Consider the following 138837-nt stretch of genomic DNA (forward strand, 5'->3'; position numbering starts at 1 on the left):
CGTCGATGGTCTCGCGCGGGCATCTTCTCTTGGCCCGGACCCACTGAATTTTGACGAATACACAGCAATACAAAAGTGGAGGGACAATTACTGCCCATTTCAGACATTAAAGCAATTTCAAGGTGACTGAACAGATGAAAAAGAAGAAAAAGTATACCGAAACACGCATATTGTTGAATTAGGTTTGATGGCATTAAATCTTATTCAACAATATGCGTGTTTCGGTATACTTTTTCATCTATATCATAACAGCACGCGAGATGCGTTTTTCCAGTGACTGAGCAGTTTAAAAGAAAATATCCGCTCCTTATAAAGAAAAACAACAAATAAACTTAAAAAAATAGGAACATTGAATTAAAATGCGTCGACGACAGGAGCTTGCCGGACGAATGTAAGCAGAATCGTGGCGGAACCGAAAGCCAGGATTGCGGCAGTTTCGCGCGAATTTCATGTTAACATGTTGTTGACTCGTGGTCTTGTTTCTAGTCATATGCAAATTTTAATTCAGTTTCGATAAGAGCAAGTGTTTCCAGTCATTATAAATTCAGTTTCTCAGCAGAACTTCGACAAAAGCAAGTGTGTTAATCTGCTGCGTTTAAATGAACGGATATTGCAATATACTCACTCTGCAATGGATTTGCTAGCTGATAGCAGTTATAGTGTCCCAGAAAATTAGTCGTTTCTATTAATGTTATTTTTTGTTAACATATCGTGACGGCTGACAGGTGGTTAAGACTATACTTGCTCAGAATGCAAATTACTCTTTTATTAAATATGTTTGACGAAACAACGTCATATGCTGTGTAAGTTTCTCGCGTATTTCAAAATAGGTAGGGTATGCTTTGACTTCGGACTCAAAGTTCATGACCAAAAACAAGGAATTTTTGCTCTATGCACTGTTTCCTCATGTCCCCATTTTTTGGAGTTACGGGGCATTTTTTCTTCTTTAATGAATGATCCGACAGAAAAACTGATTGATTTTCTGATATAGTGATTAAATAATATGAATTAGTCAATGATTATTTTTTCAGACTAATCAGAGAAACCGGAAAAGGGAGGAGCTCGTGGGCCCAAAGTAGAATTGGAATCAACACCATCGACATCGAATGTGACGAAAAAGAAAGGAAGACCCCGCAAAGAAGCGACCACACTTAGCGGTTTGTAAAACCATATATTTGTTATGGTAAGTAAGCACTAAATAAAGAGCGCTAAATTATTCGAGTCGATTAATTTTGTTTCCAAAAGTGTCCAATATTGTTTATACCTTATCCATTGAACATCCAGAAATATTCTCAGGGAAAAATTATGTAGCGAAGTTCTTAAAATACTCTTTCACGAAATATAAAATAACGCGCTATCTACGAATTAAACCTCTACTCGCAGTAAGCAGACTATCTTGTCACAGTGACAAGACTATCGAGTCAGGTGGCTCAGATGTCTAGCATACGAAACAAGATTGGTCTTGTTGCATTGAAAAACGGGTATTGTTTCTCAAACAAACTGAGTTGTTTGGCTGATTAAAAGTCTTGTTCTTGAGACTAGGCAGCACTGGTAAAAAGAAAACGTTGGATCTAGAGTTCAGACTCTTGGAAACATTGACAAGAAAAAGGACTCTTGATTCAATCAGATTTAAGCTTAAATCAAGAACCAAGCCTCTTAATTTGAGCGGATTCCCTTTTGATTAAAGCTTAAATCTGATTGAATCAAGAGTCCTCTTTCTTGTCAATGATATCAAGAGTTTGGACTCTAGATCCAATGTGTTAGCGGCTCTGGTGCTTGCACTAGAGCTGCTATTCCGGACGGTCCCAGCTGGGGAGTATCAATGCAGCATGTTACATTGTAGAGACCGCGCGTTGGTTGATGGGAATCGGCGCCATTTTCGGCTATGTTCCTTGTCATGACTTTATTTTATTGCATACTGTTTTATTGTTAGTCAATGCTATGTTGTGTATTGTATTTTTGGAATCATGGTGATACAGTCAACAATTCAAAACTTGTTTGTGCTTTTATCTCGTGATGGAAAAAATGTACTTTACGTTCAAAATTTGAAAATTTGAATTTTAAAGTTTTCGCGGTTAAGGAAGCTTTAACCACTGGGTTGGAGCTTCCTAGTCATATTACTCGATATCAGCTGATAGCAAACAAAGGTTACCAGGGAAACCGTAAACGTCTAACAACTATCGTGGCCATTGGGGCGATTATTGAAATGATATCGACTGTATGTCGCCGCTTACGACAGGACATAGCCCTATCTTAACTGTGTAATATATCGCAATTCGATATTGTTTTGATTTTTAAAAGGAGCAATTCATTCATACAGTTCCGATTAGTTTTGGCGAACGGGCCCTTAACCTACGGCACTCGGCTCATGGGAATTTTTTAACTTGTCCTGGACGGACTCGTCTGTAGCGCCTCGTTCTTCGTTGTGTGTGTGATTTCGTGAAGAAGTTTCTATGGCAATTTGCTTTTATTTGTGAGCTGTTTTTTCACGGGATTTTTGAATGTTCTGTACGAATAAATTCGGTGAGTACCTCATTTATCCCTCCTTCCAGTAAAATTATTTCAACTTTTCCTTCTCCCTCATTCTGGACCCACTCATGGGCTGATTATTTTCTCATTCTTGAAACTTTAGACTGGCAATTTCTATGCACAATCTATAGCTCATTAACCTATAGTTCAAGAGTTCCTCACTAGTGTCTTGCTCTTCTTTTTTATTTTTAAAGCCTCAATGTATTTATAGAATTTCAAAAATTTAGTTTTTTGAGTTGACTTAAAAAATGTAGAAAATATAATGCTGTTTTAATTTTCATTTCAGGTAATGAGTCGACGCAGTCAAAGAATAATTCAGAGGTAAGAAATCTGCTTTTACTCAATATGTAAGTGTTAGTTGATATGCAAAATTGAGGAATGTTTTGGACATCTATACGTTTGATAAGACCATTTTAGGAGTTAATACTTTGAATACCTAATATTTAGTGGTGGCTTAATTTGTTAGTAACCAGAAGTTGTGTGGTCTTCTTGAACTGTAATTTGTTTTTCAATGTCCTGGGAAGTAACTGGATGATAATGTATCATTTTACTATCAGAAAATTTGTTTGCCAACTCTTAATGCGATGATAATAAGTAACAAGTTTGCAATGCTTTGCATTTATTATATTTCAGTTCATGGCTATTGTTGTTTCACCTTATAACCAATTGTTTAATTTTCCTTGTCATAATATGGCAACCAATAAAAAAATTTTAGCAGAAGCTTTATTAATCTACCTAAGAAACTCTCCATTTTTTGCTTGTTTCAGAGATACAGCTATAACCAAATGCAGAAACATTCCTGGTTTTGATGAATCCACCCCGATCCAAAACAATACTATATGCATTGAAACATTCTGCACAATCGTATGACGCCGAGCCAAAGAAGGAAAAGAAAATAGAATCGAGTGAAACCTATGCACTGTAAGTAAAACTTTCAGTTAATTCTGTTCTAGTTGCAACCTTGCGTTGTTATCAAGTTTATTGTGTGACTTTAGATTGTTCCTCAGAAGGTGGTTTTGATCATCTTAATTGCCCATTGGCGGCTTTCCAACTGGCAATACTGCAAATTAACAAAATTTCACCACTTAAAATGTTGTAGTTTGAGCATTAATCTTGTGAAACAAAATTACACTTTCCAAAATCTCATTATGCATATTTGTTTTTTTACAGACGTGAGTATTATTAAGTTTACTATTATGTTTACTATGCGGCTGTAGGTGCCCCTTAAATTGTGGTTTAAGCATCTTAATTATCTATTGGCTGCTTTCCAACTGTTAATACTGCAAATTGACAAAGGAGGGGTATCGTTAAGGGCCTTTTTTGGGCCTACCCTGAAATTCCTCAACTCTGCGTTTTTTTTGGTCATTGAAGGTCTATATTTTACGGAATGCATAATGGTTTGGTCATTTCCGATCTATTTTTGGGGTCTACCACTGGCCTAAACCATGGGTCTGAAGGCCAAATTTTGGCGAAAAATGCGGGTTTTTCAGCATTCAACGCGCTATTGTAACCGATCCTTTCGGAGGACAAAAAATTCCTTCAAGTATGTTCATTAGGGATGTAAGAGTGTCACATTGTGCCAATTTTCGTCGATGTCAAACTTTGCGCTCATAGTTAAAAAGAAACTTTTTAGAATTTTGTTCAACCCAAGTGGCATACATGTAGTAGAATTCCAATTTATTTTTAAAACAACCGATCTTATATTTTCCTCTACACAGGGTGAACGTTGCAAATGATATATCGAACAATGATTCTGATATTACGCATCCAGTAAATGAAGCAGAAAATTCATTCATCGAAAATCTTGAAACACATCAGTCGAACTCAAAGCCTAAAAAGAAGGATAAAATCAAAGTCACGTGACTTATCGTAAGTACAAACCTGCAACTTTGTTTTTTTATAAAAATAGGAATAATTTTAAATTAACTGTAAAGCTTGGAATAAGTATGCAATTTTTTCCCTGCCAGGAAATGTGATAGTTTCAAGAATATAACAATTTTTTTTCTCTTTTTTTTTATTTCAACAATGGGCAACCTTGACTTTTTGCCGATGGATTCGTTGGAACTCGGTTTCGGGTGTATCTGAATAGGAGGAAAACGATAAGCTGATAAAAAATACATAAAAGAACAGAAAATACATTCGGAATGCTGTAACCTTTGAGACAGTACACACCTACATTAAATTGTGCCATGTCGAGGAATTATTTCTAACCGGTTTTTGAAAGAGTTGATCCGTTTTTCAGCATTTGCGAACTGAATTAGTTAGTGCTACGGAGAAAACTATTTTCTCTTCGCTGCTACGACTCATTGCTCCGGAGAGAAATTTTTTCTTTTCGGAGCAATTATAGTCAACTATCAAATTTCAAACTATCAAAATTTCCAACAATGACAAAAATGATTGTAATATACCTATAATGTAATGAAATATTCACGCTCCAATCATTTAATTTGTATTACCTTTATGTTATGTACCTACATGTTATACTATTTTTATAATAAATTTTGCCAACATGCTTTTCAATTCAGTCTACAACATTTCATTCCGACGTGGCAATAATGATTTATAATGCCCCTAAACCATTAAAATGAATTACAATAGTAATGCCGCATTATAATGTCGTATTATACATCGCAACGATTCATGTCCTACTGATTATTGATTATTGTAAGATGAATTCTGTTTTCTCTGATTGTATGTTTCATACGTGCGAAGCAAGTACGGGTCACTAGAAACGTGGTTCGTACGGGTGGCTGATGAAATTGATCTTCGAATACCTTTTGATGAGCTAGGGAAATGGAACCATCTGCATCTCATGGACAATAAATAGTTGCCGTAATTAAGGTCATCCCGTGATTAAGGTGCCGTGATTTAAGTCATAAATTCTTCATCTAATTCTTGATTCATCTCCAAAATGTCTGCTAAAGCTTTCATGCGCTTCTCCTTGTATGCATGAATGAGCAAATTGGGTATCGAACAAGCGGACACTTTTTGAAAATTTAGATGATTCTGGACAATATCGTACAGAAGTCCACGAGCTGCAGATAGAACCATTACCTCTAGCTCATCAAAAGTTATTCGAAGATCATTCAACAACCTCTTTGACAAGTTGCAAAAACTTTTCGTTAACAATAGTGTCACACGGTACTAGGAATATTTACTATTTAACGAACCTTATATTTCCCTGACTCAGTCCTAAATTATAGAAGTATGCGTTACTTTTCCAGCAATCCAAAAAAACAATTATACAAAAAACCAATACCTACACTTTCAGATATAAAAATGCAAATTTTTTGCAGCCTCGCTAAACGACTTATCAACCAGAGATTTTTTAGGAAGCGGACCTCCAAAGAGCTTTCAAAATTAAAAGTATACAACAAGTGATAATGCCATGTATTCGCCATATCAAAGCCCAATACACATTTATACACCGGCTACGTAAATCTGCTAAGTTACAAAACATGAATCGACAGTTGTCGGATTGTACATCAATGACAAAATGTGTCTAGGCCCTCATTCTTGACTACAACTACTGCCCCCAGAGCCGCTCTCCGACGCCAACGCGTTGGAGCTTCCTGCTTGTTTTTATTTACCAGTGAGGTTTAACAAGTTTATCTAGTCTCAACGGCTCTACTTTTTTTTCCGTGAAAGAGGGGAAAAATTCCGGACCTTCTAGCAGAATCTCCGCACTTCTTCAGTAATTCCGGCCCTTAAAAGATCAATACTATTTCCGGAGTAGGAGACACTCTGCCCAGTGCCCACACACTGGAAACAAAAAAAAAAAAAAAAAAAAAAAAAAAAAAAAAAAAAAAAAAAAAAAACATATTGGATCTAGAGTGCCGACTCTGAAAAACATCGACAAGAAAAAGTACTCTTGATTCAATCAGAATCTAGCTTAATTCAAGAACCAAGCCTCTTAATTTAGGCGGATTTCGTTTTGATTCAAGCAAAAATCCGATTGAATCAAGAGCATTTTTTCTTGTCAATGTTTTCAAGAGTTTGGACTCTAGATCCAATGTGTTTTTTTCCAGCGCACCAACATCTCAAGTACGATTTATTTAACCGGCAACATGGCCCGCTAAACCCGAGGGGCGGGGGGATGGAGATGGTGCGGGGCGATCGAGAGAAAAAACTCGACATCGTCACGGCGCCCGCCCTCTCCCGGCGACTGCACTGAAGAGCCATCAAGGGAGGAGAACGGCGAATCGAAGTGCCGCTCGCAGCATCCTTCTCTGGAAGGGGAGAGGATGGTGACAGAAAGGTACGGATGCCATGTTTGTCACTGGCATGGCAAAGGCGCTCGGGATTAGACGAGGGTCATCCTCTAGCGGCGGGGGGGGGGGGGGGATCTGATTTATGCTTGCGCGCCCCGAGAGGGTCCTCTCAAAATCCACTCTCCCTTTTCTTAATGGCTCCTTCGAGATGCTGCAGCAGTGTTGCCGAAGCGGAGCCGTGGTTTAAATAGACGAGTTTAACATACAGGGTTATTCTAAAGTCCCGCACCACTGGCCTTAACTTTAGTTATGATTAGGATATCGATTTGCGGTTTAAGACGTTTTTCCTCACGTCAACACGGAGAAAAAAATTTCGTGCGTGGGGCTTTTTATTACTCATTTTTGTCGTAGAAGTTACAAACGGTTTAGATTTTTGTTCAATTTAATTAAATGACGCAGCATAGACTTCCTTGGGGTTTATTATATGACTCAGCATTGACTTGCTTTGGGTTTATTAAATGACTCAGCATTGACTTACTTTTGGTTCATTTCAATCGTTTCACTAGCCTTACCCTTCCTGGAGACTTTGTTTCGCGCATAAAAAATGTTCCAAAAACTTGACATACGCTATTGTTACATATAAGTCGTCAAATATATTCTAGTGGAGAGCTATGCATGCGTCCAAATTAGTACGACGGTATTAAAGCAAGACAGCTTACAGGAAAAAAGAGCGGGCGAAGTTTAATCTTTCTGTTTCTCTTTTTTGACACTAGTAAAAGCTCTTATGAATTGAAAAGAATTGTTATGGATGTATTAACAATTAAATGCCATCATGAATTCGAACTTCGATGAAACCAGTGAAGACGGAGAAGATTAAGGCGAAGAACCGGTTTATGAAGTAGAGGTAATGAAGCCTGAAATCAAAATACCCCTTTAGTTGATAGAGTATTAATTTCCTTATGTTGCAAGCAAGAATGCAAAACTTACTTAATACTGATATTTGAATGTAAATACAAACGGACAATAAATAGATACCTATTCTGCAGTGCTAAGGATAAACACTGTATGAACCTTCATGGGTTGCCAAATTCCCTTTGATTAGACACAAATCCTGCACGCTTAGGAATATTTTTCTTCTAATTTTCCAGATAATTTAGCCCGCAATTTCAACTTAAGTTCCTGAAAATCTAAAGGAAAAAATTTCATACCTCCTCTTGATATTCAACATTTTATTACAGGAAACTATAGGCAACTCTCGAATAATGATATGGCGTTCTTCCTTCGCACGGCACTATTGGTTCAAGTTTACTCGAGTCACAGCTTGCGCACTCAGAATGAAATGAAAGTTGAATAGCACATTCACAGAAAGTTTGATTGAAGATGTGTTCCCGTTTCTTCTTTTTCGGCAGTTTAAAAAACGGCAATAGATATTCACAAAAAGTTTGATTGAAAATGTGTTCCCGTTTCCTCTTTTTCGGGAATTTAAAAAAAACGGCAATAGACCTTCACAGAAAGTTTGATTGAAAATGTGTTCCGGTTTCTTCTTTTTCGGCAATTTAAAAGACGGCAATTGAGTCTTTAATTTCTATCACTTTATCATATTGATACTTGGGAAAATTGGAACTGCTTTTTGGTGTGCATGATGGCAACCACTTTTCGGGGTTTGCAGGGGAAAAAGCATTATCCCTCTTCACTGTTCCCTTTTAATTAGGTCGTTAGGAGTCGGTAGAATTAGAGCGTTCGGCAACGCGCGTCAGCTCTACCCAGCTTTCGTGCGGACGACACCCAAACGAAAAGACGCGCCGTGCATTTGTAGGACGCGGCGCCTTTGGCGTAGCATCATTTGCAGCTAATGAATATGCAGGCGCTCTCTGGTAGTCAGGTACCAGTCACACCGCCACCAGGATCATGACACAGTCTCTCACAAGGAAAGGGGTCACGGCGTAGCATCAATTGCAGCTAATGAATATGCAGGCGCCCTCTGGTCATCCGGCACCAGTGTTCAGGATCGTGACCCATTCACTCACAAGGCAAGGGGTCACACTACCCATGGCTTGTTGCAGCATCCAGTTGAAAATTAACTGCTCCTTAATACTTCTTCTCTATTGAATGCTGTTTTGGGCATTTTTCGTCTGTTCAGAGAAAATGCTCTACTGTCATTGATTACACAGTTCCTGAGGTCAGGCCAGTTATGATCCACCTGCATTTGTTAAAACTCAGTGGCATCGGTGCTACCAGGGACACCAAAAATGCAGGCAGAAGGAGAAGAAGCTTGTTTGTTTTAAGAATTTACTTCGCACAGATAAAAGAACTCGCAGAAATTAAAGAGAATACCATAGAGTAACAATCGTCGTTATGAATAACGAAAGCTGTTCTTGAGTGAATACAAAATTGTGCAGCATGCTAATCGCCAAATTATTCGAGACAGGGGTCAGTTACGAATCAGTAAACGAAACAGGGAAAGAAGCGACGGAAAGTAACGAATACAAGGACTTAGAATTATTTGATGGTCTCCGAAACCAAATTGCCGTGCGGCAAAATCTTCGGATGAAGAACTCCTTTCAAATTCCGAGGGAGCTTATCAAAAGAGGATATTTCAAATTTTTCGGTCAGTGTGTATTCCAAAACTCAACAATACAGAATTTTTTACTGTTCCAAAATCTTCCCAGGGGAGGAAAAACACCTGCACTACTACCCCTTGATGACAAATTTGTACCTTCAAAAGATAATTTTCACCTAACGCTAGTTCAAGTTGCACGAAAGGATGAAAAGGAACGCATCCTAGGGTCACAAGGGGAGTATCAGGAGATGTTGTTCTTCCCCCCCCCCCCCCCCCCCCGGTAAGTGGACACTCTACATGCCGAGTACGATCCCAAAAAAATTTTGGGATCCCCCCATCAACTTTTTGGGGGAAAATACAGCTCTGAGGTCCAAGTAACCGGTTATAAACACCCCAGCAGAAAAACGGAGTTGATAGTGGACCCATTAGCCTCCTTTGTGCAGAGGCTTTTTTCCGGCGGGGCTGAAATTAGGGAGCCCAAAGGGGGCGCAGTACCCCAAACTCTAAGAATCTCCATTAAGGATAACTTGTTTTCGAAGCAAGTTGGGCCTCTATCACCGGGGTCAGAATACCTACTAAGGCCCTTTCCTTACCTTTACCCACCCCGGCCTAGGTTTACTTTCATTATCAGGCCACTAATTGCGCCAACAGCAGGTCTTAAAGTAACGACCATGATGGACTTGTGCTCCCCCACTTGGTCCTCGAGCACATCGTCGTCTTCCTCTTCTTCCCCTCTTCCGGCTCATCCGAAGAAATCCCCGAAAGATCACCACCACAAAATCTAAATCAACAATCTCTAAAACAGTTAGAGCGCAAAGGCCCTTGTACTCTAACTGTTCCGCTAGCGGGAACTGTCTTAACCAGATGTTTTCATAAATCCAGTCGCCTGCTCTTCGAGGGAATCGACGTCAACTGTGGTGACACGGGCACTGAGAAGTAGAAAGGCATCTACGAGTCAAAGAGGTACGTCGAAAAGTAGAAAATGTATTATTTTCTTCAGGATTTAAAATATACTTATTTAAGAAGTCGTATAAAGTCACGGTATGGAGAGAATGGAATTCATCATGAAGTGTTTAATTTTTTATACTAGAATTCTCGTAATTGTAAATGGGGAAAACTCCAAGTAGATTGAAATAAACGACAAAAACCCTCAAAAACATTTTTCGGGCAAAAAATCCGGTCGAGGAAATTGAGTGTCACTTCCTTTTAATCAAGTATAAGATAGGCAAAAACCTTTGGATGAATTCCCAAGGTCCACCAAGATTAATAATCATCAAGAAGTTCCAAAAACTTACTCGAAAGGAAAAAAATTTAATGAAAAATAAATCCCTTGCCAAAAATAATCCCGCTGAAAATACCCCTGCCGTGCCTGTTTTTGGTCACCTTATGGCGGTCGGCATGTTACAAGCAGTGAGAAACTGTAGGAGTGAATGACCTCTCTATACATGAGTGTGGAACTTGGGTCAGTATGTCTGTTTTAAACAATGCGAAATTCCCGCGATCAACAGCGATCGTCTTCAAGGGTCAATGACCCACCAGTGTGGAACTTGGTCAGTGTGCCATTGTGTCAGGATCAACACCCAATCATTTTGAAGGGTCAATGACCTATGACCTACCAATGTATACATTTGTAACTCGGTCAGGAGGCGTTTGGCTGGTGGTTACAACCACTTCAGGGTTGCCAAGTTGGGTAATAAAATTGTATAATTTAAATTGGGAATGTGCTGCTTTTTCAGCAGTATCTACCAACTATGAGCCACTTTCATCGGAACGAAACTGATAGCGAATGATCTTATTCGGTTTTATTGGAAGTGAGTCACTGTGTCACGAGGTGAATCCCTACTTGTAAGAGTGAATGACCTCATCGTAGTTTGTATACTATTAAAAGTCATTAAAGGTGAACTCGTCTGCTTATGATAGAAAAACACAAAAACCCTTAAGGGTTTTTGTAGTGGTGAAGTGGTTGTACCACCAGCCAAACGCCTCCCTGACCGAGTTACAAATGTATACATTGGTAGGTCATAGGTCACTGACCCTTCAAAATGATAGGTGTTGATCCTGACACAATGGCACACTGACCAAGTTCCACACTGGTGGGTCATTGACCCTTGAAGACGATCGCTGTTGATCGCGGGAATTTCGCATTGTTAAAACAGACATACTGACCAAGTTCCACACTCATGTATAGAGAGGTCATTCACTCCTACAGTTTCTCACTGCTTGTAACATGCCGACCGCCATAAGGTGACCAAAAACAGGGCACGGCAGGGGTATTTTCAGCGGGATGATAATCGAAATTGAACGTACTTCTGCCAAACGAAACTATGTACATTAAGACAAGAGTCATGAATTTCATGAGAATACGTACGTAACAGGGCTCACGTCATAATGCACACAGTTCCAATTGATAGACAAAGAAGACAAACGGGCATTGTGGTTGAAGTTGAATTTCTACGGACGATTTGTTTTGGGCGGAAAGTCCAGATTCAAGACTAGAAAGAGCAATGCAATCAGTCGATCACATTTTACTTGCTACCGATACATTCGAGTTCATTCGAGGGATTTATCTCAAAATCGGTTTTTTATTTATTTTTGGCAAGGGATTTATTTAAAACCCTTTGCGGGTTTTTGTAGTTTTCTATCATTAGCAGACGATTTCACCTATAATGGCTTTTAATAGTATACAAACTACGATGAGGTCATTCACTCTTACAAGTGGGGATTCACCTCGTGACACAGTGACTCACTTCCAAATAAAAACCGAATAAGATCATTCGCTATCAGTTTCGTTCCGATGAAAGTGGCTCATAGTTGGTAGATACTGCTGAAAAAGCAGCACATTCCCAATTTAAATTATACAATTTTACCACCCAACTCGGCAACCCTGAAGTGGTTGTACCACCAGCCAAACGCCTCCCCGACCGAGTTACAAATGTGTACAATTGGTAGGTCATAGGTCATTGACCCTTCAAAATGATTGGTGTTGATGCTGACACAATGGCACACTGACCAAGTTCCACACTGGTGGGTCATTGACCCTTGAAGACGATCGCTGTTGATCGCGGGAATTTCGCATTGTTAAAACAATGACATACTGACCAAGTTCATGAAGGAAACATGTTCTTCACATACACTTCAGAGAAGCATTATCACTCCAGAGCACATAGGTTGATGGCAAGATATAGAGCGAATAAATTTTGGTCGAAGTTCAGTGGCAGTCGCATGTGAAGGCCCAGGCTCATATTCCAGTAATTTTTAGACTTTAGTAGTGAGAATACATTCTGTGATGTAAATGCTGCTTCCTTTGGAGAGTTTGGCACAATTTCGGTGTAATTTCGTTGACTCAATTTACCGGAATTACATCTATCACTTAGGTCAGGTACTGACATAAACATGACGACATAACCTCACTTAAAAATTTGTCACAAATCGTTCAATAAAATAAAGATATCACTTGAACATTTAAGAGAAACTGAAGTGATAGTATATCGGGCTCCAGTAGAACACGTGAGACGTAATAATATGAGTATGTAAATGTAGTAGTTAGCATCTACAAAGAATTAGACTCTTATCCAAATTAGGTAAATCTATTCACAACTAGTTAAAGAGGTTGGTAACGACCGACCAGAAATCACTTGAAAATTTTTAAGAAACCAATGAAGTAGTGTATCGGGATAAAAGTGGGCGTAATAATATAAGTGTGTAATATTAGTTAGAATCTAAAATGAATTGAACTTTTAAATTAAATCTGTTCATTATTCACAAATAAATACAGTAGCTGGAGGTTGGCTTAATCGACGACGTTTCGTTCCCGAAACTCGGACGGACCTGAACAGAATGAACCAATGGCATTGAACCACCACTGGTTTTTTCCTCTAAATTCAAATATTATGGTTAAAATTTTGAACGATGTAAGCAGATGCTGGATTATCCGTGCAATAAAGCCCTATTTTATGTAGCGAAATAAAATCCTTATATCTTCAAGAAGTGCCCTTGATATAGGCTCCATTACAATCTACGGCCGTGTAAGCGAGAAATCTGTTGTCAAAGATGGTCATGACGGGTAGGTTTCAGTCGTTTTAGTCGTATTTTCCGTAATTTCTCTTTTAGAACACTAGGAATGTTAAAAAACTGTAAAAACCCGTGGACACGGTAACATGGCGATTCTTTAGGTACCCACTTTTATGGGTCTAAGGTTTACTGTTATCGCGGAGTTTGAGTGACTTTCTCAGGACCCTGGACTCTTGAAATTCAAATTTCCCGGCACAGTAAAAAGTATAATTTTCCTCGTTTTGGGTCATTAAGTGCTTATAACTTTTTGAAAACTCAATGGATCTTAATGAAACTCTTCCACTTTGTAGTCCTAATGGAGATGCGTCCGTAGACACCAAGATCGTAGGAATCCGTGCCGTCGTTTGGGCTGCAGTCGAATGGCAATCGAATCAATTTTCAGATTAAGGGAGTTGCCTGTGACTAAGAGTGTCGGCCACCCGTTTATTATCGGGACTTTAGTAGGACGTCATTTTCCTCGACCGGGGGTGGCTACCGCCATTCTTGATATCCGAGACACGTTGGTAACGTAGCTGATAAGCAATTTCGACTTCAGAGCCTAAATGATTTGATTTTAAATACGTGGAAAGAACCACGAAGGAGGGGAATAAGAGAACCTTCCGGCCCCCCCGTGAGGAATCAGGACGCCACCGCTGCAACAACTGTGACAGCAAACAGAAGCCCTCTAGGGCCTCACGAAGGCCCTCTTAGTTTCCGGTGAGCCTATTTCCAATGTTAACACATCGGTGTCTTCGCATCGATTACTATTTTCAATTGTTGTACCAATAGGTGTGGGAAAATTTTCTCAGGCGAATGCACAATACAGGGATATTTTCGCATTGAACCCGATAAGTTGCGTATCTTAATATTTCTTCAATGTTTCTTTCCGTTTAATTCATTTTTGTTGAATTTCATCGGCTGAGTTGGGAGCAGCGCGATTGAGCACCGGGGAGAGCTCGGTTGGTGAGGCTCACATAGGTGGAATCATGAAACGTCATCGGGAGAGAGACGCGCGCGGGTGCGCGCAAAATGCTGGAGTTTTTGTTGGTTTTTTGCAACGATTTGTTAACTTTGTTATCAATGGATATAAATTAAACTAAATTTATGCTTTGTTCCTGACCCTTCAAGTAGGTAAATAAATAGGTCTCGAGATTTAATTTGACCTTGAATGGTGAACAGAAAAAGCCAGGCGTCTGCAGTAATGTATTTCGTTTCTTCATTAGAGAAAGGCTATGTCCAATAATAGACTTAATTAAATATGAACTTTATAGCAACGTTCTCATTTTAATTTTGTACCATGATTTGAAGAGAGAGGTCTTTACGATTTTTTTCATTCTGATACTTGAAATCACGTTAAGTTTTTTTTAATATCTTTTCTAATGGCACCCAGCGGGGGCGCTTGGTGGCTTTTTTTAATTTATTGTATCTGTAATTGTGATTGGACAAATAAATCAATGGTGAACCTAGAAAAATTTCAATTGTACAAGGTATATGGATTGATAGCGTCTCAGAATTGCTGCATTACATACAATTTTTTTCAATGTACTGATCAGTTATCCTTCAAAATAGTAAAATGTTTAACAACATCTGAAATGATGCTACTAGAGATAGGATTGTGCTTAAATCATCTCGCTTTTATTATGTACCCCCTTAAAATGGAAGGATTGATAAAATGAACTTCAAATTTCTTCAATGAAAGTGAAAAATTCTTCTGAAGTTGCGTGTAAAAATCAATGACTCACATCTGCATTTTCAGAAACAAGTCGGTGAAAATGCCCAATTGCATTCACTGGAAAAAAAAAAAAACACACATTGGATCTAGAGTCCAGACTCTTGAAAACGTTGACAAGAAATCAAATACTCTTGATTCAATCAGATTTTTTTATTAAATCAAAAGGAAATCCACTCAAATTAAGAGGCTTGGTTCTTGATTTGAGCAAAAATCTAATTGAATCAAGAGTATTTTTTTGGTCGATTTTTTTAAGAGTCTGGACTCTAGATCTAATGTGGTTTTTTTCCAGTGTTGGTTCCAAATATCAAGATGCAGTCTAAATTTTATTCACGATACATAAAATGCCGGTTTCGTTGTTCTCCCTAACTTTTCGCTTCCGGACTCATCAAAGCCGAAGATAAATGCTTGCGCCATGTCATAACGTTCACTGCCGAAATAGTTTTCGAGGATTCTGTAATCGCGGCTCTCTTATCAATGACCTTCCCGACCTACGTCAGAATCCCCTGACGAAGGTGAGGTCATGAGCGATGTGCAAAAGTAGCCGACTGTGAGTGCGTATAATACAAGATTTGATCGCTGATTCACCAATTTATTGATTGAACCATTAGAACAGAAAATACCTCAACAAGCTAGGGTGGGGGGGGGGGGGGGGGGGGTAAAAATCAAGGATTCTGGGTAAATCGGTCGTGCAATATTTAAAACAAGGCTCAAGCTTGCAGCATCGCCCTAAAAAATAACTCAAGGAATCCATTCCATCGTTTCCGGTCGAATCAACAGAATTGCTCGCAAGGGGTGCATCCACGGATCAGAGTAACGGCAGCATTAAGTTCCACCGTCCCAAATAATAAGCCAAAACCGAATACGTGATTTTTCTTGCAGTTTTGAACATCACGTATAGGGGCAGTCCATAAATTGCGTAACTCATTTCTCCGACATTTGGACTGCATTTTGCAATTTGGAACTATGAATTCTGACGTGGTTTAAAAACAACGTATGTGCCATTAGTTTCCCTATGCATATACGTGTTTTTTCAGATGAGACAGAAATTATAGCTCCAAATTGCAAAATGCAGTCCATTTGTGAGCCGCCCTCCCCCATGTAAAGCTCTTGGCACCATACGACTTGCGTCCCGCGGTCAAAAAAGGAACGACTTCCGTCCCGTGTCCAAAAATCTCGAAAACGACTTGCGTCCCGTAGTGGATTGATTTGATTATAATTCATATCATATGGCAACGTCGCTACCGCAGCTCCACAACAAATCCGTGCTTTTCGGTCCGGAATGTCCGGAATTTCGGTAGCTCTTATCAGAAGATGATATTGCACTCACAAATCACGATCAGCGCGACAAATTTAAAATTTCTAGCAGCGTGCGACACGTGGTACGTAGATGACACATTTATGTCAGTACCGGTAGAGTTTACTCAACTATTTGTCGTCCATGGATTCAAAGGCAACTCATATGCAGTTGGGGCCTGTTTCTTATTACCTGATAAAGAAGAGTCTTCGTATGAAAGAGCATTTAATTTCATAGTTAGTGAATCTGATAAATTGGGGCTCAAGATCCAACCGTCAACTATTTTTGCTGACTTCGAGCATGCTATACACAACGCGATCCGCACCGTATTCCCAAACTGTGAAGTGCGTGGGTGTCGATTCCATATTGCCCAAAGCTGGTACCGAAAAAATTCAAAAATTGCACTTAACTGACGTTTATAAATCAAAAACTGAAGACGGCGAGTTTTTAAATTTTTGACGTGCTCGTAAAACAAGCGAAATTTTTAATTCATGACGTGCACTGCTAATGAGTATGAAGAAATTTTGACGGCTGTTTCCTCATCTTATCTCAGGTAATTTTATTGCATATTTTCCAATTTGACTTGATAGTATTTTGACTCAGGTACGCGGTGTTGCCAATCATGGTGGCAGCTCAAATTCGGATTTGAGCGCGGGACGCAAGTCGTTTTCGAGATTTTTGGACACGGGACGGAAGTCGTTCCTTTTTTGACCGCGGGACGCAAGTCGTATGATGCCGCTCTCTTAGACCCCCTTCCCCTCCACCCCTGGAGCGTTACGTAATTTATGGACGGCCCCCTCCCCATTGCTTTAAATCTCCCGACAACTTCCTTCGGCACTCCAAGAACAGTCAATACGTCAGAAATGTTCGTTTATTAAAGTGATTCGATGGACGCTACATTTTGTGCCAGAACGACGTGCGATATATCGCATCGATTAGTTCCATTTTCTCAGCTTCTTGTCAATTTTTGAAATTTTGAGATCGCAATTCTGTCGTCAGGAGACCTTCTGTTGTTGAATTCTCTTACCAATTTTGACAAACATATTCAACGTAATATAGGCGTGGTTTCTTTAGAGGAAAATATCGCATTCGATACTGATATCGAAACTGCAATCGAATGCGATATTTTCCCTTTAAAAAACCACGCCTATTAATATTACGATGAATATGTTTGTCAAAATTGGTAAGTGAATTATTAGTCCCTGACAACAGAATTGCGATCTCAAAATTTCAAAAAAAATGACAAGTAGCTGAGAAAATGGAACCAATCGATGCGACATAAAACATGTCGTTTCGACACAAAATGTGGCGTCCATCGAATCACCTTAGGAAGAATTTTCGATCGAATTAAAAAAAAAATATGCTTCTCCGGTGTTTCGATTCAAGTTGATATAAACGCGAGAGGAGTGCAATAGTTTAGCCGCGGTATATAAGTTGTTTCGGGCGGATATTATTGGAGCGTATTTTCTATCCTCGATTCGTGAGAGTATCTTGTCGGTGAGCCCGTTTGTCGGAGAGCTTCATTTACACCGGAACCTCCAGCCGAAAGAAAGAAAAAGAAAAGTTAGAGGAAAATAGTGTTAAAATGTTCATTATATCAACGGGCGTGAAATGGTTCGGTTGCAATACGATATTACACACGTTGTTTGAACAGAGACAAATTGAGCAGTTTGCAACCTTTTTCTTGAGATACTGGTGCATCGGACTCCTAAAATAACCATACTGATGTTCTTCACAAATTGGTTTAGCTATTCATGATTAAGTTAACTGACTTGTTCAAGATCTTTCCCACTAGAGGATAAAATCATCGTTTTTTTTTTTCGAGCAATGTTCAGGGTTTCCACTGATCCAGGAAATCAGGAAAAGCTAGTTTCTTCCTCGGGCGAATCGAGAATGCTGAAGAAGAACGAAAATTCCGCACGAAGGTCTGAAAATGATTGCTTCATCCCAGAGATCACCTTTGGGCGACCAGATGATGATCTCCAGGCAGCCAACGACATTCGAAGTTTGTGAATACGTCATTCACATTACGTATATATCACTTTTGTCACCACGAGGGGCTTGCGCCCACTAGCAGGTAAACACACCCCCCCCCCCCACCCCCGCATCACCAGTAGTATGAAAATGGTGATATTAGCGCAAAATTTGATAGCCAAATTGTGCAGAAAAATATCCGAAGCATCCGACTTCGGAAGAGTTTTCAACCATTGTAGAATTCACTTCAACGACGACGACGATGGTAATGAATATTATTTGGACGTATTTCTGTTAAATGGAACTATGTACATTAAGATATGAGACCCATAAGAGTATATGCGTAACAAGGCTCACGTCAGAATGCATATAGTTCCGTTTGACAGAAATACGTCCATTTTTATATTATTAATGATTTCTTCCTCACGAAACTGAGATGAGAATGGATGAATACTATTTGTACGAAATCCTAACTATCGATCCAACTGTTGTGACACGTCCAGACCCCACCATTTGACGAAGGCCTGGTTTTTCTTGCGACACAGGAGTTTCTCCACGAGGGACGTATCCTTACAATCGGAGGGTTGGAGTTCTTCGCGGTAGAATTTTCCTTGATTGGACTTCATTTTGCGATTGGGACTGAAATTTTAGGATCACCTGTAAAAACACATACGTACATAGGGAAACTAAGATACTTAAGTTGTTTATAAACTGAGCTAGCACTTACAGATCCAAATTGCAAAATGTAGCCCAATTGATCGTATCGTGCGCGTCTTTGAGATCGTACGTGATCGGAACAGTCGGATTGACGCTAACAATCTTGACAATTTCCGTGATCCAGTTGATTTCCCTATTTTTATGTGAAATATAAGTTCCATTGATTAACGCAGGAATGATCCTTCACAATTAATTCGGTAAGAAAACTAATTAACTTTCATTCTAGACTTTTGATGAAAAGATACAGTTAAATCTAATGTGTTTCTATCACAAAGCACTTCTGTTTTATAAAACATCATTTAAAAAAAGAAAGAAGATAATCACTACATGAGACTTGCTTGTCTTCAAGCATATAGCTGGTCAAATATAATACTTAATTAAAATTTCAATAGTTGAAAAACTATTTTAGATTAATCAGTAAACGCTAACTTAAGTAACCGAAAGCAAATATAATTCGAATCTCTGCACTTTCAGTAGATTCATAAATAAATACGAAGCTCAGCTGCGACCTTTCACAAATTTGGATAGTCACTCAATTTTCTTTGAAATTTTCAGGTGAATCTCAGAGACAAATAAATTGTTTTGCTACTCTAACACTGATCACTAGAAGCTGGCTCCAATTTCTGTCTTAGAACTATTCTCAACTTTAATTACCTACTTTCAAATCAGGTGGAATGCTACTTAAATGCATATATTTCTATTGGTTGTTAATATGACGAATTAAAGTGTTTCATGACACAAACAACAACCACCAGATTCAAACATTGAAAGGATTATCAGGATGTCTAGTGTCTACAGGTCGGTTTTTGCGTTTGGCCCAGATATAGTCAAACTCGCTCCCAATGTAAAGAAACATACGACGACATATTCCGGACATTAAAAAGCGGCCTGTACCTCGTCGAGATGTTCCAGACTCTATTTCTCCGCTTTTCTTCACCTCAACGCTTACACGCGCCTCAGGCTTTATTCAATGACTTATGCTGAATGTGAGGGTTTGGTACCTGCATCTACAGGGCAATCAAAATCAAGCCTATCGTTTGAGCTACGAAAAGGTAAATGGACAAGTTCAAATATTCAGCAAGCTTCTAATCAAGCTCTGGAAGCATTAATCTTAAGAAAATATATTTTTTGGGGCAGTTCCTTTCAAGGACACATGGCTCCGGCAACACAGATCCTACTACTTCCGAAATATTGAATGAACGACTCGAAAAATATACACTTGCTCGATTGTCAGAACAAAATTCTTGGATGTCAGGATTGACATTACGCAATAAAAAAATTCAATGTTAGATCACTTCGGCTTAGTCAATTCAATCAATATTGTTTCGAGGTTTTACCGCAGAAGAAAGTATATTATGTTCTTTTCAGGATGAGACGATCAGATTCCAAGACCGATTTCTTTTAACTGGCTAAAGGTGAAATCTTGGGATTAAAACACCATTCAATAAGTGACAAATAAGAGTGACGAAATAGTAACAAAATTGGCTAGTTTATTGGGAAATGTCCAACCCATACTTTACAATGACAGCTTGTAATCTGAAAACAAAACTATAGAATCACACGATACTTTCGACTAACGAACATTAATCGTAACTTTACAAAAAAAAAAAGCACCAAAGAAAAAAACCGGGGGAAAAAGTAACGAAAATCACTATCAAACAATAAACACATACTGTTAGCTTCTTTGCAACTGATAACGGTAAAAGACAACAAGCAACAAATAAAAAATGTCTTATCGTTCTTTAAAAGCAATGCACACACTTCAGAGGTGTATTTAATCGAGAATTCTGATAAGTTCAAAAGAAAAACTAATTAGTTAGGAAATGAGATTCGAGCGTACTTAAAAATGCCGTGGTCGTTTACTAATTCCGTTAAGTTACAGCACAAATAATAATGCATAATTAGTTGTCACAGCAATTCTCCTTCATTTCGGCTCTGATGCGGATGATAGACATGCGACTATGCTGCATTACGAAATTATTCGCAAGTACGAATAAAGCGATTGCATCTCATATAGATACACCCAGCGGGCTGATTATTGTAATTGATAGACAAAGCGTTAGACGAATAAGACATAGGAATAATTGAGCGACCCTGTTCGTTGGAACGGGTAGTGGTCATAAACTGAGGGGGAGGGAATGGACTAACTACCGGGTCTCTCGAGGGATGCCGTTAGAGAGTCTATTACTTACCTCCCTTGTCCATTCCAAGCACCCGCTTCCACCAATGGATCGTTTCATTTTCTGTGTCGTATTTGTCTACAGCTTTGTCTATAAATTTCAATTGAATCAGTGAGAACGAAAAAACACCAACTCTGTAGCTCGGGAGTGCTCAATGGAGATGTTGCAAGTGTGAGGGATTTGCGATTTGACCACTGATTCTTATGTAGAAGATCGCGAGAAACACGATGATGCTACTGGTTTTCTCTGAAATTATCTCCTAAGCTCAAAAAAAGCTCTCCAAGTGAGGCTAAGATCGCGGGGATATCCCACCCTACCCTGAGAGTCCACCTCTACATCAAGACAAACTCTCCATGCAAAGATAGGGAGCAAATACATTGACTTTATTTGGGGACTCTAAAACTGAAAACACGGCAACCCTGATGCTAATGTATTTGTTCTCTACCTTAGCATGGTGAGTTTATTTTGATGTAGATGTGGACTCTCAGGATAGCGTGGGATGATATCCCCTCCATTTTAGCCTCAACTTGAGAGCTTTTTTTGAGCTTGACAGTTAATTTCAGAGAAAAACAGTGGCACCATCGTGTTTCTCGCGAACTTCTACATAAGAATCAATGGTCAAATCGCAAATCCCTCACACATGCAACACCTCCATTCTCATTAAAGACAGTCAATTCTCATAGAGGTCATCGAAGTTGGCGCATCTATTCCGGCTTGGACCTTTAAAGTGTCCGTAAAAGCTCGTCCTTCGGCACCGAAAAACTTTTTCTTAGACTAACTTCTTCACCCACTGTGCGGCTCTGTGCGTGTCTTGATTATTTGCATTTTATCGAGTTGGTGTGTTTCTGTTCTCACCGATTCAATTATCAACCCGCGAGGATAGAACACGGGATTTTGTGAGATCCTTAACGAAAACCCACTTCCGTAAGGCGAGCCTCAGGTCCTGCGGCGTGCACGACGGTGCGCTGGCTGCTCATCAGCTTTTCGCGCTGAAAAGCCGACGGCTATTTTCGGAAGTTGGCACTGCCGTTTCACCTCGATTCAAATCCATGATAACAATCGACACGAGGGGCAGCGCGATGCCTCGTCGATAAGTGAATTTTTCGCATGCGTTTAAATGACGGAGAGCGAAACAACAGTGTTGCCAACGGACTCCGAGTGACGAGTCAGTCGACGTTGAGCCTCCGGAAGGATCCCTCGACGCCCGTGAACGCGGAGTCCTTGGACGCGGCTTGCCGCAGCTCCTCCCTGGATCGAACGTCCTCTTGGCTCTTCAACCAGTCCTTGTAGGATTCCACCTTCTTCCGGTAGATGTCTGAAAACATCGAAAGACTGGGTCAGATGAAGACACAGGCCGAATCAAATGCATGGAGCGGTAAACTTAAAGAATACACGTGGACAGCCCGGATAATTTAACTGAAAAGGTTCAAGGGTTTCTGTAGGTTTCTTCAACCTTCAACGTAGAAATGAGCGCCCAAGATCGATCGAAAAAAGAGATTCGCCAAAAAAGTTTCGGTTCAAACTGTTTCTCAACTCATGATATTCGCCTGATTTTCGAAGGAGAATCATCCGTGAAAACCCAAGATGAACCCTCGAAAGAGAATCATCAATGAAAACCTAGAATGAGCAATCGCATTCTCCCGGATTCTTTGGAATTTTCATCAAAATTATGAGAGAAGTAATTAAATTGAATCAGATTTTTGTCGTTCTCTTGGAAGGAGTCAACACGAGTAACCTTTCAAACACATTAATCTCGAGTGGAATCCGAGACAAATTCCCGGACTTCGAGAAAAATATGTTGTTCCATCGTAAATCTCTCCGATTCCCGGCTTTTCCAGAGCGCTACTTCCATGCTTAAGGAGAATTCTGCTCGGTGTCCTGATTTCGCCCGAGATTCCCTGAAATCCCCCTGATTGCTTCCGGTAGACCTGGTTTTCGAAATGCGCAAGAGTAATAACTTCGGCCTAAACATTACATGAACTGCATTCATCCCTTATCCAGTTACACGATCAAATTGATCCATCAAATTGGGCCTCTCATTGGTCACATCCTCACCTCAGAGGGGTTTTCTTTTTTTGATCGGTGAAACCACCGGTGGTATTCCACCGGTCGCCATTTTGGTACGCAATCGACCGCGATCAGTCGAGAGTTTAAGAACGCACTTCCCACCAATGTAAACAACATTTCTAACCACACATCTATTCGGTGTGCTGTGGCTGTCATGCGGTGCCGGACACGGGAGCTGTCAGCATCAGATTCCGGGTGTAGATACCGAAACGACGGTGGTGGCGCACAGCGGATGGCACAGGAGTTGGGGCGCTCCGCGGGAACATAGAATAATAATAACTAGCTGACTATTTTCTGACTATAGCTGAGCTATTTTTTATTCTATGGCGGGAATATGTGAACAATACGTATATGAAGCGTGCGGCTCGCTTTTAGTTCCCGAAATCCCGACCCGTGTCCGGTGCCAGTCAATAATCCCAAATACCTAGAGCTAATGTAAATCGCTTGTAAATCCAAAATTTGTCGACTTAAACGAGAATCAAACAGACTCATTTTAAAGAGCGCACAATTTCCCATCAATCGGTATCAAAAAATTCGTCCAAAAAAAAAAAATTCCTGTGACCGAAAAATGGGTTTTTAAAAACGGCCGCGGCAAAAATTCTTATGATGAGAGACCTTTTTTCTCATTTTTCTTTTAAACCGTTGACTTCAGAGGTAAAGCCTTTAAAGTACTTTAGCCCAAAAGGAGTGTAAAATTTACTACTTTTTACTATACTAGACAATGATCCTTTTTAAAAGCTTATCTCCAGATCCTTTACTAAAATTGGTATTCGGTAAGATGGCAAAAGTGAAGTGACAGAGGTTCATTGCTGAATGCCGTGATCACTGAATCTTTGGGGTCCAACCATGCAGGATCTTCGGAAAGATTTGGTTTGCATCGTACCTGTAAACCGACAGTTATTATTTTTCCCCTCAGAAATTCAGCTGAAGACGATGAAAAGTAATAAACACGTGCTTACCCAATCGGCCCTTTTAATATCACGTAACCAACATCAATCAAAGACATTATGGCTTCACTTTACACCACAAGAGCTGATAAGAATGATATACAACCACCTTTCTTTACTTTTTCCCGCGGCAAAAGTTATGTTTACGTCATCCAAGCGCCCTAACTCCTGTGCAATCCGCAGTCGCGCCACCCGCGTCGTTTCGAAATCTGCACCCGGAAACTGATGCTGACAGCTCCCGTGTCCGGCACCGGGCTTCGAGGCGAACCGAGAGAGGTTAGGGTTTCCACCGGTGGAGCTGTGATCGAAGAAATGGCCCATCACTCCGATCACTGATCGGTGGTACCAAATCCACCGGTCGTGACGTCAGCGCCGACTGATCAATTAACGAACACAGTTTGGTGATCGGCGCGGCGTAACCACCGATCAAAAAAAGAAAACCCCGCAGGTCTTCTTCCAGCAATCCGGAGCTTCAGTTTGATGGCTCAATTAGATCGTGTAACTGAACCTGAATTTAAGTCAATGACGAATTAGTGAGGTTCCGCAACGACCCGTTCGTTGCACGCAAATCACGCAGGTGTACTGCCGTATGAACCCTCTAGAGTTGCCAAAATTTCCCTCGCTGAAACATGGAATTTATGAGGGGGGGGGGGGGGGGGGGGGGGGGGGGGGGGGGGGGGGGGGGGGGGGGGGGGGGGGGGGGGGGGGGGGGGGGGGGGGGGGGGGGGGGGTTAAAATTCATGCACATTTTGCCTAGAAATCTTCAGATATTTTAAGAAATCGCGTACAGTACTGTCTGAAAATTTTGGAGAATAATATTCGCAATTTTTCCAGAAAATTCGATTTTTATCGGAGGAAACTTGGCAACGTCTGAGAGCTCATACGGCGTTCTTCCTTGTAGTTTTTGTCACTCGTCGAGGTTCGCTCCGTTTAACGCATGACCCCGCGCACAGCTGGTCATCGCTGCCGTCCCCGATCGACCTACTAAAAGTTGCCGAAGGTGAACTTGGTGCCGAAATTATCGCCGGCGAGCGAGCTGCATGCAAGCGCGTCGATGAACTCGCATCTCACCGCCCGCGTTTTTTAAAGCGAAAGGCGGGGGCAGCTGATTCACTGCGATTCTTGCGTCAGGGGCTGTTCTTTACAATGCCTTTACTCAACATCCGTTCGGGTCCACGGAGAAAATTAAATTGCTGATTTGAACGATTCAATTGCTGAAAAAAGTGACTGCAATGTTTCAACGTAGATTTTAACAACGAAAAAATTCTACGTAAACCCTTAGACGACTTACCGTTTTTACCTACACGAATGAGTAACCCAGGCCTGCGAGGCCCGTATTGAGAATGTGTGGTTATTTGATAACTGCGATGCTTTTTTCTACGTTTTTTGAAAAATTTTATGATTTTCACACTTCGTCTTCTATAACCAAGGCCCGAAAATTGTCCTTCCACCGATAAACTGCCCCCGTCCCCCTCTACATCTCCTCCCTCTCTCCACAGTCCCCTCAGATCTATAGGAGCCTCTCATTATAAACACATTACAAAACAAGTAGAAAAAATTCTAGCACATACTCAAAAGAGACAAAGGCTTGCACGTGTAAGTTTAAACGATTCGAATTAATTTTTTTTCTCTTTCCCTCTACTTGATTCAGCATTTACTGAACATAATTGTATTCGCCACTGCAAATACGAGAACGTGTCCGGCCAAAAAGTTACACTATGTATCTAACGGGGACCCTAGCTAGGACCCAGCGTCGCTGATTGGTCAGATTCCGCCCGAATTCGAAATAACAAATTACATAGCGGCGACAAAAAAATTCTTGCCCGTGTTAGAAGATCCGCGAGTGTCGGGGAAGAGAGCAACCGCGACGCGGTGCCGGCCGACGGTGACATCGGCGCTGGCTGGACCCATGTTCACGGCGTGAACACCTCCGTCTACCGTTTTTTATGAGACAATTGCAACTATTTGCTCCTCTTTTCTACAAAGTGGAAAACTACAATGACAAAATAATAAATTACATTGTTGCAGTCTTCTTGATTAAAATACAACAAAATTAACGAAAGAAGGCAAGCTCGGTAGGTAACTTAAGTATTGCCCACAGCCTCATTACGAGATCACAGGTTTGCCCTGAGGTTCTTTTGCTGGAAAACAGGTGCTTTATTGAAAACTGCAGTTCACAGCAGCTTCAATTTTAGGCTCTTTCCTCGCAGTTTAAGAGGTACGATCATTATTTCCTTAGCTTACAAAATTCAAACTGATTAGAAAGTATCTACGCAGAAAACTGTCATTCCACATAGAAACTTTAATTTTAACATATGCGTGACTATGATGAGTATAATAGATTTATTCAACATGTACACTGGTACATCACCAGGTGTTGAAGTTGTAGTTAACAAAATATTTAAAAACACACACACACAAAGCACAGAACAAAGATAAATTCCAGAGGTAAATTTAAGCATTATACAGTGCTTACAATGCTACTAGAGGATGGACAATTGATTAAGAGGAGCTGCTGAAAGCATTAAAAAAATCCCGTCCTCAGATAATTGATGGCCCAAAAAATAAACCCACCATAAAAGATCGAAATTTGCAGATGAAAATGAGCAGCAATTTTATCTTTAGCGCACAAAATAAACTGTGATTAGGTAGTTTGTAAAAATATATATCAATGTGTAAATTATGACTGAAGTGGAAACTCCTAGAGGGCGGCGGGCTTACTGAGATGCCAAATGATGGTTCCGTAAATGCTATCCGCTATAATATCACCTGAAATGTGTTCTATCATCCCTTCCGTCTTCGCTATGCCTCCCTGAAAAAATGTCCCATTACGGTAAGATTGGATCAATGGTTTTTTTGTTCACCTTAGATAATTCTCTTACCCTTGAAAGAGAACAAACGGATCCAAATGTCATACAAGTAATTATATATTATTTACTGAAACGGGATAAATATCCCCGTCCTCAACATATGTGTGATATCTGGCGAGATTCCTCATCAGTGACTCACTATATCAATGATTTGCTTTTTTTCGAGGTGTTTTCTTTCCCGTATTCTAGGGCTACAATCCTGGCTAAAATGCGGTCGCTGGGTATTAAAGGGGTTCCACGATTATGCACTGCCTGGCATTTTCTTATCTCCTTGGCGTTTATACATATGGATAGACATACTCTTGATGGACATCACTAATTTTGCAGCAAAATATACATCTTCACTGAGCATATGACTGACAAACACGCGTGTCGTGTCTCTGAATACGATGTCACCTTATATTTTGGTTTCTAGACGTTATCTTTGACGCATGTTTAAGTAGGTTTAAGCTTATTTTCGGAGTGCGACCCACAAAATTGTCGATACATGGATGAAACTTCTCAAATTTTTCGTTGGACGCACTGGAAAAAAACACATTGGATCTTGAGTCCAGACTCTTGAAAACGTCGACAAGAAAAAGTACTCTTGATTCAATCAGAATCTAGCTTAAATCAAGAACCAAGCCTCTTAATTTAAGCGGAATTCGTTTTGATTCAAGCGAAAATCCGATTGAATCAAGAGTATTTTAACTTGTCAAAGTTTTCAAGAGTCTGGACTCTGGATCCAATGTGTTTTCCCCCTCTCCCCCCCCCCCAGTGCGTTAAACGTCCTACTGTTATACATGCAGTCTATTACGGAACGTCCGATGCGCAGCGTGTTATGTCCGGAGTACATGTATCTCAAATTTCAAAATTTTAACAAGTATTTTCTCTTTCAGGTGGGAGTGGGCACATTAAACAAACAAACTTAAACAAATGAACTTATGTTTCGATCGCTCATAGGTGGGACTATGAGGAGCTATGGGTGATAATTTTGAACGGTACCAAACGTAGAAATTCAAACCGGTCAACCCTTCAACACGCTTCGGTTACCAGAGGATATCATGGAAATTCTTGTACACCCCACTTAAGGCACGGATTACGAGAAATTCTGTCGAGACGCCCAAAAGCCCCTGCAATGATCAAATATACAAATTCTTATACAGCAGCCCGCGACAGTGGTTACATGAAATAAGGTGGAAAACGGGGATCACGGGTAAAAACACACGCTACACGGAGAAAAAAACTTCGTGCGTAGGACCCGAAGTTTAGGTCATATGGATCTCTAAAATTTTTGGATTGAGCATCTGAACACTTTAGATCTAGCTGTCGAGGTTCGGATCACACATCTGAAACTTCAGTTCTTACGTCTGAAGTACTTCAGATGTGAGAACCGAAGTTTTTCGGATGTGAAAACCCAAGTACTTCAGGTGTAAGAACTGAAGTTTCAGATGTGTGATCCGAACCTCGACAGCTAGATCTAAAGTGTTCAGATGCTCAATCTGAGAACTTAAGAGATCCACATGACCTAAACTTCGGGCTCCAAGCACGAGGTTCTTTCCTCCATGTAGAATACGGAAAAGTTTCGGCCACCATCGCGTGGGTATCCGGGTTTTCTTCCCGAGTTCCTTTATGATTTTTTAATTATTTGTCCGACTGAAAACGGCTCAGTTTAGGGCCGAAACGTCCCCCTCGTTTTTTCATGCAGTGACCAATTAACTTTTTACTAACCGTTCAGCTCTTCGATGGACTTGTCGCTGCCGCCGAGGTCGGACGGGAGGAAGTCCTTGCCGACCATGTCGTGGAAAGTGTCCAGCTCCTTGTGGACGTGGATCCGGTCCCTCAGCTTGGGCTTGACCATCCTCTTGAAGAGGGCCACGACGCTGTCGATGAACGAGGGGACGTAGACGCAGTGCTCGCCCTTGAACTGCCCCGGGTAGACCTCGAGGAGGATCTCGGTGCAGACGCTGGCGATGGTCGTCAACTTGAGGAAGTGCGCGAAGGAGAACCCGCGGTAATCGATGATGACGATGAAGTCCAGCTTGGCCTCCTCCTCGAGGAAGATGATGTCCAGGACCATGGTGAGGTAGCGGAGGTAGTCCATGGGGATGATGTCGGCGATGTTGGGGTCGGCGCGGGCCACGATGGCCAGCTCCCCGCGGGGGGTCCGCCGAGGGAGGGGGAACACGGGGCAGAGTTTCGAGATGGTCTGGATGGCGGCGGAGGTGGGGTCGCGGTTGAGGTAGACCTGGGGATGCGCCGTCCGGCACGAGTAGTATTGGTCGATCTTGGTCTTGGCCTTCTGGACGCGGTACTTGCAGTTGACGAGGAACTTGCGGAGGAGGACCTTGTCGTCCTGGATGCGCGGAAGGTGCGGCTGCTTCGAGAGCCAGTCGGCGAGGCTCTGCACCATCTCCGCCACTTGCGTTTCGTCTGGGATGTCTGGGTTGCCCATGGTTCCACCTGCTCCTCTCGACTATCACGCGTGCCTGTCAACAGAAAGGGAAACCCTCGGTTACAGTGTACACGGACGTCTGAAATAGTGAGTTTTACACGCTGAACCCACCTACTGAAACTCGCCTAAACTTCAAATGAAGAAGTAAATTCATGTTTCAGGAGCGGACAGTAACGAATTGGGCGTTTCACAATAGTTCAAATTGAATACAATCTTATTTTTACTCTCAAGTCAACATTTAAAGCGCTCAAGACAACATTTAAAGCGCTCAAGTCAACATTTAAAGCGCTCAAAACAACATTTAAAGCGCTCAAGTCAATAAGAAAAACCTGAAATACCCCAACTTGACCCTCTCCCCCTCCTCCCCTGGGTTTAGAACGACTCGGATTCATGGGGACTATTATGTGAGCGTTCTTCATACCCGAATGAACGACTTAAAACAATAGGACCGTGTAATTCAATTTTTTCCGCTGTTTTTCCCCCGCATCTGAACTAGATTATGAAGATTCTGATGAGACCCCGATTGATGCCTCTGCCCTCGAATGGGGGTTAAAGTAGCACGGCGCAGTCACGTAACAATCCACTTGGAGTGCCCTCAGCAATTCCAACAAGCTCCATGAATCACAATAATCTGTTAGAAAGACAGAGCTTCCCATTTGCTTGCTCAACCCAGAAAAAAAGATGAAGGCCCGGGACAAAAGAGGCAAAGTGAAAAGGAACGAGTTAAAGAAATTGAACACATCCTTGAAAAGTGTGATACGACGTGTGGTGCCAACTATAGGGATTGACATGATCTCAAAATTATAGGTCCAGAAAACGATGAGGTCCGACGATTGAAATCACAATACTCATTATTGTTCCAACATACGCCTCAGTGGCCAGTACGTTGTAATGTTTGCGACCACTAAAGTTTACATCGGTTTACCGATGTTTAACATAATGCTCTGACGATGACCAAAAGCCGAAAAGCTTCAGATTTAAAGTTAGAAAATATAATTAAAGTGAATACTTAACACCTCGGCTATTTATTCGCCTCATCATACAGGAATTGTTATCAATTTTATTACACGCTCTGAACCCATCGGGCCAAAAAGGCCAAGTTTCACAAGATACATCCAAGTTTAGTTGCAGTCGAGTGACCTTTGCAGTAATTCATGTTTTCGTAGTTTCAATTTATAAAACAAACATGCGTATGGAACTCCCCTAAATTTTCGTGATAGACTTTTCGGTTCTACGAAGTACAAAGGCAACATCATTGTTGCCTTTGCACTTCGTAGAACTGGACACTCTCATGAGTGTCCAGGTTCTACCCCCCAGTCCGCCGCCCCCTTGAAAAACTCAGGATGTGAGTTTTTTAACTCCAATTGATTTATCCTCTGTTTTTTTGCAGCCTTTCCCCAAATTCAGTTCTTACTAAATTGTGTGCTGATCAAATTGTTCTTCTTTCTTAGCGTAACTTGAGATTAATTATGATTTCCACAAGGTAAATTGAGGCTTTACCGCGATTTCCTTAACGTTTACCTTGTGGAAATTGTTGTAAACCACGAGCTACCGTGAAGACATAATGGCAAACATGAAGCTGCTTCCAGGAAGTCCAGGATGACTTTCAGTAGAGGAAATTCTGAAGACAAATATACTTAAACCCTAACCCAATGTTCATATACAAGACAAAATGCTCCTTAGTTGGGTTAAATTTAACTGGAAGACCAACAAAAATGCCTCTCATTTGGCTCGCGGAGAACTTTGTTGACAGTTGTAAGCTCCCCAATTGACAAATTCTTCACTGGAAGAAAAAAGAAAAAGAAAAAAAAAAAAACATTGGGTCTCGAGTCCAGACTTTTAAAAACATCGACATGAAAAAATACTCTTGATTCAATCAGATTTAAGCTTAAATCAAGAACCAAGCCTCTTAATTAGAGCGGATTTCCTTTTCATTTAAGCTTAAATCTAATTGAATCAAGAGTCCATTTTCTTGCAATGTTTTCAAGAGTCTGGTCTCTAGATCCAATGTGTTTTTGTGTGAAGAAGCAACATTTTCACAACACTGTAATCGCGCTAGTTCCATTTTTTCAAATGCGATCCGAATAGTTTTTCCCTACTGCAAAATGAGGCCCGATTGATCTTACCCGACAGTGCTGACGAGCCTGGCACGGGATGCTACTTCGAGTGGCGTGCAAACTGAACGTGCCCCGGCCTGTATCGCAGGAGATACGAGCGAGGCAGATAAAAACGCGCGACGGCGAACTTCCGCGGAAAAGAGAACTTTCGCACTCTGTCGCGTCGACGGGAGCGCCGAAAACAACAACTCGAGATCGGACGGGGCCCCTAGCCACTGCTCCGGACGGGCATCCCGAACGGACTGATCGCGGCGGGCCCCGCGCTCCCGGCTGATCGACTCGCGCGATTAATTCGCCGCCGAGTCGTCCGCCTTGAACTTGGCCTTGGCGCCCGCGACGGACGCGCGTCCGACGCACCGGTTCCGTGCGTGGCTCCCCGCCTCGCCGCCCGCTACTATCGCGGGTGTCATCCCGTCAAGTTGTTGCGCTATAGATTGATAAGCACAGAGAAAAAACTGGGGCTTATACACCAAATAGTGCTTCATATGGGACACCACCACCGCTAATGAGTAGTAAAGGCAACACATGAGGACTTATCTGTAACAATAGCGGATGTGAAAAATTACCGTTGCGAAACACATTCAAAAAACTGTTTTGGCATCGAGAAAATTTTGAGAAAATACTTGAGATGTGATCTTCGAGATCTGTACATTATGCTAGAGCCAAACATATTACATTTTTGTGTGAACAAAACAGTTTTTTACGCGTGTTTCGAAGAGGTAATTTTTCACATCCGCCATTGTTACAGATAAGTCCTCATAAAACAATAGTTGCACAGAAAAAAATAGATGGTGCTGACGACAGAGCCTCCTGTTCACAGGGCTCCTGCAGTTTCTTTGGTACACATACAGAATTTTTCTGTTGTGCACGGAGAAAAAAAACGTCGGGCGTATGGGACCTGAAGTTGAGGTCATATGGATCTCTGAAGTTTTCGGATCACGTATTTGAAAACTTGAGGTCCAGCTGCCGAAGTTCGAGTCAGATATTTGAAGTACTTCGATATATAGCGGAGGGTTCGGGTCACACATCTGAAGTACTCCGGCACATACCGAAAGTGCCTCGATGTCTGACCCGAACTTCGGCAGCTCGACCTCAAGTTTTCGGATGCGAGATCAAAAAACTTCTGAGATCCATATGACCTCAACTTCGGGTCCCATGCACGAAGATATTTCTCCGTGTGAATAAAATATCGTCAACAAACAAAAGTATATACAAAGTTTCGTTACCAATCTTCTTATAGTATAGACAACAATCGTATTTAGAACGTATGAATTCTTTATCATCAAGCATAAATGTGTCAAAACACTCATACCAATCACGCGGACTCTCTCGGAACCCATAAATTGCTTTTTTTAACTTACACACTTTATTTTCATCAATATCGGAACCATCAGGTGGATAAAGATATACCTCAGATTTAATTGTACCATTTATAAAGGCTGTCTTAACATCCATTTGATGGATATGCCATCCATTTTTACAAGCTAAAGAAAATAACAATTGTTGAGTTTGCATTTTAGCGACAGGAGAATAAATCTCTACATTATCTTGTGTTCTTTGTTGAAAACCCCTTGCTACTAGTCGAGCACAGCAACCCCCCTCCCTTCCCTCTAAAATGTGTGTAATTAGCGTATAAGCGCTGCAGTCCGGTTCCCTCTTTTTAGCTTTGCGCGGTCAATTACTCCCAGTTCCCGTCTCCGCTCCCGTTGAAGTCGTAAAAATGTTTCGCGTCGCAAGCCTTATGATCATTTTGAGGCCTGGCGAGATCCACTTGCGGCTTCAATGAGTGGTTCATATAAGAGGTGTATATTCTGCCCATCATATTTTCCAGGGAGGGACTCCTCCAGTGGCGTGGCGTGAATTGCGATGTAACGATTGTTATGCCATTTAAACTTATGGTAAATAATCGATTATTAAGGTGTTCGCTGCGAACACCCTATTTATCGATCCTTTTCCATAGGTTTAAATGGCATAACAATCGATATATCGCAATTCACGCCACGCCACTGGACTCCTCAGGCTTGCTATACACGATTTTAGTGAATATGCTTGTGAGGACTGATTAAAAACGCAAATACCCACATGAAGGAAACATGTGAGAAGATACTGACACTTTTACTTGATTTTTATCAACGCCTTATCAAGGATTTTATGCAACATTTTTCTTATGCTTCTCTTGAGTACTTCATCATTGATTCCTTTTTTAATAAATTCAGCCCGGTGCTCTGATTCGCGATAATCCTGAAGCAATTTTAGTAACGTTCGTAATTTTTAAAAGCTTTGCGTCCTTGCGCATCATGCTGTTAATTAACAGCAAGTTGATTTAAATTTGAATAAGTGCGAGAAAAAAACACACCAACTCGGAAAAATGATGATGTCCAAGGTACACAAAAAATTGCACAGTTAGTAGGTGAAAAATTTATCTGGAGATAGGAAGCTTTTTGGTGAAAAGGACAAGTGTTTAAGACGAGACATTAAATGTGTGTCAAGGAAACGTTCTTATTACGTTCGTGTGTTTTTTTGTAGTAGTTCCTTCACCTACGAGCAGTTTTCTGTGTTTCCTAAATATTCTCATCTGTCCAAGTTGGTATGTTTTTTTCATTCTCACCAACTCTTCAGCGAGAAAAAATGCAAAAATGTTGAGATGTGCGCTGGAATTTTTCCTGAAGTGACCATGAAACGACTATGCCGCATTTTTCGTTCTTCGGTAGGGGTTTAGGTAGGTTCTTAGGTAGAGGCAAAGCCCACATTTATAAGGACCGCAAAGTTGTTATTAGGTTAAACAATCAAAAGCAATATTTGGAAAATCGACGATGTCGCGATTAAAATCAGCTATATAGTTTACTTCATCAGCACAATAGGCAACGCTGGCCTTTTGGTACGGTGCAAAAGAAGCAAGCAAAGCCCCTGAGTTAGTGTCGAATGCGACGCACACTATACAAATTTCATTTTAACTCCTGGATGCAACTATTAGGGCTACAAGGATGTCTGTGTTGCATACGCTTGTAATTGAAGGCGTTTATACTGTACAGGTCGCTTGAATCCGGCAGATGTCGCGTCAAGAGGGATAATGCCTAGTGAATTGAAAAATCACCCACTGTATTGGAATAGTCCACCTTGGTTAAAAGAAAAGGAAGAACTTTGGCCAGAGCAGTTGCTGAAACTAAAACTCTATTCTTGATTCAGAAGGAGAGTTTTGGGGGGGGGGGGGGGACATCGACCGCCTAAAGCGAGGTGAAAAATTAACAAATAAATCAAAACCACTTAAACGACTGGCGCCATACATTGGCGTGGATGGCTTAATTCATGCTCTGGGTCGATTAACGCATGCCCCTCTCCCAGAATCAGCGCGGTATCCGATAATATTACCTTCAAAGCATCGCTCAGTGCGCCTTCTAGTTGAAAAATACCACAAGGACCACATGCACGCGTCTCCGCAACTCCTGCAATCTCTGTTGCGCCAGAGATTTTGGATATTGGCTTCAAGAGGATTGACTCGATCAGTGTTTCAGTCGTGTATCTATTGCTTTAAGGTACAACCTAGGAGCTAGACTCCTTTAATGGGTGATTTACCAGCTGAAAGGGTTCAGCAGAGTCCCCCATTCCACAGAACGGCATTGGACTTTTGTGGCCATTTCAATGTAAAATTGCATCAGCTTCGATATGCGATTATTTCTCCAGTCTGTGTCTTTGTGTGCATGAGCACCAAGGCAATTCATCTAGAAATGGTCTCAAAGTTGAGTACCGATGCTTTCGTCGCTGCGTTACAGCGCTTCGTCAGTAGACGAGGCAAACCGGCATATATTTATTGTGATAATGCTAGCAATTTCCAGGGAGCGGCAAATAGATTTTTAAAATTAATTACGTCAGCGGACCCAAATTTAATATTGTTTTCTCACAATAACAGAGTGGAATTTCGCTTCAATGTACCATTAGGGCCCCATTTGGGGGGTCTGTACGAAGCTGCAGTAAAAAGTTTTAAACTACACCTGAAACGGGTGATGGGTGATAGTGTATTAACTCAAGAGGAGTTTCAAACGTTGACAGCCCGTATTGAGGCTATTCTAAATTCACGTCCTCTCACTCCACTCTCCTCTGACCCACGTGATTATCAGGTTCTCACCCCTGGCCATTTCTTAATTGGTCGGCCATTAGTAGCGTTACCAGAAAGGCAATATGACACGGAAAGTCCACCATTTCTGCATAGGTGGAATTTGGTGGAGTTGTATGCCCAACAATTTTGGCAACGTTGGCACCTTGAGTACCTTCATACACTCCAACCACGAGGGAAGTGGTTGGAACAAGCCGGGAATCTGGAGGAGGGAACATTGGTTCTTCTCCATGATCCTCAAAGCCCCCCCTTAAAATGGACTCGAGGCCGAGTCTTACGTACATTTCCAGGGAAAGATAACAACACGAGAGTAGTAGAAGTCAAAACTCCCAACGGAGTGTACAAAAGACCGGTGGTAAAATTGTATGCTCTGCCATTGGGTGGTTCTCAATAGTTAATTTAGCCTTCTCGTAACAAATGAAATCTACTCTATGTTCAAGATGAGCAATAACGAGAAGTCAGTATCTACTCACCCATCTCCCATATCGACCAGTGTGTCTTCCCCTCCCTCCGCTCCATCGACCAGTGTGTCTTCCTCTCCCTCCGCTCCATCGACCAGTGTGTCTTCCCTCCTCCCATGCCGTTCCCCTCCGTCATCGACCAGTGTGTCTTCCCCCCTCCGCTCCATCGACCAGTGTGTTCTCCCCTCCCTTCCTTGAGGAACATAAGGTGTCCCCCACAAATTCCGCCCCTCACCGTTTGGATCTCTCCTCCAATTTCCTCTTACAAGCAACATTGCAATTCGATCAATGGTTCTACGGGAACCAGGTTGCGGTTATCTCACATCTCCAAAGGGAGAAAGATAAGGAGACTTCAAACAAACAGTTGTGATTGTTGCTCTATCCTTTACGTGTATCCCGTTCCCTTCCCTTCCCCCCTTTTGGCGCGTATACGTAGTATACCGCCTTTGCGATCGTTTCGAACCCTACTCGATACAATAACCGAGTCCCTTAGTTCCTTACCGAAAAGTGACTACCGCGAACTTCTGAGATTTTCCAAAGCGTGTAAAAAGTTTATTTATCCATCAATAATTATGATTTAAAGTTGTTTCTCATTCTGGGGCTCATTAGTTTATGTGCAGTGAATACCAAGAGTCTACGTTACTTGGTTTTTTCAAAAAAAGCCTAAGAATGCGACGCGCTGATTTAAATTATGCATATATAAGCAGAATCAAGCGAATTGATTCGAGGATGGCTGAGCAGGTCGGCACTCTCGAAATGAGAATTTAACTCCTCCGTTTTGTTCAAAACGTTGCTTTGACAGATCTGTAACCTCGGTTATAATTTCCAAAAGTTGGTACCCGTGCTCTGATAGTGCAATCTGTGTAAGTGCAATCTGTGATGAGCCTCGAGACTCAATAGACCATTAGCTAAACGTGGCTCATACAGGAATCCACTTACCCCTCTCTTTCCCACGCTCCTGCTCACTGCGTCGGCGTCTCGACGAACAATAGCTAATGACGGTTGCCAAGCGATGCCGGGATCCTCAGCCCGGATCCAAGTATAAAATTGGTGATGTATTACTTCGCCACTTCGTCGCATTCCTTTCCGATTTCCAACCGTATAGAGTCAATCCACCGTTGAAACAGCAAATGATGAATAGGAGTCACGAGAAACCATGAGTGTCATATGAAAGCGTGCTATAATCGGGTCATGTACTGCGTAAAGCAAGAATTGCACCGTCTGATTACTTTGCTCTCATTGGTTATCCCTTATGTACGTCATGATTGATTGCCTCCGCATTTACCCCATTTTATCGGTTGGTGTGCTCATCTTCTTAGAGTTTGTCTATACTTCTTCGCCGTTGCCTAGTTCCCGATTTCACTGCTATGTCTGTCCGCCATTTTTGCGAGTAGATTCCGAGCTTCGTTTTTTCGAGTCCTGTTCTTTTCTTTTGCGTGATTTTCATCGTTTTATTGAAAGTTTCAAGTGTGCATCTGTCTTCCTGCACATCCAGCAACATCCACGGTAAGATTATTTTATATTTACTGCTGTATTTATCATCCACAGTTCGTCTTATACATGGCTCTTTGTCTACAAGGGAATTCAGCCCACTATGGCATCAGAGTAGTGCTATTGCATCAATAAGTGAACATGTGATTCTCATTACCTTCAATCCACCGGGCAATATCACCTTGAATGAAGAATCAAAATTTTTCATCATCTTATTTATTTAATGTGACAATTAGACCAAAGTCCCGTAACCCTTCTTGGAAGGAAGCCCATTTGGTTCACGTCACTAATTGCTGAACATATCAATATTGGGGCTATTTTCAATCTAAGTGATGGATCATGCTGTATACTTTGGAAATTTTGATACAAGTTTCTATCATGGGGTTAAGTGAAACTTATTCGAAACATACATGTCAGTACTAGGTTTGTATATCAATTATACCACAGTAAACAACCAGACTTGATCAATACCATTGTTGAGGTATCGTTTTAGATGCATTGTTAATCTCAGCCGACTTAAAAGTACGAAATTGCATGATGCCATCATGAGTATGACAAAAAAGTAGACATCCAGCCGCTATTCCAGCAATTGCGTTGTTGCGGTTAAGCCAGTTGTGTAGCGATGCCCAGAGCTCACTGGTTCACTGGCCAACTCGTCAGTCTCACAGTTGCTCAGCGCACCATCACATAGTATTGAATCATTGTGACCGTTTAATTTTAATTTCATCTATTCAATAATTTTCTTAAGTAAGACATATGAATTGATTCTTCCAAAACTTTGATGATTTTCCAAATAAAACTCCTCCTGCATTATTTGTTATCGGCAGCATGTAGGTAATATAATGGATGGCATTTAACATTGTATTTTTCAATCCTCTATCAACAAGCCATAAGTTTTTCTTCATATCTAATTTTTCCCCAATGCTTTGAAGATGAGAATTAAATTTTTTTTTGTGAAATGCTTATCTTAGCTAAATAATTTTTTTGCAGATGGTTCGTAAAGTAGCGCCAAGAAAAAGAAAAAACTTCCAAAGCGAGAAAAATACTCCGCAGCGCAAGGTGCTTAAACTTCAACATGACGAAGCAGAAAACCCTTTAAACGTGAGTACTATGATTTTGTCATGGGAACGGAGTTCCCCATGATATTACAATCGTTCCGTTGCTTTCGCTATGGGATTCCCTATACCTCTGCGACCTTGAGCGTTTCGCCCAGTCTCCGATTTTTGGTTGATTTTCCGATGTATCAAAAACTGTTGTATTTTTTAGCCAATCATGTCTCTACGTCAAGTTGTGTTGATTCCTAAAATTCGCTTTCAGCGAGTTTTTTTCCACCTCGAGATGTCGTGTCTGACTGGTAAATCTGCGCAGAACCACGAAGTTCCGTTTTTAGGCAAATTCTTTTTTTTGGGAGGTTCTGATTGGTTATTTTTCGCCATCAGTCTTCTGTTCGTTGGTGCAAAAGATCGCCTACCTCGTTGCTCTTGAGAAGCCGCCATTATCCCACCTCAAATTTTAAACATAGATATGTCACTTTTGCAACTCTGCTGCATTCAATCCTTTCAAAATTAATTCTGCATTCAATAATTCATGAAAATTTAGTCAAGATACTTTCTAAATTGCATCTGAGCAATATTGAGAGTGGAAAATCACATCTCACCTATCTGCCTACTATGTTATCATTTACATTATAATAATCATTATTTGCCGTCGTAATCTTTATTTTTCTTTTATAATCATATTTCCAGAAGATACTGATATTGACGATGTCATTTCCGAAGTTGATGAACAAAATAACAATAAGAAGAGTACCTGGCATTTTAACGGTAAGAAAAATTTAAATGCGAATACAATATACACTTGTAAGTTGATGATGTAACTGCAGCAATACATATCTCCATTTGCAGCGTTGCAGAATTCCTGGCACATTTTATTTTCTACTTGAAAAACTACTGAACATCATGGTTTCAAAATTTCAATGATTTTCCTTTTTTCTATGAAGAATATTTTATGAAATCTTCAAGCCATGATGTTGGTTTTGTCTCCTTTTAAAATATGAAATTTTTGCAGAAATTTTGAAACACTGAAACCAAAATACGCATTATTACAGTTTCACAGTCAAAATATTACTTTTTTAAAATATAACATACAATATTCTTTTTGCTTCAAGAGAAATAGATTAATGTAAAATATGAATCAACTGTGGTTATGCATAACTGTGCATCGCTGATGTGCTTGTCTAGATCATTTAATTATTTGTACCTTAACACAAATTAAGAGGATGTGTTCAATGATTAAGCCTCCTTTTCCAAACCAATGAAAATATGCCTGACCAAAAATAATCCACCCTCAAAATATTTTCTCCACTATTCTGCCGTGCTAAGGAAAAACGCCATATGAACCTCCAGACATTGCCAAATCTCCTTCGACAAATCACTAAATTTCAAGGCAGTTTGTAAATATTTTTCTTTCAATTTCTCAAGTATTTTTGCTTGCAATATCATCATAAAAGTCTGCAAATTTCTAGAAAAAATATTGATAATTATCGTCAAAAATAAACATTTTATTGGAGGAAATTAGGCAACTCCCTAATGTTCATACAACATTCTTCCTTGGCATGGCAGTATCGTCTATCCTGGTTACCTCCTTTTTGGTTTCATTCATGTTCAATATCATACGAATAGTAATTACGTGTCTTATCACTGATGGACAGAAACAGGCTCAAAGAAATCATGAAATGTATGTACAAATTCTTAAATAACATGCTCTCTCCTCTGTTTCTCTTAATTATTGAAGAGTTAACCCAGTTAGCAGGGATTGGGAACCAACCCGCATCCTGCGTGTGGCGCGGAGAAAAATCAGGTTTCCCGACGCGCGCGGGAGAGAGACTCTACCTGCCTAGTAGTTCCGCGACTTTAGCCGGTTGAGGATGAGTGTCCAGCACGCCTCCCGAGACCGCTCCCACGGGCAACCAAGAGAGGAGGCGGAGAGAGACATCGTGGCGCGGGTTTAGCGGCCTCCTCTCATGGCCCAGTGGAATATCTCGGTCGGACCCGTGCAATCTTAATGTTTTCCAAGAAATGCACGGGAAAAATCCGTTCATTTACTTTCTTTGTAGCTAATTCTTCATTTCGGAATTTTTTAAATTAGGAAAGCGGCCTAGTGTTGGATGTAAGAGGTCTGCAAGTTGGTGCGGGTATTTACAGTTATTTTTTTTTCCAGGCTCTTCCATGCCACAACACTCCTTTCTCACCTAATTTATTAAAGATTGTTTTGAAAGGAAATAAACGCATTTTTCTCGAGGCATTCTTGGGAGGAAACCATGATTATTAAAAAGATGTTGCCTTCTATGCAAGTAACTGCTTTTGAAAACTTGCTCATACCTAAAGTCTACTTACTCAATTTGTGCTCGCTTACCTAGTAGCACAATCTCCCATATATTATACTCATAATATATATTATTTTATAGATTTTTTCAATACTTATTTATAAATATATTTTTTAATACTATAGAGTAAGATATATCCTATTTTATACCTATAATCTACCTATATTATAGGTATATAAATTTATATTACTTTGCGCTTTTTTCTAACATGTATTATAGGTATAAATATATATTTTATACCTATAAAAGATGTATAAGGAATTTGCTCCCCACCCCCCTCCCTCCAAAATTTCCTTTGACAATGCTCCCTCCCTAGGCTATGTAGGGTGAATGGTCTCAATGGTCCTTACCCCTACTTTGATTCATCATTAAATGCTTGCGTATTAAACCTGCAAGATGAAAAACTTTGTTATTCTATTAGGAGGGTATGCATGAGCTTTTAAAATATACTTGATGCCATGGGTTTCACTGCAACGGAAGACCTCAACTTGTCGAGCTCTGGACATAGCAACATAAAATGGATAAGTAAATGATGCAACTCACCTGCAAAACTCAAAGTGGTTTTAACAAGCGACGTAGACTGATGAATTCAACAACTGCGAAATGAATTTTAAACAAAGTCTGCCTGGTTTGAGTTTGGATCCAACGGTCAGATTCTGTTAAAAATCTTATACGAACAGCTGTCCATTGATAAGAAGACATTCACATTTTTGATTTGATGTAATTTCATCATTCTTCATCTTACTTGCCACGGATCATACAATAGAGCAGATCTTAATACAATGAGGATGATGAGTAACTACAGATCCTGATTTACATTACCTACATATAGTACCATTATCCTTGATTTTCCTTGCATTTCCTAATCATTTCTCAATACGTAATCTGACTCTTAAATTGCAACACTTCTTAGCTTTTACCTAATTCTTGCCATATCAAGATGTCAATCTCGGCCTACATTTCCATTAAAATCATACTCGCTTGAGTAATGAGAGAAAACAGAAACTCATGGTTATCGTCAAAGTGATCACTGGAATCTGTGTCTTCTATTCAGCTGTGTCTAGGCACATTGAGCAATCTGCTTGAGGTACTTAAGTATTTATTCCTTTCTTTACCTCTAGGATTGTGAAAATGCTCAAATTGATGTTATTTGTCATGATTTCTGGGGTGGTTAAACTAGACTGCAAAATATCGCATTGATTAAATCAAGTATCTATGACACATCTCGAATTTTTTTTCCCAAAAAAAGAACAGTTGCCCGTGAAAATGAAGAATCATTTTTAAACCAAAATATTGGCAACATTCAGAGAATTTAAAGCAAGATCTCTTTTGGAAAAAAAAAACCTTGCATTCGATGGAGTTAGCGATAACTGTATTCAATGCAAAGTTTTCTCCAAAAAGGATCCTGCTTTCATTTCTCTAAATTTGGCCAATTTTATGGATTGAATTATATTTAAGGCTCATGCCCTGGGGCTGTTGTTCTTTATCGACTAAGAACCAAAAATCTGCCGAGATATTTGAATGAATCATTGCGATATATTGCACGGCCACAGTTTTAAACACCCTGATATGACATAATACCTTAATCAAATTTTTCTGCTCAAAGAGGCTGCCATTTCAAGGAGAAACCACACCGAAGTACACTAGATTTAACGTGAGAAAATGACAGAACACAGAACATAACAGACCGATAGATTTACATCCATCGTCATTACAGGCATTGATTAAACTCTCATCAAGGGCATTCTTTGCGGTTATAGGCTTAGAACAAAAGCCATCACAAATTTGAGACTAAAGTAAAGTATTGTTTTATTGTCACACCCACCAGTACCTAAAATGCCATCTGACTGCATGAATTAACCTGTTAAGTAGTGCTGATTCAGAACTGAGCAGAGATTGACATTTTTCTCGACATACGATGACTCTGATCTAGTGAGCAGGCTCTACTCCCACTGCTTCTGTATCTTGGGAATATACTTCAATGAAGCAATTTAAGAGAAGACGCAACTTAATTTTGGTGTGCGGGCTAAATTTTGATGAGTGCCCCATTATCATTTTAAGAATTTCGGTAATGATTCTTGTTCACTAACGCGAAACAGAGCCTAGCCTGCAGTGCTGAAAGAAAACGTCAGGCCGCAAGCTGTGTTGCTTATAGCTGAAATACCTACTACGGCTCTTTCTTCCTGCTCTCATTACCTGAATGTGATAACGATTTGATGAACATTACCATGAACTATCTTAAGAAGAACACCATGTACGTACTTATGAAATAATGACCAAAGAGGAGTTGTTGAAAACCATAAGAACAATGGAATTAGTGCCTATAGAGAAACATAGATTACAGTCATTACTCCTAAAGAGCTTGGGTAAAAGGTAATAACTGATGCACATGGAAACTTACAAAGCCAGAAAATTTTCCTAATCAGATTTTAAACGAGTATGATTGTGTTATGTTATGTACCATGTACCGCAGTTTAGGTTGGGAAGATCAGATGACGATGTTCACGCCAGAGGCTTCTAAATCACTGAGCACTTAAAGTTGCATTAACCTGGTGTATTCAATTGAGAATTAAAGAGAAAAAAGACACACAATACCAGAACCAAAGAATTCTCGCGGCGTCTGAAGGAGCCAGGAGCACATAGAATTGAGTTCTTTCGAGGATTTACCCCATGGTAGCAAACCAATCATCACGAAACAAAACCACAGATCCATAAAAATAGTAATGAGACTGGTAGGTATCTATGAGCCGAACCACACATTTGTGAAATTACGAAATTACATTACACAGGTACTTGAATGAGAATGAACTACACTTTAATCATATTCACATGCCAACGGGCAAAGTGGATAGCATAGCATGACAGATGCACATGCACATAAACGAACATGTTGCGGCGCGGGTTAAATAGAGATAAGATAGGCGATGCGCTGCGCATACCCGATGGACCAGGGGGAGAGGGACAGAGGGCGCTTCTCGCAGTGGGAAACCCATCTCTCCGCGCCACATCCAAGAGCGGGGTAAAACCTGACGCGGACCCGCGGTATAACCTAGGCACAGCATGCCCCGCGGAGCCGCCTCTTAGGCGCCTCATCTACGCGTAACAATCGCCGCCCCTGGACAGCTCTCCAGAGTGGCTCCAGAAAATAAATGACGGAGAAGAATCCTGCTAACTGGGAAAATATCAGCAAGTATCATGGGTTTTTATTCCTGTAATGACATTTCTTTCCTATTGATTTCTATATCTTCATTTTTTCATGTAACTATTTTCAAAATTCATTTCTTATTTTATATTGTACATTATGTTTCATAAACATTAGATGAGTCTGCAGTAGACGTAAACATGCCGATCACACAAATTAACACAGACAAAAATCAAAAGCCTATAATTGGTAAAGTAGTCTCGCTTACCAGTCTTGCTTCCTATAAAAGCCCCCAGAAAAATGGACTAATAATTAAGTCCATCCTTCAAGATATGTCTGGCCAAATGGGCCTGTTGCAAACTTTTGCTAGAGCAAAACTAAGAGTTGTTTCTTACAGATAATGCCTCCAAAATCACGATAAGCGCATCGGTAAAGTCTGAAATGCACTCACAACTTCACAATCTGCCTAAGAAATTTGCGGTTTTTTGAGCTTCCCGCTTCGAAAACGATACTACGGTACAGGTGAACATTTTGTTAGAGGAGCCGTTCCATTGGCGGCAATACTCATCATGGCCGACGCCAGTCCGCCAAAACACGTGTGATGGGACGAGATAACATCTGAACAGGATTAAATCAGATAACAATCGGCGTGTTTACGTTTATATTTTCCTCGCCCGCCTTAATTGATCTTGAACTCTCCTCGAATTACTCGCGGAACTGCGCAAGCGTCGGCCATGATGAATATTGCCGACGATGGAGGGACTCATCTAACAAAATGTTCACCTGTGCAGTAGTATCGTTTTTGAAGCGGGAAGCTCAAAATAACGCAAATTTCTTACGCAGATTGTGAATTTATGAGTGCATTTCAGACTTTGCCGATGCGCTCATCGTGATTTTTGAGGCATTATCTATAGGAAACAACTCTTCATTCTGCTCTAGCAAAAGTTTGCAACAGGCCCATTCTGTTAACAGGATTCAATGAACAAGCTGAAAAATTAGCCTCAATTTTAGAATTGAATGAAAGTTATCAAATATCGAAGGCAATAGTAAAGCCTGCTGCACCACTCTTTAATAAAACAAGTCATCCCTATGAATTAATTGCGTCCCAGAAAACACAAATCGAACGAGTCAGCAAAAACAAGGTCAATTTGCCTGATGTCACTCACAATTTTGCTGCATTTGAAGACATTAATAATAACTTGATTCCCCAAAATACTATTGTTCATGTCGAAGGCACTGTTACTGAAGTATTTTCTGCTTCCTCCGGCATAAATACATATCAGAAACCATATGAACGCAGAGCAGTAACACTTACAGATTATGCTGATAATAAACTTAATCTTATTTTATGGAACGCCAATGTTAATATAATTCAGAAAGAGCATATTGGCCGCAGAGTCAAAATATTTGACACGAAAATTTCCTTATTTCAAGAAGCTGTCTATGTAAATGCATCCAACTCTAGAATGGAAATAGATTATTAATGACACACTTCTCCAATTTTTATCAGTACAAATTCTTAACTTCATAACAAATTGATAACTTGTAAATTTTACAAATATTTATTAAAATTTATATCTTTTAAATTTTTCATTCAGTATTCTTTTATAAATAAACAATGTATCATTTTCTCATATATGTCCAGTTTTTATGTAGTCTATAAATATAATGTTAATAAAATCGTCTCATTTTTACAATAACTGTGTACACATTTGTTTTAGATCACAAACCTGAGTGCCTTAGAGATATGACAGGATTTTTTGGCTCCTTTATTGTGACAAGTGTGCAACATCCAAGGTACGAATTATTGACGCGCCATATCAACACTTTGTGTTGGATATCTCTGCTTGTTTTTCTGTGTTCACAGTGACTGAGCAACAGAACTCCAAGAAACCGCCATTGCGGACCACTATTACAAAAATTTTTGAAAACAACAAATGCGACATACTCGACCATCCTCTGCGGCCACCGTTTGTAAAGTGTGCAAATGGACATTATATCTGCGGCTCATGTCGTCAACAGCTGACAAATGACGCATGCCCCTATTGCAGAGTGCCATTAACAACGGTAATCAGGGATCGTATTTTGGATGAAATTTTTTATGCTGTCCATCCGACATTTGGTTCGGATGACCCAGAGCCTCCATTAGGCCGGGGGGCCAACCGGTCCTTGAATGCAACCTCCGCTGAACCCTCAAGACTGCCAAGGGGCAGGGGGTATCTCCTCTCCCAGTTGGGAGTGCTAGACTCTTCCCCAGGTGATTGTTGCTCTATCCTTTACGTGTATCCCGTTCCCTTCCCTTCCCCCCTTTTTTTCTGTGTTCACAGTGACTGAGCAACAGAACTCCAAGAAACCGCCATTGCGGACCACTATTACAAAAATTTTTGAAAACAACAAATGCGACATACTCGACCATCCTCTGCGGCCACCGTTTGTAAAGTGTGCAAATGGACATTATATCTGCGGCTCATGTCGTCAACAGCTGACAAATGACGCATGCCCCTATTGCAGAGTGCTATTAACAACGGTAATCAGGGATCGTATTTTGGATGAAATTTTTTATGCTGTCCATCCGACATTTGGTTCGGATGACCCAGAGCCTCCATTAGGCCGGGGGGCCAACCGGTCCTTGAATGCAACCTCCGCTGAACCCTCAAGACTGCCAAGGGGCAGGGGGTATCTCCTCTCCCAGTTGGGAGTGCTAGACTCTTCCCCAGGTGATTGTTGCTCTATCCTTTACGTGTATCCCGTTCCCTTCCCTTCCCCCCTTTTTTTCTGTGTTCACAGTGACTGAGCAACAGAACTCCAAGAAACCGCCATTGCGGACCACTATTACAAAAATTTTTGAAAACAACAAATGCGACATACTCGACCATCCTCTGCGGCCACCGTTTGTAAAGTGTGCAAATGGACATTATATCTGCGGCTCATGTCGTCAATAGCTGACAAATGACGCATGCCCCTATTGCAGAGTGCCATTAACAACGGTAATCAGGGATCGTATTTTGGATGAAATTTTTTATGCTGTCCATCCGACATTTGGTTCGGATGACCCAGAGCCTCCATTAGGCCGGGGGGCCAACCGGTCCTTGAATGCAACCTCCGCTGAACCCTCAAGACTGCCAAGGGGCAGGGGGTATCTCCTCTCCCAGTTGGGAGTGCTAGACTCTTCCCCAGGTGATTGTTGCTCTATCCTTTACGTGTATCCCGTTCCCTTCCCTTCCCCCCTTTTTTTCTGTGTTCACAGTGACTGAGCAACAGAACTCCAAGAAACCGCCATTGCGGACCACTATTACAAAAATTTTTGAAAACAACAAATGCGACATACTCGACCATCCTCTGCGGCCACCGTTTGTAAAGTGTGCAAATGGACATTATATCTGCGGCTCATGTCGTCAACAGCTGACAAATGACGCATGCCCCTATTGCAGAGTGCTATTAACAACGGTAATCAGGGATCGTATTTTGGATGAAATTTTTTATGCTGTCCATCCGACATTTGGTTCGGATGACCCAGAGCCTCCATTAGGCCGGGGGGCCAACCGGTCCTTGAATGCAACCTCCGCTGAACCCTCAAGACTGCCAAGGGGCAGGGGGTATCTCCTCTCCCAGTTGGGAGTGCTAGACTCTTCCCCACTACTACCAGGACGGAGGAGGCAATTAGATTCCAGACCTGTCGAGCTGGGGTTTAATGTAGAAAGGAATCTCCAATCTCCAAATCCGAATCTCCAAAGGACCATTGGGAGAAGTTTAATTGAAGCAGCGTTCGAAGAATCGCTTTGGGACACCTTGGATGTTGACGATGCCGGAAATATTTTTGCACGAGTCCCTGTGCGTAGATGTTAGTAATGGTTCGGGACCCCTGCCTCCGGGGCTCGGGCTGTCTCAGCTGCGTCAGTAGGGCGGGTCATCCTACTCGTCTTGATCCCTTCGGGGTTCAAGGCGGGCCGGGATGTTCCCGCCATTAAGACTTATCAGCTGGGACGGTCTGGGCCACGGTGGAAAGGGTTACCATGGAACTGTATGAATAGATTTTGGTCTTAGCTCTTACAGTCAAAGTTGCAGAGAAAAAGTTTCGTTCTGTCCTAATCCCTGTTTTTTTGACCCTTTCTTGTAAACCCTTATTTTCTAAAAGAAAAACAAAAGAACCTTTATCCCTTCTATAAAGTGAGTTTTTTAATATTGGTATTATTCAAAGCTTCATTGAATATTTATTCGTAATGATAAATTTGTTAGTAATTTGTTCCAGCGAACATCTCCCACGTTTTCCTAGTTGTTCTTGTTCTATTCGTATAAATAATGGTGCTCGATTATCCTTTAAGATATTCGTTCTGGAAATGGCTGAACGTTACAGCATTTCGTACCGGTAGAGAAATATGCTGCCGTGAATAGTAGGCACGATCTATATGAATATCGTTGAGTTCCATTATGTTTCAATGATTCATTTTCTTATTAACTTGTTCCAACGAAGGTCTCCCACGTTATCTCGTTCGTTCTTTTTATTATTGGTACATAGAGTCGTCCTCGATATACTTTTGAGGTACACGTTCCGCTATTGACCAACTGCTAAAAGTTTTCGTCTCTGAAAAGCGATTTGCTGCCCGAAATGGTAGCCACGATGAGCACGAATACTGTTGCGTTTCATCATGTTTCTAAATTAATCTTGTTATTTAATATTGTTCCAGTAAACGTTTCGCACACTGCCAGTCAAATTTTGCCAGAAGTTCGGCGTAGTCTGTTCATAGAGCCAAGCACGTCCCAACAACACTAATTCTAATTCTTCCGCGCTGGCAACCATGACGGCGGTCTTTGACCTGCCCTCGATAAACGGAGCATTTGAAGTAGGTATCGCTGTGGGTGTGGACCCCGCGCTGCCAGACAACCACAAGCTCCCAGTCCTGAGCAACGTCAACCTATCCAGTGCAGCTGGATATGCCGCAGCCTGGGCGAACACAACGTTCAACAGCAATCCTCCCGAGATAAGGAACCTGTATGCTAGCGCAGCCGCTGGGATTGTCTTGGCAGGTCTTGCGGAAACAGTTGGCGGCAGGCCTGACGGGGACTGGATGAAAGGAGATCAAACAGATCCCACCATCACAGACCCGGCTGCTCCAGAATCTGTCACCCCAGATGCCATCGTGAAAGCCCTATCGATTGTGATAGCCACTAAAGCAAATTTATTCTTGATGAATCATCACACGGGCCAAGGACCGTTGCAGGGCTACGCTAAGAAAGTTGCCCTTGTGCAGTACCCCAGTTGGCGTGAAAATGATACTGCAGAGGTTACGTGCATTCACACTATAGGGCACTGGGCATCTACTCTTGCAGTCTTCCACATCGCTCAGGTCCCTGGAATAAGGGCTCTATCTGGACCAACTTACACTAAATCAATCAACATCGTGTTTTCAAATGATGCGAAGCTCAGGTTTGCTGGAATGCCCGCTGGCACAGCATGTCACAGCATTGCCTACGAAGGAGCGAAACGTCTGGTCTGCAACATGCTTGGCCAGCTTTGCCGCTCAGTGACATGTCAGCCTTGCCAGGAATCCGGAAGTCGGTCATGGAGAACCGGATTGCTTATCACGTCGGGGTCACCATTATGTGGAACACTCAATCAAAGAAAGGGACGACTCCTACATTCCACATTCAACTATGAGTTTATTTAATAATAATAGGTTGGGAATACATCAGCTGATGAGTTAACACTTATCTTCTTTGCTGAAACCACCGGAGTACTTGAAGAAAACTTCCCAAACTGATGACTCAATGCCAAAACATTGAGTATTTGAGTCAGAAACGACACGTATGGGCCGGGGAGGTGGGTGCGAGGGCCAGATACAAAAGGTACGGACGATTATTACAGCATCAGGACTAGTGGTTAATACGGCTGAGACTGGAATATCTAATGTTATAGTTGGGCAAGGAGATAACCAAGTATTATATAGTATTACTATTGCCAGTATAAGATCTTAAATGTACACCGGATGAATATCTTCATCAATATGCATTAGAAGTGGATAAAATTGTCAGAAATTTCTTTATCAACCTAGAAAGAATTATGAATGAGATTGGAATGGAGCTAAAGCTTGAGGAAACATATGTATCCAGGAGCATTCTAAATTATGGCAAAGATATTATACAGGTATAATGGAAGCTATCTATCTGGGTCTCTCAAGGAGATGTCCAAGACTTTCTCAGATGTAAATGATATATACCCCGAGTCGAGGAGCGTCCGCAGCTACGCAGCAGACTAGTCGCGAGAGGAAGTCTGTTTTGACGGCCCACCTGATTGCGTATCCTATCTACCACGCTGACCTCCCGCTGCTCTTCAATTAAGAGAGAAACAAATGAGGAGCTTCCCCGAAAAAGGGCACATACCGAAAAAACGCGTTGTGAGAAAAACGCATTTGAAGTTTTCATTCTTACTTTCTGGCGACTGATGATGACATACATCGGAACTGGGGCTCTCTTATCTACGTTCATACATCCTAGAATGAATAACGACCATTGGTAAAACTTACACTTCTTTCAGTGTTGTGGGAGGAATTTTTTAAAATTTTCCGTTATGAGCCCTTTTTCCGGAAATGGACCGGTAGTCACAGTTTTTGCCTTTTCAAGATGAATTTTCGAGACTTCAACGAGTTTCTAAACAAAAATAAATAATTCCGATTATTAATAAATAATATTTTCGATCGCAAACGCGCGGGTGGATCATCTTCGATCATTATGAATGAAAAAGACAGCGAAACACGCGAAAAAAAATCGAAAAATTCAAACTCACAAGAGACCATTAACAATTGAATGGTTAATAATTACACAAATTCACGTGTGACCGGTGCAACGCGGAGACAATCCCTGCAACCCGATGCTATTGCATTGATTAGCAGAATCAGTGCCCCCTTCTTTTTATTATTTTTTTTACCCACTTCCCTCTCGCTTATCACTCATAAGAGATAAAATTGCTGATTTAACAAATTTGTAGTCAAAGCAAAACAAGTGTTCGATAAGTTTCAAAGTAGACTTCGCAATAAAAAAACCAAAAAAAAAAAAATCCAGCTTCTTGTAGCTTCAAGTACTCTTGTGTGAGCACTTAGCGTTCGATAACACCCATTTTTTCAGAGCGGCGAGAATATGGTAAGTGAAACGAGACGTACACTGAAAATAAAAGGGAAACGAAGAAATAACAGTAACCGCAATTTTCCTCAAGATTACAAGCTTCTTACAAGCCTTTTTAAACGCGACCCAGACTGCAGAATCCTGCAATCCTACATTTTATAAACGCCTGTTTCATGATTCCCCAACTTCTCAATTTTGGATCATTAAATTTCTTCGACTTGTTAATGCCAAGAGGTGTAATGATGTTTTACATGAGAAATTTTCACTTCAAATTCTTGCGAATCATAATTAAGGAGATTGAAAAGACGAAAGCATTGGGAACTGGCCACCCCAAGATATGATCATATTTTTGAATTTCTGTGCTTTGCACATCTCGGGTTTATTACCCACCTCCGGACTTAGGTCCACTCCTTATAGGTATGTAAATAAGATATTACTCTGTTGTATTTTGTGTATTTCTTTTTTAAGTGTGTATTTAATAATCTTAAAGGAATTGTATACAATGCTGTTTTAGTAGTTTACATTGAATAAATATTAAAAAAGTGTAATTTGCATATTTGATTCTACGAGGGAAAATTTCTTAGGTTTGAACCAAACCCTGATTTTCAACAGTTCAGTGAAATTTCCTGGTTTATAGAGTATTCTAACAGAACTGAGGAGATTGACATTTTGAGGCTGCAAAGGACAAAGTAAACATTTCACTAACCTATCTTTGAGAAACGTCAGGGAAGGTTCATGATGAGAACTGACCTTCTTATTCAGAAAATAGTCATCAGGGTCAGGGAAAACTACTAAGCATCCAGCAATGGTGAAGTTATCTGTGTAAGCTTGGATTGCTTTTTCAGCCTCTTTCCTTGTTTCATAATCCTGAATTGTTGGGTAATTTTTTTGGTTAGTAATTCATCGATAAACGCTCAGTAAATTTCATCATTGGTAAGTTCTATGCATTTGGTTTCCAAAAATTCCGGGTCAACGTTAGGAATGATGGCAATTGTGTTCTGATACTTCTCATTGAGAGACAAATCTTTTGCAGGGGCCTGGTATCCCCGTTTTTTAATAATTATTTTAAGTCTTAAAGCAGCACAGGTGCAGGTACGATTCTTGAAGCACGTTATATTGTTGCTTCATGTTCATAAAAGAATAAAATTAGGAATATGACGAGAGAAATTATTTCCGAAGTACATGTTAACCTGATAGCCTCCTTTAATAAACCAGTTCGATATGAAGTCTGTTTGAGAGGCATTCATCATCTTTGTGCCACAAGAATAGTGCTTACCAGGAAATGTTTTTGGTAAAGGAGAAAACAAATCAATTTGGTCAAACATAGAAATCTTAAAAATTTAAATAACACTATACATGATGTTGCCGATCACTTGCTATCTACAGTTTAGCTTGACAAATCCTTTCAAGATGTGACACCATGACACCAATGGACCATGGACTATGACACCACCATTCAGAAACTTGTCGCCGATTCCACCGATCAGCCTCTGTTCTCGGTCATTGACCAGGTAAGTTACTAAACGACACGAGAAGTTCACTTAAACTAAAGGGAAACGACGAAGTAACATTAACCGCAAGCTTCTTCGTCGTAACTCGAAAAGTAGATCACATTATCAGGCCCGCACATATTTGGTAAAGGGTCCACGGAACGGACAGCAGAGCCACGTACCCGCCAACCCCCCTGTATTTTGTCTGTCGTGGCGGGTTTGTCTTGGGAATCATTAGAGAAGCGCTCGTCAGGCTACATCGCTAAAGAAACCACGACCAATTCAACTGTCGCTTGTTACATTAAAATCAAGTACCCTGATCATACAAATCCTCAACACGAATACATCAGGAATTCGAGTGGGGAAGTCGGGGAATTTCTTTCGGGGCACGGGGTGAATTCCGTAACTGTTGTTCGGAACACATGGACGTGATCAGACCCGCACATATTTGGTAAAGGGTCCAGCAATACAAACGCCGAAATCAGCTAATTCTCAATTTTGATCTGCTTTACAGAGATGCATCGTAGGTGCCATCCTGGGGGGCTGCGGCCATCCTCTGACGGGGAATCTCGGCGGGGGTCGCTGCGCGTGGGGGCGGTTTCCGGGTCGGGCACTGGTGGTCACGATCGCGGGTGACGACGAGGCTCGGAAGCTGTCGAAGTGAGCACTGAGCGATTTTGGGGGGAGTTCTCGAGGGGGGTACCGCCTGGAGATGAAGCCACTGGACTCGAGTTACAGCATCGTCAAGGCGTGGAAAAATCGAGTGTCACCCGGGGACGATTTAGACCCCGTTCCACGTAAATGCAAAATGACATAGTGCAAACCTTTATTGTCCCAATTCTTTACAAATCATGGAGCATATGCGCAATACTTATTCAGATTTAAGAAGAGAAGTGACCCTTTTTGCCCCATGTGTAAAAACCTAACAATAGATGATGCAGAACATACCTTTTTTCACTGTGAATCCTTCAAGTTACTCAGAAACTCTCTCCAAAGTAAACTAAATGTCTCAATAACTCCAGAAAATATCATCGAACAAATGATCAACACAAAGAAAAACTGGTATCTTATTCAATACTACATCACAGAAGTCCTCAAACAAAAGCAAAAAGTCCTGAACGAAGACGGAAACGAGATGTCACCTGAAATGCCAACCTACCAACACTCCTCCCTCGATGACATGTCAGCCGACAATTCCGAGGATAACGCAGACACTTAATCATTCAGAAGACCGAGGATCTTCAAGTTATATTTTAACCACTTATTAGCTTATCTTTCGGGAATAAAAAAGGGGGAACCACCAATTTGTAAATATAGGAACTTCTTATTCTAATCTAACATGTAAACATAGGCCTTCGGCCATAGTTCTGTCAAACTATGGTTCCAACTTGTAACCAAAATAATAAATCAAAGTTATCTTTAAAAAAAAAAAAAAAAAAACCTTTATTGTGTTGTCTTTAGGTTGAGCTGTTCGGAATGTCTATTACCTCGAACGACTTAATCTGCGTCAGAAAGGTCTTAAAAGCAAAAAGGAAATTCAGAAAAATGATGCCCAACAACGGGAGATCATGTAAGTATAGTGCAAGAAATTGACGCTGCTAATTACAGGTCGGAGCCCGTCACTCCTCCAGAAACTCCCGTCTGCTTTGAGGTCCCAGATGCCCACTCCGTGGGCCCAATGGAACGCTCTTCAGCTCACCATCATCAGATTCGCAGCCAGGTTGCACCCGGGGGGCATATTCCCAAACCCCGCCTGAAATGTGGGTGAAGACAGAACGAAACGAGTAGTTCCATGAAATGAAGTCGCTCGATTGATAAAATGCCGTCAATTCAACGGAGAAGGTGGAGATCCCTCGAGCCAAAACAAAAACGGTAGACCTCAAACAAACCCGAAGCTTGATTGACCATGTGGACTGCATTTTGCAATTTGGAACTATAAATTCTAGCCCGGTTTGAAAACAACATATGTGCCATTAGTTTCCCTATACACACAAGTGTTTTTTCAGATGAGCCAAAATTTATAGTTCCAAATTGCAAAATGTAGTCCATAAGTGAACCAATACTAACTGTAGGACTTCATCTTATTGTTAGACAAGGAAGAGAAAGCCATTCAAAAGGGCCATACGAAAGCCTCCCGTGCTTTCGGATTGCAGATTTTTGGAAGCAGCCCAACGGGTGGATGGGGTGATAACAGCATTAAGACCCGCCCAAATTCGGGCTATGGAAACTATTTTTCAGAAGGAGAACGTGTGTCTGCGATTCCCTTTTGGGTACGGCAAAACGCTATGTTTTGTTGCGCCGTATATGTTAAAACAAGCAATTGTTGTTATAGTGGTACCCCTTGTCGCTTTAGTTATTGATATGTTTCAAAAGTTGAAAAACTCAGTAGCCTGTATAGATCTGAGAAAAACAGACATTTGTGAAATGGTTGTAACGAGCCTTGAGGGGATATTCCATCAAGGTCGTAGCGTTTTTTTTCTTGGTAACTCCGGAAAAATTACAAAATTTGGAAGCTTTTCATAACTTTTTCTCCGCCAGGACGGAGGAGAAGGTTATTGTTTATGACGAGGCTCATTGCATCCCAACCTGGGGAGTTGAATTTAGACCTGCACTGTTGTCCATTCACGAGTGGGTCACGGACCCAACAAACGTGCAGGTCATCCTTATGTCCGCCACAATATCGGAGGTGGACATTGATTTCATCAAAAAGGCGTTCCGAATTTCGATCGATAATATAATTACGGACCTTCATATTCGCGGCAATTTTGAATACAGTCTTGTCGACATTTCGCGAATATTTGACATCAAAACTGTCCATACGTTGATAAAGAACCCTGCCTCTTTAGTTGGGTTAATAGACATTTTATTTCAAACCCCTGATCACCTCAGTGTTTTAAGAGAATGCGAGCAGTGGAATTTGGGTTCTCCATGTTGAACATAGTGCCCCCGGAGATGCAAAAGCGCATCTCGATTGCCGATGTGTTGTAATCAAAAATTCTCGGCGTTTATACCAAGGTCCGTACTCAATAACTCAAAAAGAGAAGTGATTCCTTTTCTCCGACCCCTTATTGTGTTGTAATATAAGTAATTTCAGCCGTAAATCGGCAACAATGCACTGAAAAGTGCAAGGCGCACATACTTGCATTTTTTCCCCGCGGTGGCTTCACCGTTGTTGCTCTTACCAGTTCAGTTCGTATCTAGGCCTCGAGAATGTAAACAGCCTCAGTCCAAAACTCCATGTCTTATTCCAATAAAACTAGTAATACCGTCTTACGAAATGCGTTGCTTCATATCCTCAAATCAATACAAAACAACAGGTTATGGGCCCAGTGATCGCATCTGCATTTGTTTTTTTTTTTTAAAAAACCGAATTACGAAGACGGAGATGGAGTTTCTTTCGATTCGTGGATTGTGTCTTGTTCGTGCGTTCATTACGTGTTCGTTGATCGTTCTCCGTTCGTTACGTTTTACTACGAGTCGCGAAGTGCTTAATAATGGGCTGGTTCTCTGACAATAAAGAAAACACCATTAATATTAAAAGTGATCTGGATATTCATGACCTAATGCTATATGCATTATTATTTCTACTGATCCTTATATTAATAGGGTTCTACATTGCGCAGAAGTGCAAAAAACTGAAAACTCGACACGAAGCCCTGGAGCGCAGAATTCGTGGAGTGTAATAACCTTAAAAATTAAAATTAAAACTTAAGAAATTAAAATTTAAAAAAAAAATTAAAAAAATTAAAAATTAAGAAATTAAAAATTAAAAAATTAAAAATAAGAAATTAAAAAATTAAAAATTAAGAACCGAAAAAAAAAAAAACCCGAGATTGAAAACCGATAACATTAAAAAAAATAAAAGTGCTGTGGTTGTGCGACTGTGTTGAATCGAAAAATTATCACGGACAATTTTTTTTTTTCGTGTAAAAGCGGACAGTTTATGTATTTTTTGTTGTTGTGTTGATCAGCTTAGATCACAAAAATGGATGCAATTCTAACAAGTGCCGGTTTCTCGACCATTACGAAGTTGAAGGGTGTTTCGAATTACACTCTCTGGAAATTTGAGGTAAAGATCTTTTTGGAAGCAGCAAAAGTTTATAATGTAGCGGTCGGTAACGATGCTAAACCTCTTTTAGACGCGGATAAACTTAAAACCTGGAATGAGTCAGACGCAATGGCGAGAAAAATAATTGTAACTACAATAGATAAGAGCCTCTTGACTCACATTTTGACTTGCACCTATGCCCATGAGATGTGGTCGACATTAAAAAATCTCTTTGGAAAATCAACTGAGCAAGAAAAAAGTGCCTTGTATCAGGAATTTTTTGGTTTGAATTTTATAAAAAATGGAAACGTGGTCACTTATGTGAGCAAACTTGAAACACTCTTTGTGCAGTTGAAGGGATTAGAAGCTGGAATCAAAGATGAAATGCTTATTAATAAAATATTACAGGGACTACCTGACTCATACAGATCATTCAAAACAGGATGGGATTTTCTACCAGTTGGTAATAAAACCCTTGAAACTTTAAAAAGTAAACTTTTGGCGGAGCATAATAGAGAGAAAGCAGTTAAAACCGAAGAGCCTGTTGCCTTTCTGGGAAAGGAGAAAAGAACCTGTCACCGGTGCAAAAGAGCTGGACACATAAGTCGTTATTGCAGAGTTAACATTGACAAGAATAATGATAGGTCCGAAAACAATAAATATGATAAATCAGTTAATCGTGGAGACAGTAACCGTCAATGCGGAATTTGTAAAAAAACAAACCATGACGAAAGTCAGTGTTTTTTTCGAAACAAAAATGATAATAAAAACAATTCGGGTAAAAACCCTAAACCTGATAAGAATGTGGCTTTCGTTGCTCACGGGGGAGAAAATGAGTATTGCGAGGACATATGGGTCTTTGATTCCGGCTGCACTTCTCATTTAACTAATAAAATTAACATAATGACCTCAGTAAAAAACGTTAATACAAGAGTATCTAGTGCCAAAGAAGGTGTTGACATACAAATTGAAGCGATGGGAAAGGTAATAACAGACAAGTGTGAGCTCAATGATGTCTTATACTCGCCCGATATTTGTACTAATTTGATATCGATAAACTGCATTATTACAAACGGAGGAACGGTAAACTTTTCAGAAAAAGGAATAGTCGTATTAATGAATAATTACCCTGTTATGCACGGAAAACGCGATAAAAATGGCTTGTTCGTTGTCACTCTTAAAAGTGTCTTGCAAAACACAGCTTTCTTCGTGTCAAAAACTGAAGATTTGACGCTATGGCATCGGAGACTAGGACACCTAAGCATCGAAAATATTAAAAAACTAACAACAATGTCGGAGGGTTTGCATTTTTCTAAAAATCAGTTTAATAAATTAAAATTAATTTGTGACGTTTGTCCTAAAGCCAAACAAACGCGCGCCTCATTCGGGAAGATGCGGACACCAGCAACACGCCTACTTGAAATTATTCACACGGACGTCTGCGGAAAAATAAGCCCACCAGCATGGAGCAACGACGAAGAGTATTTTGTGACTTTTCGCGACGACTTTAGCGGTTTTACGTGCCTGTATTTGCTTAAGAATAAGAGCGAAGTTTTCGATACTATAAAAACGTATGTAGCGTTTGCGGAGCGGAAGCATAACTTACGAGTCGGTAAATTACGACTTGACAACGGTGGGGAATACAGCTCCACTGAAATGAAAGACTGGTGCCAAACTAAAGGAATCGAATTGGGTTATACACCAGCAAATACGCCCTCACTTAATGGCGAAAGCGAACGCCTTAACCGCACGTTGGTTGAAAAAGTGCGTGCTATGCTCTTTAATTCGAAATTGAATAAAGAAATGTGGGGCGAAGCTGCCCGTGTAGCTGCCTATCTCGTGAACAGATCCCCAAAAAACGGCTCCGAAAAAACCCCATACGAAATCTGGCACGGCAAAACACCAGATTTAAAAAATCTCAGAGTGTTCGGTTCGCGAGTTTTTGCTAAAACTACTACATATCTTAAAAAACTAGACAGTCGAAGCAAAGAGTATGTTTTCGTGGGATACGCGGAACATGGATATAGACTTTTCGATCCAATTGATTCGCGAATGATCATCTCGCGTGACGTCATTTTTCGAGAAAATGAAACGATTAAACTTCTCAACAGCGCAGACAACGAAGTGCGGATTTTGCTAGACCATGAACCAACAAATGCCATACGGCCGGAAGCAGACAGCCAAGAAGAAGAAGAAGACAGAAGAAAGAAGACGCAAGATAAAGGAGGTGAAGAAGATACGACAGAATCAGAAGAGTCAACTGCTGACGATTCAAATGCTAGCTTATGGGAGCCAAGTGATGAAGAAACCAACCAAACGGTGCTGGAAATTGACGATGATGGAAAACGATACCCGGACCGAGACAGAGCCCCGGTATGCAGATATCCAGACCCGGAGAATCGAGCATTATACGCGCAGTACGCCTCTGTTTTTGCTGACGCCGAACCTGTGACAGTGCATGAGGCAATGAACTCGGAAAATGCAACTGAGTGGACTAAGGCGATGTCAGATGAGTATCAATCATTAATTAAAAATAAGACCTGGGTTCTAGTTGATCCTCCCTCTAATAAACCAATAGTCAGGAATAAATGGGTGTTTAAAATAAAAAGAGGTCCGAATGGTGAGATAAGTCGCTATAAATGTCGATTGGTTGCTAAAGGATACTCACAAATAGAAGGGGTAAATTATCATGAAACTTTTTCCCCGGTCGTAAGACATTCGACTTTGAGAATGCTATTTGCCTTAGCGGTGGAATTCAATTTAAAATTAGAACATCTCGATGTTGATACAGCTTTTCTTAATGGAGAAATTGAAGAGGAGATTTATATGTATCAACCCGAAAGCTTTGAAGATAAAAGTCAAAAACACAAAGTGTGTTTACTAAAAAAGGCGATATATGGCCTTAAACAGGCCTCTCATGCCTGGAACAAGAGAGCCAATGAAGTTATCACATCCCTTGGGTTACAAAAATCGCGGCTAGAACCCTGCGTCTATTTTTCGCGATCAAAAACCGGCATTTTTATTCTTGCCATTTATGTTGATGATTTTTTCTTATTCTATTCAGATCATGCAATGAAAGATAAGGTCAAAAAGGGGTTAATGGACGCATTTAAAATAAAAGATCTGGGGAAACCAAAACAAATACTTGGGATGAACGTCCACGTAGATGAAAAAAAGGGTGAGGTTAAATTTGACCAGGAAATTTACATCAATCAGATATTGAGACGTTTTCACATGGAAGACTGTAAACCCGTGGGAACACCAATTATAAAAAAGGGTAAAGAGGATGAGAATGAAGACAAAAATAAAAAGGGAGAAATAAACACTGATATTCCATACCAGCAACTAATTGGGAGCTTGATGTACCTATCGGTCTGCACAAGACCTGACATTTCGTATGCAATTAGCTACCTTAGCCAGTTTAATAAGAACCCAACGAATGAAATGTGGCAACAAGCTAAGCGTGTATTGCGGTACCTCAAAGGTACAAAAGAGAAAGGGTTGCTTTACAAGAAATCAGAAAATTCAGATGTAATTGTTTTCACAGGATTTATTGATGCCGATTGGGCAGGAAATCTTGAGGATGGTAAGTCTTATACTGGATATGTGTATAAAATTAACGATAACACTGTTTCATGGGAAGCGAGAAAACAGAAAACTGTTGCTTTATCATCAACAGAGTCAGAATATTACGCCGTATCCGAAAGTGGCAAGGAAGGGTTGTTTCTAACAAATCTTTTCACTGAAATTTTTAACGAAAAATTCAATCTAAAACTGATTAATGACAATCAAAGTGAAATTAAACTCCACAAAAATCCGAAATTCCATAGTAGGACGAAACACATTGCTGTCAGACATCATTTCCTGAGAGATTTAATCCAAGAAAAAGTTTTATCGTTAGAGTATCTGCCAACAGAGGAAATGGTGGCAGATATGCTAACAAAACCACTGACACCAGCGAAGCATATGTTTTGCCTAAACAAAATACTAACCTGATAATTTTGTTTGAAAGAAAGTAATAATTAAACTTCTGTTGTAAATTTGCATTAAGATTCAAGAAAACAAAAATAATTTTTTTTTTTTTTTGATGTAACTAGATTAAGAAAAAATAACTAAACTTAACAAAAACATTTTTGTAAGACGAGGCTAGGGAGTCTCTCGTAAGGAGACTGTAGGAGTCTCTCGTAAGGAGACTGGGATTGGTTATAATTTTAAAATTTTACGAAACGATTATACGCCTTCATTATGGGGGGGTGTTGTAATATAAGTAATTTCAGCCGTAAATCGGCAACAATGCACTGAAAAGTGCAAGGCGCACATACTTGCATTTTTTCCCCGCGGTGGCTTCACCGTTGTTGCTCTTACCAGTTCAGTTCGTATCTAGGCCTCGAGAATGTAAACAGCCTCAGTCCAAAACTCCATGTCTTATTCCAATAAAACTAGTAATACCGTCTTACGAAATGCGTTGCTTCATATCCTCAAATCAATACAAAACAACATATTGTTCTGTAATTAGTTCTATTTCGACCCTGTTATTTTTCCCTAAAAAGATTCTTATTTCCCACCGAAAAGTGAGTCTTTACTTGGTATTCTTCAACTGTTACTTTTATTCCTCGCCTTCCCTTTTTTCTGTGTTCACAGTGTCTGAGCGACAGAATGCGGTAAAAAAACCACCATTAAGAACCACGATTACAAAAATATTCGAAGAAAATAAGTGTGATCTGCTGGATCACCCTCTTCGGCCGCCATTCGTGAAATGCCCAAACGGACATAGTATTTGCTCTTCATGTCGCCAACAACTGACTCAAGATGCTTGTCCTTATTGTAGAGTCCCTTTAACAACAGTGATCATTGATCAAGGATACAATATGCCGGACCCACCGAAAAGTGAGTCTTTATTTGGTATTCTTCAGTTACTTCTCTTCGCGACGACGACAACGAGTTTCGGCAGTGCAGACCCACTATAAACTTGCGGCAGCGTGTGTTTGACTGCTTATGCGCAAAAATCTTTATGCAATTGCTTGCAACAAAACGCGAATTGCCTCAAGTTATTGCTCGAGTTAAAAAGTTGTTAAGTTGTAAAAGTTGTAGTTAAATTGCGTGAATCTAATATGTGTAATTATCCATGAGATTTTTCTCTCTTTCATAATGTATCAACAAAACAGCGTAACTGTGGCTAACACTGTGTTCCCTACACACAGCGTCGTGCAATGCTCAATTTTCATTGAAGAGAGTCAATTTTTATAAAGGTCATAGGAGTTAACGCATCTGTTCCAACTTGGACCTTTAAAGTGTCCGGAAGTACTCGTCTTTCGGCACCCAAACTATTTTTCTTGTGCTAATTTCTTCAACTACTGAGCAGTTTTCCGTGTCTCTTGATTATTTTCATTTTTTCGAGGTAGTGTGTTTTCTCTCTCACTGATTCATTTACTCACTTCAATGGATTCCCTGTGAAGGCGTGGGCAGTATTACTCCCCTTCAGTTGATTCCCTGTGAAGGCGTGAGCAGAATTACTAAAAAAAAACTTGGTAAAAGAGTTGGTGTTGATACACACTCCGGTTTAAATTGTGAAAAGAGAAATATCTCTTCCTCCGAATTTTGATTTGCAAAAAAAAGAAGGGGGAAAAAAAAAAAAAAAAAAAAAAGTGTGAAACTGATTCAAGCAGAATCATTTTCCGAAGATATTGTTCATTTGTCCAAAACTGATTCAAGCAGAAGCATTTTCCGAAGAAATTGTTCATTTGTCGAAAACTGATTCAAGCAAAATCATTCTCCAAAGAAATTGTTCATTTGTCGAAAGACAATGGCATCCTTCAAAGTTCAAGCGATATTAAAACCCTGTTTCCCTTCCTACTTGAAATAGGAATACTAAGAGTAGGAGGAAGGATATAAAATTCTCGATTATGTTAAAACGCGAAGCATCCGATCTTGATACCAGCAAAACACCAATTTACAAAACTATCATTCTTGCAAGAACGTATCAGACTTCTCCATGCTCCACCACAATTGCTGTCATCAAAGATAAGACAAGAATTTTGGCCCTTGAATGGCCAAGATCCTGCAAAGAAACTGGTAAACTCGTGCACGATATGACGAAAAACGATGTCTAAACCCTGTTCTCAAGTCGTGGCTCCGTTGCCTACGGCACGAGTAGTTCCAAGTGCACCAATATTTACTGTTATTGGAATCGATTATACTGCGCTTTTATTTGTTAAATGCAGTCCACGTTAAAATGCAGTCCACGTTAAAATGCGAAATTAAAGAAAATTTACGTTGTACTTTATATTTGTTTTGCAATTACAGCTTATCACCTGGAACCAGTTGATGCTTCACGCACTTCTTCATTTTTTGACATTTTAAAGCGATTTTCATCCAGCAGAGGCTTGTCATGATTTGACTGTTGATTCTTAGGTAAAAGCTCGCGAGAAACACGATGGTGCCACTGGTTTTCTCTGAAATCAACCATCGTGTTTCTCGCGAACTTTCACATAAGAATCAACAGTTAAATCGCAAATTTCTCACACATGCAACATCTCCATTGTCGGAACCCAAAAACAATTGTGGTTTCGTAAAGTACTCATCGAGAGCTTAAAAAAACGAAAACACCGTTTTATAAGCTCTTGATGAGCACTTTATGAAACCACAGTGGTTTTAGCATTTCCAGAATTAGGATAGCGACATTGACGTCATAACCGAACACGTGCGGTATTTTGTAAATTTTATTGGTGCTATGAGTTTGATATGCTAGTATTTTTTCTCAATATTTGTTATGAACAATTGCCGCGATGTCAGAAAGAACTACTTCTTTTGCTGAAGGCAAAACAGGATTATTTCGGAGCCAATCGCTGTTTCAGTAAGTACCGGTTCGTTCGTTTCCCTGGAAATGGTCGTGGATGATGGATTTACTGCGGAAGCGGAGTGCACCGTCGACCGTCGTTGTCTCGCAATTTTTTTGTCTTCAGTCATGGAGAATCCGTGTTCAAAGCGTAGGCGTCCTGCGAGGCGTGGGCATGTTTTTCGCAACCCCTCCTTGCGGCGCATCGAACGGCGTGGAGAAATGCAACTGGTGCGTGATTTACCGTATTCGTTTCGACGGAGCATTTACGATGTTAAGGAAAGAGATTCTTAAAAATTTAGTATATTGAGATATATTAATACTGAAGCTTAGTATTGAAGGGATAAATTAAGAACGGCAATTTTGAAACACCGCGATGGAGATACGTGGTTTCGCACTTCAGTCGGTGCGATACGGACATCCATCACGTTTAAAAAATGCATCAAGTCCCCGTCACCGCCGACCAACGCGTTTGTCAATCGAATCAACTACAGGTAGTATGAGCAGGCAGTCAAAACGCCTTCAATTTTTTGAACGCAATACGGACATCCGTCGAGGTTATAGTTGTATAAAGGCGCCGTAGCAAACGCGTCCCATTGTTTATCGTTACAGACGAATATAAGTTGAGAGAGGCCAGTCATAATGCCTTCAATTTTATACATACATATTTTTGAGAAAAAATGAGAGTCGACGTTTCTCCTTTTGCGACGTTGCAGACTTCCTTAGAAATTTTATTTTTCTTTCGAGAAGCTGGTCAACATAAAACTTAAATTCTCCATGATTTTTCGTATTCGATAGCAGAAGATTTGGTTCAAAATTATATGAGCTTTGGAAGCAGACAGAGATGCAAAAGCCATACAACTGTTGTCCCTCAAAATGTTGGTCATGAAAATGGGTTTGGAGAAGAGGTCGCGAAGTTGGTCATTGATTCCAGGCTCAACAAGTCTGAGAAGACCATTATGACAACATCTGTTAAAATGGCCGTTCACCTCCTCTTTTTTGAAATGCAAGGCATCACAATACTGGCACTTCACATTTAAAAGTCCGAAATTATTTTCCGGAATAATTTAATTTTTCAAGAGTATAAATTTAAATTGTTATTAAATGATGATGAATACAAAATTCCAACATCAATTTCCAAAATTCCAGAGCATGTTATATCTTCTTTCAAAATGTATTGTCAATTCAAGTTGCTATTCAACTATAATAAACAACTTGATCGTGGTTGTTCTATGATTTCTTACGAGCAGTTCCCTTTCAGTGTTTAGCGGCCGCGTAGCGGCCTCAGGCCCCTAGTGTAATTTTAATTGCATTTCGCATCGAGAACTTTAATCGAATGAATAATCACGACGGGCGTACATCGTTTTACACTGGTAAAAAAAATCTCTTGGACCAATGCCGCGGTGCATTGACTTGAAGAGAGCAGTTTCTGGTCGCCGGATTTAAGAGTCTTGAACTCTTGTTTCAAGCGAATTTTGCATTGATTCAATTCAAAATCCGCTTGAAACAAGAGTCCAGACTCTTAAATCCGACGACAAGAAACTGCACTCTTGAACCAAGAGGTTATTTTTAAACCAGTGTACGGCTGAGTTTATGCAATTTTAGAGAAACATGATCTTTGATGTAGTGAAGTTCGCAGCAAGTGCGGTTGGTGATAACCGTCTAAAGTTGGCAACAATCCTCCCTCCCATCCAAAATAAAAAAAAAAAAAAAAAAAAGCACCACCATGTTGAGACCCTAAGCCCCCACGGGGCCCAGTGGCCATTCTCTCCCTATGAAGAGTCAAACAATTTCGGCAGAGTTGTAGCACAGACTTGAAAAAACGTCGTAAATCCAGTGATACAACGCGATTCGTGTTGTATGCACCCTGTACAAATTTTATTAGCCAAGGTTAGGGACAAATATGCCGCGGTGAGGGAATCAGGGATTTCGTGTATTACACTGAGAAAAAACTATGGCTTATAAACCTATTAGAGGTAAATATGGAACACCACTAATAGTAGTACCTCTACATATAATAATAGCACATATACCTTAGTTATGGTACGGGGTACCTTAATTAGGTACAGAGACCTTAGTATGGTTCACAGACCGAGAATCATTAGTTTATTTACGACTATTATAGGTGTTCCATATTTATAAACCATAGTTTTTTCTCAGTGTATCACAGCGCAAAAATCACCAACCTTACCAATTACGGGCCTTAATGAGGAGCCGCAACTGAACTTACAATCAACAAATTCCTGACAGCTAATTTAACTGGGGGGCTATGTCCCGTGGCCGCTACACGGCCCAACCCCCCAGATATTATTCTGGTTTTTAAAGTTGACCGCTTCTCGCGTCCTGAACGCCTGGACATCGTCCCGATGATCAAATCGCAGGCGAGGCTTACAAATCGAAATTAGTACGCGGCTCTGTTCGTCCCAGGCACATAGTCGCCACTATTGGCGAGAGGAACAGCCTTGCCTACGATATATCGATTGGTCTGCCATTCAAACCTACGGAAAAGGATCGATAAATGGGGTGTTCGGAACAGACACCTTAATAATCGATTCTTTACCATAGCTTCAAATGGAGAAGTGTCGATGATCAGTCACGCATCGCCACTATTTCCCTAGGTAGTTATCGTCAACTAAGTTCATACGTCAAATGAAGTTTCTGAGGTGTCTGTAAATGGTGGCAAGTGCCTTTTACTCTGAATTTGTTTACAATGAAGAGTACGAGTACAGCCCGACACATTGAACTGTATCGATATACATAAGAGTCGCTTTAATAGCGCTCTCTGGCGCTCTGCGACACCTTACCGCCACAAAACTCGGTCCTCCCACAACCCGTCAGGGAGTTGGCACTCCTTCATTTCCTTACAACCCCCTTCGCCGCCCTTTAACTGGGCGCCCCCTTCGTCTCCTTCCGGGAGGAACCAAATCAAGCATCTTTAATAGCAGCCTCTCATTCTATTAACATCACCGTACCAGAAAAGCTGTTAGGACATGACGTCGAACACGATATCATTTTCGAATTCCCCGCTCTGACGCACTTTATCATTACGCGGACCCGATCTCTCCTAGAGATTTCTGTCGACTTCCCCGAGAAATCCATCTCCGATGCTCTCAACACATCCTGTGTCCGTTTCTTCAGCTGCCAAACTTCACATCCGCATGTTAATATACTTTGAACTACAGCGTTGTAAATTCTCCACTTGTTCTTGGTCGGAACTGGAACTGTAACTTCCGACTGTTACATGACGCATTGCTCTTCAGAGTCAGTAAAAATAAAATAAGGAAAGGAAAGGATAAAGGAAAGAAAAATTATTAGCTGAGCCCCCCAGGAAAAGTAAAAGGTCAAGGCACTGAACGTAATCTTCACCTACCCGGCCCACTGGTAGGACTTACCGAATTAGGAAGGCCTTGGAGCTATATCCCAATCCTACCGTACATAAAAAAAAAAGAAAGAAAAAAAAAAAATGATAAATGATAATAGAAGTTGTTGAAATACTACAAAACTACATAAATGGGGGAAAATAGAAGGACAGGATAAGACATAGGAGGGAAAGGTAGGGAAACTGTAAAAGTGGAAAGGTTTACGACTCCAAAAAATTGATCGACCCCCACCGAAAAACGGACGGACCGATTTCACTGTGGAAAAATATATGTGGAACGTGCCGTGAAATTGGTAACAGAAGCCTCTTTGGGGAGCGCTTATTTGTTACCTACGTGACGCACTTCGTTGGCATTTAACCCCCCACCCCCCCACCCTTTATTTTCCTGACGTAGGTCCTTATCCTGCAACACGCAAAGACAAAATCAGGCTGTCTACTAAAATAGGCTGGCCAAAAATCAGTACTTTTTCAGTACCTCCGATTGAAGAAATTCGAAAAATTTCAAAGATTTGAATTTTCCGCTTAAACTGCGACAAAAATGACAAAACATGAACAAATTCCGGACCTTCTTGCGGAATTTTCGCTCTGTTTGAGAACTTCCGGACCGCCTTAAAAAAATCAGTACTATTTCCGGACTTTCCGGACTTGTAGACACCCTGAAAATGGGTAACGCTCTCCTCGACCCCCTCCCCCTTGAGCGTTATCTCATGAATGGCTCCTCAGCAGCTATCGGAGAAGACACGAGAAATGGATATAAATTCGGCCGAGCATTTGGCGAGAAAGTTGAACCGTTCATCGAGAAAATCGGAAAAATCCCGTTCCATTCAACGGCGTGAACTCTTATGACTGTTGTGAGTAATTTTGAAAATATTGTGCCTCACCGAATACCCTGTAGCGGAGTTCGTCCCTCCGCCCCTTCACACTTTCATACGCACTGGAAAAAACAACACATTGGATCTAAAGTCCAGACTTTTAAAAACATCGACAAGAAAAAATACTCTTGATTCAATCAGAATCTAGCTTAAATCAAGAACCAAGCCTCTTAATTTGAGCGGATTCCATTCTGATTTAAGCTTAAATCTGATTGAATCAAGAGTCCTTTTTCTTGTCAATGTTTTCAAGAATCTGGACTCTAGATCCAATGCGTTTTTTTTTTTTTTTTTTTTTTTTTTTTTGTTTTTTTTTGTTTTTTCCTCCAGTGCGGCCATTTTCTCCTCAAAGAGAAGATAGCGCAGACGTGGCCGTCAGATGTGATATTCTTTCACTATCATACCAAAATTAGCAAAGAAGGTAAAGTAGCAATCTGCTCATACGTCGCAATATCACCGCAATACTAATCGAATACTCGGTGATCGATAAGCTGCGGTTGTCATAAAATGAGAGTTAAAAAAAAGTTGCCTCTTCATGTTAAAAGAAAAAACTTGTCGACAAATATGTTCACATTAAGTTATCATGAAATCGCATCGGTACACTCAACAATAATATTTTGTTACACTGGGAAAAAAAATAAATAAATAATAAAAAAAAAAAAAAAAAAAAAAAAAAAAAAAAAAAAAAAAAAAACACATTGGATCTAGGGTCCAGACTCTTAAAAACATCGACAAGAAAAAATACTCTTGATTCAATCGGATTTTTGCTTAAATTAAGAACCAAGCCTCTTTTAGCTCAAAAGCTCAATTTAAATTGAGCGGATTTCCTTTTAATTTAAGCTTAAATCTGATTGAATCAATATTATTTTTTCTTGTCAATGTTTTCAAGAGTCTGGACTAAAGATCCAATGTGTTTTTTTTTTTCCAGTGTAGCCTTCAAGTTTACGAAAGTTATTCGGACGTCAAAGTTACACGTTACGAAAAGGCGATTGATCACCAAACTTCATTGTGTACTTACGTTACTCGCAGTTGACATAAAGAGGAACAAATACACGACAGTATGAAGATAGTTGCTTGTGTATTAAATTACGCATCTTTTTCTTTACACCGGGTTCGCCTCCAACTGTTTAATGGAACAGAAAGGAGCCGCTTCTTTCATAAAGAGAGACTTTTTTCCCCCCATTCACATTAACGTTCGGCTATTTCCTCCTCGTAGAGAGAATGGTCCAGATGTAGCCATAAGATGCAATAATCATTCGCTTTCATGGCAAAACTTCAATCTTGTAGATAGAGGTATTTTGTTAACATTTCAAAACCCGAGATAATTGGTTAAAACCAAAGATAATTTGAAAACGCTTTAGAAAATTGGTTAAAACCTGACTAATCTGTCGACAAACTGATCTGTTAATCTTCATGGTACCCATTGTGACCTGAACTTAGCCATGGCTAATGCAGAGCACTGAATTTGAATTTGAAATTTGATAAGAACCTAAGTAGCATTCTACTCACTCGTCGCACGACACGAGTGATCATAAGACGATTTTGGATCATAAGACGATTTTACTCACAATACTTCAGTCAATTCAGAAGCATTCTCGTCAAAATTAAGCATTTCGCAGGTTTAACACGCGACCGGATAAACAGGGTATGTCCTAAAACAGGCTGGCTAAAAATCAGTTCTTTTTAAGTACTTTTCCGGTACATTCGCAAGGAATTCAGTACCTCCTCAACATAAATATTCAGTACTTTTTCAGTACCTCCAATTGCCGAAATTCGAAAAATTTCAAAAATTTTAATATCTCGCTCAAATTGCGACAAAAATGACAAAAAATGAAAAAAAATTCCGGACCTTCTGACAGAATTTCCGCATTTTTTCAGTACTTGCGGACCGCCCTTAAAAAATCAGTACTATTTCCGGGAATTCCGGACTTGTAGACACCTTGAACCTAGAAAGAACTTTGTAAGCACTTTTCTTCGTTGAAAATAAAATTCGCAGCGTTCTGTACCTACTAGCATTTCTTTTACATGCCGTTGACAAGTCAGTCATCTCCAAAAACCCGAAAAAGTGTAAAAATTGGCATCGATGCCATCCCGGCCGATGAAGTGAGTGTGAAAAAATTCCGTCGAAATTGACGGAGTCTGTTAAGATCACAGAACAACTTTCGAACCCTCTTAGCGCCATTCGAGGAAGTTGAAATTTCGAATCACCCTTGTGTGGGGTGAGAGTTGCTTTACGTGCATTTTGTAAAACCTTCCTTGCAGCTTAACTTTGATGTATATCTACACAGTACACGAAAGAAGAATACAAAATGGTACCAACATACAGTAGGCACTTACCTTTCACAGTACAACTTAAAATTCCATCAAGAATTCAACAGTCCTTAATCCTCTGCTCCGACAATTCCTCAGAAGTTAAATACTTTGTATGTCCTTTATTGCACTTGTAGAGCAAAATCCCGTAAACAACGAATCACATAAGCCACTATTTCAATTTAGATAAGTAGCTCATGATAGTGTGTGAGTTAAAAATAAAAATTGAGGAGCTCGAATAAAAAGAAGAAAGTTTCTGCGAAAATGTGCTTTGACGCACCATTCGACAAAGTCATTTTAAATTAACTTCCTTACTGCTTGTATTAGACTTTAAATGACCTCACTAAGGGCCGACAAGAAAAATTTGTGAAAATCAATGAATATAGCATGTACGAAAGGTGATATGAAAATGAAAACAAGTAACTCAGCATAAGGATGTAAGTTATTAAGAGTCTTTATTAATAAATATTCTTTCACTGGTAAGCTGGAATAAACATGATTCAAAAGTGTTCATAGCAATTACTTCAAAAAGCGTACAAATTTAATGAGTGATAGACGATAGTGGGAGATCAGCAATGAGACTGGATTACTTAAAACAAGTAGATTTGTTGAACAAGAAGTTTAATTTCTTTTTACCGCATTAAAAGTAAGAAATGAAAATTCACTGAACGGGAGCAGATAGAGGAATCCTTGACAGATGGCAAATGTGGGTGTAATGGAATCCATTTTAAGACACATTTTATTTCGATCTTTGTACAAAACAAGTGACGTTCGGATTGACTATGGGGCGCATCGAGCTTAAGTAGCACACTGAGGTACGATAAGACCCTAATCGATCAGCTGTTCAATCAAAAAAGTCTCGTGGCCTTTCAGGCTACCTGTTTCAACTCACTGGTTGTCAAAAAAAAAAAAATTTAAATTTGCCTTTGTTTATCTAGGGAAAAGTCTACTTTTGGGAAAATCTGAACACGATTGAGAAAAACTAAGGTCATTTTCGGATTCAGCAGCCAAAATTACATGAGATGAGACAAGTTGCATGCCCATTGAAATTTTATTTCTATTCCTAAAATCAAGGTTTTCCCGATCAAGAGCTCCTTTCCCCGATATACTCCATATAAAGCTCATCCGATTGTTTCGCGCAGCACTTGACAGGAAAAGCCTCGATATTGGGAATGGAAATGGGCAATGGACATGCAATACTAAATTCCTTATGTTTTTCAGGTTGCTGAATCTGAAAATGACCTCAGTGCTTCTCCGCTGTGCACAGATTTTCCAGAAATGTGACTTTTCTCTAGAAAAGCTTGATTTCCAAGGAAAATTCCGATTTTACCAAGAAAAGCTTGATTTTTAAGGAAAATTCAAATTGTTCGGGGAAAATCGACCTAACCCAGCAAACTACAGGTCATGTTTGGACTCGGAGCGAAAAATTAGCTCAGGCAGAATTAACAGTTCGTAGGCAAATTGACCCGTGTTGACCAGTGTTATATTTGTGCATTGCGTAAGCCAACCTTGCCGTTGGACATAAGTAGTACTGTCAAAGAAAAAAAAGAGGCGATACTGCTCAGACAATAATGAAGGCAAGTATCGGAATTGCTACTCATTTAGAACAGAAAATAAATGGTTTAATTAATCTCGAACAGGAGAGGGTGGTACCTATGGATTCAATCGACTATCTCAAATCCATCGACAAAGCCTTGAATCGAGCGACTAACCCGAGAATGAATTGACATATCCATAAATTGGAGGACTAAGCGTGAAACAATCGAATTCTGTCGATCTAAACAGTTCGAATCTTCAATTTTCTATCAGCCCAAAAATTTCTTGGTGATCTCAAACTTGCGCATGCTTTCTTTTCACATGTGAGAGCCATCAACTAGGCCAAAAAATTCAGACCATCTTCACTTCTGTGCGGCAAGAATAATTTCAAAGTTGACCAAACTGAGAGATTATGCTCACAACATGAGAAAGCTAAAAAATGGCAAAGGGTCCATCATAGTTTGTGAGAGGCCTATTTACCTCACCCAGCCCACCGACAATTTACAATGCCACGATTACTATGGTTTCTATCCCAGATTGGTGTCATGGAAATACAGCATTAACTGCCTTGAGAAAATTGAGTAATTGAGGGATTCGAATTTTGAGGTAATTGCTACTAAGAAATAATTTAATGAAGAGAATGCAAACTAATTTTCAGTGAATGGCAAACCCTCCTACATGCAGACTTTGAGATGTAACATTTTCCCCGAGTGACAGACCGTGACCTAGACAAAGAAAAGTATTTTGATTGCGCTGATTCAGCATTTCATAACTTACATTTTATTTGTTTACATTACCTTTGCACAAAAGGACCACGTTTGGCAAAAAGGAAGCAAGCCACATCAGCTATTGCCCAATTTAACTGGACAATCTTATATTTCACTAAACAATTTTGCGCAGATTCCTTGGAAAATTTATAATGAATTTGCATTATACTATGCGAAAAATTAACTGAAATTTGCACAACCGTTATTATATGAAAAATTGAATTGCCAGATTAAATTTGGCAATAGCTTATGTGGCTTGGGTCCTTCCTGCTAAATGTGGTCCAAATTTTTCTGAATTTTCAGGTGATTCTTCTTCACCCTTAATGGGAGAAAAGACTCCGAAATTTTCAGGCTAATTAGTGCGACAGTTCTGTAATGAAAAATAAAATGTTTGAAAAAATTGTGAAACAAGGCAGACGAGATATGTTTCTTTGTGCGAGACCACAATTTTTCTGCCCGGTCTTAAAATCCACCCATGACAACCAGACATGTCAAAAAATAATTTTAAATGAGTAAAAAGGATAGATTAAAATTTTTGAAGACCTTTACCCTGATTTTAGACCATAGGTTGGCGACTGGATAGCAAACTGCTGCTGTATCTCACTGCACAGAGAAAACACCATCTGGGATGAGAGAGGATGGTAGCACCTTCACATTACTTAGTCTGGCGGCATTTCTGAAACCAAAAATAAATGATTGAGGGGCAATGTTCTAATTACCATTATTTCTAAATTGCTCTTTTTCTGTTTTTGAGGTCATCACTGAGAATGGTACTGAGATTGTACTGAGGGTAACGAAAACTCTTCACAAAACAAGGCAAAAAGGTGTATGTGATTTCAAGTGTTAACGAAGAGCTAATGTTAGTTCTAAAACTTAAATTGGTTTATTTTAAAACTGTTAAATGAGCTTCACAGATTGAAAAAAGCCGAAAAGAAAGTGATGTAGAAATTGCATCCTTGAAAACAGAGACTCTTTTCCCTTAGTGCTTTACTGATGACCACATGGTCATTGCTCAGGATCCAGAGTAAGCGCAGACATGGCTCAGAAGTTGGTTATTGAAACTTTCATGTGGGGCTGCAAGTCAGCGGGACTACATTCAGGAACTGCTAGTATTCACTAACTCATCTCTGCTGCACAAGGTAACTAGTAGCATGAAGTGAGCCAGAATTAATGGTGCTACATTGCAAAATAATGATAGTTCAGACGAAAGATTGTGGGGCTATTTTTTGCCGTGTTCAAATGATGAGCCAAGATGCAGCCCTTTCTGTGCCTAAAATTAGTCAATTGCTTCAACGTTCTGCAATCAGTTACGACTATGTGCTCATTGTTATTCTTGTTGTCGCTGTTATGATTGGAAGGCGATCAGATTGAGCAAAATCCACATCAGGAAACAGAACCATTCAATTGAGTTCCATATGCTCAAGCTCGGCTTCCGTAATCAAAATGAGTCATCACTGTAACTGTTGAGTGTCGCTGATCAAAACTAACGGATGTCTGTACTTTTGGATCAACATGAGTTGCAAACTAAATACTGATCAGAAGGCAATTATTTATTCTGATGCGTGTTTAACATGAAAAGAAGATGTCTTTGCTTTGGATCCGCAATACTCAACAGTCGCACAGCCCAAATTTGATGGACTAGTTTCGATCTTGAAAACAGGGTTTGAACAATTGGCCTAATTCAGATTATATGAAATTCATCCTATATTATCTTCCCTCCATTCTGATTATTGCTTACTTCAGACTGTGGATAGCAGATGGACTGTAGGGAAAAGGTCATGCACTGAAAAAGCACCGCTCTTGACTGATTCTGTTACTATTAGAAAGGAGCAAAACATAACAGTAACCAGAGAGTTGATGACAAACAACTCAAGCTACACTGTCCTGAAATTTGGTTCCTTCTCAATTCCTTGTCAAGGTCTACTGATGATTTAGAATAACCAGCATTCATAATCCTGTTGAATCCTGATACTCAAATATAATCAAAACTCCATCCCAGATATGAATGAGCATCTGACTCAAATCCTCAGAAACAGAAAAGATATGAAGGTGAATCCAGGGTTCGATTAGGGATAATTCAAGATTAGAGATAGCCCCACCAGTCACCACTGAGAATTTCATTTTCCTTCGACAATAACTGAAATAAGATTCCTCAAATTACAAAAAGCAGATCCACAAGATATGGATTATTTTTTGCTTGATTTTTGGAGCCAAAAACATTGGCAGTTGGAATACAAGCGCAGAGAAAGTACGGATGAAACTTTCAGCTCAGCGGCGGCGGCCGACCATGCAACGGAATCCCTCATGTTGGGAATTTGGAAGAGAAGATTTGTTTACAGAGTGTTCCTCAAGTATATTGCTATATCCCCTGGATCTCCAATTTGGAATAAGTATTACAGTTTTTATTATTTTGGCAAATATGTACGACTATTCTGATCAGCGCGACGTGGTGGCCAAATAGCGAAATTCTAAGCCTGGATTCACCTTAAGTCCCACTGTCTAGGGGAAAGACATGTCCCTTTGAATCAGCCATCTCAAGATATCAAGGGTGGAAACTGACTAGCAAGAACGCATGAGAGAGATTTTCTGTTTCTGATCGATGGAATTCCACCAGTCACCATTTTGGTACGAAATTGCCCGCCAGTCGGTAGTTTATGAACGCACTTTCCACCGAAGTAAACTAATAGATTTCGTCCTCTCTTCAGACCCCGACACTGCATTAGTGGAGATATATACTCAATATACCAGCATTAACCCCTTTTCTGCCATAGTTAAAGTACGAGGGAAAATAACAATAATAAAGCTTGAATATAGGGATGTCGATACTTATCCGATACTTGCAAAGTATCGATACTTTCGATCGATACTTAACGATACTCGGCATCGATACTCCACGATATCGATACCATGCAGTATCGATGCCAAGACCCCAGTATCGACGGTATCGATACTTAATCTGATTTGGCCATGAAGAAGGCCTCTTTTTCTTTTTTAAAAAATTCTCTCCCCACTATTTCACCTTCAAGATGCACTGTGACAAACGACGGAGTAATCAAGTTTCTCAAAATGATTATACTTCAATAAAAATGTTAAAAGCTCAGTTCGATAAGTGTAGTTAAAGGCTCAAAATAGCTGACTAAGGACGCGAACAGGGCTTTTTCGAGAGAGGCGTAAATCTGGCGGAATTTAACGGCCGACAGACATACGCACACTCAGAATCACGGCATAATTCAGAAATAGTATCGATGGTATCGATACCTCATAAGTATCGATACTTCAGCTCGATGCTCGATACCGGTATCGATGCTTAGAGTCGATACCAGTATCGATACCGAGTATCGATACTTCCCTGAGTATCGACATCCCTACTTGAATATTACATAATTCAATACATAGGCGACAGTAACGATGCAGAATTATCAGACTCGGCAGCAGCGCAAAATACCCTTGTTTGGATTGAAAGTACTGGAGAAATCTCCCATCCTCAGAGCAGTAGATTTGGGGGCATAAATCCACCGATCATGACGTCGGCACCAACCAGTGAATTAAGGAACGCAGTTTGGTGATCCGTTGCACCGCCGGTCAATAAAAAATCCCCTGTGATAACAAGGGGCAAACAGGCTTACCAGACTTAGTAGGTTCTGTAGCCTATGTACTAGGGATGTCGATACTTAACCGATACTTCTCAAGTATCGATACTTTTGATCGATACCCATCGATACTTGGCATCGATACTTAACGATATCGATACCATGTGGTATCGATCCTCAGACCCCAATATCGATGGTATCAATACTTAATCTAATTTGATCATGAAGAAGGCCTCTTTTTCTTTTTTAACATGAGTAAAGTTGTTAGAAAAGAAAAAGATGCCTTCACTCTCTTCTATTTCACCTTCACTCTGCACTATGACAAACGACGGAGTGATCAGGTTTCACAAGATGATTACTTTCGTTACCAATATTAAAAGGTCGGTTCGATAACAGTTGTAAGGGGCTCATAATAGTTGACTAAGCACGCGAATAAGGGCAGTTTCAAGAGTGGCATAAATTTGACGGCCGACAAACATACGCACACTCCAAATTACGGCATAAATCAGAAATAGTATCGATGGTATCGATACTTCAGCTCGATGCTCGATACCGGTATCAATGCTCAGAGTCGATACCAGTATCGATACTTCCCTGAGGATTGACATCCCTACTACGTACATATCAGATCAGCAAAAAGCTGAAGACCTATGCTATAATTGATACTCAGATGAGCTCTTGTCCTCTGAATTAAGGTTCTTAGCTTAGAGAAGAATTGAAACGAACATTGGCTACATAACCAACTCTATCTGAACAACTTGGGCGTCAATTCGGATTCGCTTTGTCAGAACTTCAAAGACCACCCGCTAACAATGTTATAGCAATGATGAAGGAAACTGTAGACTCTGCTTTCCTGTGAATCAACGCCCTTGCCAGGTTGGAGGGAATAAGGAGAAAAGAACCACCTGAAATTTAGACCAGCAGACCAGGATTCTCTCCGTTTCCTAAATGACCACCGCTAACGGGTCACACCGAATTCAAGAACTTCTCGTACCCAAGTGGATGAAACTCAACAAACTTGGAATCACACACATATTCTGGGTCAGCGATGACTTCCAAAGAAGTGGTAATAAAATGGTAAGGCATTAGAAAGGGAAAACAAGCAGATCGCAGTGCCTGCGGCAGCCTGCCAAGATGAATTTTCACTGGGCCTTGAAAACATGGCAAATGATTAATAGGGGTCGATAAAGATTCACTTACGTACAAATGTTTCAATCGAATAGAAAGGAGAGTCAAAATTCGACAGGTTCTTCATGAGAAAACTTAATTGCAGGTAATTAATCTGAAGCGTCGAGATAGCGGTACAACAGCTGGAGAAATTCAAACAGAATAGAAAATGGCGTCGCGTCGGCGTCGGTTCAAGTTTTTTCCCGCTCGCGACACGGCTGCCTCTGATTGGTGCTGGATGACATCATCCAGTCTGGCGCGAAGCTGGAGCGGTTTAAATTTGCGGTAGAATTACCGACAGCGCAGCGTTACCTACTGAATTCGATATTGGAAATGCTTACACATTGGTTGAGACAAAATTATTTGGATGTACATGATGTGAATGAATTCTAATACGAGGTAAAAAACGGTCAGTTTCTTCAAATGAAGAACTCTGAGGTGAAAAATGCCACCTCATGATACAATTAGTTTATCCTCAAACTGACATCAGTGGTCTTTAAAAATAATATTTTTACTTTGTCTCTTTTTTTATTTCTTTCTTTAATTTTTATAAATCTTTTAAAAAGTATCATCACACATGAAAAAAATGTGGCATCATTATTTCGATGTGTACTTTGGTTTGACCTGTCATTTGTTATTGTACAATATTGTCTTCATTTTAAATTACTAACAGGTACCTACTTGCGTAAGATTCACAGAATTGAATACCTATTTAGGGTGCACTGCAAGGCTTATGATTCCCTGATGATTTTTAGCTTTAATTACTGTCACAAAAACCAACAAGAAGGGCAAATAATCTTCATTTCAACGCTCGTAAAAAAGTTTCAGGGATAGAGTAAGTCTGGTTTCACCACCAGTTAACCTGGTTTTACCTCACTCTTTGTGCCAGTTTTAAAGGAATTGGCGGAACCAAGGGGGGCGGAAAGAGCGAGCCCCCCCCCCCTTCCGCCCAGAAAAAAGAGATTAAAAAGGTGAGAAAGGAAGAAGGTAGTAAAAGTTGCAATATACATTTATTTAGAAGCCGGAACGGAGGAAAGAAAGAAGAATATTTATATTTGGTCATTATTAATGACAAAATCAACTCAAATTGCCTATTAGGTGCTTTAAAATTCGAGAATTTTCCTCTCCAGAGACTCTTCTTCTCCCTCTCCCCCCTCTGAATAGAATTATCTGGATCTGCTTATGTTTTAGGATACCTTTGATGACTAGTTTACCTTGCTGATTCAAGAATGCCATGAAACCTTTCAGGAAATGCGTGGAGAATGAAAAGAATTTATCGAAAAAATGTAAATGCATTTTAGTGCAAAATTGTGAAATCTGGAAGAAGCATCTGTAAAAAGCAAATCCGATTTTATTACAGTAAATTTCAAAATAATTTTCCGGCATCTGTTTCCTTCATAATACTTACATTAAAAACTCTCAAAAAGTTTCAATTGCTTCCTTTCCGTTTTCTTACAATATGGGAAATTGTTTGTTTCAAAATTAGAGGAAAAATAGTAGAGCTTCATATATCATTACATTACAAACTGTTACGCACTTTTTGCGGAAGTTACTTTGCTATAATTAAGCCATTTAAGCAATAGGAGTGATTATCATCTATGAGAGTTTAATTTCAACACTGCACCTTCAGAAAGCCAGGAACTGTGTTCTCAGGTGTGTGCAGAAATAAAGTATATCAACTGTGAAAATCTCAAACCACGCATCTCGTTTGCAATGTTAAAAAATGTCTCCTCTTGTTATATTTCTTTATAAGAAATCAAACCAACATCATTCCTCAAAGTTTTCTCAGATTTTGTTTTGCACAGGGAGGAAAAATCATGGAAGTTTTCAAGGATTGACATTGTCAGGAAGTATGACAGAAAGTCTGCAACTTCGCAAACCAAGATATGTCGTTTGAGTTTTATCGTCAAAATGGAGGGAAAATGCAAAATAGAGTTTCGATTATTTAGCTCATGATTTTCACTAGCTAATGTTGAGAAAAGGATAACTTCTCAGCAACAAGCTTTTACTGGAGTGCACTTTTGTTTAACAAATTATACTTACACAGATATTTTTTTAATCATGTATTTTATTTCAAAATATAAATTTCATTTACAGATGCAAAAAAGAAATGAAAAGACAATTACGATGAGCTTCCTACATGGTGTGTCCCAGAAAGCCGATTATTGAAATTTATGGGCAAAGCAATAGACAAAGAAGACAAGAGGGATATGGAGGGATCCTATTAGTGGAAGTGGAAGAGGATGATTGAAATAGACAAAGGAGGTACATAATGGTGTAGTAACTATATGGTTCCGCGTCGCTTGCCGTTGTTAGTCTATTACGTACCTCCTTTGTCTATTTCAATCATCCACTTTCCATCATTTTCATCATTTTCGTCATTTTCGCCCTTGATTAGTCTATAGGAACCACCCATTTCAACCAATAGGATTTCTCCATACTTCCTATATCTTCTTTGTCCATCGCTTGGTCTGTCAATTTCAATAATCAGCTCACAGGTAGATTATCTTGTTGGGGGTTAAACCGACAAGCTACAAAGGGACACAAAAGACAAAATGCACTTAAAAATGTATTCAACAATGGAAATTCTGTCAGCTAAAATTAATAGTGCCTAAATACAAACTTTAACATATACTTTTCTTTTTTAGTTTAAAAACAGCTAGGTATGAAATATTAAAAAATGAGGAATTTTTCTCTGTGATATCCCTGGGTATGCTAAGAAACAATGGTGAAGATATTGGATGGAACATGAATTTAATTGATGGGCATACCTCTTTTTAACAATGGTGCCTGCAAGTCTCTTCTAACTGAAGATCATAAGCTCAAGAAGACCGTTTACCCATAAGTAATAATTTTTAACAATAAACTTGTCTATTTTTAAAAGACAACTCCTTTAGGAAAATGTTAAAATTTACATGAACGGAAAACCAGGGTTTCCAGGTTTCCATAAATTCTTCATTTTCTGTTCTAAACTATTTTCGCTTTTCCCCTGATTCAAATATTGTCGGATTCCCTGACTCTCCTTCCATTTTGACTTTTCTTCCTTCTAATTATGCTGCCTTCTGTTAAATGCTGCTTGCAAAATTTCCCTAACTTTTCAAATGAATTTCCTGACTTTTCCAGGTTGCTGTGAGTTCCTGACTTTCCAAGTTTCCCAGACTACAAGTAACCCTGGAAATGCTTTTCCAGTTTTTTTAAAGTAACATTTATGAGAGGTACTTCTGAAATGGAGTTTTAAACACACAACACCCTTAAGTATCCCAAAGAATAAATTGAGTGTTTGAGCTGAGCCTGTGAAAAACTTACAGTTGCGATTCAATCCAGTAATTTTGAGCCCCAAACATGAATTATTCTGAAAATAGTCACATTTGTTTTTGAAAGCGGCTAAAAATAAAAATATTTCACTGGTAAATTTTCCTTTTTGTCGAAAAACCAGGAAAATCAGTGATTCACAGCAGGATTCAATATTCTGCCGTAAATCTTTGAGTGCTTTTCGTTTAAAAGAAAAATCCATACATTACAGGTCCAAATTATCTCTGTTACATCTACTCATACATCTTTTTTTAGAATGATTGAAATATTAAGCTGAAGATAAGATTCTTTTAATTAGGTGTTTGTCATAAAATTTATGTAACAGCATCAGTGCACTGCCGTGCCAAGGAAAAACAGTGTACAGGCATTTGAATGTTGCATAATTTCCTCTCAGAAAATATTTATTTTTGAGGATATGAATATTTTTTTTTTAAATTTGCAGACACTTTAGTTCAAATTACAAACCAAATTCTCTGAAAATTTGGAGACATTTTCCTACCGATTTTCCTGAAAATTCAAGATTTTTTGAGGAAATTTTGCAATGTTAGTAGGTTCATACAGCATTACTCCTTGGCAAGGCAGGGCTCACAATAGTTAAAAGAACTGAAATCAAACTATTCCTTGTCCGCAACCACACACCAACTTCAAAAAAACTGGAGGAGGTTCATTATTTTTTTTCACTGTTTCATTGTATGTTTGTCTTTCATTGTATTTCGCTGTTTCACTGAATTTTCATTGTTTTTTTTGTTGTTTTTTTTGAATGAGTAACATTAGAAAGATTTATAAGTGGCAATGAAATTGATGATTCGCCAAACAATTCACTTCCTTGGGTGATTTGATGGCCAAAGTGCGAAACCACGAATCTCCATTTTCAAGTTATTACAATGACTAGTTTTTTAAAGGAAAAATAAAGTGGGACAGGAAGTGTACACTGTATAACGTTACAAATGGAGATACATGTTTTTGCACTTTGGCCATCGAATTTCTTCTGGGAATTTACAAATACAGAAAAACATCAGCGTACAAAGAAAAATTCTACATTAAAAGAAATCACAGATATCGTAACATTTAAATTGTGACCAAGCCATGCACGTAGGGGTAAAATATTGCTCCTCCTTTCACGTTTCATGAGCTAGTTGCAGTTTTGAAAACCTTTGCATTCCATTTGAAAATTATTGATCCTGGTTCATATTCATTTAGTATTAACGACTTTCTATTTATAACTCATCAGTTACATCAAAATCAATCAATTTAATATTGATCAATAGGAGAAATAGTTTCATAGTTAAAAATTGTGGACCGTTTAGTATAAACAGAGTTTGTAGCAACGCTCATATCTTTGAAGGAGAGAATAAGTGATAATTTTTTAACGAAACATTCTTCTGTAGGCTCATTGTTGAAATTGATAGACAAAGAAGACATAGGGAGTATGGAGCGATCCTTTGGATTGAAATGGTTGATTCCTGTAAACTAAGGGAGAAAATAATGGACTAACTGTAGGGTCTCTCGTGGGTTGCCGTTAGTTAGTCTATCGCAAACACTCACTTCCACCAATAGGATCCCTCTACATCCCTTTTGTCTTCTTTGTCCATAGCTCTGTCTATCAATTTCAACAATTAGACCAATGTCTCCAAAACGAAGACATCTCAAATCTGAGTCCTGATAATTTTAAATAGCTCCTATTGCCATTTACACACGAAAATACAGGGTTACTAAAGAAAATAAGTGCAAAAATGAAGATTCGAGAAAATAGACCTAGTAGTGTCTGAGAAAAAACTTTTGTTCAAAAAAGCCTCCGTCCTTTGTAATATTGTCACCGATCATCCAAAAAACTCTTGGAAATCGTTTGATGATTAAAAATCGGCATATTCAATTTTGACTGTATCTGTGGGGCCTTTTCCATTATCATGTTAGGTAAGACAATTGTAGGTACTATCTTCTGCATGCTTTTACGGTTGCATTTTGGACTAACAACAAACAAATTTTAGAATTAGAAATCGGCAGAAAAGGGCACCATTACACTCAATAAGTACAGCTGCGAGGTGGATTAATGCCCCTTGACTGCTATTTTGCATGAAACAAAGTCAATTTTTGTTTAATAGGTCTTGTTCTTGTACATGGGGGACAAATTTACTTGCTCTAATTGAATCAGTGAGTTTACCTAAGTTGGATTAGAAAAATTTTAAGGGAATCTCGATATTGAGACTTTGAGCATTAGATACTGCTCTCTTCAGTAGAGCTGTACTCTAACATACTCGTTAAGCAGTGATGACCAATCAGGCAGCTTCTTCGAGAGGGGCATAAAAAACAAAATTTAAAAAACCTGAAACAAGATGCTCAGCAAAGTACCTAAAATTTTGTGCTCTGATATTGGTTAACTATTGTGACTGTTCAATTTTTAACTTTCATTAACTCTTCGCTCCTCATAGAATAATTCAATCAGGATGTCTGAAAAAAGTTAGAGGGTAATATGCTAATATTTATACTTACTTTCGCAATTTTCGTGCAGAAATAGTTAAACTACTGTTTTTAATACTTCGGTATATTTCAACTTAAAAATCTAAGTAACAAGTATGCTCATCAATCTGTAGGTCTTTGCAAAAATCTTATCGCGATTGGCTGCAAGTTCTTGACCCGGATCTGAACTTTTTCTTTCATGTTTTATGGGTTCTTTTTTTTAAAAAAAAAAAACGGCTGGACTGTTTTGGAAACATATTTACAGAGGAAATATTTTTGAAAATCCAAAGGGACCCTGATTTTTCCCAAGCAATAACAATTTAGAATGTACAAACATAAGTTTGACACCTCTTGTCAAACAATTTCAACGAGAGTGACCTCACCTATATACAAAGTGCAAACTCAGTAAATTAACAATAAATACTAGAAAAATGGCTTTAAGAGGGCTCCTACTAATGGGCATTGCGTGCGAGAAGGACGATGAGGGAGATGATAAAATTGAGGATGTCTGCCCCGAAATTCGGGTATTTGCTCTCACGACTTGTGACTGCCATTTAATGAAATACTGTGGGAGCGTCCTCGTCATTGCTGTCAGTTTGATGACAACAACATTGAGCCTCCAAGCAAGATTATACACTTTGTGCTTGTCTCGCGGGCAGAAAGTATGTATGATAGGCCCTAGATGATCTGACGAGCCCTCTGAATATTCGTACAGTGTGAAATTCCACGCTGTACAAGGACGGTTTTGAGATGTTGCTAATTCTAGAGTTAGTTGTCTATCCACATTCGAATCTAAAGTCCACGAACACATTTGGTGATAGTAGTAATTTAATTCACCTCCTCCAACGATTCGTGTAGAATGCAAAGAACCTGAGTGATTACTTATGACATGATGACCACAAGCACCATCTAAATTAAAAGAATAATCAGTCTTATAATTAAATCCTTGAGCAGTCCAACTATAGTGAGCTACGGAATAGACCAGCCTCAATGGGGACCAACTTCTGATAGAGACGGGTAGCCAGTCTTCGTGAAAATTGCCACAAAGGCAAGAAATTTGGGCACCATTGTCGTGCATGAATAACAGATGATCGACATGGGAGAGAGACACGAGATCAGTGTTGCAGCGACAACCAGCGTCTCCACATTCAGTTTGGCACCCAGGTTCGTTTGACAGTTTGAGTGCTGTGATTTTGAGCGTGATGCTCTGATTGAGAGCTGGTATGAAGCGATGTGCACATACTAAACGACCCTCAACATTCCAGTATATTTGCTGGTTTCCAGGATTCGTTATCTGACCACTCGATAGGCTGTTTTCACCATAATAATCGGTGTTGCATAGAGTGTCCGGTGCTAATGTACCATCTTTTTGTTCTGAAAAATGAACACAGATTTAGCATTAGGGCTTGATTTAAATTACAAATGACAAAATGCACCAATTCATATAATATTGATGGTGTGAAACAACAAATCTCAATTGAAATGTTTCAAAATGTTCGCTCCTATTTTATTTTTTCAAAGAGAGACGAGTCAACTTCATAGCTTCAAACTCGTACCTTTTCTGCTAACAGAGAGAAAAATCACAGAAATGTTCAAATTATTACGTAGACTAGTTTTCCAAGAAAGGAATAAAGTATGACGGGAAGTCAAAGGTACATGCAACAACAAATAATTTGTTGTTGCAAACAAAGGTGCATGATTTCACACTGTGGCCGTTAATACAGTCCAAAAAAACTGTGATGACTTAAACTTAAATAACTTTTCAAAAAAAATATTTGGAACATAAGCTCTAAAAAAAAGTGATCGACATTCATAATTACAGTAAAAGCTTGTTGTGTCGAAAAATTTGTTTTCAAAGACTCTCAGTCTTAAAACTATATTTACCTATGACCTATGATTGTGGGACGAGAAAAATCCTAGATACTACATCTCAAGAGTAAAACAAAATCTGTGCTAGTTTTAAGCTAATTGTAATATGCAGATGAAAAGAAATGTTTTGTAAAAAACCGATAAAGTAAGTAGATTGTACTATGGCTTTTTGGCAGATAATCATTATTTCAATAAAAAAAAACTTTACTGAATATTCTTCTGGTATAACAGGTCCAATAATACCTTCAGGTCCTGTTTTAAAATATTAGCCTCGTAAAAATTGGAGCTTTTTTCTTCAACATAAGCAGCTTCTCTTCTGTGAAAATCAGTGTAAATTAACCTGAACCCTGTTTTATCACATTGTTCATTTTGAAAATGTCAAGAGACCAACGAAACATTTGATTTCAGTAACTTTTGGTCTCAATAAAAGCTTGATTTGGCACTAATTGACTGTGTTTTTTAAATGGAGTTATCTTACATCAGAAGAAGGGTTTCGTTTTACACTTTCTGAATTTCCTGGTGTTCATAGATGACGTCACATCACTGAAAGATTCTTGAAAATATCTTGAAGGGGAATCTTATTGTTCAAAACCAAACACTGGAATTTCTAGGAGACATTTATACCTCCATAATCTGCTCATCACTTTCACAGCTTGTTTAGGCACGTTATTTTCCTTGCGTATTTTCTCTTTTTCCATTTTAATTTTTTTTTTAAAAAAAAAACTAGTAAAAAACTTAAAGAAGCAATTTTATCACTAATTTTTATATAATATGACTGAAAAATAAATTTCACATTACTTTTCTGCTCACTTTTAAATATTGCTTGAATCTTGTAACACACCTTAAAATTAACATTGAATTCTAGTGAATTTTTAGACTAATCAGTGTACTCAACTTCAAATAAAACTTTACAAGATAGTTTTTTGTAATCTTCTCGTAAATCGACAAAAATTAAGTACTAAATTAAAAATGTTGAAAAATGTGCATAAAATCCAAGGCTTTTTTTAAATAAAATTCATAAAAATAGGTTCTTTTCGTCTATGAAGACTTTTACTTGCTTTACAAAACATCAAAGATTGACATTTTCGTCAGGGTTGAATTTTCCCATCAGTTGCTCAGGTTTTTTTTTTTTTTTTTATTTTTTTTTTTTTTAAATTTTGATTTTGAACAGGCATTGTTTCTAGGGCAGTACTACAATTGAAGTAAAAATTCTTACCATCATGAAAGGCATACGCTCCATCAATATGTTCTACGTCTGCGTAAGTTTCCCCCAAGAGACGGTGCAAAAGAATAGAGAATGTATTCCCTGAAGACATCAAAGTTTCATGTGAGTGAAACCTGGAAAAATAAATCGCATCAACTGATTATCAAGGATTTCTAGAGGAGAACTAAATGAATAAACTATGAGTAATATTGCTGCGCAAATGATGAGGAGTACAAAAAAAGGCCTAGAAATAAAAGCCAAAGCAGGAAAATTTCTTCATTTCACATGAGGCTGAAAAAAATGAATTTACATGGATAGATAGCTTGTTGTACTTGAAAAAATTGTTTAAAAAATGAAATTATAAATGCAAAAGCATGCATTTATGATTTGCCCTCAATGACTCGGAGTAAGAGTGATGCAATGTGAACATAGTATTTTTCGAAAAGTATGAGCACCAAAACTTCACAAGCTTTCGTTCCTAAAATCTGTCATGAATTCCAGATCTCATGATTGTTTGGCATTTAAGCTCTTCGAAAAGTAAAAAACTCATTTCAGAATACCATCTTTGGAGGAGGATCCAAAAAGACATACTTTCTGAAAATATTAAAAAATTAATAATGAACATCAGATTCTGTAGGTACTGAAAAAATACAAAATTTCTGTTCATATTTTCATAGAAAATAATTTTTTTTTGCTGTCTCAAAAGTCTTGTCCCAACCCTTGTCCACACAAACAAGTGTGGTCAGCAAATAGTGGATCGTGCAAGCTTAAAAATCATTCTTTTAGCTTTTCTTACCTTGTTAGGCTGATTTTGAGCTCTTCTCTCTACATACCTATGGCAGTTTAAGATAATTTTTTTGGGTGCTGAGAAAAATTTTGACTGAAAATGTTATCAGTTTTCCTGTAACGATAAGCTAATAGGAATTCTCCTTGTAATCAGAGGTCTCTTGCCTCGTGAGACTGCTGCACCTAGGAGGGATCTAGAAAGGGGGCTGCCTCCTGGAAAATGTAGGAATTGTTCAACTCCGAAAAGCTGTTTTGGGACACATTTTGTCGGTGGAAACACTTCAAGGAAAATCATTTTTTTAAAAAGACTGTGCTTTTCACAAGTGGCTCAACCATCCTCATAAAAAAATACTGAGAATCGCACATGATTTTTATATTTTCTTAGAATTATTTCACAATTTCGATTCTTCATTTTTTATACTTTACTTAAACAGCTGTGTACGACAAAAATACAAATTACATCATTGCGAATAAAATTGGTCCTCACCCTGCAGCGCTTTGCACTACCTATCTACTTCTTTTATTGAGCAATTATAATAAGCCATGCTTTCCTGATGGCTGCCACTTTAAATTTTACTATATTTTTTAAATTCATTTCCAGAGTAGAAATTTTAAAGTTTTTATTTTTTGTCTCTTGGTTCGAATTTTCTTTGGCAGAATTCCCTCCTTTTCAAAAAATAAAAAAAAAAAATAGAAAATATGTACTTATTATTTTGTTCCTACATTTGTCTTACAGGTTAGAGAGAGCCATTGAGTATACCTCCTCTCATGGATACGTAGTGTCATGCTTTGTGCCACCACTTCTTTTCCTCTATGTTTAACATAGATAAAAATATGTTCTTGGTATGTAAGTTAGACTGTTCTAGAGTTCTTGAAGAAAAAAGGTCTCTTGAGTTTCCTTGTAAAGTGCTTTGTTTACGAGATAGAGACTGAAAAGGCATACATTTTTGTCCCGTTGATTCATAGCAAGAGCTCCTACTTCAACGAACGCTGCACTAGATTTTTTGCCATGGCCCTACAAACACTAGACATGGTGCGCAACTCAATGAAGGCCTTCTCATTGGTTATTTTCTAAAATAAGATTTCAATTCAGCAAAAAGTTGTAAAGGAAGGGAGCTATGTTCACCTCCTGACCCTGAAACATCACCATTTTTCTCGTTGATTTTTTTTACTTTTTTTCTCCTTCAATTTGTAGTCAAATAATGTAAATCTCCTTCCTTAACAAGTTGGATGAAGCCTGCCTCTCTGGTAAAATTGTCACTGCTTGTAGAAGATAGTAATTTTCAAGAGTGGATAACCTTGAAAAGTTTGACAGATAGGAGGTGATAGTATCTTCCGAACTAAAAGATTGGTGCCCGAAATGATGGTGCAGGATAACTTACTTGCCACTAGCATCACGGGCATGTTTTGTCTGAGGGCTACAAATCCGCTTCATTGGTTTATTTCCTCCTATCGGTCCGTCATACAGCTCCAAATACGACTGACAAGCAGGTGCTCTGAGAAACAGAGAAAAACATATAAGTATAAAAAACCAAGAGACAACAGTTTCTACCTGGAGAGACTGTTGCTTCAAATTAGAAAATTATTATTCTATACAAAGTGGGGAACTTTTTTGCGGATTTTTCAATTGAAATAGATGCAGAATTTATAGAAGTGAAAAAAAAATGAAAAACAAATTGGGATCAAAATTTTGTGAAATACTAACAAAAGTTTTCGTGTTACTGTGAAACATGAAATAAAATGCAATTAAGTTAAAATGCAAAATTAAAACTGTACGTAAAATTTTTGTTAACATTTATTGGAATTTAATCATGAGAAACTTGTGACAGTAGAGGGTAGCATTTGTTTCTTTGAAAAAAGGAGGATATCGATGGCTACAGTTGAAATGTGCAAGCCTTCATTTGCACCGTTGTAAATTTCTGTTCAAATTTTACCTTTTTAAAGGAGAGCTATATGAACTTTTTCCTTGAAATTTTCTAAGAATTTTTTCCATGTGTGGAAGGTGAAAAAATGAATCTTAGGTTGGTATATTGTTTTGTTTTTTTAATACCTACAGTATTATCTCAGTGTAACCTTTTTGAAGAGAAATTAAAAGAAAAATATTATTTTGAAAAGTCCTGTATTGAGGAATGACTGACCAGGACTTGAAAAAACAGAGAAACATCATATGTAACGAGATACAGCTCTATTAAAAAAAAAAAAAAAACAGAACAAAAATGACTTAGGACTGTTGAAACACCCCAATAGATTTGTGCCTTTCAACCTTACCCACTGATATCCTAGCTGTAAATTTTAACATGAATTGATTTCCAGAAATTTGCACGCCTGAAATTTACTAGTCATTCATTAAGACTTTTAAGTGATTTTTAAGTGCTTCCACTGGTAGGAATGTCCTCATATGGTTAATTTAAAGTAAATTTAAGATTGTAGTCCTCATGTCATATGCCACTTCTTATTTATGCAGTATTTTGCCAAATTTCAGTTTTAAGGCACAGTATAAGTACCTACTACACAATCTAAGTACAGAAGGATTTGGTTGCCACGCCAATTTCACAAGGTTAAATCTTAAAGAAACCACATTACCAAAGATGCAGCTAGTTTTTAGTCTTCCTATTTTTCAAAAGAGAAATTCTTCTTTGTGAACCCTTTTTTGCTCAAAATGTTCAAAGTGATGAATTTTCCCATCTTAATCTTTTTGCTCTTTATTTTTTTATTGCTATGATTTTACGAGAAATAGGTGATTTTTGACGCAATTTAAACTTTTCATTACGTAGTCCTCTTTTTGTGATTTTCCCATTTTAACAAGCAACCATTTACAGCCGGCCGGTCGTACGGTCAAGACGTTTTTGCACTTTGATTAGGGACAGCAGTTAAAAGATTATCTTGCTCACAACTAAGCAATAACAGAAGGTGGGAGTGAAGCATATAGCTAATAGGCATTGAGGCTTCACCAAAAATAAATCATTTTTGAGAGCTACAGTTGTAGCGTAGGTGCAATGCCTATGAGCTGTATTACCTGAAATTGATCTTGGAGTTTCCATAAGTTTTTTGATTATTCTCTGCGTTAATGCTGTGATTTTTCTTTGATTCATCGTACTGTACCTAACTCACAGTTTGAATAGAGATAACTTTGGCTCTGTCAAACTTTTTACAAGATCATTTAGAGTTTTTATAATTCTTTTAATTTCCGATTCTTTGACCTTTTTTGCTTTAACCTGACTTCAAAATATAAATATTCTCAGACTCTCTCAGGTCTTCGTTCAAAACCTCCACTTGGACTTTTTTTCTTTAGATTGCACTGACTTCTGAATGGAAGATATCTCAACTTCTGGAGAGTTAAATTGAGGAAAAAGGCACTTTGAAGTTGTTTGTGCTCTCTCCGATGGCACCAGCTAAAATTCCTAAAAAAACCTGCAAAATTCCCTGATTTTTAATGTGACGTCTCTATCTTTCCAGCTTGCACACACCTGGGACAAACTTTTTTTCAAGGTAAATTAGGATTCATTTTAGTTCTATCCATATCCAATCCACTCGAGCCAAAAGTGGATAAAGCGTTTCTATTCCAGAATTACTGGCACAAAGCAATTACCAGGCACAGGGCATTACAAAGAGAACTTACTTTAATTTGTAATTAAATACTGAAAGATGGACGATATCGTTGGGATTGCCCACAAAAACGATGGAGCAATTACGATGGTGTTCCAGAGGGCGGGAGTTAAAGTGACCTGTTCTCGAGTCATTAGCAAGAATTTGGATCCCACATCCATTGTGTGAATTATTACCGTAACTTTCCACTGAAAAAAAAACACATAATATGGTAAATAGTATACTTCCAAAAAAATAGAAAAAGCAACACTTTCATGAGTTCTTGATTTCAAAGATACAAGAATTTTTAGGTATGGAGGCATGAACTTCTCCGACAATTAGAATGTTCTCCATCTGATGACTGACTGCACTGTAAGCTTGTTTCGAGAAAAATACTTCCGATCTATGGAAAAACGCTGTATGCGCCCTCAGACGTTGCCATACATCTTCAAATAAAATTCGAATTAACATGGAAAATTGTATTTTCCTTCAAATTTTCTGGATGACTTTGTTCTCCATTTAATATAAAATATCTGAAACTTTAAAAAAAAAAATTATGCATAACTTTCCACAGAAATAAATATTTTGTTGAGGGAAATTTGGCGACATTTGAATGCTCATACAGAACTCTTCCAAGGCAGGACTCTAGAATAGAGACTAGAGACTCACAGTGATAAAGAAATATGATCCAGTGAGAACAAATTTAAGTAAAAAACTCATTCATTTTTCTCCCCCTGTTCTTCCTTTTTTTCTTACTTGAAAGTGCTTTTGAGAAGGAATATATTTTTGGGCAACCAGATATTCAAATCGACTAAATTGCATAGGTAGGTAACGCTTAATAAATGGATCCATCTCAGCTTGTGATACAGGAAATTTTTGGACACTTAATTTTTTCCGGAAAAATTAGGAACCCAATATTTCCTCTTGGAATTTCCACCACTTTACGAAGAACATTTAGGAAAATTTTTAGACAAAAATGTTGGTGTTTTCTATTAGAGTAGGTGTCTGGGTTGACGGACATGATGCCTCAGGTGATAATTAGATGAGAGTTGGGTCGAGAATTTTGGATGTGGCAATCATTGCTACCAACATGAAAACCTTCGGTTGTAGGTGCACTGTCACCCCAAAAGAGTATTGTTTTGTTGTGATGAGGGTTGGCAGTAAGCCAAAATCAAACTTAATCCTCTCACTGAAATTATCCAATGGTGATCCATCAGCTGACTGACTTTTAAATGTTCTTCAAAGTCCATAATTTCCCAGGATTGAATCTAGTTCAGGAACCCAGTGCTGGCAGCAAACTTGCTCAACCATGACCTGCACCATCAAGGCTGAAATTTTCCCTCAGAAATATAAAATGTATACCTACCTACGTTTTGAAACACCTTATTTGGTTTGTGTCATTAGAATTTCACTATCAACTTGTTGAAGCGGGTGCAACTGGATGGCCAAAGTGCAAAACCATGCATTTCCATTACAATGCTTCAATAAGTCCACTCCTAATTTATTTCTTTGAAGAGAAACAGGCCAACTGTATAGCTTGAGATTCATGGGTGTTTCACGATAACTGGAATAGTTTTGTCGCCGTAACAGACACCGCATTATTCGGTAATATTTTTAATAGAAAAGATAATCACTCGAATTTTTTTGCATTAGTCTTCAAAAGGTTACGTATTATAACGTTTTCTAATATTTATTGCTCTACTTCTCAATTAACATTATGTAAATTCCGAAAATGTGCTGTCTGTTAGGCGGTAAAAAAGTCAGCGTAACAGACAGCACATTTTCGGCCATTTATATATTAAAATTGAAAAGTAAAGCAATAAATCTTTGAAAAGCGTTATCACACGTAACCCTGTGTAGATTAATGCAAAAAAATTCAAGTGATTATATCATTCCTACTAAAAATATGACCAAAAAATGTGTTGTCTGTTATGGCGACAAAACTATTCCAGTTATCGTGAAACCACCCTCATACAGAATATTCTTTGAGCAGGAGGAAAAATCAAGAAAGTTTTCAAGAAATTAAGGGGACAACTTTTCAAAAGAAAAAATTGAGTGTAACAGGAGGTCTTCGATGCCGAAGACATGGTTTTGAAGTTTGACCATCAAATTGTTCAAAGAGATAGGCAAAAGCTTCACAGAGAAGGCTGATGCAGCATACTTGGAGTTCAGCATATTTTCATAGCATTAGTATCCCTCTAAATCCGCATGGTTCATTAAAATTCTTTGCAACACTACTGGTGAACAAATATTGACAGTGAAACTACCAGACCACGTATCTCATTTGCAGTGCTTAAAAATCGCTGCTCCCATTTTATTTTTGTGATGAGGAACAAACCAATATCATTCCTTGACGTTTTCACAGATTTTTTTCATACAGAGAAGAAAAATCACGGAAGTATTAAAGAATTGACGTTGAGTAGTTTTTCATCTAAAAAATAAAGTATGACACAAAGACTGCAACATCGCAAACCAAGGTAAGTGGTCTGGTACTTTCACCATCGATATATGATAATGGTTATATTGGCAGAGTACATAAAATTTGACAGGTGTGTGTTTGATGGATGCCACAATTACGTGAAATTAAAGTGAATGGGGATTCTTACTCCTGGCAGTGTATGGCAGCTCTGTCGTTAATGCTGGAGTGGTTTCAGTCGTCATCACTGTAGGTATCATTTTCTTGATGAAGGAAACAGAAGCAAGAAATCCTCGGTAGTCGTAAGGCGGTATTGAGGGACCTCCCCTAAAATGAGAAAAGAAGGTTACTTGGAAATTTACGACTTGATACAAGTAGTAGTGCACAGAGAAGGTGGGACTAGGATAGAATGATTCAGTGGCTATGTCATTCTACATATTCCATTGCTGATTGAAGGCCCTGATTAAACCAATACATAACTTCACTGTATTAAAGGCAAGGGGGTGAAGGCATCTGAGTGTTTTTGCAATCAAAGTTACTTGTCTTCGATAAGTCATTAACATCTTAGTGATTTAATATTGAGGATTGCGTAATGAAACAACTAAGTAAATGCTCAACACAAAACTCCGACTTGAGGCTATGCTTTATTGTGTTGATAGGGGCCATTTAACAATGAGATAAGATATTCTGAATTCCGCAAGAATGATGCAGCCACTACTTAAATGAGTCTATGAGAAGATTGAATGTTAGCGAAAAAAATTAGAGGAGGGCCAAGCAGTGTCATTAGGCACAAAAAAACACTGGAACAGACTGGTTACTACTGGCTGAGGCAACATACTATTCATTTAAAAAAATTTAGGGATTGATCATGGATTGAAATGAATTGATTGACACAGTCATCTGGTACCTGAATGGAGCACATAATTCTTGAAACTAATCATGGTTCTTAGTGCTAGTCAGGTTTGTTTTCCTGTCTGATAAACTTTGTGAAAAGGAGAAAATTTCTGGTCTTCATTATCATGTCTCGGCACAATATCATGATCTTCATGTTCAAAGGCGGTCTATGAGAAAAACCTTTGCAAAGAGATGACATTTACGCTACGCCACTATACTTGGTATGCATGGTGAAATAATAATGTCTCGAGGCGTGCTGTCAACTAACAAACAATTTTTGTCACTATAAACTTCACGATTTATTATTACTAATTGTAAAATTATTGAGTAACCGGGAAAAGTTGTGTTATCACTAGGTTCTGTTATCATTTATCAAGCATGAAGCGAGTTTACAAAAACCTAAACAAAACAAGTCGAACAAGTGCGCATGCGCCGGCATGCGCTAGTAACGCGACGCAAGAATGCAGCTTTGTGATTGGTCAAAACAGCGGTCATACATTCAGTGGCGCGTGATTTGAATACGCTCGTGTTGGGTGAGATCCTTGATCTAATTATTCAATAAATTGTCATCTGTGCTGTCAAAACGCGCCATTTGAGGCGGAGGAAGGGGCGCAGGCCCGGCCTTTGTTCCGCCTCTTTAATTAATTTTCAGTTTTTTTTTTTTTTTTTTTTTTTTTTTTTTTTTTTTTTTTTTTTTTTTTTTTTTATATAAATCCAGGGGATTTTCTGGTACCTATAATATGCTCAGAATCTTCAGAATATGACATGCACACAAAGTGTATTCCTTAACATGCAGTCACTTAATATATTTCACATCGTATACCTAGTAGTTAAAACACAAAGAGCGACGAATGAACTTACTTGAACTCAAATAAAAGATGAGGCCCTGAGAAAACGAGCTCTTCTTCTTTATCAGAGCAGATGGTCATCAGAAGGTGGCTACTGTTGTTTGGGCCCTGGTAAATATTGATGTGGTGACTGCTACAGTGACTGGAAGAAAATAAACAAATCAATAAATATTGAAATGAATGGAAAGTCATATCACGGGCCTACTGTGTCGTGCTAAGGAAGAACGCCGTATGAACCTTCAGGCGTTGCCAAAATTCCTTTGATACAACACGAATTTCCTGATGAACTTGTGAAAATTTTCCTTCCAATTTTTCAGATAATTTTGCGCGCGATTTCAACTCAAGTTCCTGAAAATTTCATGGAAAAATATTCATAACGTTCCGCAAAAATAAACGTTTTATCGAAGGAAATGTGGTAATTCTCGAATGTTCATACGGCGTTCCTCTTTAGCAAGGCAGTATAGTTCAAATGAGGGAAGGATCAGGAAAAACGTACCATGGCGGATTTTTAGCGCTAAATCCGTCATTTCTTATGCAAGAGAGGATTTTCCAGGTTTCAGTTCTCACAGAAAAACGAAATTTCTAGGGGTTTGTGAATTCTAGGAATCACCGGATGTCATGTTGGGTTCAACAGCCAAAATTGCCCGAGAATTCACCCATGGCATTCCTGAGAAATTTTTTCGCATTTTCAGATATTGCCCAATGCCCTTTGCACACGTCGCAAGTGTTTTGCTGAAAGTGGGGTCATCGATGAGCGATGCACTGATGACCCCCACTTTCAACTTAAAACTTGCAATGTGTGCAAAGGGCATAAGAAAGTTTCTGTCGTCGAATGAAAAATTCTGCCAATTTAACCAATGGAAAATCTCAATTGCATAACGAAATTTTCGTGAGAAACGTAACTGATAGGAGAGAAGGAATAATTCTCTTTTCCTTACTCCTCCCTCATCTCCTTTTCTTGCTACTTTTCTTGCTGTTTTCCTACCTCTTTTTCTTTCTCGTAAGAACATAACTTCATTTCAATGCTGCGAACTCTCCTCTCGCAAGTTTCACATAAACAAGGAAAATCTTGGGCATATCAAACTGAAAATTTTACTGATTTTTCCTCAGGTCTCATGCAATGATTAGAAAAATTTTGGATTAAAATTGCACAGGTGCATTTTTGCAATAAAATCAATTATTGTTCGAGTCAATCTGCACTGAAAAAAAATTCTCGGCGTTTTTACCAAGGTCCGTTGGTACTTTTACCATCTCACTTTTTTACCAATTATTGGTGATTTTACCAAGACAGACTGGTAAGCTTACCTAAAAATCGGTAATTCCCGGTAACTTTGCCATTTTATCTCGGTAATTCTACCACAGCCGATAAAAGATGTTGGCGTTTTTACCAGGGTCCAGTAAAATTACCGAGGAAGTCAATAATTTTACCGAGATTTCTCGGTAAAATTACCAATTCCATAAATGGTAATTTTACCAAGAAAAAACTGGGATCAAATTGAACCCTGAATTCTTGGTAATTTTACCCTTTTCTAAGTAAATACATCGAGATTTTTTTTTCAGTGTGGCAATCTTAGAATGGACTCACGCTCCTTCGCCTTCGAGACGACTTTCCGAGATATGACGGCATAATAGAGCGTGGTAAGATGGACGGGAGCGCCGTAAAAGAACTGGAAAGCTGCATGAATAAAATAAATGCTCGATGGAAGGGGGGGGGGGGGGGTTAAATGCAAGCGTTTTTATTGCCCCCGATGAAAGCGGAAAATGAGGTATGAAATAATCGGGGTTGTGGAAGCGGGGGGGGGGGGGGGGGGGCGGCTCATGTAACAGAGCATCACGGCGAGGTGGAACTACAAAAATGATTCCACCATACTGCCGTGCTAAGGAAAAACGCTGTATGAGCCATCAGGGGTTGCCAAACTGCCTTCTACAAGTCACGAATTTTCAGGAACATTCACTGAAAAAAAATTCTCGGCGTTGTTACTAAGTTCCGTTGGTACCTTTACCATCTCACTTTTTTTTACCAATTATTGGTAATTTTACGGCAGACCGGTAAGCTTACCTAAAAACTGGTATTTTTACTGTTTTTTTTTTTTTCAGGTAAGAACACGACTTTTATTGGTAATCAATTCCCGGTAACTTTGCCATTTTATCTCGGTAATTCTACCACAGTCGATAAAAAAATATTGGCGTTTTTACCAAGGTCCAGTAAAATTACTGAGAAAGTTCAATAATTTTACCGAGATTTCTCGGTAAGATTACCAATTCCATAAATGGTTATTTTACCAAGAAAAAACTGGGATCAAATAGAACCCTGAATTCTTGGTAATTGTACCCTTTTCTTAGTAAATACACCGAGATTTTATTTTCAGTGTTCGTGAAGAAGTCTCCTCCGATTTTTCACGGGATTTTGTTCGTAGTTCGATCTAAAACGTCTGTAGGATTCAAGGTAAAATATTCATGCCTCTCCTCATAAATGTATATTTTTGAGAGGAAATTTGGCAACACCCGAATGTTCTTACGGCGCTTTTACTTGGCACGGCAGTATGGGTTTATAAGCCACCGAGTTCGCAGTTCGAATACGCCACGCCGTGTAAAAGGCAATGATTTCGAACGTTACTCGGTAATGACTTCTCCTCTCGACCGTGAGGCAACAAGCGTCGTTTCGCGTAAGTGCAAGTTTACAAGCCAGCGTCGCGCGCTTTTCCAATCGATTGATTCCGATCTGCACGAAGCACGCACAAGCACACTGCCGTGCTAAGGAAAAACGCCGTATGAGCCTTCAGGCGTTGCCAAATTTCCTTTGGTAAAACGCGAATTTCCTGGTAAACTCATGAATATTTCTCTTCCAATTTTTCAGATACTTTTGCTCGCAATTCCACCGAAAAGTCCTGAAAATTTCAAGGGAAAATATTCATAACTTTAGAAATGAACATTTTATCGAAGGAAATTTGGCAACTCTCGAATGTTTATACGGCGTTCTTCCTTAGCACATACAAGTACACTCTGCATGCCGTGCTGAAGAAAACCCTCGTATGAGCGTTCGATTCATGATGCCGAATTTCCCTTGACTGGATTTTTATATATCGTCACCCTCTGGCTCTGGCAAAGGTATCACAAGCGCCATGCGACGTTTCAAAATTTCCACCGCTGTCGCATTTTTTTTTACAGAGATATTGTTCAACGAAGCTGTCCGGAAATTTCACTGAATTTTCTTTATGCTGCCGATAAAATTCAGGGAAATTTTCGGACGGATTCAACCAACAATTTCTCTGGAAAAAAATGAAACGGCGGCGGAAATTTTGAAACGTCGCGTGGCGCTTCTGACACTTTAGCCGAAAGGTGACGATATGAGGAATTTTATGAGATAGGGTTGGAGGATGAGAAGCTAGCCGAAAGGACTACGTGCAAAACGGGCCATTTGGGGCTCGGGGCCGATACCTTTGAGACTTTCCCTATTCATTCACCTAACAATGCCCCATCTTTTCCCAAAGTTTCAAGCCCCCCAAAAATTTTGGGGAGACGCGGCGGGGGGTCAAAGTTAAAAACCGGCAAAATTTTCGCGAATTTATTACTCGAAAACCAAGAAGTTTTGGAAAACGCGGTTTAAACGAGCGTATTCAGCGTGACGAGAGCTTTCAGAAAATGTATAACATTATAGGGTTTTGTCAACTTCAGCTCGAGTTATCGCCTCCGAAACGCCGGAACGCTCAAAAAAGACCCCTTATTTTTTCACGTTTGGGCCGATTTAAAAAAAAGCCATTTTTTATTTTGATGAAAAACTGATATGTTGTTCCTGACTCTCTGTAGCCCCTCTGGCTCTTTACCGCATGCTGGGGAAATGTTTTGGTCGCGAGTTATAAGAGCAGAAAGGAGCGAAGGTCGGGAAAATCGGCTATTTTAAACTGCGCGCGCGGCGTTGATCGGAGGGAAAACGTCCCCTCCCACTCAGTTCGGCGAATCACACTCCTCTGCCGACCTCGCATTGTTGCCACATGTCTCCTGATCCGTCGCCGCGCGCAGTTTAAAATAGCCGATTTTCCCGACCTTCGCTCCTTTCCGCTCTTATAACTCGCGACCAAAACATTTCCCCAGCATGCGGTAAAGAGCCAGAGGGGCTACAGAGAGTCAGGAACAACATATCAGTTTTTCATCAAAATAAAAAAATGGCTTTTTTTTAAATCGGCCCAAACGTGAAAAAATAAGGGGTCTTTTTTGAGCGTTCCGGCGTTTCGGAGGCGATAACTCGAGCTGAAGTTGACAAAACCCTATGATGTTATACATTTTCTGAAAGCTCTCGTCACGCTGAATACGCTCGTTTAAACCGCGTTTTCCAAAACTTCTTGGTTTTCGAGTAATAAATTCGCGAAAATTTTGCCGGTTTTTAACTTTGACCCCCCGCCGCGTCTCCCCAAAATTTTTGGGGGGCTTGAAACTTTGGGAAAAGATGGGGCATTGTTAGGTGAATGAATAGGGAAAGTCTCAAAGGTATCGGCCCCGAGCCCCAAATGGCCCGTTTTGCACGTAGTCCTTTGTATGATTGGACGACCACGAGGTGTGAGGATACGTGGACGACTGTCCGAGAAATGGAAACAATGCCGGCTTTCATCCCCAGTAAGAAGAGAGGAAGAGGAGGAATAGAAGAAGAGGAGGGTGAGGGAGAAAGAAGAAGAAAAGGAAAAGGAATAATAAAAAAAGAACATGTGGTCAATATTTCTGCTTAAAATTTTCAGGAAAAGTAGAAAAAATGCGTATGAAATTTTATGCAAATGCTAAAAGATTCAATACACAAGTTTTCCAGGAAATACCTATTTTATTAGAATGAACGTGGCTAACGTGCTTTTCAAGTGGCGTTTCAACCTAGGACAGCCTGCAGTATTGCAACGCAGTCGAGTTTCGCGATAAAATTCGACGACTGCGTTTCCTCTTATTTAAACAATAACAGTCCTCAAAATTGGGTTATAACTAGGGAATTTAGCAGATGGGCCCCACTCACCGAAGCTGCTAATAATGAAGGGATCAAATCGAAAAATTTCGAAGTTTAAATTTCCCTGAACGAAAATGAGTCCCCATGATCGCATCGAGAAATAATATTCCTCTCAAACTTCCAACACTGGTCATCAGTCGGGTCACGGCAACTATTTAAACTCGACGGTGATGCTAGGTTGCATACCTCGCGCAATGCAGGAGTTTTGGTTTTCTACTCAGCTTATCGTATCGTTTAACGCTCGCGATTACGGGCAGTTACAGAACTGAGATTTCGATGTCCTCTCGCGCGAAACTCTCATTTTGCGGCCGGCGCGGCGGTGAGTTTGTTTCTGTTTAGTGATCGCCCTTTTTAATTACCTAAACATGATTGTGTTTTTTTTTAAGACCACGTGTGACTCACACCTGGTCTTATACACTGGAAAAAAAGCACATTGGATCTTGAGTCCACACTCTTTAAAAACATCGACAAGAAAAAGTACTCTTGATTCAATCAGAATCTAGCTTAAATCAAGAACCAAGCCTCTTACTTTAAGCGGATTTCGTTTCGATTCAAGCAATAATCCGATTGAATTAAAAGTAATTTTTCTTGTCAATGTTATCAAGAGTCTGGACTCTGGATCCAATGTGTTTTTTTCCAGTGAAGAGAGTTTTTGTGCGGATTCTTTTGAAAATTTTAAGTAATGTGCTTCGCACCATGCACAATAATCCGCACAACTGTGTTTGTGTAAAAAATTGAATTTGGCAATAGCTGATGTGGCTTGGTTCCTTTCTAATTAACGTGGTCCAATTTGAAGACGGCTCTTACAACGAATAATATTCACACCTGCGTAATTTCATGTTTGGATTAGCTCAAACTGTTGTGGTCATCCGCATCAAAAGAATTAGGACGAAAAAATGTTTATAGGGCAAGAGTCAAAATGCATGGCTTAGAATTCCCACGAAATTATTCTTAAAACAAATCAATAAAAAAGTACCGGAGGTCAATTAACTACAATGATAAGTTTTCAAATAAAAAAATTAAGCATGACTACTTGTCTACAACTATATGCAAACCAAGGGGTGCCTTTCATGAGTTTACCCGTCGATATGGCAATCGAGCTATCGATGCACAAGATCGCACATTCGACTCGTCTAATTTAATTTCTATTTTCAGTTTGATTTAATGTAACAGTTCAATTTCGAAAACTTCATCCCCAATTTGACGAACCGAATGATTCGAGCAATATAGAACACGGATATTTCGGCTCATACTATTAAACTTTTTTTTTCAGCAATGTATAATTCTCAATGCAAATAAGAGCAGCTCTACAAAGAGCTTTCTTTTCAGCCGTGTCACTTTGCATTCGCGCAGATATCCCCGATTTCCAAAGAAAATCGCTTTGTCAGATGTTTCACCGTCAGCGCTTTTTGTCAGCTATACGCGAGTACATACCATCCCTCCGCTTTGCAATCAATCAGAGACGCTCCGTGGCTAGCGATGGTTCGATCAATCATCTGCATTTAATCCCATGGAAAACGATCGATTTTCAGGGTGTTTGCACCGACACCTTTCGAATCGATTCTCAACCATTATTGTTTTAAATGGGAAAATATCGACTGTCGGTAGTTTGCCCCCGCCTTTGCGATCAATCCTCGTGCAAGTGAGTGTGTTTACTCACAACGTTTGCAGTCAAACTGGGGAGAATTCAGACCATTTCACCGCACGACGAGTGAAAATGCGACGATTTCCACTGGATCTGTTAACTATGTTCCTTTTACAGTAATTCTTCCGGGAAGTAGACGCGGTCCCTTCATATGCATGAATTCCGATACAAGCTCTCGTTACAGGGATTATCCGGGTAATCCACGTGACAAGCGAAGCTGTTGTTGCAGGGTTTCGCTTTACGGAAAAAAACCCCTTCCTGACTAATACCTTACAAGAGCCCTCTGCAACAGTGGCGTGGCGTGAATTGCGATATATCGATTGTTATGCCATTTAAACCTATGAAAAAAGATCGATTATCAGGGTGTTCGCAGCGAGCACCCTGATAATCGATTCTTTACCGTAGCTTCAAATGGCGAGATATCGATAATCGATTATTCACGCCACGCCACTGCTCTGCAACACAAACATTGGAGTACATTTTGCAGTGATGAACCAAAATTTCTAGTTCTTACATGGATTGCATTTTGCAAAAAGGAACCAAGAGCATTCCAATGGTGTTAGGATTGACTGACATTCTTTGCAAGAAAATGACTGAGGTCCTACAAAACATTAAATTTATAAAGGTAATGGGCCTGTTGCAAACTTTTGCTAGAGCAAAACTAAGAGTTGTTTCTTATAGAAAATGCCTCAAAAATCACGATGAGCGCATCGGCAAACTCTGAAATGCACTTATAACTTCACAATCTGCGTAAGAAATTTGCGGTTTTTTGAGCTTCCCGCTTCAAAAACGATACTACGGCACAGGTGAACATTTTGTAAGAGGAGTCGTTCCATCGTCGGCAATAATCATCATAGCCGACGCCAATCCGCCAAAACACGTTTGATGGGACGAGATAACACCTGAACTGGATTAGACCAGATAACAATCGGTGTGTTAACGTTCATATTTTCCACGCCCGAATTGATTGACCTTGAACTCTCCTTGAATTACGCGCGGAACTGCGTGCAAGCGTCGGCCATGATGAATATCGCCGACGATGGAGCGACTCCTCTAACAAAATGTTCACCTATGCCGTAGTATCGTTTTTGAAGCGGGAAGCTTAAAAAAAACGCAAATTTCTTACGCAGATTGTGAAGTTATGAGTGCATTTCAGACTTTGCCGATGCGCTCATCGTGATTTTTGAGGCATTATCTACAAGAAACAACTCTTATTTTTGCCCTAGCAAAAGTTTGCAACAGGCCAATTTTCGTGTTAAATTCATAGTTTATTGCGGAAGTGAAGATAAAACTTGTATAGATGATCAGTTCATATTTGCAAGGTAGAAAAAGTTGCACACTCTTAGCGACATTGGAATGCTCTGGGTTCCTTTTTGCAAAATGCAATCCACATAAAAACACCTATCTACAAAGGAAACTTAATGGCACGTAGTAGTCTCTATAATGAGCCCGAAATTGTAGTTTTGTATGGCAAAATGTAGTTTTGAATGACAAAATGTAGTTCAATTTTTGTAAGCAGTATGTTTCTTGCGGGCACTTTACTTGAAAAAACTGTCAAATTAGATGCAATTTTTACAGCATCAGATTTACATGAGAAACTATGCAAATTGCCGTAAATTAAATCGTTTCCTTAGTATTGCGCCTTAGAATCAAAGAATGCAGTAACTTATCCTGCACATACTTTTTTTAACAAACCAATAGTAAGACATTTAAAATAAAGATCAAAGAGTCGTAAATAATCGATTGCGGTCATGGAATACGCACATATCTCGAATAGAGCCCAGAATTTAAACGTCTGCTCAATGCAGCAAGTAGTAATAAAGCTGCGTTCACAATTTCACAAATCGTGCAAAATCCCTGTTCTGGATGTGGTATGCAACCTAGCATTACCGCCGAGTCGAAATAGTTGCCCATGAGTAATATCTAAACCATGTCATTTCACTCACTTGGAAATAGGATACATTACCGTTTGAATGATCGGCCTGTGTCCCCGAGCTATAAATAATGAACAACTGTACCAATTTCCATGATATTTTTCGACTTTCGCTAAATTTTGAGCGAAAGAGTCTAATAAATTTAAAGTCTGTAATTGCCTTCAACATTTCCAGTTATGACACAGGTAATTCAATGCTGCAAGAATGCTTTTTTAGGTCACGAAGAGCCCTTAGTGTGGGGGTTGGACTGCGAAGTAACCAGGGTTGACCCCCCTGTATTCAACAATACAATTTCAATTTCCTTTCATTGCCTTGAAGTCTAATAATTTCAAAGTCTATAATATCTGTCTTCAAAATTTCGAATAATGACCCAGGTTTTTCAACGCAGCAAAAATGATTTTCTGGGTCACGAAAAGCCAGTAGTGTGGGGCTTTGACTGCGAAGTAACCAAGGGTGACCCCCCTGTATCCAACAATGCAATTTCAATTTTTACTTTCTCGCTCCCCTAGGGTAGAGAGGAAGTATTGTCATCCTCCAAGAAAAAAAAGAAAAAAAGTTGAAATTTCATCATTTCTAGACGTTTTAATGTCCCAGGAGTCAAAATAACCATACTTGAAAAAATGTGTGTCCGTCCGTCCGACGTCCCCCAAATCTGTCTACAGCGATATCTCAGAATCTATCTGTTCGACTTATTCAAAATTCTCACAGAACACCATATCTATGGTCTCCTTATGCACGTCAAACGCTTTTGGGGTACGCTGGAATTTGGGGGGGCTAGGGTCAAATTGGGTTAAAGGTCCATTTTCAGCAAAATCACACGGAAAGCTCATTTAGAGGGACTGTAAATTTTGAAAATGCCTTTAATTCTTTTTTTTCATTGCCTAGAAGTCTAATAATTCCAAAATTTATAATAATTGCTTCAAAATTTCGAATTATGACCTAGGTTCTTCAACGCAGCAAACTGATTTTCTGGGTCAAGAAGAGCCCGTATTGTGGGAATTGGACTGCGAAATAACCAAGGGTGACCCCCTGTGCCCAACAATACAATTCCATTGCCTTGAAGTCACCAGAGGGGCTCCCTGATTCAATTTAACTAATAACAGACCACACTCAAATATTCACGACAATGGCAGAAGCGCCGCGACCAATAAAAACGGAATTAGCAGATCTCGCGGTCCCTTAAAACGCCATCCACACAGCTTAAAAGCCCTTCATTCCCAACTTCCGGCTGTCCCTCCGAACGTCGACGAACGGGACGGTCCCGGGTCGGAGGAGAAACCATTAAAAATTTAAGGTGAGCGAAACGGGAGGGGGGAGGGGAGGGGGCTGCTGAAACGAGGAAATAATCTTCACGCTGAAAACGTCAGAAGAAAAGTTTAAAACGACGGAGGACACTAAACTTCCGACTTCGGACCGACCATTACGCCGGAGAGACGTAAGCGTTCAGACACGCCATTTTGAATGAGAGTCAACGGACGAAGAAGAATACCTTGACGAGGGTTTAGACCACCGGGCGGCGTTGCCGGTCAGCGGGGAAACCCGGAGGGAGTGGCCGGATTTGACGTGCGGATCGGCAACACTGTCGGCGGGAGTTTTTTTTTATTTCTCCTATAAAAACAATGCGCTGTCAGTTGATAGAGATAGTTTGCTCTCGGCGCTCCGGTGTTGCAGTGGCGAGGCATGAATGATCAATTATCGATATTTCCCCATTTGAAACTATGGTAAAGAATCGATTATTTAGGTGTTCGCTGCGAACACCCTGTAAATCGATCCTTCTTTATAGTTTTAAATGGCAGATCAATCGATATATCGCAAATCACGCCACGCCACTGCGGTGTTGGTGAGCGATCAGCAACAGAGACGGGTTGAATCAAGTCGGACCGGAGAAGAGATCCGAGGGGTTTAAAAATACAACAGCATCGCTCACTAACGAAAATGAAATTTCCTCGTCGGACCACTTTCATCCCCGGAAGAAATGTAAACTTCTCTTGTTCGATTCGTGTAATGAAGGCCGTGTTACTGATGGAGGGAAGTATACAGTATACTGCCGTGCTGAGGAAAAACGCCGTATGAGCCCGATTGGGAAACGACGTAAAGTGGTATCCTCACGCCATCTCTCGTCAAATTCGTCATACCGTCTCAAAAATAAGTGCGTGAGTTTCAAAATTCGGTTCACAAAGCGTGTGAAACGAATGCACCTGGAAATTTCAAGGTGAAATAGTTCTGGAGTATTCTCGCGACTGTTTCCGGAGGGTAGAAAAAACGGAGAAAAAAATAGGACAATAATAGTGTCAACGCAAATAAATGCTTGCAATAGGAATAGGCTCTCGAGAGAAAATACACTCGGCAAGAAGAATGAGAGGAAGGCGGCTTTGAATTATTCATGGCACTTACTTATGCGGGAGTTTGAGCGAGAGAAATTTGATTCGTATTTTCGTGAGAATGGAGGTGGTCGTAAGGTGATATTGACAGGTTATGTGCGACGGGTACACTCCCGGGTAACCCGGCGTAGCTAGCAGGCAGTCTTGGCACCCGATGTCTTGGTACAGCCAGTCGCATTCTGAGAACAGAAAATCATTGCTGTAAATATCTGAAGTGATAGGAAAACAAGACAGAAGTATAACGAAATTTCCAATATTGACCTTTCATCACAGATCTACTCCCCTACAATCAACAGAAATACAAACCCTCTTACATGCGATGAACCTATAATATTACCACCAAAATTCTAAAACTCTTCACCTCTCTTAATTTAAAAATCTAAATTTTCGTTTATATTCCTACTTTCAAAATTATCTGTAAAGACGTTAATAGCCTGAGTCGCTGAATGTCTTAAAATTATAATAACTAACTAACTTTCTCTCATGTTCTATGTACATTAGGTAGTAGAAATAAAATATAAATGAGATATAAAGAGACTGTTACCAATATTACAGAGTTTGAGCCATTCAGTCAATTACAATTCAAAATTGTAAAACAATGACGATTACTACACATTATTTGTGAAGGTTGAAATAACAAGCGCAAACGTCTCTTTTAGCGTTCAGTGGCGTGGCGTGCTTTGCAAGCTATCGATATTTCCCCATTTGAAGCTGTGGTAAATAATCGATCATTATGGTGTTTACTGCGAACACCCTGTTTATCGATACTTTTCAATAGGTCTAAATGGCAGATCAATCGATATATCGCAAATCACGCCACGCCACTGGTTACGTTCACGTTAGCGTTTGCGCAGGTAATTACAGTGCAAGACTCATAAACTACGTGATACAACTATTTCAACTCCAGGGTAACTGAAATTGCATAACCACTAAGTTGAAGGATAGCTGGGTTTTATCGCCTGGTTGTATTTCTTTGGTGTAAAATATGTATGCAATTTTGAGCTCCTATACTGCCATGCTGAGGAGAAACGCCGTGAGAACATTTGAGAGCAGCCAAATTTCCCTGAATAATACATGTATTTTTGAAGAAAACTATGAATTCCTTAAAAATTTTGAATATTTTAGATTACATCGAGAACACCATTGTCTGAAAAATTGGAAGAAAATATTTGTAAGTTTGCCAGAAGACTCATGTTTCATCGATCAAAATTTGGTAGCATCTGAAGATTCATACAGCGTTTTACCTTAACACGGCACACAGTGGATCCAGGGCCGGATTTACCTACTTGCCGCCCATGGGCCGCCTGTATTTTGCTTTTCATTCGTTTTGAAACATCAATAAAAGTCATCGAGTGAACGTGCCGGAAGAGGAGGGACGTATAAGACGCGTTTACTCGTGTTGGACACATTTTTTGCGAAAGCCCTGTCAACACTACTAGCAAAAGTTCACGGAACTTTGCGCGGAAGTTAAGTTCCTTAAACGTATCTCTGTGTGGACAAGGCCTTCCATTTATAAGAAGTGAACGGAAAAATTATGAAAGAACAAACATAAATTTGGTTTAATAAGTTTAACTTCCGCCACCGCGCCGCGTTGACCGCACTTTGTTTGGCGCAATGCATGAAGTATGCCCACAATCTTGTATAAGCGCTATGCGTTTCACGCCGACCGCTGCTGAACGCACTGAGTTTGACGCAATGCGTGAGGTATTCATGCAGTCTTGTAGGCGCTATGCTTTTCACGACGACCGCTGCTGACCGCACTGTGTTTGACGCGATGCTTGAAGTATTCATGCAGTCCTGTAGGCGCTAATATGTGTTAAATGTCGACCGCCGCGCCGCGCCGAGAGTTTCTCCTTATAACAAGTCCTCGTCATCACTGCTCTCTGCGCCGCGCCGCTCCAGGCCGAATCGCGTGTTTGGTTTCTCTCTTAACTCGACAAAATTAAAAGTTCTGTCTCTTGTATCGACGAAAGACGACAATATTAGAAATTACTATACTCTCAGGAACTGAAAGATTTTATGGCCTTTTCTCGTGTGTGATTTTTTTTCTGAGTCCAATTTTTTTAATACACCTACATTTAAAAAAATTGCAAAATTTGCTGCCCCCTAAATTTGCCGCTATGGGTCGTGGCCCCTGTGGCCACCCCCTAAATCCGGCCCTGAGTGGATCGAGTTAGTTAGAGAGGTTGGACATGAAAGTTTAAACTAAAACTGCAAATTATGTTTAATTCGTCACATTTTAAATTATAAGTGGTTATTCTGAAAGCAAATTTCACGACAAAATCAATGGAACCACGTTTAAGTTTTGTACGAACGGAGTTATAAGCTTTTAAGTTGCCAAATTTTGTCCGACCTCTCCTATTGACTCGACCCACTGTGCGGCAGTATGACTCAAAAAATTCAAGAATCCAAGCAAGATTCATCGAAATGAGGAAAATCATAGCTTGTGGTTGATTCCACCGCGCAACCACACGGAATGAAACCCAGATCCAAACGCAACGCACAACAACACTGCCATGCTAAGGAAGAACGCCGTGTGAACATTCGAGAGTTGCCAAATGTCCTTCAATAAAACATGTATTTTTGACGAAATGTATGCACATTTTTCCTCGTAACTTTCATATATTTCAGATTAAATTGCGTACAAAATTGTTTGAAAATTTCCGAAAATAATATTCATAATGGAGATGTTGCATGTGTGAGGAATTTGCGATTTGGTTGTTGATTCGTATGTAAAAGTTCGCGAGAAACACGATGGTGCCACTTGTTATATCTGAAATCAACTTCCAAGCTGAAAAAAGCTCTCAAGTTGAGGCCAAAATGGAGGGGATATCCCACGCTATCTGAGAGTCTACCTCTACATCAAAACAAACTCTCCATGCAAAGATAGGGAGCAAATACATTGACAGGGCTGCCACTTTATTTGGGGACTCTAAAACTGAAAACACGGCATCATTGCCAATGTATTTGCCCCCTATATTTGCATGGAAGTTTGTCTTGATGTAGAGGTGGACTCTCAGGATAGCTTGGGATATCCCCTCCATTTTGGCCTCAACTTGAGAGCTTTTTTGAGCTTGAGATGATTTCAGAGAAAACCAGTGGCACCATCGTGTCTCTCGCGAACTTTTACATAAGAATCAACAGTCAAATCGCAAATCCCTCACACATGCAACATCTCCATTTTCCCAGCAATTTCGGTTTTTACTGGAGGAAACTTGGCAACGTCTCAAGGCTCATACGGCGTTCTCCCTCAGCACGGCAGAACAAAAGTCTTATCCAAAAGATTCGCAGGCTGGAAACTCGGCAGCAGACCGGCCGGATCCATCGACACGACTCCCATACAAACCAACCAGACACTTTTTACCGACCTCATTAAGAGTTCGCTCCTCCGCTCGCTTCCCAACTTCTCGATCTGGATCTGCAACCCACCCACCTGAAGCGAGCCTGATAACCGCGCACCGTTGCCAGATCCACCCATTCCCTCCTAAAGTACTCTATTTCCCCCACAGAAACGGCAACGCCGCGGCCGTCTTTATCCCCCGCACGTGCCGGCGAAAACTTTTCGAGCTCTCACCTGAGCGAGGCCAAATTCGGCAACGAACAATACCGCCCTCGCAATCTTTGCGACCCGCGAATCTTAAGTTATTGTACCGCCCTGGCCCCTTCGCCCCCACCCCCTCGGCGGTGGTAATAATTCCGCGGTATCGGGGGATTCGACAGATCCAATATGCATCAACTTCCAATGAGCGAGCGGGGGGGGGCGAGGCAAGGCTCGAGTTAAATGATAGAGATACATCGGGGACGTTATTAAAACTCGCGGCGGAACTTCTGCTTAGGAAGTTATTATTAAAAATGAAATTGCGTGACTTTCGGGCTCCTCGAGTTCGAATCCCATGTGAGCCCTGGCTCCGAAGTTGCCGCAGTTCTCATATGAGATGCCTGGATGACGTGGCGCATGAATGCAGTTTTTGCTACTTCAAGAAATGGAGAATTTGCACACAAAAATTTTATTGCTTCATCTGAGAGTGCCTAATGTGCTGAGTTCGCAGTATTTTTCATAATTTTTTTCCGGCATGGGAAACTAGAGAAAAATTAGATTTAAAATTGAGAGAATGTGCCGCCTTATGACGTCATCTGGCGGCATTTTCCATTTAAACACATGTCTTTCAGCAGATTAAGTTATTTTGTCATATTTTCTACAATAATTGTCAAATTTAGAAACTAAGTTCATCCTCGTGCTCAGTTTTCCTGGCAGTGTCATTTTAAAGATAAAATTCACAAAATTTAAGACACCTGCAAATTCTCTATTCATGTTTGAAGTTTTGAAATTACATGGATCTTTACGGCGAAAATCAAGTTCAAACTGACTTCTAGATCCTTAAAATTAGAATTTGGGAGCGAATTTTTCACAGAATATGCATCAAGTCTAGTGATACTTTGGATCATTAATACCTCAATTTTTCAAGAACTGCACATGTGCGCCTTGTCCTCCAAGTCCCTCATATGGACGTATTTCTGCTAAAAGGAACTATGTGCTGTGCATAGGGTTTACATGCAACATAGTTCCTTCTAGTATAAATACGTCCATATGTCGTCAGTCCTCTGACGTAAGGGCATAATTATTTTTTCACATGAGCCTCGGTAAGTATAGATTCATGAGGAGAACAGGGCTCAGGTTGAAATTAAGATACGCCTTTACGTCAGAGGAGCGACAATCTGTGGGGCTCTTGGTTCAGAGCCGATTCTATTGCACCTGGTTGAAATCATCCTCCAGCGGGATGATTATTGAAATTGATAAACAAAGCAAAATCAGTAGAAAAAGAAGACATTGAGAGTGTGGAGCAATCTTATTGGTTGAAATGGGTGGTTCCCATTGACTAAGGGAAAATGAACGACTAACCATAAGGTCTCTTGTAGGTTGCCGTTAGTTGGTCTATTACTTACCACCTATGGTCATTGCAACCACCCGCTTCCACCTGTAGGATTCCTCCATATTCCTTTTAGCTTATTTGTCTATAGCTTTGTCTATCAATTTTAATACTCGGCCCGTCGGCAACCGAGCCTAAGTGAGTTTTTCGGAAAATATTAGCCTAATGCATGAGCGGAACTAAGAACTTTTAGTGGGGGCAGAAGGGCATCTCATCAAAGGGGGATCTGGGGGGCACATTAATACAGCCCGCATGGGGAGGCTTGCCTGCGTCTGGAGACTTCCTTAGCTCCAGATGAGAGTTCGAGTAATTTTCGTACGTTTGAAGAGAGGTTCGGAGGGTGGCCTCTCCGCGAAAATTTGCAAAATTGAGTCGTCTCAGGAGTTACTTTGAGCTGTTTTCACCAAAAAAATCGATCCAATTACAACGTCTAAGATGAAGATATATCACGCACTTACTTATCACAATCTTTCTTGAGAGGGGCCAGGTAGATAATCTAGGTGGCAGCCTCCCATGGTCTGATGCAATGTTTAAATTTTCTAGTACGAGAAATCGTAAGCTTTTCCGGCTGTTCAAGTATTATGTAAGCAAATTACAGTGAAGGGGGGTCTGAACTGACTATATCGGGTCTTATGAGGGAAGAAGGGAGATGAGGATTAGATCAGTCTTACAGAAAACGTCCCAATTTAAAATATTATTTTTTCAATGTTAATAATTTGTCCTACTTTTTTCAGGCTTTTCAGTTATTTCCCCAAAAATCGGAGGATGGGGTGAGGCCAAGCTTACTAAATTCAAAGAGGTGCTGAAAAGTTATCTTAAAGGGGTTGCTCTACAAAAGGGAAAGGGAGATCATTCATGAAGTCGGCCAAAATTCCTTATGCAACTGTTGAACGGCCCGTAACAAGAAAGGGGTGGATTTCCTTCGTACTGAGCGTTAGGACACATGGAATAAATTCGTTTCTGATGGACCTCCTGCCTCTAGTATTGACTTTTATAGATGAGATGGAACCATAGGGCGAAACCGTCGTCAAGCAAAAATTTTATTGCAAAGTTGCAAGCAAATGGGCTATATTTCCAGGAGGATTAAAAATACCGAAGAGACTTTTGATTTGAATACACAGGTGGATCCAGCAACAATGGCATTTCTACATTTAATATATGGTGGATAATTGATCTTTGTCAGAGCACCTGGTCGCTCCAAGAATCGATTAATTTCCATATGTTTAAATGGAGAGAAAATAATGTGCCGATTTGCTAGATTCGCCAATAGTTGAATACAGCCTTGGCAGTGATGTGGCGTGCTATACGATACATCGATTGATCTACCATTTAAACCCATAGGGAAGGATCGATAAACAGGGTGCTTGCAATGAGCACCTGAATTATCGATTCTCTATCACAGCTTCAAATGGGGGAAAATCGATAATCGCTCGTCGTATGAATAGTTTGCGGAGAGAGCGTTGCCCACGTGGCAATACTGTCCTCTCAAATTCATTATTTCATTATTTCCAAACTATGCAAGCACATGCCTCCTGAAAAATGTGAGCCCAACTTGCTACAGCATTACAATAAAGACCGTTCGAATAATTAATGGGCCAATTTTGAATCAAGTAAGGGGCTAGGGAGGGAACGAAAGGTAGAGAAACATACACCAACGAGCCGTCACAAAATGTAAATTGGTAAAAATGAAACATGAAAACAGTTGGGGCTCAGTTGGGGGGGGGGCAGGGGGGTCAGTTGGGGGGGGGGGTTAGTTTCAGTGTGGCTCATTACCCGCCTGCACCCTCATCCGAAACTTTTCCCTTTTTTCAAAGGCTGAAAGGGGGTCGGGAATTGAAACTTTTTAAATATTGAGCGAGCCGTAGATTTTAGCTGCGAACGCTTTTGTCCGTTTTGTAGCGGGGGCAGAGTTAAAAACTTCGTACGAATTTGGCGGCTCATGACAATAATTGTTCTCAGAAAATAATTACGTCGGATCGACTGTTCGATGGGAAAATTATCAAATCCAGCATCAAATAAAATTTGAAGAAGATTCGAAAAAGCGTGTTACTCTCGGAAAAGTTAGTTAGTTATTATTACTAGTCATTCAGCAACTTTGGCTATTAATGTATTTACAGAATATATGAGGGGTGAGTAGAGGTGTCTATAGTCACACTAATCAGTACCCCAGTACCGAAAGGACCTAACTCACATTTTTTTCAAAAATCAAGTTAGTGGCGTTTTCAAAATCTCCATTAACGGTTCGTGTTTTTGGAAATTTGACAGCGCCGCCGGTCATGAGATACAGAGTTTTAAAAATTGCGATTGAAATTGGAATCAATGGGACTGACGCGCGGTTTTTTTATCTCTAAAATACTCCCTGATATCTCTAAAATACCCTGATATCTCTAAAATACTAAAATGGAATTGGGTATCTTTTGGCTCTAGGGTACTGATAAGAATTTGCGAGACTAGGAAAAAGAGATATCGGGGTAAGAGATGAGATGAGAGGAGGGATAAGAAAACAGCGAAAGAAATCGAGAGAAACAGGCCGGAAAAACGAAACGTGCGTATGTCAATGATTGTCGACCAACGTCAAAAAGCGGTTGTTTATAAGGCTTCAGTAACCTTAATTCGTGATAAAAGTAAACTTTTTCGGTAGATAATACCCGCGCGGCACTGTAAAATGTTTTCGTTCTAAATGATAACACGTAAAGTAACTTATGCAAACACAAATTGACTCATCCTTACCTGTGTCGGGCATTCTGCGACCACCCTTGGGCTGAAATTTCACCCCTTGTGGACTGCTGTTCGATGAGAAGCTGAAGTATGCCAAAAATTGCGATCTGATTGTTGACTCCTCAATCCTGTAACAGAAAAAATTATAGTCAGAATCACTTATGGTTTAAATATACGTCGAACATATATAATTGGAAAACCTCCAATACTGGAAGTACCATATTCGTGTAAATTATTTAAAACTCTTTTAATAATACAAATTGCTTGTTTGTTTCTGCTATTGTATATAATTTGTTTTGTAAAAAAAAATGTGATACACAAAAGTTGCTTTATTTTTGGTTTTGATGGTTGTTCCTACTTCTCAGCCGATGTAATTTGCTATGAATTGATCAACCTGGTTTCAAAAGTCTGCATGGAATTCAACACAAAATGTTTATCACTAGGGCCTCATGTTTCAAAAATTTTAATTTCGCATCCGAATTTGAGCGTGAAACTACTAGGAATTATATCTTTGAACACAGCATGGGATCGAACATTCTGAATCCTGTCGTTAACTATAAGCTTACGTATGTTCCAGGGAGCAATAAAGAAAAACAAAAGGTGTTCCTTGGGATAATTTTTACACTAATAAACTCAATCTAATTATAGAGAGAGAACGGGAACATTTCCTGTACAAAGGTGGTGAGTGAGTAGTTAAATACAGCGTGCCCACCTCATAAAACTGGAGAGGGTGTCATGAAAACAAAGGGTTTGTTCTCGACAACGATGTTATGCGGCACGCAAAGCAATCCACGTTTATTGCACCTCATCAGCATCGCGATTTTTTTTATTTTTTTATTTTTATTTTTCATCGTCCTCCTCTTTCCTTCAGTAGCACGATTTTAACCAAAAGAACTATTCTGGCCAATGTGCACATCAACTTTAGCCCGCTCTGCATAGTTATAGGTAAATGTGTGATAGAAAGCTAATTTTTATGATGTAAGAAATGAGAGGGAAAAGGAACAGAGTAAAAAAGAGGAAGAAGGAAAATAAGGAGAAGTAATAGAAGAGAAATGTTTTTTCCGTCACTGGAAGATGGATGCGTGAAGCAAAGTCCTTAAAATGATCATAAAATTACCATAAATTTTACATAAGATTTTGTCCCATTTTAAATTATTTTCTCGTCGTGAATTAGGAGTAAAATTAGACTATTGACCAACGGGAATAAAAATCTATTGAAGATATAGAGGATATTAGACTTTTTAAATAAGTAATATAGTCGACGAAGCATATGCGAATGTGCCTAGAAAAAAAATTAAAAATAAACCAAAATTATACTAAGGCCCTGTCCACACAAGCGTGGTTTGAGGAACTTATTCGACGAACTGCTCAGTTCCCGGAACTTGTTCCTTGAAAGGAGTGATGCTGTCCACACGAGTTCGCCCGAATTGGAACCGGAACTTCAATAAGACTATACAATTATTGCAAAATAATAGATTATTACGGCCGCCAAAGTAACAAAAATAAATTTCAAGACATGTAAAGGACGTAAGAAACAAAAACAAACAAATTCACAAAAAAAAACATTTGTAGAAGCTCGGAGTATGGGGAAAGTTCCGGGTTTAGGAGGAATAAGTTTTCAGCTCAGCTAAAACTTGTTCCGGGAACAAGTTCCTCGAACTAAGTTCCGCGAACCGCGCTCGTGTTGACAAGGCCTAAAACCAACACTTAATCTATTGAAAAAACTCAAATAGAAATTGATCAAAAATTTTTCTTTCATCAACATCTTCTTTAATTTTGAAATTAACACTATCATGCAAGTCTACAAGTCCAAAATTTGATCAAGAAGTAGATTTCGCGGTACTTTAATTCTTACATACCCTACCTAATGGCCCATTGAAAGATTCATTGGATGTAATTACCATCAAATCGTTAGATTCCGGAGTGGAATTGGACGAATTTCTATCAAACGGAACTTTGTGCATTAAGATATGAGCCCTGAGACTCATAAGAATATGTGCATGGCAGGGCTCACGTCATAATGCTCATAGTTCCGTTTGATAGAAATACGTCCAATTGATTATCATCTTGTCGCTCGACGTGGCACGACGCTTTCTTGACCGAGCAATTTGTCGTTCTCAACTTGATTACGGGAATAATTTTAGAGACCCCTGCACGCTTCCTTGATTAGAAATGACACTGTTTAGCCAGTTCATATTTGCACTTTCAGTTCTAATTAAGCCGTAACGCCACGGCGCGTCTCGACGATAATGGCAGCTCGCGCAGCGATGCTAAATGTGCAAATTAAATTCCGTATTTTATTGCTTCCTCTATAATGGAGATGTTGCATGTGTGAGGGATTTGCGATTTGACCGTTGATTCTTGTGTAAAAGTTCGCGAGAAACACGATGGTGCTACTGGTTGTCTCTGAAATAATCTCCCACGCTCAAAGAAAGCTCTCAAAGTGAGGCCAAAATGGAGGGGATATCCCACCCTACCCCTGAGAGTCCACCTCTACATCAAAACAAACTCTCCATGCAAAGATAGGGAGCAAATACAATAGCAGTGATGCCGTGTTTTCAGTTTTGGAGTCCCCAAATAAAGTGGCAGCCCTGTCAATGTATTTGCTCCCTATCTTTGCATGGAGAGTTTGTTTTGATGTAGAGGTGGACTCTCAGGATAGCGTGGGATATCCCCTCCATTTTGGCCTCAAGTTGAGAACTTTTTTTGAGCTTGGGAGATGATTTCAAAGAAAACCAGTGGCCCCTTCGTGTTTCTCGCGAACTTTTACGTAAGAATCAAAGGTCAAATCGTAAATCCCTCACACATGCAACATCTCTATTCAAGCGTTAGATTCGTAGTGAGGACAGGTCATAAATTACAGAGGGCACTTTTTCCATGCCAACATAATTGTAAAATACTCGTGTGAGTACGCCGAAAAAAAAGTGATGTTGATTTAACATCCTGGTTGTGAAAAAAGTGTACAAGAATTTTCAAATTGCTGAATTAACCACTACAGCAGTTACTTTAGCAATGTCAAGATGTAGAACTAACTGCCGTGGCGGGTAATTCAGCATTTCGTAAGTTCTCGCACACATCTTTTACATTCAGAATGTTGAATCAACATCACTTTTATTTCGGTGTAGTTGCATAAATAGTTTCACTTTTTATTATCCGCCTCTTGGTCTTATTTTTCGTGGACTGGCTTAAATGTAGAGTCAGGAGACATGGAGCTTAAGGTTGATCATGTTTCTTTAAATATTTTTTTCAAGTATCTGTAGGTACATTCCTATCGCCAGAGCCAGTATATGCTCGTGCTTGTATGATATTTCGACTCTCAGCTAGCACTGGTGACCAGCACTGACCTAACGTACGTTTGTATTCATTTTCCATATCGAGGGCTAAGGAGAAATACCACCCAACTGATAATTTTGGCAAAAATGAGTCAGTGATTTTGCCACATTCTACAGTATAAAATACGCAAGCTGACGATTTTCGTTTTTTCCAATGGACCACTAGACAAGGTACGAATTTCAGCATTCTGATACATGTTTCTTTACCAAAATTTCACGTAAAACACGACGCGCACAACGAAAATCACCGAAATCAACTCCTTCCGAAGATATTTAATGATTCTTGATGTGTGAATTGAAACCACCCGCTCATGAAAACTCAATGCTCTACGTGATTCACATTGCGCGCTAAACGTTATTATGAACGTCTCTGCGATAAAAAAAAAATCTGGCAACCTCAATCTTGACGCTTTGGCTCAGCTATAGCAAATTACTTATAGTTTGAAAAACACCTGGTGGGAAATGAAAATTGCTCGATTGAGAAGCTTGCTGAAACCGTTGTAGTGCGCGATTTGACTCACGTAGAGCTTTGAGTTTCTTGTAAGCGGGCAGTTCAAATTCCTCGTAACCAATGTGAAATAAAAACGTTAATATCTCCTTTAGGAGTTGGTTTTAGTAATTTTCGTTGCGCGAATCGTGTTCTTCGTGAAATCCTGGTCAAGAAACATGTATTAGAATGCTTAAATCCGTACCTTGTCTAGTGGTCCATTCTGTAGGGGGGCGCTGTAATGAGGCTGCAGTGTATGAAACAATTGCAAATCTAACCTCGAAATTACAAAAATGGCGAAGTTTTCTCTTCGTCCCGCAAAATTGTCAGTTTGTAGATAGGCGGTATTGTCCCTTTATCATCAATATTCGGTTCTGAACTTCATGAGGAGCAGTGGCGTTACGTGCTTTGCGATATATCGATTGATCTGCCATTTAAACCTATGGAAAAGGATCGATAAACAGCGTGTTCGCAACGAACACCTTAATAATCGATTTTTTACCATAGCTTTAAACGGGGAAGTATCGATAATCGATCATTCACGCCTCGCCACTGATGAGGAGACAACAAAAATGAAAAAATAGCCCGAAAAATTTAACTAAAAAACCATTAAAACTTCATGAGAAGTCATTAAGGTGATTCGATGGACGCCATATTTCGTGTCAGAACGGTAGGCGATACATCGCATCAATTAGTTCCATTTTTTCAGCTACTCGTCATTTTTCTTCAAATTTGAGATCGCAATTCTGTTGTCAGGAGACTAAAGCACTCACTTACCAATTTTAACAAAGAAATTCAACGTAATAAAGGCGTGGTTTTTTTAGAGAGATAATATCGCAATCGAGTGCAGTTTCGATATCAGTATCGAATGCGATGTTTTCTCTCTGAAAAAACCACGCCTTTATTACGTTGAATTTCTTTGTTAAAATTGGTAAGTGAGTGCTTTAGTCTCCTGACAACGGGATTGCGATCTCAAAATTAGAGAAAAATGACGAGTAGCTGAAAAAATGGAACCAATCGATGCAATATTTCGCATACTGTTCTGACACAAAATATGGCGTCCATCGAATCACTTTAACAAAAAAACGCAATAAAACTTCATGAGAAGTCATTAACATACTTTTCGCTATAGCCTAGAGGTGGATGGATTTCCTTAGGTAGGATAGCCGCAGGAAGCTTATTCGTACCAATTCCGAGAATCGCGAGAATACAAGGAAAAACCGCTGCCAATTTGTGCATAAAAATTAGCTCATTATCTTAAATATTTAAAATGGAGACCGGTAAATTTGCTGAAGTCTGGCAACGATGCGCGATACAACGCGTGGGACATTAGCGCGAACTTTCGTCATTTCAACTCGCGTCGCAGCATGATAAGGGCCTGTAATGACCGTTCACGCATTAATTTCACTAACCGGGAGTACTTTCTGCACCACCGACCTCATCTTTCATCCTCGCCCCCTGTATCGCCGCGAAAGAACTTTTTACTCGAGAGCTTATCCCAAAGGCCTTCGAAATTTAAAGTTCCTTTTTTCGGAGCGCTTTCACGGTGATTATTATCCGCGTTGCTGAGCCGACCCACTTAAAAATTACTTAGGCTTCCAGTATTTACACTTGATTGGAGTATATGGTGGCTATTAAATATCACAGATGATGAGTAAAGTTACATTTTTGAGAAAAACGAAAACAAAACGCAAGAGAATGATCGTATAGCATACCTTCGTATCCCGATCTCCTTGAAATGTTTTGATCAAGTTGCTACTCGACGATGGCCACGCATTTGCGCCGAAAGAAATGAGCCTTTAGACGTTGCCAAGTTTCCTTTGATAAAAACCGAATTTACTGGGAAAATTGTGAATACATATATTTCTTTCCAAAATTTTCGGGCAATTTTATACGCAATTTAATCTAAAATATCCGCCAAACCCGAATTTGTGCGGTCGTCGACTCCACTGGTCGTGCGAGATTAATGTGTTTTGAGTGTTTTACCAATTTTTATTTTATTTATTATTTTTTAATTTTTAAATTATTTCGACGCGTAAAAACTCGGATCCAATGTTATTGATAATAGATGAGAGAATCTCCTCTTTCCGAATTGAGGGTGAAATCCCTCGGCAAACTCAAAATCAAAAACAAAGATGTTGGAATAGAGAATTTGCAGGTGTCTGAAATTTTGAGAATTTCATCTTTAAAATAATATTGCCTTTAAAACTGAGTGCGAGGATATGCTTGGTTTCAAAATTGAACAATTATTGGAGAAATTATGACAAAATAACCTGATCTGCTAAAATACATGTGTTTAAATGGATAATGCCGCCAGATGACGTCATAAGGCGGCAAATTTTCTCACTTTTAAAATAATCTAATTTTCTCCAATTTCCCATGTCAGAAAAAAATTATGAAAAATACTGCGAACTCAGCTCATTAGGTACTTTCAGATGAAGCAATAAAATTTGTGTGTGCAAATTCTCAATAATTACGTCATTGCTAATAGCCATCGGCATTTGTTTCGGTAATGCATGCCGTCCCTAAATTACATAACGCTCTAGGAGGGGAGGGGGGTCGAGGAGAGCGTTACGCCATTTTGTTTTTACGTGTTAAAGGATGAGGACCTACGTCACACATGCGTTATAAGGAGGGGGGAGGGGAAGGGATAAAAAATGCTGAAAGAGTGCGTTACGTAAATAGGGACGGTCCCATCTGATCGTAACCAGTCCTGCCTCAAACAGCATATCCCCGAGAGAGAAAATTTCCTGGAGATAATTTTTTCATTTTTCAATGAAAATTTCTGTTTAACCCACGTAAACATGGATCCATGGCTGTATTGTAATGTTGACATCCTTCTCTGTAATCTGGGAGTCGTTCATTGTGAATGAAAAATTACCTGAAAACCAACGTTGCCGGCGACTTATCAGCAAAGAGAACGACAGGTTGGGCATATCTTTCGTTCTCACCACACAGCTGAATCCCTTTCGAGGACGCCAGGGCTGTCGGGTCCTCGCCGTCCATGAACTGCAAGACCCCTGACTGACACCTGCAACAATAACACAATTAAAATTACGATGTGCTCGTTTAGAATGACGTCAGAATTGACAGTACCAATGGAAATGTGGATTGCATTTTGCAAAAAGGAACCACTAGCATTGCAATGTTGCTAAGATTGTGAAACTTCTTTTGTCTTGGAGGAAAAACCCGATTATCCATAAATAGTTTCTGTTTTACTTCCTAAAAACTGTAAATTTAAGACAAAAATTACCATCTAAATTTCATAGTTTTTCACGATTTCCGCGATTTTATTGCAAAAGATGAAGTTGCACAATCTTAATAGCATCATTGCACTGCTAGTGGTTCCTTTTTGTAAAATGCAATTCATTTTTATAAAATTAATTTTTAGGGATTTGTCTGCACATCATCAGAGTTGGCATACATAGCGTGAACAAATCGACATTGGAGACATTGCATTCGGAACAGCGGGCCGATTATTGAAACTGATAGACAAAGCTATAGACAAAGACGACAAACGGGATTTGGAGGGATCCTATTGGCGGAAGCGGGTGGTTGTAATGGACTAACTAACGGCAACCCACGAGAAACCTGACAGTTAGTCCATCATTTTCTTCCTTAGTCTATGAGAACCAATCATGTCAACCAATAGGATCGCTCTATACTCCTGTGTCTTCTTTGTCTATCGCTTTGTCTATCAGTTTCAATAATCGGCTCGCAGAGTCAAAACCTTCAAAGCTACAACCGAAACTTCTCGAAACTTCACAATGAGTCGATAGACAAGGTCTGAACTAGGTCTGAACTACTACATGTTACTTTTTCAAAATATTATATGGACGTATTTCTATCAAACGGAACTATGTGCATTAAGACATGAGCCCCGAGATCCATAAGAATATATGCATTACAGGGCTCACGTCACGATGCACATAGTTCCGTTTGATAGAAATACGTCCATATGGGAAACGAGACGCGCAACGATAAGTTCAGAAATCAACTTCGAGACGAGATATTTACGAGTCTTTTTAACAGAGATCGAATGGTAGTCTTGCACTGCCGTGCTAAAGAAGAACGCCGTATGCAAATTCAGCAGTTGCCAAATTTCCTTCACTAAAATGTTTATTTTTAAGGAAATTTATGAACATTTTCCCCATAAATTTTCATGAACTTCAGGTGAAACTGAGAACATAATCATCTAAAAAATTGGAGAGAAAATTTTCAAAAGTTGACCAGGAAGATTGTGTTTTATCCAAGGAAATTTGGCAATGCCTGAAGACTCATACCGCGTTTTTCTCCAGCACGGCAGTATAGTATACAACTTACGTCATTTGTATTGCAACTTTTACATCGTGTTTAGGAGTTGATTTCTAGATTTCCTGTTGTGCAATTCGTTTTCCTCTACTGAAAAAAAAGTTAAGGGCTGTAGAGACATACCGTTCGTTCCAGCACTGGAAAAAAAACACATTGGATCTAGAGTCCAGACTCTTGAAAACATTGACAAGAAAAAGGACTCTTGATTCAAGCAGATTTACGCTTAAATCAAGAACCAAGCCTCTTAATTTGAGCGGATTTCCTTTTGATTTAAGCTTAAATCTGATTTGATCAAGAGTCCTTTTTCTTGTCAATGTTTTCAAGAGTCTGGACTCTAGATCCAATGTGTTTTTTTTCCCCAGTGAGTGGCGTGGCATGCCTTGCGATATATCGATAGATCTGCCATTTAAACCTATGAAAAAGGATCGATAACCAAGGTGTTCGCAGCGAACATACTAATAATCGATTCTTTACCACAGTTTCAAACGGGGAAATGTCGAAAATCGATCTTTCACGCCCCGCCACTGGTCCGTTCCAGTCTCAAAGGCGGAAAGTTCCGGATGCTGGAGCCGTAGCCTCGACCGTAGCTTCCGTGTGCTACGCTCGGAACCTTCGGCCTCTGAGCCCGGGACGCTGACGGTATGTCTATATGGCCCGTGAGTACGGCTTCCTTGGCCGGAGTTTTGTTTTGCAAAGTCGTAAAATTTTGAAGAGAAAGCATTTTGTGTAGTGCTTTGATCCATACTTTGTCTAGTGACCAATTGTGATTCTTCAACACTAGACTGCATCTGTATCAAGTTAATTGCTCTCTAGAATTGGACGTATCTCTATCAAACGGAACTTTGTGCATTATGACGTGAGCCCTGTTATGCATGCATTCTGAGGGGTCTCAGGGCTCATGTCTTGATGCACATAGCTTCGTTTGGCAGAAATACGTCCAATTGCGAATCAAACTCTAATAGCTGAAAGCAGCAGGATAACACTTAGGGGAAATGACGTTTACGAAATTTGGCGAAAAACCGAAGCTCACAAAAGCGCAATTTATGTTGATGGTAACGCGCGTAGAGCGTGATCGTCATTCTATTTGAGTCTCATAATTTTCTTGGGGAGTTGCCGGTTTCAAAGTTCGCCGGAACTTTAATCGAGTTTCACCGCCTCGACCGCAACGCCACCCAGCACAGGCGAAACGTTGGAAACAGACCCTTCCGATGTAACCGAGGTTGTCGAATATACGTCGACCGTCAATAAGCGAATTTTCGCGAACAAATATCATTCATCTAATGAATTGATAAATGCTGAGTGATGCCGATGATCGGTGAAAGCAGGAGCCAATCAGAGTTCATTTTTTTTTTACACGACATTAAAGAAGAAAATAAAAAAAATGCGAAACACTAAAACGCAGCAAATTGCAAACACAGCAGACTTGAAATTGACGAAACACAACAACAGAGAGAAGTGACGAAATAAAAAATCTGGTGAAAGATGAAGTTTCTGACATCGATTGCATCAATTCAAAAATCGAATTCAAGTCCCGAGGTGGATTCGAAATTCCAAATTGATGGATTTCACCGGTCTCCGGCGAGACCAACGAAGACGTCGAATATCATTGAATGGACGTTTTTCTATGAAACTGAACTATGTGCATTAAGACATGAGCCCTGAGACCCATAGGAATGTATGCATCACAGGGCTCACATCACTATGCATATAGTTCCGTTTGATAGAAATACGTCCAAATAAAAATGTACAATCGTCAAATATCATACAACGGTGAATGATATTCGATCGCGAAAATTCGATTAATGACATACTTCGTCGCGACATTATGAAACTTCGTAAGGGTGGTAGCCAGACAGACCTAACTTGTTCAAAGTGTTTCAGAAACAACGTATATGCTATTGATTTTCTTGTGCGATTGAGAGGTTATTTTCACGAGTTGGTAAAAGTTTAGGGTCGTGCTAATATAGTGTTTCTTATGAGACCGTCCCTAAATTACGTGACGCTCTAGGGGTGGAAGGGGGTCGAGGAAAGCGTTACGCCCGTTTGTTTGTTCGTGTTAAAGGATCGTCACAAAAGCGTTACAAGGGAGGGAGGGGGTGAAAAGCTGAAAAAGTGCTTCACGTAATTGGACTGCATTTTGCAATTTGGAGCTATAAATTCTAACTAATCTGAAAAAACACTTATGTGCACAGGGAAACTAATGGCACATACGTTGTTTTTAAACCGGGCCGAAATTTATAGTTCTTAATTGCAAAATGTAGTCCAATTTAGGGACAGTCCCTCAAAACAGCTTCCTTTTTCAGGGAGCCTTATATGATTTACATTGGAATTAAAGGCGATTGAAGTCCTTAAGATACGCTCGTGAGAAGGACGGGTTTAACAAATCTCCAGCAAAATATATTGGAATAATTCCTAAAATAGATCATCACACGGGATAAAAATGATTTTTTTACTACAAAAAATAAATAAAAACGGAAGAAAATGTTTACTTTTCAGAAAATTTCAGGTAGATACGAGCCTTACTGAAAATCTGTCTTTCATATGAATTTATGTTTTAGATTTCAGCGGACCTTCCTCGATCACAATGTAAACCACCTGAAACCTCGCGGAGAAAGGAGATATTTAATGGACGATTATAAATACGGCTCTCAGAACAACAATGCGCCTCGTCAAATGATCCTCATTTTGTCGATCGGTATTCAAGAAGTTCGTCGAGTTTAAGGATCGACTCGTCACTACGCAATAATATCGTAGCTCTTAATATGGAGCCCCTGCTAATACGGGCAGCAACTATTCGAACGCGACCGTCGTGGGTTTGCATACGCATCTCTTTGAAGGCGATTTCACTTGCCAGTGCGACGGAAAATAGAAATGCAGTTTAAAGAAACCACATAGCATACAAAAGTTATTTACTTATCATGTCCTTTTGCGAAAAGACGTTTTTATGGATTAGTCTACGCACCTGGTTTCTACCTAAAAAACCCTTTCCGAATAATTTGACGTGATTTGAAGCAGCTGCCTTTTGTTGGTTTGCGTTACATCCTCGCAATTATTGCAATGCACTATTTTTGAGCGTGGATGATTCGTACTTTTCCGGCGCTGTTTTGAATATGAAAAAACTAAAAACAATAATGAACATTATCGCACGGTCAAAAACGAAGGATTATCTCACGGAGAAAAATTCTATGGAGCGTCAGCAAGAATACCCTGTAAATAATTTCCTCGTCAATTTTTATCTTTGAGGCAACCGAAATTCTCATGGTAGTATTCCAGTATTTGTAACAAGAATTTCATCGGAAACATAAGAAGTCCGGTTGGCCTTTAAAGAAAAACAACGAAGAAATTATTAACAGGAAAGTTCTTCTTCGTCCTTAAACTTTTAGTTATGTGGCTTAGAGAAATAGCAGAAATAGAAAAAATGTCACTCCTTGGAATCTCTTATAAACCCATAATATCGACCTCGAGACACTTTCTATATAATCCTAAGTCACTTTCTGTAGTTTCCGTTCCATCAGAAAAGGCGATATTAGACCAACTTGGCAAAACTGCTCTGCGAAACATGCACTCGTCCGGCAGTGTGGGGTGTGTGCGATGTATCGATTAATCTCCCATTTAAACTTATAGAAAAGAATCGATTATTAGGGTGTTCTTCAACAATCGATTCTTTACCACAGCTTAAAATGAGAAAATATCGATAGTCAGGCTTCGCCACCGCGACTTGTCCCACGTAGCAGGAGGCGCAGAGTAGTGCCGAAGTCCCAGCTGCGGGGAACGTTGATTATTTTTGTCGTCCGCGCGCTGCAAAGTTTGAAAGTTTGATCAAAAGTTGATCTTTAGTAAATAGTTCGACAGAAGTCTATCGGAATGTCAATTGGCGGAAACCACTATCTGAGGCAACTTCTGCCGCCGGGAATTGGTTGACACTGCATGGCATATTGCAGCAGGAATTTCAGATACTGAGAGTCATTTGTCCGTGAAATAAGGAAATAGTAGCGATGGTTGAGCGTGAATGATCGATTATCGATATTTCCCCATTTTAAGCTATGGCAAAGAATCGATTATTAAGGTGTGCGTAGAGAACACCCTGTCTATCGATCCTTTTCCATAGGTTTAAACGGCAGATCAATCGATATATCGAAAAGCATGCCACGCCCCATAGTAGGTATAAGAGGAAAGCTAGAGCTTAGGGGTCAAGTTCGAAACTCACCTTTGAGTTTCAGGAGCCATGTGGCCCATGAGGCTCGATTTTTAGGGGCACTTGAAGATTTTTTAGGGGCCAAATTGCATTTTTGCCTATATATCACAGCGCATTTAGTGAAACGTTAGAATCCGGTGTCGTGCGTCGAAATATCCATAATTGCCAAACAGAAAAATTAGAATTTTTTTTTGAGGGAAGGGAGGCAATTTATAGGAGCAAAGTTGGCGCAGAGCCTTTCTTTTTGTAGGCGCCATGGCCGATTTCTTAGGCGCGTTGGCACCTGTGAGTTTCGAACACTGTTAGGGGTGGTTTGGTTGTAAGTTGAAAGCATAACTTTTGCTATTTATTTATTCATTGACATCTATTCTAGTTATTACATCGCAACGATAAGTATGCATTTTACCGCTATTTTATACGACCCAATTTCACCAACTGATAGCTTTAAATAATTCAGAGTTAAGAATACTTCTCCCCTTCAAAAATATGTCTGCAAATCTTAGCTGCAGGCATAAGTTTGGATACATTGTTTTGTATGATTCCTTCTCCTTTGGAACAAAAATTTCCTGGTCACTGAAAGTTTTCAGGGCCAATTTTTATTTTTTAATTTTTTCCCGAAGGCACGTCATTACGTATATTGCAAAATAGATGCTGCAGATATTAAGTCCCTGACAAAGCCAAATAACACACGACTTCATGAGGAGGTAAAATTAAATTATAGAGAGGTCGCAATAAAAGAGGGAGCTCTTTTCCCCTAAGCAATAGAGAAAGCTTGTCAACAGAGTTTGTATATTTTTTGTTTTGTTTTATTAATTCGAAGTGTAACAAAATGTGAAGCTTCATCTTTCATCGTACGCCTATCTAATTTTATGGATTTTTGGAGACACGGTAAACTTATTTTTTGATTTCAAATCGAATCAACACCATTCAAAAATATTAAAAAACGCACGAGAATCCTGAATTAACTGCCTATTTTTGCAACATTGGGACGCTCGAGTCAAAGTTCCGACTCCCAAGTCCCTGAAGGCAAATGATTATTAATACCCAGTGTTTCATATTAGCCCCATTACCGTTCGGAAATTCTCACGAGTGTGACCCCTTCATCGGCGTTGCCAATTTTAAAATAATGTATGGGATATTTCGAAAACTTATTGGATGGGTTCAGAAAAACTAACCTCACCGTCCGAGTAGAGACAATATATTTTAGGGGCTCACATTGCTGTCTTCTTTATAGTGTAAAAGTTACTTCTAGAAGTAACATATAGTGTAATATAGTTAGGGCCGGTGGCCAATAGCACACCAGCCTACCCACTAAAATATTGTAATTAGTTCAGTTTGTAGTTGTAAAAAATAGAGTTAATACTTTGTAGTCCTCTATATAATCAAATATAAATTGTTCAAGTCCTCAAATTTTTCGAAAATCGATCTTCCTCGTGCCGTTCGGGAAAACTATTCAGAATGTAATTTAAGGAAGTATCGAAAGCAATGGTTTTGGATGCAATCCTTTTCTTCAACCTCTTTCAAATTTCACTTGTATTTCTGCATATTCAAATCCTTGAAATTAAGACAACGCTGCGGTACCCGTTGCATCCCGAGAGGACACCCACTGCGTTTTATGTTCCGATGTGGCATAGAGAAGTGCACAACGTAGCAAAGTCATAATTCAACAACACGGGGAAAAGTTGCCAAGCTTTACCATTTCGCTTTACTACTTAGATTAAGAATTTCGCCAATGTTTTGACAGCTGATCAACGTTTTTAGTAATTCTGATGATAGATTTGAGTTTTAATGAACGCGCTATGCTGCTTATTTAATGTGTATGTCTTCCTTGCGTTCATTTCAAGTTTTTATCAGATTTCGAACCTTTTTTCCCAATATTTAAGCCATTTGTATAAGGACACCGAGTATTAATCCCTGAAAACGTTTTATCAACAGAAACGTACCTCTCCCATTGTATTTCCTATGTGTTTTTTTCGTTTGTTTGTTTGATCATTCAAGAAATGTAAAATTCATCGATGAGGACAAAAAAACACTTAATTCTATGACAGTGGGAGCTTATAGCTAGATTTGTCTAAAATTAGATACAGTTACAAGTACATATATGCCATGATGAAAACTAAACTTTCGTGTATAATTCATGAATCAAAGGTGGACTACATTACGTTACGGGCTATCATGGCGGACAATTTCATAAACCATGCTTAAAGTCAATTTCTCCTTGGATTCAGAAAAATATTTGTGATCTTTCGATATTTTCGTTTAGTAAGAATGTGAAATGAAAATCAATCCAAAGTTCGACTTATTTCCAGCGCAACGGATAAATTGAAATCTTGAAAAATGGAAAAAATCAATTTGATCCCAGTGATGTACGTTTCTTATTCACAAGTACTCCAACTGCAGCAGCTAACTATAATTCTTTTCTATATGCAGCTCTTCTTATTCTGAATTAGCATTAGTGAAATTTTTGTATTAACGGCTATCCAGCTTGTACCATAGGAAGAATTGGACGTATTTCTGCCAAACGGAACTATGTGCATTAAGGCATGAGCCCTGAAACCCATTAGATTATATGCATCAAAGGGCTCACGTCATAATAGACATAGTTCCGTTTGACAGAAATATGTCCAATTGAAAGCATACCGATGATGAAACTGCATACATATATGCGTATTTCGGTTTGCGGCGTTGCAAATTTCCTGTCATATTTTATCCTCTAGAAAACTACTACGCGTCATTTTCTTGAAAACTCCGGTAATTTTTCATCTCTATTTGAAGAATATTTCGTGGAAATTTCGAAGCATAATTCATGTTCGGTCTCTTTTTAAAAAATAGAGTAAGAGTGGAGATTTTGAAAACACCGCAACCGAGACACTCATTTTCGCAGTTTCAACCACTTTTTCTGGCTCTCCCAAACAAACACATATCTGCATAGGGAAACTAACGGTTTGTATGTTGTTTCTAAAATGGGCCAAAAATAGTGGTTTCTTATTGCAAAATGTAATCCACATCACCTGATACGTGAATACTATTCCAATACAAGAGTATCCTAAAATAATTAATCGGATAGTCAATTGCGAATGAATTTATTTTCATCATTAAACCTACCTTCTCTCTGATACCGTACCTGACGGTATATAAAAAAAGAAATAAAAAAGAAAAAAAAAGAGGCACGGTAGGCTTTGAAATTGCCGGACGTACCCGTTCCATCCAAATGCATTTGACCATTGAATTCCGCTTAATGAAGGCAGTCGATTCCGGAATATCCTCTGATACTGCCGTGCTAATGAAGAAAGCCTTATGAGAATTTGAATGTTGCCAAATTTAATCGAAGAAAAAATCGAAATTCAGGGAAGCATGCAAATTTCTTCTTAACGATGAGTCGGAGGACTTTTATCGCCAATTCGGTGTAAAGTATCTGAAATCTTCCAGGATAAATGCTCATCACCCTCGTCAAAAATAATTTAACACAGGGAGAAAGGCAACATTTGAATGTACATATGGCGTTCTTCTCTAGCGGGGCAGAATATAGTCGACACGGGTTCCGATGTCACAGAGTTTCCGGTCTTCCATTTACACTCCTTTGTATTCAAGTGCAAGTCTCTTCTCAGTTGCGTTCGCTGAGCAAATACGGGCCTAGTTTCGACCCTCGCCCGTCCGTTATTATTCGCGCAAAATTCGCAGCCCTTGCCACGTTTCTACTTTAAACTTTTTAGCATCCTGTATTCCTGCAATGTTGTCCCAGTGAGAAAGATGACCAAAGTTACAAATCTTTATTGATTGGAAGAAATTACGTGCGTTTAAGCATGAACAATTTCCATTTTGTGGTGGTCAACGGGAAAATTAGCTAAAGTGCACCGAGAAAAAAGATTGGTAGAATTTACCATTCCTTCACGCTATATTTTACACAGCGTGAATTCAAAGTCGATTCTTCTAGAGGAATGATTACTTGTATCAGTATATAGTAACGTTTACCTTTCTTCTGGCAGAATTGACCCTGAATTGACGCTGTGTGAAATACAGCGTGACGGAATGGTAAATTCTACCAATCTTTTTTCTCGGTGTGCCCAAATACTCTAAATTGAGTTATCAGTCCCACTGCACAGGCTCATAGATTTACGATTCATATTTTCCGGATAATCATTTAAATTTAAGCAAATTTGAGGGATTCTAGTTTTGATTTAATTTTCCACCGTCCTCTCTCAAAAGAATCGTTCTATTTTGCTAAGAGAACACCACGGATCTGTAAAGAGGCCTCATTAGAATTACGTTGATTTTGCTTCGGCTGTGTGTTTCTGAGCAAGCTGTAACGCTTGTGTGAGGAAAAGCATAGTGAAAAAAAGGAGGTGTCCGAATTACTTAGATTTTTTTGATGACGTTGATGGTCGGTACGGACGATTTTTGTCATCGATTTTCTTGGAAATGGTGTAGTATAACGAAAAAAGTCATTCTAGTTAAAGTGTTTGAAATTATATCATGAGTTGATTAAAGCCATAAAATTGAACGTCATGGCCCGTAGAGCCCCTTTATACTGAGAGTTAAGACAACGTGAATTCATTTCTGATTGGTTCCCGTATTTTAGGCCTCCACAGTATCACAAACGGGAATAAAGATCACATTCGCACCAATTGCAAAGATGAAGAATTGCAAAGATCTGGAATGGACCGGGAAATTACGGGTTCGGCCAGGAACAAACGGAATGAGAGAAGGAACGGAGAAAGGAATTTGAGAATGGGCCGATCAAAGATTACGAAAAACTTTCAATTCGTGTAATCTTAATCCCGCTTGTGATCCATGAGGGGGGGGGTGTCTTAAGTCTCAGTATAAAGGGACTCTAATGGTCCCTTTTCATACCTCGAATTCCGGATTTTGATGGAATATCGACGCCATTTTGTACCGACCTATGTCACAAGGTAAACAATCTTCAAGATGCAAACACCTCCTTTTTTTCTCTTTGGATGAAAAGACTGTAATCGCGTTGGTACCCTTCTTCTAAATGCAATCCAAATGGAGTAAGGCTACACGATTTTTACTAAGAACAGCTACAACAATATGGTTGGCTCTCACCTTGATGTCCCTATTTTCTTAACTCTAGTTTCAGTTATCTAATCTTTATCTCTTTTGTCATTTTATCCCCTCTCAATATTGTAATTCTGTTATTAACTCTAAAAAGTGGTGTGTATTATACTTTATTAGGTATAAGTTAAAGAAAAATTTTATAAAGACCTATCTGGTCTGCAAATTTCAAGTGTAATTGCTATGTACATTTACATGAATAAAAAAAAAAAAAAAAAAAAAAAAAAAAAAAAAAAAAAAAACTAAGAACAGCAATGCGGCTCCTATCATTTCGAACCACGGAGTCTGCATTTGAAACGAGGCCTATTCCAACGAGATCCGCCAACATCCGCGACTCAAACTCACACCCGCCGCGCTCAATTCGAGGAAATTCAGCGGAATTAAAGAGTCGTATACGTTAACTGTTTTCATTATTCCGGAAGAGAGCCCCTTCCGCTTCCTGGGCCGCAACCCGCGACTCGCCTCGTCGCTCGGGTATTCGCGCAGCATATTTTGACTTTAAATATACCTTTTTGATGTGACGAATGCCCGCCCCCGTGTCTGGACCCCGCGGTCGGAACATGAAAGGAGAACGGGAAAATTCAGACTAACAGGAGTTCCCTCGGCTCGAAACCTGCGGGGAACGCTGAAGGGAACCCTCGCTTACATGCTTCTTCGCATCGCTCGTTTTTACAACTTGATTTTTCTTCAGTTAGCCAGTTAGATATGTACGTTTGATGTAACATATGTGGGATCTCACAAAACTAACGTGGGGCCCCCTGTTGTAAAGTTCACTGAATATCTTCCTTAAAATGAGTTTAATGGCACCCTAGAGAAGGTCTGAAGTAGAAAAGAGTCGCATGTTTTTCTTCAAAATCTTACGTAGAAAAAAATTCACAGAACGGGAAGTTTTGAAATCAACCACTGAATGAGATATAAACACGTTTTTGAAACGCAGATAGAATAGATGTTCGATTATACAAATGACGTCATTTGTGTTTATGCAATTTAACAAATGTTAATAGAAAACACTTATATCTTGTTCAGGATTTGATTTCCGCTTCCTGTCGTTTGATTCGTTTCCCTTGTGGAATTTTGAAGAGAAAACTTTTAGCGTTGTGCCTTAACTGGATTGCATTTTGCAATAAGGAACCACTATTTCCGGCTCATTTTAGAAACAAAAGATATGTCATTGTCATCCTCACGCAGATAAGTGCTTTTATGGAAGAGCCAGAGATAGTGGTTCCTTATTGCAAAATTTAATCCAACTCATACCTTGTTTAGAGGCCCATTGAGTTTGTGTATGTACGTAACGGAGGGCGACGGCAAAAAACTACCGTGCTAAGGAAGAGCACAGTATGTAAAGGAAAAACAAGATTTTGCCGTATACTTTTATTGTATTTATTTATTTTTTATTGTTTTTTTCAAACAAATTATATATATGTATATGTATGAGCCGCTTTTACGGCGCGCTAGGGCGCTCTGCGACGCCTATTCTCCACAGGAATCTGTCATGGTAGAGATCCTCCGGAAGGTGGCATCTCTCCATCTCTTCATGGATGCCCTCTACCCACCGTTTGGCTGGACGCCCTCTCCGTCGCCTACCTGGGGGGACCCACTCCAACACCTTCTTCGGCAACCTGGTATCAGCCATTCTCTGCACATGCCCATACCATACCAATTGCTTGGTCATGATATCGTGCACAATCGTCCCCTCAACGCCCATTATCTCTCGGACACGTTCATTCCTGACACGTTCTCTCCTCGAGATTCCAGCCGATCTTCGCCAGAAATCCATCTCGGTCGCCTTGAGCATTTCTTGGGTCCGCTTCTTCAACTGCCACACTTCACTGCCATAGGTGATAATAGGCTTGACAACCGAGTTATAAATCCTCTTCTTGTTGTCTTTGGAAATCCTTTGGTCCCAAAGGATCCCATTAAGCATGGCGATGGCTTTCCTTCCTAGAAGATTACGGTCCCGAATGGCCTGATCCAGCTTCCCATCCGAAGTCAGGTTCACCCCCAGGTACTTGTATTGTTCGCAACTTTCTATATGTTGACCATCCTCCAGGACTATGCTTTGCTGAGCACCTCCGACTGACATCTTTTTTGTCTTACGGACACTAACCTCGAGGCCCCATTTGCGGTACTCCTCCACCAACTTCCGGGTCATATACTCCGCGTCATCGTGATCTTGACTTATGACTACCTGGTCGTCAGCAAAGCATAGCGTGAACAGTGTTTCTTGGTCATTTAGAGGGACGCCCATGCCGGCACACTTTCTTTTCCATTCCTTCAGAACGTGCTCTAGATATATCTTAAACAGCGTCGGTGACAGACAACATCCCTGCTTAAGCCCCTTGGTGACAAAAAAACCGTCTGAAAGCCTTCCTTGGCACTTAATTCTAGCAAAAGCCCCCCGATAAAACTGCTTGACTGCCCCAATAAGTCCTTTACTAAAACCAGTTTCTTCTAGGACTTCCCAGAGTTTCACAAGAGGAATACTATCATAAGCCTTTTCAATATCCAAAAACACTAAATGAAGCTCCTGGCCAACAATTCTCTTCTTTTCGGTTAACTGGGTAACACAGAACAGATGATCAGCGGTAGACCGACCAGCCCTAAAACCTGCTTGCTCCTCCGCCTCGAACGGGGTCCACTCCTCTTCGATCTTCGCTTTCAACACTTTTCCATAAATTTTACTTATCGTTCCTGTCACCGCTAACCCTCTGTAGTTCCCACAGTCATCCTTCCTTCCTTTTTTATGCGACGCTGTTATCCAGGCCTCTTTCCATTCTTTCGGGATGTCATCACCGTCAATGCACTTCTGCAGCAAATCCCTGAGATGGTTAACCAACTTGCCAGTCCCACATTTAATTAACTCGGCTGGAATGTTTCCTGGCCCAGGAGCTCTTCCATTCATCAATTCCCTGATTGCTTTGACCACCTCCTCAACTCGAATTTCCATTGAGTGATCCTCGACTATATTTTCAGCATTCCCCGTTTGAAACTCTGGTCGTCCTTCCGTCAATAATTTATTAAAATGTTCGTCAAGCTGTGAGATTGTTATCGGAGATATAATGTCCCGTTTCATGTCCCTTCTTAGGCCTTTGATCAGCTTCCAGCTCTCAGCACTCTTCCTTCCCCCCAGGTATGTGTCAATCCTTGAGCAGTTGGTCTCCCAAGACTCGTTTTTCTTCCTGGTGATTAAAAGACGAACCCTCGCCTGGGCTTTCCTATACGCGCCGCGGGTGTCTGCAGTCCTAGAAGCCAGATAGTCATGGTACTTCCTACGCTTTTCTTCAATTACCTCCTCTACCTCTTTGTCCCACCAGTAGGGTTTCTGTACATCCTTGCTCTCATTACACATACCCAGGGCTTCCTTCGCAGCTGAATGTATGCAACTTTTGATGAACTGGTACAACTCTTCTGCAGTATCGAAAGTTTCTACTCCCAGTTTCTCATCCAGCCGCTTCCTGTAGAGCGCTTTCACGCTTTCATGCTGTAAGCTATCGATGTTGTAGTGCACTTGTTCGATCTTCGTTCCTTGTGGCTGGCACTTCTGATGTTGCAAGGTATTCCTCTGCAGCCCATACTTAACCGGAAATGCAATCTCCGCCTTGAGAAAATGGTGATCACTACCACAGGAGAACCCCCGGCAAACTCTTACTTGTTGAACCTTCATGGTACTCGTTTGCCTGGTGACCGCGTAGTCGATGATTGACTTCAGCCCCCGAGTTTGCTGAACCCACGTGTACTTATGGATATCTCGATGTTGGTAGAATCCGTTCAGTATTTTCAACTCGTTTTGTTCACACATATCAATGATGCGTGCACCGTTGTCATTCATCGCCTCTTCACCGAAAGGTCCAACAACTTTAGAACCATTCCTTCGTCCGGTTCTACCATTCAAATCTCCCATGATAATGACCTCCCTTGTCCTTCCAACCCTCAGAACCTCGTCGTTGAGTTGCTCAAAGAACTGATCCTTTAGATTGACGGGAGCATCATCATTCACACCATATACTCCTAACAGGGCCACCTTGTGACCATGCAGTGTAAGATGCATTCTGATGATCCGCTGGTCTACTGCTTCCCAAGTAGTTATAGACGGACGCAAACTTTTCCGGATAAGTATGGCGACTCCTTGCTGTGCGCGTTGATCTTTACTGACACCACTATAGAACAGATCATAACATCCTAAGTTTTCTGATCCTGTGCCTTTCTTTTTCGTTTCTGTTAACACGGCGACATCTACATTATACTTTTTTACCTCCGATACAACCTCTGTCAATTTATTAGAAATGCCCTGTACATTCCATGTCCCAAAAACCATTGTCCTTTTCCGTAGTTTGTGTCGCAAAATCCGTTTTTTTTCCATTATCACCGAGGCTATCTTTATTAGGCTTTTTAACATTAAGTTTTTTCCGGGTATCGGGGAGTTAGCCCGATGCCCCAACCCCCAACCTGGAGGACCAGGGTTTGATTTTGGAGTACCGTCTCCTAGACAGGCTGCTTTCACCACAGCTATGAGCCCTGTCTGCCCCTCTGATGAGTGGTTCATACGCCATGAAGCCGGTGACCATCTCCACCCCCCTTTAAGGCAGGGGCTACCAGCTGGGGTCCGCAGGCTTGCTAAACCTGTGACAGTACTGAGTACAGTCCCCCATACGGAAACAAATTATATAATTTGAAAAAAAAATATACTTTCTAAGGTCGATTGTGTCTAAAATATTATTTTTCTACATTTTCTGCGAAAAGCTTTACCTCTAAAGTTACGTGAATGCCAAAATTGGGTAAGTCACCACGTTTAAAGTTCATTTTACAGTTTGTTAACTCGTCGTCTTTCAGTCAAAGGAAAGTAGGTCCCTTTCAAGGTTGCAAAATTGACACAAACAATTTTATTTTTTTTTACACGAATGTACCTAAGCAATTTTGGTCCAAAAGTCTGATTTTCGAAGAGGGAAATTCATGAAAATTTTCAGTTAGGAATGCCCAAGATCTTCCCGGTAAAAATGTAATTTACGAGGGGAAATTTGGCAACATTGAATTGTAGTTGCGATCCTTCGTGAGGGAAACAACGCACTTTCACTATTCAAATTTTTATCAATTTCATCCTTAGAACTTTCTATGAGTTATGGAAAGAATAACAATGACAATTTATTGTCATTGTCTAGTGGTCCATTGTATGTACAGATGCTGCTCGAGTGAAAGTCATGAGGTTTCCGGTCGATGAAAAAAAAACCCAGATTTTTCCCGAAAAATGAAGAGGAAAAATCAATAATCTTCCAGTTCGTAGTTACAAAAACTGATACGATTCAATCACGGCTCCAAGTCCGCGTGTGATGTGATCGCTCTTGGTTTTCATTTTCAAGTCGTTCGGAAAATTTGAATTCATTTTACGTGTGGAACGGGATCGCGTGGGGCTGCTCGCACGGCCATCCGGAATACCCGGAAAATCCGTGCCTCCCCCTTCACTTTTCCGATTTTTCCAGGGCCTCGCGGCGGAATGCAGATTACTGCAGAGCTCTTGCAGGGAATAAGTTCTTGAAAACTGGGCACAGCTTAACCGTGGCTTAACTGAATATTAAGCAGTGTTCCCACGCAAATTGAAAAATCCACCCGATCCGTCATTCGCGTCACGTAGCCATGGTTTAAACAGCTTTGTAACACGAGTAAAAATGTATTCGGCGCACATTTACTCAGCATTCCAGTTGAGCGTGTACCTGTCTCCACCACAAATATCGGAACACGTTACTCGATACAAGAACCGCTTGGGGGTCATCTATAATGTAGAGGGGACATCCACAACTCGATATGCGCCAGCGTGTAATCCTGGAGTTTTTTTACAGTTCAAATATCCCGGGGAGGGGGGGGGGATAATCTCACGCTTGCCGTCCCTGAAGTCTCAGTCCAGTCCCTAATCAAGCCAGCCCCAGGTAACCGTTGTTTAAGACCATCAAACTCGGGTCACCTGCGGGCTGATTATTGAAATTGATAGACAAAGCAATAGACAAAGAAGACAAAAAGGATATGGAGAGATCCTATTGGTGGAAGCGGGTGGTTGCAATGGACAAAGGAGGTAGGTAATAGACTAACTAACGGCAACCCACGAGAGACTCGACAGTTAGTCTATCATTTACCCCCCTTAATCTATGAGAACCACCCATTTCAACCAATAGGATTGCTTTATACCCCCTATGTCTTCTTTGTCTATAGCTTTGTCTATCAGTTTCAATAATCGGCTCGCTGGCCGGGAATCGAACCCGGGACCTCTCGATCATAGAGCAAGCGTTACATCTACACTGCCGTGCCAAGGAAAAACGCTGCAGGAACATTCGAGAGTGACCAAATTTTCACGGATAATATATTAAATTTGAAGGAAAGTTAAGTATATTTTTTCTTTAAATTTCCAAATATCTTAGATCAAATTGCGAACAAAATTTTCGAAAAAATTGAAGGAAAATATCCAAAATTTTCCAGGTAAAGTCGTTTTACGTCGAAGGAAATATGGCAACGTCTGAGGGCTCTTGCGGCGTTCTTCCTTAGTACGGCAGCACATTGATTGTATTGAATTTACCACATTGAATCGTTTGAGTCAACCTGGCAACCTTGAAATGATGTTACATTGCTTTAACCGAAAAACGACGAATTATTTAGTAGACAACATAAGTTTTTTCCCGATTTAAATACACAACTTTCCATGGAATTTCGATGTCTTACATGAAACGCTGTTCATTTTGTCCCATATCGGCGATGTAACAACTAGACCCTCGTATCTCGTTAGCGGTTTTTTAAAATCTCCGCTCTCATTTTATTTTTTTGAAGGAGAACAAATCAATATCATTTCATGAAATTTTTACAGAGTTCTTTTCGCGTAGCGATGAAAAACACGGAAGTTTTCAAGAATTGACGTGAAGGGTTTTTCTATTTAAACTATAAAGTATGACAGGAAGTATACAACGTCGAACACCGAGATACGCGGTCTGGTAATAGGCCTCTATACAAGGTTTGAATTTCAAAAGTACGTAACATGTGCAAAGAATGTCGAAGGAGAGATTGCCCAAACAAGTTTTGGATTGGGTACCACCTGGGAAGAGGCGACGGGGACGTCCCGTAAAGGGTTGGCGGCAGGGCGTTGACGAAGAGATGTTGCGGTGTCAGTTGCCCGATAACCTCTGGGAAGACAGGCATATGTGGCGTTTGGGTGTCGTAGAACGCCAGAGTGCGTTGTAAAGCGACTTTATATATATACTTAACATGTATTATCTTCAAAATTTCACGAGGAAAACAGGGCCGGATTTACCTACTTGCCGCCCATGGGCCGCCTGTATTTTGCCGCCCCTTTCTCATACTTTTTGGAACATCGAGCAAAAGTTCATGGAACTTTGCGCGAAAGTTAAGTTCCGTAAACCTATCTCTGTGTGGACAAGGTCTTCATTTATAAGAAATGAACTAAAAAATTATGAAAAAATAAACATGAATGTGGTTCAATAATTTTAATTTCCGCCACCGTGCCTACCGCATTGTGTTTGGCGCAATGCGTGAAGTATCCCTACAGTCTTGCAGGCGCTACGCGTTTCACGCCGACCGCTGCTCACCGCACTGTTTTTGACGCAATGCGTGAAGTATTCATGGAATCTTGTAGGCACTAATATGTGTTTCATGCTGACCGGCGCGCCGAGGGCTACCCATTTTCATCGCTAGTCCTCGTCATCATTGCTCTCTGCGCCGCGCCGCTCCAGGCCAAATTGCGTGTTTGGTTTCTCTCTTAACTCGACTTATTGAGGGTGCTGTCTTTTGTATCACTAAGACAAAATTAGAAATTACTATACTCTCAGGAAATGAGAGATTTTGTCGCCTTTTCTCGTGTGTACTTTTGTTTTTGTAAATCATATTTTTTTTTTTATACCTACACTTTAAAAAATTGCACATTTTTGCCGCCCACCAATCATTTTGAAGGGTCAATGACCTATGACCTACCAATGTATACATTTGTAACTCGGTCAGGGAGGCGTTTGGCTGGTGGTACAACCACTTCAGGGTTGCCAAGTTGGGTGATAAAATTGTATAATTTAAATTGGGAATGTGCTGCTTTTTCAGCAGTATCTACCAACTAT

At 39.8% G+C, this 138837-nt stretch overlaps 3 protein-coding genes and 1 long non-coding RNA gene across 7 annotated transcripts; 2 read left to right on the forward strand and 2 right to left on the reverse strand.

The window, feature by feature from the left end:
• The first annotated feature begins 1763 nt into the window (after positions 1 to 1763).
• On the forward strand, positions 1764 to 4371 carry LOC140225243 (uncharacterized). The gene is made up of 4 exons (XR_011900387.1): positions 1764 to 2523; positions 2816 to 2850; positions 3297 to 3450; positions 4248 to 4371. It is a non-coding gene; the product is annotated as an uncharacterized lncRNA (long non-coding RNA).
• A 16166-nt stretch (positions 4372 to 20537) lies between these two features.
• On the reverse strand, positions 20538 to 77564 carry LOC109037983 (retinol-binding protein pinta). 2 transcript variants are annotated; one of them, XM_072303775.1, is made up of 4 exons: positions 77413 to 77564; positions 73172 to 73298; positions 28842 to 29599; positions 20538 to 22562 (listed from the first exon to the last, which is right to left on the reverse strand). In XM_072303775.1, exons 3-4 carry the CDS (start codon positions 29563 to 29565, stop codon positions 22414 to 22416), a joined length of 873 nt encoding a protein of 290 aa, XP_072159876.1. In that variant the 5' UTR covers positions 29566 to 29599; positions 73172 to 73298; positions 77413 to 77564; the 3' UTR covers positions 20538 to 22413. The 2 variants fall into 2 exon arrangements, with proteins under 2 accessions (XP_072159876.1, XP_018908426.2); XM_019052881.2 differs by lacking the exons at positions 73172 to 73298; positions 77413 to 77564 and adding an exon at positions 31692 to 31833.
• On the forward strand, positions 36660 to 51719 carry LOC140225209 (uncharacterized). 3 transcript variants are annotated; one of them, XM_072303203.1, is made up of 4 exons: positions 36660 to 37760; positions 38736 to 38846; positions 39491 to 39568; positions 45245 to 51719. In XM_072303203.1, exon 4 carries the CDS (start codon positions 49069 to 49071, stop codon positions 49936 to 49938), a length of 870 nt encoding a protein of 289 aa, XP_072159304.1. In that variant the 5' UTR covers positions 36660 to 37760; positions 38736 to 38846; positions 39491 to 39568; positions 45245 to 49068; the 3' UTR covers positions 49939 to 51719. The 3 variants fall into 3 exon arrangements, with proteins under 3 accessions (XP_072159304.1, XP_072159306.1, XP_072159305.1); XM_072303205.1 differs by having other exon boundaries at positions 45994 to 51719; XM_072303204.1 differs by lacking the exon at positions 36660 to 37760 and adding an exon at positions 38022 to 38492.
• Positions 77565 to 80422: 2858 nt separating the features above from the next.
• On the reverse strand, positions 80423 to 120186 carry LOC109037212 (cubilin). The gene is made up of 9 exons (XM_072303741.1): positions 120041 to 120186; positions 113353 to 113468; positions 105708 to 105873; positions 94764 to 94892; positions 93199 to 93335; positions 90627 to 90801; positions 88390 to 88503; positions 86234 to 86355; positions 80423 to 84522 (listed from the first exon to the last, which is right to left on the reverse strand). The coding sequence occupies exons 1-9, from the start codon at positions 120163 to 120165 to the stop codon at positions 83528 to 83530; spliced, it is 2079 nt and encodes a 692-aa protein (XP_072159842.1). The 5' UTR covers positions 120166 to 120186; the 3' UTR covers positions 80423 to 83527.
• Positions 120187 to 138837: the final 18651 nt, after the last annotated feature.

The sequence above is a fragment of the Bemisia tabaci genome, chromosome 8 (assembly GCF_918797505.1).
Source record: "Bemisia tabaci chromosome 8, PGI_BMITA_v3".
NCBI classification, from domain to species: domain Eukaryota; kingdom Metazoa; phylum Arthropoda; class Insecta; order Hemiptera; family Aleyrodidae; genus Bemisia; species Bemisia tabaci.

Excerpts from the sequence above, each read along its gene's own strand:
- LOC109037212 (XM_072303741.1), bottom strand. The coding sequence starts at position 120,165 with ATGGACGGCGAGGACCCGACAGCCCTGGCGTCCTCGAAAGGGATTCAG. Across the intron at positions 94,893-105,707 it reads TCGCTCAAACTCCCGCATAA|TCACTGTAGCAGTCACCACA; the intron begins GTAAGTGCCATG and ends ATTTTCTTCCAG. Across the intron at positions 86,356-88,389 it reads GCCCGTGATGCTAGTGGCAA|GTTTCACTCACATGAAACTT; the intron begins GTAAGTTATCCT and ends TTATTTTTCCAG.
- LOC140225209 (XM_072303203.1), top strand. The coding sequence starts at position 49,069 with ATGACGGCGGTCTTTGACCTGCCCTCGATAAACGGAGCATTTGAAGTA.
- LOC109037983 (XM_072303775.1), bottom strand. The coding sequence starts at position 29,565 with ATGGGCAACCCAGACATCCCAGACGAAACGCAAGTGGCGGAGATGGTG. Across the intron at positions 22,563-28,841 it reads GTCCATCGAAGAGCTGAACG|ACATCTACCGGAAGAAGGTG; the intron begins GTTAGTAAAAAG and ends CGATGTTTTCAG.